At 53.2% G+C, this 126,559-nt stretch overlaps 8 protein-coding genes and 1 long non-coding RNA gene across 12 annotated transcripts; 8 read left to right on the plus strand and 1 right to left on the minus strand.

Annotated features, from left to right (window-relative positions):
• The first annotated feature begins 37,242 nt into the window (after positions 1-37,242).
• HOXB9 (homeobox B9) lies at positions 37,243-40,745 on the plus strand. The gene is made up of 2 exons (XM_042915647.1): positions 37,243-37,759; positions 40,504-40,745. The coding sequence occupies exons 1-2, from the start codon at positions 37,243-37,245 to the stop codon at positions 40,737-40,739; spliced, it is 753 nt and encodes a 250-aa protein (XP_042771581.1). The 3' UTR covers positions 40,740-40,745.
• Positions 40,746-49,095: 8,350 nt separating this feature from the next.
• HOXB8 (homeobox B8) lies at positions 49,096-50,724 on the plus strand. The gene is made up of 2 exons (XM_042915499.1): positions 49,096-49,519; positions 50,417-50,724. Exons 1-2 carry the CDS (start codon positions 49,096-49,098, stop codon positions 50,722-50,724), a joined length of 732 nt encoding a protein of 243 aa, XP_042771433.1.
• Positions 50,725-52,900: 2,176 nt separating this feature from the next.
• HOXB7 (homeobox B7) lies at positions 52,901-56,288 on the plus strand. Its single transcript, XM_042915098.1, has 2 exons — positions 52,901-53,400; positions 55,450-56,288. The coding sequence occupies exons 1-2, from the start codon at positions 53,001-53,003 to the stop codon at positions 55,701-55,703; spliced, it is 654 nt and encodes a 217-aa protein (XP_042771032.1). The 5' UTR covers positions 52,901-53,000; the 3' UTR covers positions 55,704-56,288.
• Positions 56,289-58,728: 2,440 nt separating this feature from the next.
• On the plus strand, positions 58,729-67,769 carry HOXB6 (homeobox B6). Its single transcript, XM_042916652.1, has 3 exons — positions 58,729-59,055; positions 65,318-65,810; positions 66,872-67,769. The coding sequence occupies exons 1-3, from the start codon at positions 58,882-58,884 to the stop codon at positions 67,129-67,131; spliced, it is 927 nt and encodes a 308-aa protein (XP_042772586.1). The 5' UTR covers positions 58,729-58,881; the 3' UTR covers positions 67,132-67,769.
• A 1,961-nt stretch (positions 67,770-69,730) lies between these two features.
• On the plus strand, positions 69,731-72,385 carry HOXB5 (homeobox B5). The gene is made up of 2 exons (XM_042915088.1): positions 69,731-70,345; positions 71,038-72,385. The coding sequence occupies exons 1-2, from the start codon at positions 69,784-69,786 to the stop codon at positions 71,283-71,285; spliced, it is 810 nt and encodes a 269-aa protein (XP_042771022.1). The 5' UTR covers positions 69,731-69,783; the 3' UTR covers positions 71,286-72,385.
• A 12,889-nt stretch (positions 72,386-85,274) lies between these two features.
• HOXB4 (homeobox B4) lies at positions 85,275-87,138 on the plus strand. The gene is made up of 2 exons (XM_042915431.1): positions 85,275-85,926; positions 86,797-87,138. Exons 1-2 carry the CDS (start codon positions 85,479-85,481, stop codon positions 87,093-87,095), a joined length of 747 nt encoding a protein of 248 aa, XP_042771365.1. The 5' UTR covers positions 85,275-85,478; the 3' UTR covers positions 87,096-87,138.
• Positions 87,139-87,179: 41 nt separating this feature from the next.
• On the plus strand, positions 87,180-113,854 carry HOXB3 (homeobox B3). 4 transcript variants are annotated; one of them, XM_042915428.1, is made up of 5 exons: positions 87,180-87,744; positions 89,888-90,065; positions 108,490-108,577; positions 111,554-112,152; positions 113,024-113,854. In XM_042915428.1, exons 4-5 carry the CDS (start codon positions 111,705-111,707, stop codon positions 113,851-113,853), a joined length of 1,278 nt encoding a protein of 425 aa, XP_042771362.1. In that variant the 5' UTR covers positions 87,180-87,744; positions 89,888-90,065; positions 108,490-108,577; positions 111,554-111,704; the 3' UTR covers position 113,854. The 4 variants fall into 4 exon arrangements, 2 of the variants coding, with proteins under 2 accessions (XP_042771362.1, XP_042771363.1); XM_042915429.1 differs by lacking the exon at positions 87,180-87,744 and having other exon boundaries at positions 89,989-90,065; positions 111,819-112,152; XR_006196424.1 differs by lacking the exons at positions 87,180-87,744; positions 89,888-90,065; positions 111,554-112,152; positions 113,024-113,854 and adding an exon at positions 109,389-109,823 and having other exon boundaries at positions 108,384-108,577.
• On the minus strand, positions 113,176-117,486 carry LOC122206351. The gene is made up of 3 exons (XR_006196426.1): positions 117,344-117,486; positions 114,257-114,314; positions 113,176-113,258 (listed from the first exon to the last, which is right to left on the minus strand). It is a non-coding gene; the product is annotated as an uncharacterized LOC122206351 (long non-coding RNA).
• Positions 117,487-119,173: 1,687 nt separating this feature from the next.
• Positions 119,174-121,322, plus strand: HOXB2 (homeobox B2). Its single transcript, XM_042915308.1, has 2 exons — positions 119,174-119,555; positions 120,304-121,322. The coding sequence occupies exons 1-2, from the start codon at positions 119,174-119,176 to the stop codon at positions 120,960-120,962; spliced, it is 1,041 nt and encodes a 346-aa protein (XP_042771242.1). The 3' UTR covers positions 120,963-121,322.
• The last annotated feature ends 5,237 nt before the right edge of the window (positions 121,323-126,559 follow it).

Genomic DNA, 126,559 nt, shown 5'->3' on the forward strand with positions numbered 1-126,559 from the left:
GGAGAGCCTGGGGTTGATGTCAATGACTAGATATTGTGGTACTGAGTCATAAAATGAGTCCACGTTTGGGAGAACAGCAAAACTCAGTGAAACAAATATTTTCCGAATGACCAATGCATAATGTTCCCAACACCACGCATGGATAAAAGATCTATTCAAAGTACACTGGAGACCGATGGATTTTTATTTCTTTTAAATTTTTTTTTAACGCTTATTTATTTTTGAGACAGAGAGAGACAGGGCATGAACGGGGGAGGGGCAGAGAGAGACGGAGACACAATCTGAAACAGGCTCCAGGCTCTGAGCTGTCAGCCCAGAGCCCGACGCGGCGCTCGAACTCACGGACTGCGAGATTGTGACCTGAGTTGAAGTCGGACGCTTAACTGACTGAGCCACCCAGGCGCCCCATGAGACCGATGGGTTTTAATGGATTGTAACGTAAAAGAACGAAAAGTTCATTGGCGCGATTTCAGAGTTCACCTTGCAACTAACCTTTAGGAAACTACCACCTGTCCAGCTTTGGTGTGGTATCTAAGAAAAATATCCACAATGTTCTGGAAAGGCCATGAAACACTCCTCCCTTTTCCAACTACACATCTGTATGAAGTCAGATTTTTTTCCATACATTTCAGCCAAAACAACACATCACAAGAATTTGTACATATAAACAGATTCAGGAGTCTGCCCGTCTCCTGTCAAGTCAGACATTAAAGAGATTTGCAAAAATGCCACTCTCCTCACTATTTTTTTTATTTGGAAACTATATACACGTTATGTTACCATGTATATGTTTTATTAATGCTACTTTAAATGATTTAACAGGGATACCTGGCGGCTCAGTCGGTTGTGTGTCTGACTCTTGATTTTGGCTCAGGTCACGATCCCAGGGTCGTGGAATCGAGCCACGTGTGGGGCTCTGCCCTGAGTGTGGACACACTTGAGATTCTCCTTCTCTCTCCCTCTGCCCATCTCTCCCCAACTTGGACTCATTCTCTCTCTAAAAAAAAAATTTTGGGGTGGGGCGCCTGGGTGGCTCAGTTGGTTAAGCGTCCGATTTTGGCTCAGGTCACGATCTCGCGGTCCGTGAGTTCGAGCCCCTCGTCAGGCTCTGTGCTGACAGCTCAGAGCCTGGAGCCTGTTTCAGATTCTGTGTCTCCCTCTCTCTCTGACCCTCCCCCGTTCATGCTCTGTCTCTCCCTGTCTCAAAAATAAATAAACGTTAAAAAAAAATTAAAAAAAAAATTTTATTAAAAAAATGAATTAACAGTAAATGTTTTTAAAATGTCTCAGTTTTGTAGGGCGCCTGGATGGCTCAGGTGATTAGGAGTCCGACTCTTGATCTCAGGTCATGATCTCATGGTTTCTTGAGTTCAAGCCCCACATCAGGCCCTGTGTTGTCAGCGTGGAGCCTGCTTGGGATTCTCTCTCTCTGCTCCTCCCCACTCATGCTGTCTCTCTCTCTCTCTCTCTCTCTCAAATAAACATTAAACATTTTTTTTTTAATTTCTAACATAGCGAACGTCAATGGATACTTGACATGAACACATAAATAAAAACAAAAACAGGGGTGCCTGGGTGGCTCAGTCGGTTAAGCGTCCGACTTCGGCTCAGGTCACGATCTCGCGGTCCGTGGGTTCGTGCCCCGCGTCGGGCTCTGTGCTGACTGCTCAGAGCCTGGAGCCTGTTTCAGATTCTGTGTCTCCCTCTCTCTCTGACCCTCCCCCGTTCGTGCTCTGTCTCTCTCTGCCTCAAAAATAAATAAACGTTAAAAAAAAAAATTTTAAAAAAACAAAAACAAAACACATAAACAAAAGCTCTTTGGGGCCCTCAGTAATTATTAAGGATATAGAGGGGTTTCGAGACCAAAATGTTTAAGAACCACTGAGCCAGGGATGAGGAGAATACTAATTTCTCTCTTTTTTTCTTTTTCTTTTTTTAAATGTTTATTTATTTTTTTTAACGTTTATTTATTTTTGAGACAGAGAGAGACAGAGCATGAACAGGGGAGGGGCAGAGAGAGAGGGAGACACAGAATCTGAAACAGGCTCCAGGCTCCGAGCTGTCAGTACAGAGCCCAACGCGGGGCTCGAACTCACGGACCATGAGATCATGACCTGAGCTGAAGTCAGAAGCTCAACCAACTGAACCACCCAGGCGCCCCCTGTGGGTTTTTTTTTTTTTTTTTAAATGTTGATGCATTTTTGAGAGAGAGATAGAGCGCAAGTGGGGCAAGGGCAGAGAGAGAGGGAGACACAGAATCTGAAACAGGCTCTAGGCTCTGAGCTGTCAGCACAGAGCCCAACGCGGGGCTCGAACTCACGGACCGCGAGATCATGACCTGAGCCGAAGTCGGCCGCTTAACCGACTGAGCCACCCAGGCGCCCCTTAAATGTTTATTTTTGAGAGAGAGAGAGAGAGAGAGAAAGAGAGAGAGAATGGGAGGGGCAAAGAGACAGGATTCAAAGTGGGCTCCACATTGACAGCAGAGAGCCCAACCCACTAAGTTGTGTAAACAGTTTAGTGGGTTGTGACCAGAACTTTAAAAACAAAAATGCAATAGACCAGGAAAACACCAGAGTGCCTAATAACCCAGTACATATTCTGTTTGGGGATATGTAATAATATACATGAATATATGTATGTGTGTGTATAATATATATATCTATAGATAGATATAGACCTATATCTGTCGATAGATATAGGTCTATATCTAAAGATAGATAGATATATATCTATCGATAGATATAGATATATCTATACACTTACACTTAAGTGTAAGTCAGACACTTAAGAGACCGAGCCACTCAGGCGACCCTCTTTATTTTTCTTATTGACACATAATTCACATACCGTAAAATCCACCATTAAAAAAAAAGTTTCTTTATTTTGAGAGAGAGAGAGTGCACACGAAGAGAGAGCAAGGGTGGGGGACAGAGAGTGCGCGCGTGAGAGAATCCCAAGCAGACTGCAGAGCAGAGCCCTATGCAGGGCTCAAACTCATGAACCATGAGATCATGGATCATTTGTATATCTTCCATGGAGAAATGTCTGTTCCAGGTATTTGCTCAGTTTTATGTTATTTGTCTTTTTGTTGTTGAGTTGTAAGAGCTCTTTACATGTTCTGGATATAAGACCATTATCAGAGTAGGATTTGCAAATGTTTTCTTCTATTCTGTGGTTTGTCTTTCTCCTTTCCTTTCTCTTTCTTTCTTTTCTTCTTCTTCTTCTTCTTCTTCTTCTTCTTCTTCTTCTTCTAATAATTCAGCATTAGGGACGCCTGGGTGGCTCAGTCAGTTGAGTGTTTGGCTCTTGAGTTTTTCAGCTCAGGTCATGATCTCACTGTTCGTGAGATTGGGTTTCGAGTCAGGCTCTGTGCTGACAGCATGGGACCTGCTTGGGATTCTCTGCCTCTCTCTGCCTCCCTTGCTCGTGCTCTCGGTCTCTCTCAAATTAAATAACTAAACACTAAAAAGATGGGGCGCCCGGGTGGCTCAGTCGGTTAAGCGTCTGACCTCGGCTCAGGTCATGATCTCATGGTTTGTGAGCTCGAGCCCCACATCAGGCTCTGTGCTGACAGCTCAGAACCTGGAGCCTGCTTCAGATTCTGTGTCTCCCTCTCTTTCTGCCCCTCCCCTGCTCATATTCTGTCTCTCTCTGTCTCTCAAAAATAAATAAATGTTAAAAAAAAAGTTAAAAAAATAAAAATAAAAACAAAACAATAATAATTCAGCATTACCAGTCCTGAAGATTATTTATTTGTCTATTTATTATTTTTAGAGAGGGAGAGGGAGCATGCAAATGGGGGAGAAAGGCAGAGACAGAGAATCTCAAGCAGGCTCTACGCTCAGCACAGAACCCAATGCGGGGTTCGATCCCATGACCCGGGGATCATGACCTGAGCTGAAACCAAGAGTCGGATGCTCAACCAACTGAGCCACCCCTGGCAGGGGCCCCTGACTTTCAACTTTCTTGATAGTGTCTTGACCCACAGAAGTTTTAATTACGATGGAGTCCAATTTACCTATTTTTTTCTTCCTGTGCTTTTCGTGTCACATCTAAGAAAGTATTGCCTAACCCAAAAAGAGATTTATAGCTATGTTTTCTGCTAAGAGTTATAGTTTTAGCTCTTACATGTATGTCTTTGCCCCTTTTGAGTTAGCTTTTGTAGACGATGGCTGGGAGGGGTTCCAGATGCATTCTTTTGCATGTGGATATGCAGTTGTCCCCACGCTTTCCTCACAGAATGTTCTTGACACCTCGACCATAGATACGTTCTATTCTACTGACCTATATATATGTCTGTCCTTATGCCAGTATCACACTGCCTTGATTACTGCAGATTTTGAAATTGGGAAGTGTGAGTCCTCCAGCTCTGCTCTTTTTCAAGATTGGTTTGGCTAGAAAATATGACAGATCTTTTCTCTGTACACTGGAGAGGACCAGGACCCCTGACTGTCAGGAAGCCATACGGACCAACCCTCCCCAGCCCTCAACCCACTGGGAGGTCCCACGATGCTCACCGGCCATACATACCAGCATTTTCCATTTGTGATTATAATTATTTAGGTCTCATATTCTCCCACTGGATGGGTCCCATCCCATAAATATTTACAAAGTGATTACAGTATGTCAGACACGACGTGCGTTCGGCCCCGGGGGCTCCCGGATGATGAATATACTGTCCCAGTACTCCAGAAGGTCTCAGCCCCAGTGAAAGCCAATTGGTGAATTTGAGGAAACCAGATTTCTGCTCCATACAGCCACTTGCTGTTCCCTCCGGATTCCCACAGAGCCCTTAGTTTGGGACCCAATGCAGCAGCCACTTCTCCAAAGCAAGTCACCAGACTGAAAGGGAAAGTTTCAGGGACAGCAGTTGTTGGCAGGTCCCTGGGCCAGGAAACATGTGGCTTTCTGGGCGTGGAGCTCCCTCTAGTGTCTATCTAGGGTAAGGCGGGTTCAACTTGAAACTTTCCAAAGATGCCCTATTCACTGCCCAAGAGTCTCTTCTCTTAGTTTAGTGCTGTTTATGGATAAGCTGCTCTCAGGTATCTGCTGCAAGACAAAAACGCTGACAGTTTAAAAAATAAAAAATAATAACGTAGTTGCCAACATTTTTTGAAAACTCACTATGGCCCTGTGTTAATTGCTTATCTAATTACCTACAAGGAGGATTCTATTATTATTCTTAATTATTTCCGGTATACAGATGAAGAAACTGAGGCAAGTGAGACAGCAAGCCAGAGGCAGAGCCAGAATTCAGTCCAAGTGGTCAGACTTCATAACCAGGCTCTTCATTTGTTTTTTGGTTTACTGTCAAAGAAAAGCAATAACCATGGCGATCTCAAGATAATTCTAGTCAAATTTCTCCTGGCTACTTGGGAGAACTTTAATTTTTGTTAATCAAGAATATTTTTTTTAATATTTATTTTTGAGACAGAGAGCACAAGCAGGGGAGGGGCAGAGAGACAGGGACACACAGAATCTGAAACAGGCTCCAGGCTCTGAGCTGTCAGCACAGAGCCCGACGCGGGGTTTGAACTCACCGACCGCGAGATCGTGACCTGAGCCGAAGTCGGACGCTTAACCGACTGAGCCACCCAGGCACCCCAATCAAGAAGATTTATATTGAGGAATCAAATATGGATGAGAGCTAGCTTTTCTTGGGTTCATACTGAAAGGGACAGAAAGAAATAATCTACACTAGCATTTTCACACTGTGGGCTGTGACTCATTGATGAGTTGTGTAAACAGTTTAGTGGGTTGTGACCAGAACTTTAAAAACAAAAATGCAATAGACCAGGAAAACACCAGAGTGCCTAATAACCCAGTACATATTCTGTTTGGGGATATGTAATAATATACATGAATATATGTATGTGTGTGTATAATATATATATCTATAGATAGATATAGGTCTATATCTAAAGATATATATATATATATATAGGTAGATATATATAGATATAGATATATAGATATGGATATATAGATAGATAGATATAGATACATATCTATATATATAGATATATATATCTAGGTAGATATATCTAGATAGATATCTAGATATCTATCTAGATATATCTACCTAGATATATATATCTATATATATCTATATATCTAGATATATATCTATATCTATATCTATATCTATCTATATATATATATATATATCTAGATGGATATAGATATATCTATATATCTAGATAGATATATCTATATATCTATCGATAGATATAGGTCTATATCTATCTATCTCTCTCTATATATATTATATCTATATAGATCCATCTATATCTATCAATCTATCTATATAGATAGACCTATGTGTATCTACCTATATATCTATATAGATCTATCTATATCAATCATCTGTATAGATCTATAGATCTATATCTACCTATATATATATTATACACACATACATATATTCATATATACTATAGATATATGAATATATATAGATATCTAGAGATATATATCTGCCCCAGACCATATAAAAACCACTGATCTAGCTCTCGTAAGCTCTCTTACTGCCTGCACAGGACTATAATCAGGCCAGTTTTCCTGGAATGATCCATGCTGCCAAAACTGTTACCTTGGGTGTAAATCAAATTCTTCATACCACAGCCATGACTCTCTTTGTTTTGGAAATGAACGATTTAGATCTCTTCTCTTTTTGGTGACAAGGACCTGTGGCTAAAACAGTAAGCTTATTTTTTACATCTAACTTGCTTATGCAATTAATTTTTTCTCTAAACGTCAGGGGTCGGAGTTAGCCCCCTCTGTGGTGGTACACAGAAAGAGGATAGGCATTAATTAGTCCCAATTTGCATCTGAGTTGCAAGGAAGCTAAGTGATCTGCCCCATTTCACACAGCAAATAGGAGAAAGACCTGGGATTTGAACACAGGACAACCTGCCTCCAGGACAGCGAGTTTTAACCACTGTATTATACAGAAGGAATTCTCTGTCGGCATCCAGGGCTGAGAGTGCTGGGATGCTGATGCACTGGGGAGGTGGGGGTGTGTTGAGTTGTAGGTAGGAGCTGCTACATTAGAGGGATGTTTGAGTTCCAGAGTATTGGAGGTAACACGACAATTAATTGGGTGGTGGGTTCTTGGTGTTTGTGCCCCGATCTGTTACACTGAGGGTATCTGTGGGACACTGGGCAAGATCTCAAAACAGCCCTGAGATGCTTGTTATTCTTTCCCTCACATAACCGATGAAGAGACTGAGGTTCAGGTTGGGCCACAGCACGTAAAGAGCAGGCAATAAAAACTATAACCGTTACTGAAGGCTTATTACATGCCAGGCACTGTCACACCATTTCCGTACGTTATTGCATGTCGTTGTCTTGAAGAATTATCAGCTGAGTTTTAAAGTTAAGGAAACGGGGGAGGTTACCTGCCTGGTTCCGTCGGAAGAGCATGTGACTCTTTTTTCTTTGATGTTTATTTTTGAGAAAGAGAGAGAGAGCACACAGGTGGAAGTCGGGGAGGAGCAGAGAGAGGGGAGTATAGAAGATCCAAAGCGGGTTCCCCACTGACAGCAGGGAGCCGGATGAGGGGCTCGGACTCACGAACTGTGAGATCATAACCTGAGCCCAAGTCAGATGCTCAACCGACTGAGCCACCCACGTGCGCCGAAGGGCAAGTGACTCTTGATCTTGGGGTCGTGGGTTCAAGCCATGTTGGGTGTAGAGATTACTTAAATACATAAATAAAGTTATCTTAAAAATATTTTTCAATATTTAAAAGTATTTTAAAATATTTAATTTGTTTACAATATTTAAAATAATTTTATATATTTTTTTAATGTTTATTTATTTTTCTGAGACACACACAAAGCAAGAGCAGGGAAGGGCAGAGAGAAGAGGGAGACACGGAATCCAGAGCAGGCTCCAGGCTCCGAGCTGTCAGCACAGAGCCCAACATGGGGCTCGAATCCACGGACCGTGAGATCATGGCCTGAGCTGAAGTCGGACGCTTAACCGACTGAGCCACCCAAGTGCCCCTTAAATATCTTTTAAATATCTTGATTAAGGTGCCCAAGGTTACACAGTGAATACAGAGCCATAGTCACACTTTGGTCTGCCTGTCCCCAAAGACCTTGCTCTTAGACTACCCTAAGGCCTAACCAGAGAATGTCTGATCTCTTCCTGGGTCACAGAGAAAAGCGAATTTAAAAACAGAAAAAAAAAATTATAGCCATATAAGAGTCAGGATGGTATAGTGGTTAGCACTCAATAAATGTTGGCGATTATTTGTTCCAATCACCTATTACTGCATAACAAATTGCCCACGAGCTTGGCATGGCCATCAAGTGGCCTCTCTTGCCCTCAGTTCCTGATCAAACACCACAGTGGAAAAAGGCCGTCCCTGTCCCAGACCCCTGGGCTACTGGGAAAGTCCCCTTATCCAGGGTCACCCCCTTGGGGTAAAGAACCCTGGACATGTGGGGCGCCTGGGTGGCTCAGTCGGCTGGGCGTCCGACTTCTGCTCAGGTCACCATCTCACGGTTTGTGGGTTCGAGACCTGCGTCGGGCTCTGTGCTGACAGCTCAGAGCCTGGAACCTGCTTTGGATTCTGTGTCTCCCTCTTTCTCTGCCCCTGCCCTTCTCATGCTCTGTCTCTCTCTGTCTCAAAAATAAATAAAAATTAAAAAAAAAAAAAAAAGAACTCTGGACATGTTCTTGCTTCAGAGATATCCCAGAATACAAACCAAGGTCAGACATGTACTAAAGCCACAATACGAGGCCTCACCAAGACACCTTTTACCCTCTTTAGAGTTGCAGACATTAATGAGAGTGGCTAAGGCATTCATTTCACTTCTAAAAATACATAACACCGGGCTCTTAAGACGTGCACTAGAACTTTCAACTACAAGGCTGTGGGCCTCATAAAGCACCAGGATGGCTTACTTAAATAGGTTCAAATTTAATTAAGTGAGACAACACATTTTAGTTATCAAACATCAGGGGTGAATTGTAATAGAGTCCAGGTGTATGTTAATGGACTTGATTGTCTTTCCATAGGATTATCAGCTCATCATCTGGGCAATAAAATAATTCCCTATAAATTCAAAAGGATTGAAATTATACAAAGTATGTTTCTCTGACCAAAACAGAATTAAACCGAAAATCAATAACAACAGATCTGACAGGTCATCAAACTTTCTGAAAACTAAGCAAAACACTTCCTTCTTTTTAATGCTTATTTTTGAGAGAGAGACAGAACACGAGCAGAGGGGGAGGGGCAGAGAGAGAAGGAGACACAGCATCCGAAGCAGGTTCCAGGCTCCGAGCTGTCAGCACAGAGCCCGACGCGGGGCTCGAACCCACAAAGTGCAAGACCATGACCTGAGCTGAAGTCAGATGCCTAACCAACTGAGCCGCCCAGGCGCCCCTAAACAAAACACTTCTAAATAGCCCGCGGATCATATGAAAAACCACAAAGGATATTAGAAACTATTTTGAGTTGAATGAAATTGAATAATACAGTATATCACAATGTGTGCAAACAGCTAAGGCAGTGTTTCAAAGGAAATTACAGCATTCAATACTTACAGCAGAAAGGAAAGAAGGGTCTAACAACAATGGTCTAAGCTTGCACCTTAAGAAATTAGAAAAAAAATAAAAGAGCAAAATAAACCTAAAGTGAGCAGACAGCAGAAAATAAGAAAGAATAGCAATCAATGAAATAGAAAATGTATAAACAATAGAGAAAAATCAATGAAAACAAACACTTTTTTAAAAGATCAATAAAACTGATCCACCTCTAAGCATATTGTTCAGGGGGAAAAAAACATAAAACTTAGGCAAATCAAATGCTGTAATAAATAAAAAGGCTAATGCATCATGATCAAGTGGGGTTCATCCTGGGAATGCAGGATTCGCTTTGACACATGAAAAACTAGTCAATGTAATTCAATTCGCTACGTCAAAGAACTAAAAGAGACAGGCATGCAAAAATTTTTTTAATGTTTTTAAAAAATTTTTTTTAACGTTTATTTATTTTTGAGACAGAGAGAGACAAAGCGTGAACGGGAGAGGGTCAGAGAGAGAGGGAGACACAGAATCTGAAACAGGCTCTAGGCTCTGAGCAGTCAGCACAGAGCCTGATGCGGGGCTCGAACTCATGGACCGCGAGATCGTGACCTGAGCCGGAGGAGGGGACAGAGTCTCCAAAGTGGGCTATTCGCTAACAACAGCAGGCCCAATGTGGGGCTCAAACTCACAAACTGCAAGATCACGACCTGAGCTCAACCGACTGAGCCACCCAGGTACTCCCAAAAGATAGAGGCATGTTTGTTTAAAAAGTATGCTCCGGGGCGCCAGTGTGGCTCAGTCGGTTGAGCGTCTGACTTCGGCTCAAGTCATGATCTGACAGTCCATGAGTTCGGGTCCCTGCTAGGGTTCTGTGCTGACAGCTCAGAGCCTGGAGCCTGCTCTGGATTCCGTGTCTCCCTCTCTCCTTCCCCCTCCCCCACTCACGCTCCGTCTCTCTCTCTGCCTCTCAAAAATAAAGAAAACTAATTTTAAAAAAATAAAAAAAAAGCATGCTCCACACCCATTGTGGAGCCCAACACGCTTGATTCACGACCCTGAGATCAAGACCTGCGCTGAGATCAAGAGTTGGACGCTTAACCAACTGAGCCACCCAGGCACCCCGGCATACAAACCATTTGATGTAATTCTCCATCCACTCATGACAGAAACTTCCAGAAAACTAGTTATAGAAGGAAACTTCCTCGACTTGATGAAGAGCAACTAAGAACACCTTTCATGTAGCCTTACGTTATACTGACTAGTGAAAGATTGAATGCTTTCCCCATCAGGTCAGGATAAAACAGGAGTGTTTGCTCGCACCATTGACTTTGTACTAGAGGTCCTATCCAGGGAAATAGACTCGAGAAATGAATAAGCGGCATGTAGATTGGAAAGAAATAAAATTGTCTTTATCCACAGACGAGATGATCATCTAGGTTGAAAATCCTAAGGAACACACACACACACACACACACACACACACACAAGCTTCTAGAGCTCATAAGAGATACTAACAAGGTCACAGGATACAAGCGAAATACACATCACCCAGATGACCCAGCAATTCCACGCCTAGGTATTTTCCCAAGAGAATTGAAAACGTCTGCCCGCATGATTTGTGGCGGCTTTATTCACAATGGCCCCAAACTGGAAACGACCTCAATGTCCAACAATTGTTAAATCAATCAGTAAATTGTGGTGTATCCATAAAAAAGAACAAATACACTCTGTGATAAAAGGAAACCAATTACTGAAACACAAAATGTAGTTACATTCCAAAATCATTATGCAAAGTGAGAGAAGCCGGACAAAAATATTACATTCTCCATGATTTCATTTACAGGAAATTCTAGAAAAATCAAGACAATAGTGACTAGAAGATCATAGATCAGTGGTTGCTTGGGGATGGGTGGGGAGCAGATTGACCGCAAAAGGGCACCAGGAAACTTTTCGTGGTGATAGAAATGTTCTATATCATGATTGTTGTAGTTGTGACACAGATATACACACTTGTTAAAAATCATCCACTTTAAAATAGTGGATTTTATTATATATAAATTTTACTTCAATAAAGCTGACAAAAACATTCCAGAAAAAAAGTTCTATGAATCCAAGTTTCCTCAAGCCAGACTAAATAACCTGTTATAAAGATAGCTTTACAGAATGACAGAAAATTATTCTCTAATTAGCCTGATACACTACCTCAGGATCTTTGCACTAGCTGTCCTCTGCCAGGAACACTCCTGCCTTCCATGCTCCTCCTAGATAACTCTTTATCTTGTCTGTCTTTCTTTCTTTCTTTCTTTCTTTCTTTCTTTCTTTCTTTCTTTCTTTCTTTCTTTTTAAGTAAGCTCCAAACCTCGAATGGAGTCCAACTCGGGGCGTGAACTCACAATCCTGAGATCAAGACCTGAGCTGAGATCAAGAGTCAGAGGCTTAACTGGCTAAGCCAACCAGGGCGCCTATCTTATCTTTCAGATCCTAGTTTCAGTATCACATCCTTACAGACAACTTTCTTGAACCACTCTTACAAATTATGTTCTTCCATTATTCTCTATCATAGCACCCAGTTCCTTTTTTCTTCCTCAAATACTTTCTATGAATTTGTAAATAAATCTTGGTTACTATGTTAATGAATTTATTTAACATCTACAGTCTCCCCCATAATGTAAATTTCATGAGGTTAAGAAATGTGTCTATTTTTGTTAAAATAAATAAATAAATAAATAACCCCAAAAGGCCAATTTCAAATTTCAGGATGACTAACAGAAAAAGTGTTAAAGATTAGTATTTACCAAAAAGACTAAGAGCTCTCATGAAGTGACAATGAAAAGAACAATGATCAAAGAACCAAGGTTTTGGGACACCTACCTGGCTCAGTTGGTGAAGCATGCTACTCTTGACTTTGGGGTTGTGAGTTCAAGCCCCAGGTTGGGTGTAGAGATTACTTAAAAATAAAATATTTAAAACATAAATAAATACGGACTTCAAGCTGTATTACAAAGCTGTAATCATCAAGACAGTATGGTTCTGGTACAAAAACTGATGCATAGATCAATGGAACAGAATAGAGAACCCAGAAATGGACCCACAAATGTCTGGCCAACCAATCTTTGACAAAGCAGGAAAGAATATCCGATGGAATAAAGACAGTCTCTTCAGCAAATGGTGTTGGGAAAATTGGACAGAGACATGCAGAAGAATGAACCTGGACCACTGTCTTATACCATACACAAAAATAAACTCAAAATGGATGAAAGATCTAAACATAAGACAGGAAGCCGACAAAATCCTAGAGGAGAAAACAGGCAACAACCTCTTTGACCTCAGCCATAGCAACTTCTTTCTTGACATGTCTGCAGAGGCAAGGGAAACAAAAGCAAAACTGAATGAACTATTGGGACCTCATTAAGAGAAAAAGCTTCTCCACAGTGAAGGAAAAAAGCAGCCAAACTAAAAGGCATCCGATGGAATGGGAGAAGATATTTGCAAATGACATATCAGATAAAGGATTAGTATCCAAAATCTATAAAGCTTATCAAACTCAACACCCTAAAAACAAATAATCCAGTGGAGAAATGGGCAAAAGGCATGAATAGACACTTTTCCAAAGAAGACATCCAGATGGCTAACAGACACATAAAAAAAAAAATGCTCAACATCACTCATCATCGGGAAAATACAAATCAAAACCACAATGAGATATCACCTCACACCAGTCAGAATGGCTAAAATTAACAACCCAGGCAACGACAGATGTTGGAGAGGATGCGGAGAAAGAGGAACGCTTTTGCACTGCTGGTGGGAATGCAAGCTGGTGCAGCCACTCTGGAAAACTGTATGGAGATTCTTCAAAAAATTAAAAATAGAACTACCCTACGACCAGCAATTGCACTACTAGGTATTTATCCAAAGGATACAGGAGAGCTGTTCCAAAGGGGCACATGCACCCCAATGTTTATAAGCAGTGCTATTGGCAATAGTCAAAGTATGCAAAGAGCCCAAATATATGTATACACACACACACACACACACACACACACACACACACACACACTGGAATATTATTCAGCAATCAAGAAGAATGAAATCTTCCTATCTGCAACAATGTGGATGGAACTAGAGCATATTAAGCTAAGCGAAATAAGCCACTCAGAAAAAGACAAATATCATAGGACTTCCCTCATAGGTAGAACTTAAGATACAAAACAGATGAACATAAGGAAAGGGAAGCAAAAATAATATAAAAACAGAGAGACAAACCATAAGAGACTCTTAAATACAGAGACCAAACTGAGGGTTGCTGGAGGGGTGTTGGGTGGAGGGATGGGCTAAATGGGCAAGGGGCATTAAGGAGGGCACTTGTTGGGATGAGCACTGGGTGTTAGAAGCAAGTGATGAATCACTAAATTCTATTCCTGAAATCATTATTACACCATATATTAAGGAACTTGGATTTAAAATTTTTTAAATTTTACATAAATAAATAAAACGAGCTAAGGTTTTAAATAGGCAATTTACGGAAGAGCCAATAATCATAGGAAAAGCTGATCAAGCCTGTTAACAAACTTATGCTTTCACTCCATACATAAAAATAAATCTCAGGTATACTAAAAGCTTACATTTTTTCAAGTAAGAAAAAATAACACTGAAGTGTTGTAATCGACAGAATAATGCCCCCCTCCCCGCCCCTCTTCCACAGATGTCCTCGCCCTAATTCCTGGAACCTGTAAATATGCTACCTTACACAGCAAAAGGACTTTGTATATAGATTAAGGACCTTGAGATGGGGAGATTATCCTGGATTATCTGGGTGGGGCCAATCTAATTGCATGGATCTTTACAACGGGAGAAAGTTCCCTGGCTAAATCAGAGAAATGAGAAAAAAGAAGAAGGAAAAGAAATCTGAAGCATAGGAAGGACTGGTCAGGCCATTGATGGCTTTGAAGATGGAGGAAAGAAAGAGGCGAGGAACGTGGGTGTCCTCTCGAAGCCGGGAACAGCCCTCTATCGGCACACAGCAAGGAAACGGATCTGCCAACAACCTGAATGATCCAGACAGATCCTCCCTTAGAGCCTCCAGAAAAGAATGCAGCCCTTTCAATGCCTTGATGTCACCCCAGTGAAACCTGTGTGTGAGTGACTTCCAACCTACAAATTGTAAGATGACAAATTTGTGATGATTACTTGTGGTAGCAATGAAGAACTAACAAGACATCTATATGAACACCTTAGGGGTGGGGGAGAACTTTCTAAACAAAGCCAGAGACCCCAAGTTTCTATTTTTAAAAAAAGATAAGGCTCTTTGATCTTCTTTTAAAAACATATGGAGGGACGCCTGGGTGGCTCAGTCGATGAAGCATCCGACTTCGGCTCAGGTCATGATCTTGAGGTCTGTGAGTTTAAGCCCCGTGTCGGGCTCTGTGCTGACAGCTCGGAGCCTGGAGCCTGCTTTGGATTCTGTCTCTCTCTCTCTCTCTCAAAAAAAAAAATAAATAAACATTTAAAAAAATGTTAAGTGGAACATGGCGATAAATATCATGATCCAAGTGGACATTATAAAGCAGTGCCCTTTGCGGCATTCATCCTATCATCCATAAAAAGTACGGGAAAGGAAACTAGAAAAATGGAGTCATGGAAGCAAAATGTAATTGTATCGTTATTTCTGTACTTGTAGTTAAGTGGCTGTAGAATGAAATCACCACTTGGATGCGTGTTTGTCTCAGCAGTGTAAGTTCAGCAGAACCCGCGTGCCAGAGGAGGGTACAGGAACAAAACATAAATGACCCAGGCTGCCTCCCCCCCCACCCCCCATATACAGAGGAAACAGACTGAAACCTAGAGAGGGGGGTGGGGCTGAAGTTCCACAGTTAAAGTGGCAGAGCCAGGCCTAGAACTCAGATCTCAGACACATCCCACCCCCATCCTGGACAACCATTTGCAGCAAGGGGCTGGATTATGAGTGGGTCCCCAGCATCATGCTGGCTGAGGAGAAAGGTCTCAGGTCTGAGGCCAGATAACACGTGGAGACCAGCCCGCTGGGTCATCTGTGGCCCATTCGCTGGCGGCTGGCCGTAGGTAAGCTGGGATCTCTATTTGGGCCTTAGAGCGAAATGCAGAGAAGAGCCTGGATACCACTCCAGTAACCAGCAGGGCAAAACCGCAAAGGGATCCTAAGGGCTGGGATGGAAAGTAAAACTTCCAAGGTCTTCCTTTGACCTTGGCCAAGGTCATTCCTTTTGGCCTCGCGAGTCCTTATCATGTAATGAGGGGAGAATCCCATTCAAGGCCCAGCGAACAGAAGAAAGGAAGAGGTAGTAGGCAGCCCTCAGCCTGGTGCTGTCCCCCCAGGAGGGACCGAGCCCCGGACAGGCGGGGCGGCGGGAGGGGAGCGAGGGAAGTCGCCAGGTCTCGCTGCATCCAGCCGGAGACCGGCTGCAACAGGGCGAGGGACTGGGGGAGGGGGGGACGGAGGAGGGTCCCGCGCTCTCCTTGTCCGGGTTCTGGGTCCTGCACGTGGATCAGTCGCCTCCAGCCAAGGGTCTGCGCGCCCCCTCCTCCTCTCAGGCTCCTCTGGCCTCGCCCCTCCCTCTCACGTTCCCAACTCCCAAGGACAACTTGTCGCTCGCTTCAGAAGCCCGGGGCTTCGTTCTGTCCCCCAGACTCTTTCTCCCCCACTTCTTTTGTCTATTTCTGCATTTGACGGCTTCTCTGGGAAGCGTTCCCCGGATCTCCTTCTCTCTTGTCCGTTCTCGCTCGCTCTCTCTCGCTCTCACTCTCTCTCTCTCTTACACACACACACACACACACACACACACACACACACACACACACCACAGTCTCTCCTCTGTCTGCCGGCCATCTCGGCGCCTTTCCTCCGCGCCTCTGGCCTTCCAGAGGGCGCAAGGCCCACTCTTGGAACCGCCGCGCGGTGATCCGACGGCGCCCCAGCAAGGGGGCAGGTGAGACCGGCGGGAGCCCCGCCCGGGCGGACGCGGAGGAAGGTGGCGCCCGCGCCAATCCGCCGCCCGGGTCCTGTCCTCTCCCCTCTCACCCCCTCGTCGGCGCCAGGGGGACTGAGGACGCACGAGTCCCTTCGCGCCTCCAGCGCCGTCGGCGCCGGCGCCCCAGACCCAGACACTGCGGCCAGAGGCCTCACGGGGGCGGGGGGCGGCGACCCACAGCCGATGAGCCCTTGGCCCCGGCGTCATCACCAGCGTCCCTAGGCTCTGGAGCGCCCCAAGCCCCGGGTCCCTGCAGCCTCTGAAGACGCGCGGAGGACAGCGCGGTTCGGAGAGGTAGGTGAGACACTCCCAGCCCTGCCTCTCGCCCATGGGAGCCGCGACCACGCAGATCACAACGGAGGCTTGAAAGACCCCTCTGGGGCCGCGCAGTCCCTCGACCGCGCTTTGAGGACTGATCGGCCGTGGCGGGCGTGGGCTACCCGGGCCGCCTGTTAACCTTGAGCTCCGGACGGATCCAGCCTCCCCAGTAGGGCCTCGGGGTACCCCCGCAACGCCTTCACTACCCCCCCCCCCGCTCCCACTGGACTCTCACTCTCCAAGCGAAGGTGTGTAAGGGGGCAGAGGGTCACCCCCCCCCCCCCCATCCTTTGCCTGCAACCCTGGCTCCCCAGAGCCGGGTCCCGAATGCCCCCCGCAGCCTCAGGCCCTCTCCACCAGGTCTGCCCGCTTGCAACTCCGGATTCCAAGCGGATGCAGCGAGAGACCGGGGCTGGCTGGCTGAACAGCCTCGTGGGTGGGGGTAGCTTGGAAAGGGACAACGGTTATTCGTTCTCCACGGAAATTAGGAATTGGCCTGGAACTCTGGGTCCAGACGGGACCGCCGGGCCCCCAAGGTGCAGAATCAGCTCTCTAGAAGTCCCCTGGAAGCGAAAGAGAGAGAATGCTTGGGGGAGTCTCTTGCTTCTAACCACTTTCCACTGCTGCAAGGGGACCCAGGTTTCCTTGCCCTCTGGATTATACTGAGACTCGAGTGATCTGCCTGGGAAAGCGTGTATCCGAATCTGGAGGGATGCCTGGCGCCGCCATCTTACTGGAAACTCACACTCACAAAAATGATGCGGGTGCATTTTTGTAGAGGGCCCTGTTGTTTATGGTAAGGGGCAGAAGGCAGGGGAAGGATCTCAATTTGTTTGAATCGATTCAGGGGTCAATACCTGCTTTTGAAAAGGCATGTAGAGAGAACTAGGCATAAAGGGGTATGTAGGATTATGGGGTATCTTAGGAATTAGTAACCCTCAGTAATCAGTGGGGGATCCTGTGTCAGGCTGTGCCTTTGCCAGTATTTAAGCACTGTGTAGCGACTGAGGATTGGTGAAAACATGGAAAAGAGACGGAAAATTATGTCCTCCCAATTGTGCCCAATAATAAAGGTAGCAGGCGGGAAATTCACATTTTCACCCGTATACACCCCCTCTTCCTAATTACATCAGTGCATGGTATATTTCACATATTCCACATTTGCTAAATGTGGAAACATACAGCACAGAACCAGGCTTTCCAGTATTAGTAGAAGCACAATGACCCATACTGGAAAGGAGGGGTTCTCTGAGTGAAAGTTCACATTTATCAGTGTATTTCCCAGACCCCTGGAGGAAGAAAGTCTGGTGCTTTTCCTGATCTGATCTCCCCTGCGAATCCCTCTTTGGAGCTGCAGCTCCTCCCTTTCCCTGGGGTCTGGAGCACTTGGCTTCAAGTGCCAAGGAGGCCTCCTCCGTCCCCCAGCCCAGAAAGGATGACACTTCCTTCCACTCCCAACCACATCACCATAGACTCCCCAGGAGGTGAGTTGCTCCCCACCCCCGCCAAGGTTTAGAACCACCACACCCGCAGGCCCAACACACACATACATTTGCACACTGCCCCAGAAGAAATGCAAGGAAAGGCTTTACTAGCCCCAGGCAAGGCACTGTAGGAGACCTCAGAGGCCCTTAAGAAGAGCCCTCCACTCTTCCACACTGTGATTTGGGAGGCCCAGACCATCCCAAGCAGCTGGTTGGCAGTTTTGCCTTCTCAGAAGCCTCAGAAGCCACTGCCCCCATGACTGGAGTATCTGTTAGGCTGGGCACTTCGTCTCCCACCCACCCTGCCTCCAACTTCTCTTCCTGGACGGATTAAAACAAACATCAGGCTTCAGAGGTTCTTGGTTTAGAAAGAGGGGGGTCGCTTATTTTAATCTCCTGGAATCATCTCCCTCATTTTTCTCCTCCCTCATGGCTTGCCCTCTGACTCTTGGGTTTTGTCTTCTCTTTCTCCCCCAACACAGAAAGACAGAAAAATCCATGACTTTTTTTTTTTTTTTTCTAGGCTTGGAGGGTAGGGATGGAGAGAAAAAAAGGGGGAATGTTTGACCCATCTGGGCAGCACTGTGATTGGAGGTGATAAGTCATTATAGTAGGCCCTGCTCTCCAATGCTTAGAGGTTGATTCCACAGTCCCCCACACCCCAAGATCCAATGGTACCATCTTCCTTAAGAGGAACTGAGGATGTGGGACGTCTGCAGTTTTCAAAAACAGGAAGAATTAAAAATGCTGTCATTATTTGGGTGGCCGGATGTGCAGTTTGGGCAGCAGGTCTGGGCTCACAGAGAAGTGAGTCCTCAGGGCCAAGGGGGTTGGGGCATGGCCTGCCACCAACAGAGCCTTGGTGAGGGCAGGCTTGGTCCTGACCTGGCCTGCAGGGGACCCTGGGCTGTTCATAAGGTGGAGGTGAGATCAGGGGACTGGAGATCCAGATCTCTCTCCTGCCTGGCTGCCCCATGAGCCCCAGAGCCCACTCAAAAATCAGGAATAGCTGGAAAGGAAAAAAAAATCCCTGAAAACATCCAGATTCGTAATCTACTTAGACACCCAGACCCATCCTGAAAACAGTGGTGGAAACTTTTCTCCTTGGTTGATTTGCAACTTTCTACTCTTCAGTTTGGCAATGGGTACATGGGATCAGCTTGAGGTTTCAGATTTGGGGCTTCAGGGCTCAGTCTCTAGGGAGCTACACTGCAGGGTTTGTGGTCACTCCCCTCCTGTTCCCGTGTTCCCCTTGCTTCTTCCCTTCCTCAGAAATGGCTAGGGCTTTCTTGTAGAGCCATGAAATCCCCCAATTTCCAAGGATTTCAGACTCTTTGGACATCAGGTTAAGAATTCCTATTTGGATTGATCAGAGGAATTCGTGTCTGGAAAATGTTGAGACCAACTATGGTCATTAATGCAGGTGTTTAGTTTTTTTCCCCTTGAGCTGGTACCTCGGTGCTTCCCAGGTTGACTTTCACCTACAAAAGCAACCAGGCGGCCTTCTTCTCCCCACCACTGTCTGGAAAGCAAAGGGCGAAAGCCACTAGGGCCTAGAAGTTGCCCCAATCTCAACTCTTTCTTCCTCAGGAAGGGCCGCTGGGGCCATTCTCAGCTCACTTTCCCATCCATACTCTACCCACCCTGTCCGCCCCCCTCAGCCCCAGTTATAGAAACAACAGGATTTCCTCCCGGGGATAATTAAGGCCAAAGCGCCCCCATCCCCCTCCCATCGCCCATTGGGGCGGCTCTGAGTTGCCCTCCTTCTCAGCCCTCTGCTTACTCCCCGGGGCAGCTGTTCAAGGCTGAATCTCGGCTGAAGTGGAAGAGAGGACTTAGTCCAAAATAACCTGGATATTAACGGATAATAACGAGAAAAATAACCATGAACTCCTGAGTCTCCACCATCCAACATTTTTTTTTTTTTTTCTTAAACCATGAATCAGGACCCACGTTTCAGCCCAAAACTCGCCAGGACTAGTCAAATTGCCCGAAACTCTTTTGTGGCAAGAGAAGTCAATACCCAGAGTCCTCATCCTTTAAAACAACAAAAAAGGAGAGGGGCCAGATTTCTACTCCTTAAGCCTCTTACCTCTTCCCCAGTCGGTGCGCTCCTTGGCTGGGGACCTCCTGGGCTGGGAGGTGAAGCCGAGGGAAGGAAGCGCCTCGCAGCAACCTTCTGCCTGCGTGGCTCCTCCTGCGGTCTGCGATGTCCCTGCCTTGCGACTCGTGCAAGCTCCTGGGAGAGACCGCGTCACTGCCCACCGCTGTGGAACCAGGTCTCCTGGGGATTGGGATGGTCGCCCCTCCATGAGAGGGGCTCCAGACCGCTGTACCCCATCGATCCCCCAACTCCAGACATGCTTGGAACTGCGCGGAACGTACCCAAGATCTGTACAGGGCTCCCCGGCGCTGGACCGGCGCAGCAGTCCCCTGCCGCACGCACCCCGCGGTGCTCAGTTGGGGATCACCTTTGTCTCCTGGCCGGGCGCGGAACGACGGTCTCAGTGCCAGCCGCCGGCCAGCTCGGCGACTGCCTCCCCGCTGCGGGCAGGAGGGCCGGGAGGTCGCCGGGCAGGGAGGCGGGGGGAGCCTAGCCGCAGAGACTCTGCGCGCCTCCAGCCCCAGCCGCCGACAGCCGAGCCGCAGGCTGGCGCCGCAGGGGTGAATCTGGAAGCCTGGGAGGGCCAAGCTCTGAGCCCCGGCCCTCCTGAGGCGGGAACGTGACAGAGGGATTAGAAAAGGAGGCTTTCAAATCCGCCGAGGCGGCTGGAAACGGCAATAAAGGGGCGAAGGGAGGTCGCAGTTACACAGGTGCCCCCCTCGGACGCCGCAACGCCAAGGGCCTGTGGACTCACAGCCTCGGCTGTCCTATGGGAGACATGAGATGGGGTAGGGGGTTCTGTCCAGCCACCGGAGGCGCAGGGAGCGGCTGTAATCGCTGACCCAGCGCCTCGCCCCAAGCGGGATCTGGGCGCGGGGGGCCCGGCAGAGGCTGGGACGGGCCGTCTTTGCCAAGGGAGCATCTTCTCGCTGTTCTGCTCCGGGGCGGGGGAAAGGGGGCGACTGGGTCCTAGGCTCGGCTACCCGGCGCACGAACAGTTCATTTGCTCCCTCCGGTTGCCGGCGCCAGCACCTCTTGCCCTCTTTTCCCGGCCCTGGATTTCCCCTCCCGGATGCGCCCTTCCTCCCCACAATTAAGCAAAGATCCAGCGAAACCCCACCAGGGCCACCTCTATCCTCCCGAACCTGCTAATTAATCAGAGAGTCTTAAGGAGACCGAGGAGTTCTAAATGGGCAGTTTGGAACGAGGGGGCGCTCAGAAAGTCATTAACCTCCCGGTAAGGACGGGTAAAGGAGACGCGCCTGGCTGCCTCCGCGGCCCCTGTGGGCCCTTCTCAGCACACGGGTTTGGCGGCTCCACCTACCCCCGCTCTCCTGTCTGGCTGTTTCGGTTCGCTCTTTGTCATTCTCTCTGGCTGCCTTCATGGGTCCCTTTCTTTGTGTCTGCTTCCGACTGCCTACCTGTTCCGCTGTCTCTTGCTCCCCTTTCCGCGCCCAACCTGAGACCAAGGGAATTTTGAGGTCATGACAGCGGCCTGGACGTCGGTGTAGGTTCTCGGGTCGCAGGCAAGGCACCTCCGGCCTGCGAAATATCCAGGGAAGTGTCCGAAGCACCTTCCCCAAGAGCGAGGGCATTTCTCAGCCGGGCTGGGGAACGGATCCCAAAACTTTCCGTTCCTTTTTGGTATGGACCAACTCAGGACAAGAGAAGGACCAACTCAACTCAGGCTGGAGAAGATCCAGGCCCCAGTGGAGAAAAGCTCCATATCATTTTGGTTAGAGACACAGAGACCTTGCACACTCGTTCTGTGTGTGGGCAAGGGTGCAAGGAGGTCAGGATGGGTTTGTGGGCCACCGGTCTTGGTCCTGGAGTCCTTAGCACCTGTGAGCAGGTGCCCGTGGTTCCGGGGAAGGCCAGATGACAGTATCCACCCGACCTTGTGACACACTTAAAATTGTCCTCTCTTTTACTTTATCCTGTCAGGTACCCAAATCTATTTCACTGCCTCCCTCTGCATCACATTGGAGGTATTTGTTTGTGAATGGTGGATAAAGGATTCTTAACATTTTGGGGTTCACTCATTGATACTTTAAAATCTGATGAAAGCTATTGGTTCCCTCCTCCCTAAGTGGGGGGGGGGGGAAGTACTTACGTAATACTCACCAAATCCCACAATTTCAGAGGATTTCAGACCCCTTGGACCCCGGGTTAAGGACTCCTATTTGGACTGATCAAAGAAGCTGGTGTCTGGAAAATGCTGAGACCAAATATGGTCAGTTAATATAGGTCTTCACTTTTTTTTGCCTGTAGCTGATAGTTTGGTGTTTACCAGGTTATCCTTTATCTTTAAAAACACCCATCCGGCAGTGTCCCTCTCCCCACCACTACCATAGGGGCTGGGTTCCCAGTGGGAGTCAGTCTTTCTCTGTTTCCCAGAGCAGGGGGGGCTCAAGAAAATGGGAAGAGGTTTGCTGCGAGAAGCTGATCTTGGGCTGGCCCAGGGTGGGACCAGCTGCCAGAAGGAAGTGGGACTTGAGGAATAAAAAAACATATCAGGGAACAAAAAAAAAGTAATGAAACTCCTGGAGAGGGGAAGGCTGTCTGGCGACAACCCTCTAGATAATGCTGTCTGTGAGCCAAACAAATGGAGATCGGGCAGTGTAATGTTCTTTTGTGTCCCTTATTGATCTGCTTATTCAGTTTCTTCGGAGACCCCAGTTCTCCGTGGGCCTGAGGGCTTAGCCAAGGTTAGAGTCCGGAGATAATGAATTCTGTGTTGAAAAGGGAAGGATTTGCTCCCAAATATTTTTGTTATCTTGTTGGTAGGAGTCACACATTATCAGGTAGCTCCTGACAAGCCTGGGGGACCCCCGAGTTTCACCCCAAGTTTTGGCTTCTTTAGACTCTTTGTCGTCCACGGCCCAGTAAAACCTTCCTGGCATTTCTCCCCACTCCTGTGAATTGATCTCCCCGAAAAAAAGTCAGGTTTCATTGGGGTCTGAGAAGTGAACCAACTTCCTTCTTTCAGCACTGTGTTCAGACAGATTAAGGGAACAGGAAATTGTCTGTCTTATTACACCCTACACACACTCACACACTGCCCTACCCTCCTGGCTCATCCTCAATTGCCTACACATTTCAAGTAAATGCGACCTGGGGAAGGAAAGACCTCAACCCATTGCCAGTTGCCTCTCTCTGGGCTGACACAACCATCACCTAGCAGCCCCCACCGTTCTGGGCTGTCACACAGAAGCCAATGGCTGGCTAATAGTATTCAGACCCCTGCCTGAAAATAAAAAGAAAAAAATAAACAATTTTCTGCTTGGGACAACTTAAACTGAAGAATTCAGGCTGGGAACACCTGACCTAAATGCTTTTAATCAGAGCAGAAGAAATATATGCCCATTTGTTTCCTACTTTACTAATTAAAAAAAAAAAAAGCTAATTGGTGTTCTCAGGAACTTCCAACTGAGGGTCAGGAGCCTCTAGCCATCTCTTCACCCCTTCTCAATTCCCTGTGCCCCACCCCTCCCCCCACAAGGCCATCCCCACCGTGGAGTTGGCCTCTTTCCCACAGACAATGGGAGGGGGGGGTGCCCTCAGACCATCTGGCTCCGCCCCTGCACCAGAACTTTGGCCCTGAAAAGGCAATGCAGTCATTGGCCAGAAGTTCCTGCCCAGCAGGGTCTTACCCTCCCTAGATCCCTGGACTAGTTTCTGGGAGCAGAGACCTCTCACTGCCTGCAACTCAGCACTGCTAACTGGTGGAGTGCAGCTCCCGCTGGAGCCCCAGAGCTTAGCCCAGCCCTGGGCACACAGTGGGCACTCAGGAGATATCCGTGGAATGTGAAATGAAGGTTCCCACCAGGCAAAGCTCTGTGATTTGTTTAGGGAGTCTCTGAGGCCAATAACATGGAGAAACTCCAAGGAAATGAGTAGGAAATGCCCAGGAAATGAGCAAGCCGTGGTTTTTCTGAAGTATTGCTCAGATGTTCTGCTTTAATTCCATCTTTCTGGGCCCCCTATTTCTTTCCCACCCATTCTCTGAGGCAGGGATCTTGTTCAACAACTCCAGCAAAGGGAAAAGGCTTATTGAGAAGCTGAATGAGAATATGCCACCACTCCCCAGACCTTTCCCCCACCAGATCCAGATACTTCAGGCTAAAGGGAGTTTGAACCTGAAATGAGCCAGATAATTGCCCCAATTCTCTGTTCCTTATTGAAGAGGTAGTTACAGGCCAAGGGGTTCAAGGGGCCTCGCTTTTATGGACATTGCTTTAAGTCAAAAGAATACATTATACATATACAGGCTGAGAACATACCCTCCAACCTAGACTGGTTCTCTGAGAACAAAGCAGGCTTCCTCCTCCCTCCCCCCTTCCCTCCTCCTCCTCCACCTCTTTTCCCCCTCCCCTTCCTTGTTATTAATAGTTATTATTTACTAAATACTCTCTGTTCACCAAGCATTGTGCTAAATCCTAGACACTTTGTACAGTAATTAATCCGTACAACAACCCTAAGAGTTAAGACATCCAGATTTTGCAGATGCAGAAACTGGGTGACTTTTCCCAGCATAAACCCTGTGTAAGTGTGTGTGTGTGTGTGTGTGTGTGTGTGTGTGTGTGAGAGAGAGAGAGAGAGAGAGAGTGATAATGTTGATGCGATACTGGCAGATCTGAATGTTCAAGTGGTGTAATGGGGATGGAAATAAAGAAAATTGACAATGAGAAGATCTTAAAGTTTTTGAAATATGGAATGTTTTAATAGAAAGCAGACAGTTTCTCCTGCCCTAAAGTGAACAAAAGAAGTGATGCAATTAACTGGCTAATTCCCAGCCCCAAATGCTTTCCCTGGAAATGGGCGGATAATGAGGCCGACAGTATGTTCGCAGTTGAATTCGCCTGATGTTGCACCATTTCTCCCCCTAACTTTTGCGAATCGATTGGGCAAAATCACAGTGAGACGCACAGACGCTTCCCGGACGCTCACATACTCGCGCGCGCGCGCGCGCACGCGGGCGGGCGCGCGCGCACACACACACACGCACGTAAGAATGCTGACACACACAGACCCGAATTTATCCTGCCTCTAGAGTCTTTTATGATTCAGCCTCGGGAATGAAAATAGGGTTTGGAGCAGAATAATGTGCCCGAGGCCAGCTAGGGCGCAGCTGCTCCAGATGTGCTCTAGGTAATTAGGCGTCCACGGGAGCCCCTGCCATGCAGGGAAGGCGCGTCTCGCGGGGCTGCAGACCCGGGCGGGGTCGGGGGGGGGGGCCTAGTCTGCCGCACGGTGGGCGCGTGCCCTTTGCTGCCCCAGCCCCGCAGCCCCCCTCGCCCCTCTGCTTCCCTGCCTTTCCCCCAGGGGATTCTCTGGGACCTCTGTCCTACAAGGAACTTTGGAGAGATGTCTCCAAGTGGGCCCCCGCAGTGTAAAATGGCGTCTCTACCTTGGCAGGAGGGGAAGAGGGACCCCCGTTTCTCCTACCCCGTGCTTCTCGGGTTCGGGGGGGGGGGGTCTAAAGGGACTGTGTCCCGAGCAAGGTTTCCTTTTCCTGGAATCCGACAGGCCATTTGAGCCAAGGAAAGTGACCTGACTGCCTGCCCTAAAGGCCTTTCTCTTTTGGGTTTATGGGGCAGTCCTGTATCCAACACCTTCTCTTGTCATCAGGGCCTCTTTTACAAAGTATTCAAACTTCACAGTGTCCCCGTCCTGTGGGTCGTTTTCACCTGGGTGTTTGAAGGCCTCGGGCACCCCTCGATGACACACATCTGGGGAAGTTGTAAGCTTTGAACTGACCATGTCTTGGAAGGGAGGGGGCCGCGCGCATCTTGTCTCCCAATCTTAGCTGAGACTCTCCTATATTCGCTTCCACTTCCCTTACGTGCTCCCCCAAATCTTAATTCCAACCCCCCCCAAAGGCTGCCTTTCCTGAAATGAGTTTTGCTCACAAGACAGACATTTTTTGCTGGGGTCGTCCTATTTTGGGGTAAGAGCATTTCACTTGGAGTAAAGGACTTGTCCTCCAGGCCTGCCTCACCATTTTATAGCTGCTCTGATCTCGGGCTAATGACTTCATTTCTTCGGGCCTCAGTGTCTTCCTTTGCAAGTTGCGGGGAGGGGTTCAGGATTCCGGCGCTGCCCTTGAGCAGGCTTCTGGGGAGATCAAAGGAGACTGGGCTGTGGAAGGCTCCCTAGAGTCGGGAAGGAGGGTAGGGGGTGGGGAGCGGATGAAGCCACCATTAGCTGCCGATTCCTTTCCCAGCCCTCACTCGTTTCATCGTGTTTCTCTTGCTTGGCAGAGGGCGCCAAAGGCGACGCGCCGGCGGCCGGCTCCAGGCCAAGCCCAGTGCGTCTGCAGGAACCAGCCCCTTCACCAACGCGGGACACAGAGCTGCGTGAGGACTCAACGCCAGGGCGCCGCCTAGAGGTTGGCGGCGGCCTCAGCCTCACCCGCCAGCCACCGCGGAGCCGCTCCCCCAGCCCGGGGCAAAAAAAATTGGGGGCAAAACATCGAGCCTGGGTCTCAGGGATGGTGTTCCGGCATCTCTGCCTGCTCTGAAACCCACCCCGGCAACATACTGAACCCTACCTAGGAAGGGAGACGGAGGAAGAAGGCCCAGGAATATTTATTCTCCTTGCAACTCTAACTAAATGGAAGGGGGGTCTCAATTTCGGTTTCTTTGAGGATCCTGGGTTCTGCATCTGTGTCTACACTGCCTCCTCTCCACATCTCATGTTCAGTCCCCTCCAGTTATGCTAGAACTCTGCTGTATCTTCAAGGAGGGACAAGAGTAGGGAAAAGTGACCCCTAAATCCTGCAGCTTGATCATCTACATTTTCAATTTTCTGAATAACTTGGAGATCGACGTGCTTTGGGGAGAGGATTTGGACACTTGAGGGTGAAAAGAAACCCCACCTCAATGGCCTTTACTCACGGAGTGACCATTATGAGCTCAACCAGTGTATGAGAAGGGTGCCTGTGGGCAGCAGCTCCCCTGTTGGTGGGTATCTGTGTTGGGCATTGAAAGTTGGCTCCTTTGGGGCCAGCAATCTCGGAAGGAAAAGGCTAGTTGGCATCTATGGGAATGTATTTGAGGTGTCAGTCCAGTCCCATGCAGAGAATTTTATGCTTTAAACTGGGATCCATGGCCTGGGTTCTGGGTACCAGTGGGGGGGGGGGAGGGGGCATCTACAAAGCCCTTGAAAAGTATGTGCAAAACTTGTGTGTGCACAGATACATCTGTTCTGCAGCCGTGGCCTCTTCAGATTTTCCAGCGTCTAAGACTAAAATGGTCCCATCCCCTCTCCTCGGCCCAGGGAATCCCGAGACCCAGGTCAGCAATGAGCAGGGAGCCAGCACAGTGACCTGCCCCCACTGCAGGCTTCTGGCGGGGGGAGGCAGGGGGCGGGTAATAACAGTCTTGAATGGTGTGGAAACTGCTGGCCCCTCAGTCCTGCCCTCCGCCCTTCGCTAACAGCTCCCGGAGGCAAATCCTCATAGCAGGGGTGACTGCCAGGAGCTGCCATCACAGTATTTTTATTAAAAATATAGCATGATAAAGAGCAAAATGGGGGAGTTCGGGCATGTAATAAGGAGGGAGCCGCCGGAGGGGCCTCCTCATGCATATCCTGGAATATGAATATGGGCATGGAAACAAGCTACTTCCTGTCCTCCAGCTGTTAATGAGAGCCCCGCCTTCCTCCTCCTTGGTGCAGGGAAGGAGCCAGAGGGCACGGCGGCTCCCATCCCCCACTGGCTGGGGCAGAGTAGGACTGCCTGCCTCAGAGTTGGCCTTTCAAAAAAATTGCGAACTGTAGACCATAGTATTTTCCCTGCCCCTTCCATTTGTTTATAACTTTATTTTGAATTTTCTTTCTTTCTTTCTTTCTTTCTTTCTTTCTTTCTTTCTTTTCTTTCTCTTTCTTCCTTTCTTTCTTTCTTTTCTCTTTCTTTCTTTCCTCCTTTCTTTCCTTCTTTCTTTTTAAAATAATCTCTACACCCAATGTGGGGCTTGAACTCACAATCCTGAGATCGAGAGTCACCTGCTGTACAGACTGAGCCAACCAGATGTTCCCCCTTTTTAAAAAAAATCACTTAAAAAAAAAAAAGAAGTCCCCAGTAATGTTTTGGGGCCTTTCCTTGGAAGTGGGGGGTGGGCGTGGAGCCGGCGGGTCACACAGGGCGCACCTGTGTGTGTCTGTGGGAGGAAGGGGCCGCCAGTGCACCAAGCCCCAGCCTGGGTCTGCAGCTGAGCCTCAGTTCTGCACCCGAGCCCTGACTGCGCCTGAGCTCATCTTAGCCCTCCAGCGCCTCTTAGACCTAGATCCTTTTTATTTTTTGGTGAATAACTGTGAGGGATGATCGAATTCCTTTGCTCTCCCGCCCAGAAGTGCACCTAACCAGGCCCCTCCAGCAGACAAAGTGAACAGGAAATCAACAACTTCGCTCCCAATTATCTGGAGCTCACAGCGAAAAGACACTTTCCTTGGTTTTGGTTTTGATTCACTACGGCCTAATAGCGATTTTCCAAATCCGGATTCCACAAAGTTTGGTCAAAACAAAACAAAAGCAAAAGGTCCTGAGCCGAAAAGAGCGATGGAGAGGGCAGTGGAAGTTCAGGTAGTGGCTGTTGTTGGAGGCTTTGAAGGAACCAGACAGGAGACGGTGGCAGAGGCCTCGGCAGAGGCCAATTTGGACACCACTCAGCGCTGGCCGTCACCTCCACTCTGGCCAAGACCAGCGTCTCGGTTTCTCCTCTGGGAGCGCCTGCCCCGCTCAGCCCCTTCAGGCCTTCTGACCCTCTCTCCCCTTCAAGCAAGTACCTGGCAATAAACGGGTGGGGCAGGGCAAAGGTCTGGCAGCTAGAGGCGCAAAGAGAAAAAAAACAAAAAAACAAAAAAAAAAAAAAAACCCGCTTTCAGCGGAAAGATGCAAAGAACGAGGCCACAGGGCGTGGCCGGCAGAGCCAGGCTTTAGCGAGGAAGGACGGGGCGCCTAACTCCGCTTGGGCGAAGGGCCAGGTCCGCCGAGCCCGGGCCTGTGCGTGCGGCCCGGTGAGTTGCCAGCCGCCGCACGGGCGACTCCTGCGAGAGAAGAGTCCCTGGAGGCGGGGACAGCCGACGCAAAGTCCCGGGGGCCGAGGCTGCTTCTCTCCACGCGGACACAGTCTGCTCGGACGAAAGAAAGGGGCCGAGGCGGCTGCTTCTGCGGCTCGTAAATTTGTTTCCCCTTCCTTTTAACCCGCCCCCCGGCCGTCTTTCTTTTCAGGACAGGAGGGGATGTAAACCATTTGAAGTTCATCAACACGGTGAAGTTTTATTGTATTTCCGGTCCCCAAGATTTATACCCGGGAGGGGGAGCGGGCGGCCGGGCAGACTCCTCCGCTCCCTCGGACTTCCCTGCCGGACACGTGGCCACGCGGACCCTCGCCTCCGGCGCCAGGGCGGGAGGGAGCCGGGCCGGACGGGGGGACAGGCCGCCGGCGCCGCGCCTTCCGACGGCCGCTCCCGCCGCCGCTGCCGCCGCCGCCCAGGTGAGTCCGCCGCCTCGGCTCGCGCGGCCGCCCGCCCGCTGTGGGCTGTGTGCCTGAACACCTGCGACGACGCGGGCGTCTGGAGGGGTAGAGGTGGCCGCAGGGGAGATCGGTGGGGGCGGAGAGCGAAGGGCCCAAGCTGAAGGTCAGGAAGCAAGAAGCAGCCTTGCTCTCTGCGTCCCAAGCTGAGCCTCCAGGTTTCATTTGTGAATTCGGAGCGGATCCTCTTACCTGGGACGGCTCAGCCTCTGCGGAACCAAGTCCCCCCACCCCTACCCCGGACGTTTCCGGCAGGGCGACTTCGCAGCGACTGTCCAGGCCAACCCGCTTTTGCCTGCCTGTCATCCCTAGTCTTCCTGGTATTTTCTCACACTCTGCTTTTCCATCTATGTCTCCAGCAGTCACTTTCTGCCTCTCCACTCTCCGGTCTCTACTCCAGTCTCAAAGCAGGGGGGTGGTGTAGGGGTTGAAGATTTGGCCTCTCGGAACTACCCCGGGTGACCCTGGAATATAGGCACTAGCCCGACGACGGGGAGTGGAGATGCACCTTGATGACAGTTTGAAGTTGAGAAATCTTATCTGTGGAGACCTCCAGCTGCAGAGACGGAGGCTGAGAGGTGGTGACCAGGCAGGTGTAGCCGTGAGGCCTTGTCCAGGTCTGGGGCTGGGCCTAGGGTCCCCATCCTCCTCCACGGGGGGTTCCTGGAAGAGAACAAAAGTTCCCGGAATCTCTGAGCTGGTGGCACCGGCTCCTGAATGGTTGTGCCTGGAGTCCTGCCTCCAGATCTTTGGATGGGTTGTTTACTAGCAACTGGGTTCTGTTGGGAAAGTGGTGGAGGAAAATGAAGTGAGTTGGCCAACCGTTTTTTTTTTTTTTTTGGGGGGGCCCATAAGATGGCTACGGGGGCCTGCCCCCTCAGTGAGCCCTTGGCCTGGAGCTGCTGAGTGAATTAGGTAGTTTCATGTTGTTGGGCCTGGATTTCTGAACACAACGACATTAAACCACCCGACTCACGGCAGCTACTGCTCCTCGCTTAGCTGGAGGAGTGTGCGTGGGGGGGTGGGGGTGGGTGCTGGGCAGGGAGGCAGCATAAGGACCAGTGTATCACTCTTGCCAAATGGTGAAGAGGTTCGAGATCCTTCACCCAGAAACAGCGAAGATGTTCCCCAGAGAAAAGAGGTGGGAAGCCCTAGGGTGTCTTTCCACTTCCGTATTTTTTAAGCGGGTGTTGGGAGGGAAAGCGGGAATGGAGAACAGTCTACTCTCCAGAGGCACCTTGCTGGGCTATTCTGCAGAGCCAAAGAATGCTGGTTGGGGCTTCAGGCTTTCTGCCTTGGGACCTTGGACTCCTGTCTACGTTTAGACTTTTCAAGGAAAGCCTCTCCAACTTGGCAAATGCTTGGTTTCAAGAGATACAAGGGATCCTTGAGATCTTTGCAACCCTTGGTGGGGGGTGGGGTGGGACAGGACTCCACTTCAACAGGAAACGTCAGGTCCTTGAAGAGGGCTCAGTATGTCCCATTCTAAAGGGGAAATGTCAGGATCCCGTGTAGCCTCAGCCTGTATGCCTCCAGGGTCCTTCCTAGGGCCCCCTAGTGGGGCAGAGGTGGGGCAGAAAAAGTCCTACGTTTCCCAATCCCTCAGCTCCTGTTCCACAGAGTGGCCAAGGCTTCCCCATAGACCCTTGTGCTGGGCTACAGGTTTACCTCGGTCGTAAAGGCCACCCCCCAGGGAGAGGGGCCTGATGTGCAGGCTGAATGGGGAGCCCAGGCTGTTGGGCAGTTCACTCCAGACTGGTGGTCTGACAGGAGTTGATGCAGGGGGGGTGGGGCAGGGGCAAAGCCATGATACCCTCTTTGACCCCAACCCATTCTAGGCTGCTGGCTCCCGGCCCAGGAGAGGAATAGCTAGACGTACTGGCGGAAGGAGGGGACGGTCCAAAGCATAAGCTAACTTTTGTTCCCAAACTTTTCCCCCCTGCTTGAGGCAAGGGAATGTGGAAAGGGGCCGGGAAAGAGGCCCGACCGGATGGGGCTCTGGCGCCAAGCTGACATGGAGGGGGGGCAGTCTGTGAACAAGGGGCATCTGCTAGGAGTGGAAGGGCCCTTGGGAGACCCACCTCTGGCCCTGGGAGAAATGCAGCCTTCAATCCACCCCCGTGGTGAGCAAAGGCCAACAACACAACTCCTTGACATTTTCTTGTCCTCCAGCCTGGGTGAAGGTGGTCTAGGGTGTCTTTCTGCCTTACCTTACTTCTCTCTGGGCCTCTCACAAACCTGCCCAGCCACCCGGAGCCTGGAGACTGACTGTCTTCCATCCCGGCGTCTCTTGGCCACCCCCTCCCAGGAACAGTGCTGTAAAAAGAAAAAAAGGGGGATGTTAGAGAGAAAAGAGGAAATCAAGTCTTTGGAAAGCAGAGGGTTTTACAACAGCCTCAGGTTTTATGGAAGCAATTCCGTAATAACCTTCTACCTGCTCAGCTCCTTTCCGCCCCGCCTGCCCCCAACCCCGTTTGGCCTCCTGGATGCCCCCTCCCAAAGAGTCAGCCACCCCCACCGCTTTCCATATCCCCGATGGCTGAGACTTGGGAAGAAGATTCCTGAGGTCTGCTTGGGCCGGTGACCTCTCCGTTCTTCCTTTCACCTCTGACATCCTGGGAGGGAGATTTGGCAGGAGATTTCGTTACTTTGCAATTAAAAGCCCCACTTGGAGGGTGTGGCAGCATTGAGGTTTGAACCCGTGTGTGTGGATTCGATGTGATCCCGGTTTAGAGGTTGTTTTGTATAAAGGCTGAAGGTTCTGGGGACCTTGATTTCTTCCCCCTTGGAGCAAACATCCCCACCCCTCTTTCTTTCCCAGAGTGGGTCTGGACTCTGGTTCTGGGTCAGAAGAAATATCTCTGGGTGGTTGGAGACATAGGCTTGGGGACCTTTGTAATTTCGTTGTAGATAGCAGTGCTTTTGTGTGACCCCCACAGTTACCTGAGGGCTTTCACATTCAGCTCATCTCTGCCCACTGGTCAGATTCACACTTGTGAGGGACACGCTTGTGTGCAGGTAATGGTGCTTACATCCTCGTGTCCATCACTACCATGAAAGAAACATCACACGATGTACATCGTTCCTGCAGTTTGGGGTGAGATACACAGTAAAGGAGGTCATGGTCGGACAAAAAAAAAAAAAAAAAAAAAAAAAGTCACAAAATTTCATGACCTCCCCTGGGCCAGTCTGAGGCATTTCCTTTACCTTCCACAGAAATATTTTGGAAGAAAGTTATCAAAGGATTCAGATGTAAGCCACATGCGTTTGTTTGAGGATACGGTGTATATTTTGCCCGAATATCAAGTCAACAGGAGATTTTCAAGCAAGGCTTCCTGATCAACTGATGTTTTATAGCCAGAATTCAAGTACACAAATACTCAAGTTTTTGCCCTTTCCGTAGGTGTGTGATAGTTATAAAAATGTATGCACAAACTTTTGGGTAACAGATCTTCTTCTATGAACAGAATCGTAAACTCACATCATTCACAGGGGTTATACATGCCTCCACATATGCACCATTGGGTCTTCTGTGTGAACACCCAAGCACATCCGCTATTATAGTTGGGTGTATTTATTTATTACATATTCTATACACAACCTAGAGTACAGCACATTTGCACACTGGGTCCCCATAAATATCGATTTGAAATATACATACAGGATATCCACATCTATTCAAATACAAAATGCCTAAGTTTCAGCTTAGCTTATCTATTAAAACCAAACTTTTCCCCCTTTTCCCATTTATTGTTTTTCTTTTTCTTTTTTCCTCCTCTCTTGCTTTTCCTTCCCTCTGTCTAGATTTTTTTCCTGTCTCTTCTTATTGACAAGGATCTTTCCCAAAGCCGCCCCCCCACCCAAGCACAGGCACTCACCGTCTGGTCTTGGCCAGGGTCGGCCTCTGCTCTCCCCACTTCTGCCTTGCTCTTGGCTGCTCTGGGCCCCAGTGTGGCCAAGGGCTGCAGCTTTTCCCTGCCTGTCCTTCTCCGAGCCACCAGCTACTGGCCCTAGCTGTGCTCAGGCGGCAGCTCCTGTGCTGGGAATGGCCAGAGACTGGGGGGCGGGGGGCAGGCAAGGTTTTCCTTCTTTCTCTTTAGGATTAGGAGTGGCATGGGGAGCAGTTTGCTGTCTCCGGACAAAGTGACCCCCACTCAAGCAACCTCTCTACTAAGCATCTTTAGAAGCTGGGCTCCAGGGACGGCCGGCAGTCCTGTTTGCCTCCTTCCCTCACGGTGGGTACCATTGTTTGGGAGAGGAAATAAGGTTTTGAGGGCGTCCACAGACCCTCAGAGCACCCAAACAGGGGGCTCCCTCCCCACTGACCCTTTAGCCCTCTGCCTGAGCTGGAGTTGAGCTCCAGTTTGGGACAGCAGCATTTGCTAGAAAGGCTGGCTGGGGTGGGACTATCGCTTGGTGCATTTGCTTCCCCACCTGGGAGATGAGCTGGGGTGCAAGACCCAGGGTTGGGGTGCTGGTTCGTTCTCTTCCCTCCAGAGCCCTCTCTCCTGAGAAGACTGAGACCTCAAAACCTGTCATTTTGAAACTGTTCCCACACTCTGGTGTTAGGAGCAAAGGCTAAGCTCTGGTCTCAGAAAAAGAGGCCTGGGTCTCCTCCTTACCTAGCACCTAGGAGCCACAAGGGGAGACGGGCAAGTCAGAAACCTAAACCCTGTCTCCTGGGCCTCCCCACCCTTTAGGGCACAAGTCAGGAGCTCAAATGTGCTGCCTCTAACTTCTTCCCTAAAGGAAGTGTCCCTCTTGACTTCTCTCTTATTGCAAAGAAAGGCAGCAACAAAGTCTGGGCCAGGAATGGGAACCAGAGGGCTGCAGTCAGAGCCCAGCGCTTGCACGGGCCTGGGTCCTCAGAGCAGCCCAGCACTGTGACTTTTCTATAAATAAAAAAGGCCCTGCCCACACTCCACATGGCCTTTTGGGCCCTAATTTATATACTACAGAAAGTCATATACTCGGCCCTCCATGCTTCATAACACCATTATTTATGGCAGGAGAGGCGCTTTTTTTTTTTGAAGAATATATTTATTACAGGTAAAGCCAACAGCAGACTCCATACGTCTGGCAAATCAAGAACAGGTGCTTTGCCTTAACTGTGATTCATTCGCTCTGTGCCCAGCTTTCTCGCTGTTGAGTCCGGGGAGCTCCCTTGACTTTCCCAAGCGTCCAACCGCTACTTAGAAGAATTTGCATCGGATTTTTGTTTCCCCACTTGGGTCCCATGGAAAAAGCAGATCTTCACGCTGTTTGGTTCCGGATCTGCTGGGCTGTCGCCCTCGGAGAGCTGGGGTGGGGAAGGAGGGGGCCGGCTGGGCGCTGGCATTGATCTTTAAAAAATCATTTTGAAATCGCCATAATGTGAAGAAATATGGCGCTTCGCCCTCGTATTTCACACGTAATGACACGAGATGGCTTCATTTGGAAAGAAAAGCGGGCGGGAGCGTGTCTGTGTGTGTGCGGAGGTGATCTGCAGCTTTCTGCAGGCAGAGGGGTACATGGCCAAAAAGATAAAACCTCAAATCAGAATGGCCCCGCTTTCGGTAAAAGGACAGGGCTGGGGACAGCCGATCGTTTAAGGGCCCAGGGCCCGGCAATGCTGAGAAAACCCACCCCAGCCTGCTCCCAGCCCCAACCGCAGGAGAGCCCGGTCTGTCCAGGGGTTGCGTCTCCCTGTGCCTCTACACCACAAGAAGCCACTGTACCCAGGGCAGAAGCTGGAGGAGCTGCGGCCGGGAGATGAGCCAGGAAGCCAGCCGGTGGCCCCAGGGGAGAATCAGCGCAGGGCCGCGTAGCAGAGACCAATAAAACCGACTCTCTGAAAGCTCCAGCCAGAGAGTTCACAGGAGGGGAGGCGGCGGGTGGCCGGGAGACTGACCTGCAGGCCCTCGGTCTACACTGGTGCCCAATACCGGTATTTGGAAATCTATCAGGAAGGCGATGCCGGGTGAGAAGAGCCATCCGGAAGAGTCGAAAACTGGGCCCCTTCTTCACTGGCTGTAAGGGGAGATAACTGCGGGACCCCTTCCCACACCTCTGCTCTGCTGACACCTTAGGGAATTTCCCTTAACCCTTTCTCACATTCGGCTCCCGCAACGGGGCAATTTTAAGGGCCCCCGGCAGTTATCAGGGGGAGGAAAAGAGTAATGGCTATGCCCCCACCCCCCCACCCCCTACCTCCCTCTGATCGGGGCCAGAGAGAGGCCCTAGGAATTTAAAGGACCTTTGGCTAGTTGTATTAAACTCTTTCTGAGGCTCAACTTTTCAGGGCCTGGTGAATACCTCTAACCTCATGTAGGTTCTGATTTTAGGATAGCTAAATTTTAGGACCAGGTCATTGGACACTCACCCCGCTCTCCTCTGTCAGCTACCGAGGGGTCAGGAGAAGCTCCCAGGCCTGTAAACCTCCCAACATAGTCACAGAGAGCCCTCCAAAGCAGATAATGCCCTATAAAACCCCCCAACTTCTCTCCCATCCCCTTTACTTCATCTCCAGTGGATTGCTGCCGCACTGTTGTTTAATAAACATCTTGTGTCAAGGGAACAGAGGAGAGGAAACGAGGCCTGCGGGGTGGAGTGGCGTTGGGGGGTCCTGTCCCCACCCCCTCTTTAATTATGCTGTGGGCCTCTCGGTCTGCTCCCCGGGCTGGGGTTCTCTCCCTCCCTCTGCCCAGCTCTCCCTCTCTTCCTCCCGGACCCGCCTGGGGAGAGGGCTCCACAGCCTGAATCCCTCCCGAGGCAGCCCGCTGCTTTCCCTCCGCCTCTCCTCCGCCCCCGCCGCCCCATGTCGAGAACAACCCCCCTTCCTGCAAAAGGAGGGGAGGGGGGGGGAGGGAGGGCGGCCGGCAGCTCGGGCTGAGGTTACGTGGCCGCCGGAGCCCTGACGTGATAGCACATTGCATCAGCATAAAACAATCCATCCTCGATATGGAATGCGGTGCGGACGGATGACAGCGAGAGCGCAGCCCCCTCGCCCGATTGATTTATGTTGGAGCTGACGCTTTATCAGGCAGTCGGAAAAACTTTGACCAATCATTTTGCAAGGAGCGCTGAGCCGGGCTGCTCCACTGTACTTTGTTGGCTGAGAAGTTGAGCAGGGGGTGGGGGTGGGAGGGTGGGGGGCTGGGGGGGTCGCGTCCGAAAGCCCTCACACCGGTCTGGGTGCCACCTCTCCCTGCTTGGGCGCCGCCGCGCGAGCGCTTCCCTTCCCCCTGCGAGCGCCCGGATAATGTCTGAGAATGTCCATTTCTGGGACGCTTAGCAGCTATTATGTCGACTCGATCATAAGTCACGAGAGTGAGGACGCTCCTCCAGCCAAGTTTCCTTCCGGCCAGTACGCGAGCCCCCGGCAGCCGGGCCACGCGGAGCACCTGGAGTTCCCCTCGTGCAGCTTCCAGCCCAAAGCGCCGGTGTTCGGCGCCTCCTGGGCGCCGCTGAGCCCGCACGCGTCCGGAAGCCTGCCGTCCGTCTACCACCCCTACCTGCAGCCCCAGGGCGTCCCGCCGGCCGAGAGCAGGTACCTCCGCACCTGGCTGGAGCCGGCGCCGCGCGGCGAAGCTGCTCCGGGGCAGGGCCAGGCGGCGGTGAAGGCGGAGCCGCTGCTGGGCGCGCCTGGGGAGCTGCTCAAACAGGGCACGCCCGAGTACAGTTTGGAAACTTCGGCGGGCAGGGAGGCCGTCCTGTCTAATCAAAGACCCGGCTACGGGGACAATAAAATTTGCGAAGGAAGCGAGGACAAAGAGAGGCCGGATCAAAGTAAGTTATAAAAAGTGAGGAAATACCAGGCCGAAGGCCAGGCGAGGTGGGGGGAGGGGAGGGGAGAGGCAATAAACTGCGGACAATGTGGAGGGGAGACCGCGGCGGTGGCCGGAGAGAGCGAGCGGGGGAGGAGGGAAGAGGGAGGAAGGAAGGAAGGAAGGAAGGAAGCAGGCAAAGCTAGCCGGGTGCCCCCCGGAGGGGAGACTGAGGCCGCTGGCGGAGCGCCGCCCCCACCGCTGCCACGTCCTGGAGGGGACTGGGGCGCAGGCACCACCTCGCCGCCCTCTCGGCCTCCCTTCCCCCACTCCCCCGGGGCTCGGGCTCAAAGCCCGGGAGGAGGCTGTCGGCGGCCGGCCGGGAAAGGGGCCGGCGGGGCCGGGGCCCGGGCGGCAGCCGGCGAGGCCGAGAGCCCGCGCCGGCGAGGGCGGGAGCGCACGGGGCTGCCCGGGGCCGCGCGGCTGGCAGAGCTCCCCGCGCCACGCGCAGACCGTAAAAGCCGGCCAAGGGGAAGTGGGAGGGGGCTCATTAGGATTTTATTTGCGATGCAACAGCTTGGCGGAGGATTGTTCCTAGCAGGTCTCGCGCAGTAGCCGCTCAGGGTCCGCAGCCGGCACCGGGAGGGGCGGGGAAGCCCTGGACCCGGTGACTGAGCCCCCTCCCCGGATGCGCCGGCCCCTCCCCGGGAGCCTTCCCTCCGGCCGCCCCCTCCCCTCCTTGGCATCCTCGCCCGGCTTGCAGCTTCCTTTTCTGCAGCCCCCGCTGCGCTCCGCGGGGCTCCCTATAGCCCCAGCCGGAGCCGTCCGCCTCTCGGGGAGTCCGGGGATCGCTTCTGAACTTCGGGGGCCGACCGCCAGAGTGGAGAAGGAGAGATCCCGAAGGGACCCTGGGGAGAGGAAGGGTGGGGGGAAGAGAGGCTTGCGGCAAGGCGGAAAACTTTACCCTCCGATGGTAGTTACTCCTCATCTTTCCCACTGCTCCAGAAGCACCCCCGCCAGGATCCCAGGTCTGGCTAATTTCCAGGAGGTGCTGCTGGCTGGATGTGGGGTAGGGGGAGTCTCATCGTTTTCGTTTTTTAAGGTTGAGAAGAAGCAAATTGGTTGGGGGTTCTTAGCTCCGAACAATAAGCCCCAGGCTGACCGGAACAAGTCCTCACCCCTCACTCTTTTGGGGGAGCGAGGGTCAGATTTTTTTGGTCTCTGCTTGCCCTGCCAGATTTCCTGTCAACGTGGTGGCCCGCGGGCCCTTTGGGGCGCCCTTGTCTGCTGGAGGGTAGAGAGCTGCCCCCACTCCCCTGAGGTCCCTGCCAGGTCCTACCACCTCCAGCCTGCCAGGGTTAATGACAAGAACTAGCATTTGGGTAACACGGGCTCTTCCCCAAACCTCCCGACTCACACCCAAACAGACCCCCCACACCAAGCCCCCCAAACTCTGCCTGGAAAGCCCATTACTGCAAGGCGGCGGTTGGGCTGGGATCAATTATTAACAGTTTTTTTTCCCTCTTTCATATTTAATGTGGCTGTAGGTCCCATCCCAGGCAATCACATTAAAGACATAGCACTGCAAATTGGTAAGACACGGTACTTAGTGTAGGATGAGCCAGATTATTTTTTTTTAAAATATATTCAGTGCTTTTCGTTTAGGGAGGAGAATCTAGCAAAGGGTGACTGTTATTTTTAATTGGCTCTGCTTTGTTTGGCAACTTTTCTGAGTTCCAGGGTAGGGAGAGAGACAGTGAAAGGAAGACAAGCCCGTGTATATTTTTGTTTCCTCTCTCCCCCCACCCCCCGCCTCCCCTTCTTCCATTCAATTACCCCTTTCTCTGCTCGTCCTCACTACACGGAGCCAGTTGGAGTTAGGTGTGCTGTGAAGGGCCTTCTGTCACCCCCACATCATCCACGGCCCCCCACCCTGGGACCGGAGCAGTCTCGCTTCCCAATCTCCCTGAACTTGCTTTAACCAAACTGCGAGCTGAGCAGGAGCGGAAAAGGAGAGACTATTGCAACCATAAGTTATCTGCGAGCCCCTGGCGCTCCCTTGTCCACAGGCTGGAGTTGATAAATGGTTGCAATTGGGTTGCATGTGAATTGGAGTATGCTGGATGTTTGCGTCTCTAAGTGCAGACCCATGTTTGCGGGGTGTGTGTGTGGCGGGGGCGGGGGGGGGGGCGACAAGGTATCTACAGACACACAGGCCTGCTGCCATGTGGCCAAGAGATGCAAACTTGTGATGAAGGCAGGGTGTCCCTGACTGGACTTGGAGGGGCCAGGAGGTCTCTCTGGCGTGGCTGAACAGAAGCCGGCTCCCCCTGGGCCCAACCCTCCTCTTACCTCCCGGACCCAGGGCCAGGACCCTCCAGGTCAGCTACCTCTGGTTAGTCCGGTGGTGCCGGTGGGGAGGGGGGAGGGGCTTTAGCCATGCTGGGCTTTGACCTGAGTCCCAACCAGTGGCGACCCAAGTGGAGAAAGAGACTGAGCGAGAACCTGAGACAGGCAGAGCTTTGGAAGCGCTGACAAGCCTGTTTGGCCCCACTCTGTCCCAGTAACTGTCACCTGGCGGGCGATGTCGACAGCAACTCCTGGCCCATCTCTGGGACCCCTTCTGGGAACTGGAAGGCCCAGTGCCCCCCTCCGCAACGCAAGATGGGGGAGTGGAGACCAGGGGGACATCCTCTTGGAAGGAGAGCACGGGGGGCCTTTCAGCCCCCCTTCCTTTCTTTGATTCTATCGCTGCTTCTCTTTCAGCCAACCCCTCCGCCAACTGGCTGCACGCTCGCTCTTCCCGGAAAAAGCGCTGTCCCTACACCAAATACCAGACGCTGGAGCTAGAGAAGGAGTTTCTGTTCAATATGTACCTCACCAGGGACCGTAGGCACGAAGTGGCCAGACTCCTCAATCTGAGTGAGAGACAAGTCAAAATCTGGTTTCAGAACCGGCGGATGAAAATGAAGAAAATGAATAAGGAACAGGGCAAAGAGTGAAGATCCCCCGCCCCCGCCCAGCCCTCCCTGCCCCTTCCCCATCTCACGCTTATTTATAAGTGATGGCTGCAGGGCCAGCGCTGTCTGGGATGTATTCAAGTGAATGGGGAAGGGGGTCTTTCTCTTCAAAGTCCTTCTCTGCATCTCAAGCATCTTTCCTTTGCCCTTACCTGTCCTTCTCTTCTCCCTGAGCCTCAGAAGGAAGTTTTGTTGATTTAGAAGGTAGACATGTAGTTGGTTTCTAACAAAGTGATGGGCCGCAAGGAAAGAGAGCCCCTAGTCGAGCCCCTAGCAATCCCTTTAATTTTTCTGGAAGCCCCAGCCCCTCACTTCCAGCCTACCTGTCTCCACGCAGCACCCCCCCCCCCCGCCCTGTCCCTATCCTGAGTCACCCAGGGACACTCCAGCTGCATACAGCCCAACAGAAGCCCACACACTTAAAGCCTGGAGCCCACAGTGATAATGGGGAAAGCTCACAGCCAACACTCAAATGAAGTGACACCCCAAATGCAGACCATCGCACCCCAAATCTGGCAGAACAGCCCTCAGACCACCAGCAAGCCCAGATTCTACCCCTGACACAAATCCACATCCAGAAGATGTCTAGAGACGCACTCCTGAATGAGGCGTTGTAGCCCAAAGGGCTCGGCATCACGTCACTGTCTCTATGGAATCCCCAACTATACCCCATTTGGACCCAAGGGCAAATGGGGTAAACTCAGCCCCCAAGCTGCAAAGCTAGAAGGGGCGAGGAAAGACAGCAGTGGTCTTATGGAGGCATCTTAGGATTTATGAAGGTGTTTCACACGCACACGTTTTGTTGCAGGAAATGTTTAATTCCGCATGTTGTTTTCCTCTCCTTCCAACAAAAGGAGGTCAAATCGTGGGTCGTAAGCCTTGACAATGTCGTCTGTCTGTTCATCTGTGCCCCGCTTGACACAGACTAGCTTCTCTTGCTCTGCACAGGCCCTGCCTTCTTGCACATCCTCCCCAGCTCTGAAATCAACTCTGTTCGGCCAAATCCACCTTGCACCAGCGAATCAAGCCGCCCCTTGTAGAAAAGCCCCTCCACCCTCCATCCCCTGCTAGCTCAACCCTACTATAGGCAGGAAAGCCAGGTCAGGAGAGTCCTATGGAGAATTTATTGTGAATCGATTCCCCGAGAGCGCCCTTCCGGGGATAACTTGTGGACAGGGGGGAGCAGAGGCTCCGGCGGGCGCGCGGAGCCTGGCGCATGCCTCCCCATCCTGCCCACGTCTCGACCCATGCAGAGGAGCCTCGAGGCTCGCGGCTGCCCGCCCCAGTGCAGAACGAGACCTGCCCCAGCGCCGGGCTTTGCCTCCCGCGACTCGGGCCTGGACGGTGGCCTGCGCGGCTGCCTGCCGGGCGCGCGCTTCTGGGGAACGCGGTCCCGCGTGCAAAGGAAAGAGGCGAAATCGCACCTAAGCGGCAGGCCGGAAGCTAACTCTGTGCTTCCCTGCTTCCCCTCCGCCCCCCCTGCTCCCCGGAACTGTCCAGTCCCCCTTCAATTCCATGAACTGTTCTTGCTCCTGCTTCTCCCGACCCTGCAAGGGGACACTCCAGTAGAACTTCTTTGCTTTGTCGGTGGCTGTCGTGAAATTGTGCTGTGTTTCGTGATTTCTTTGGGGGTGATTGTCTCGCCTGTTTTCAGTTGTCGCTTATATGGGAGGGGGGCGTGGGTGGGAGTGGGAGGGTGAGGGACCTAGAGCTCTGATTGTTTGTTTTGGAAGAAAAAAAAAAACAAGAAAAAGAACAAAAAATATATATCACTCTAGAAAATAAATCTCTTCTTGTGTCTTATTCTGTGTTGGCTCTCCTCACCTGGCCAGAGGTAGAGGTCCTTGTTCCAAGAGGGTAGCTTGGAAAACAGACTCCTTAGCCCAAGAGGTGCCTCCTTTAGACCTTGCAGGGCAGGGCTTCCTGGTGGGGCTGAGAACTGGTCTGGACCCCAGGTCCCAAGACCTCTGCTTAAAGGGAGCAAGAGCCTTCCCACAGGAGAGCCGGGAGACCAGAGGGGGACGGAAGGAAAAGATTAGTGATTTGGAGAGGGGTCTGGGTCTGCAGGGAGCAATGAGATCTCCTCCCCCCCCCCAAGTTGCACAGGAGGCCTCCCCACCAACTACAGAGCCCCGCCACTCCTGGAAATAGTTCCTCTCTCAGCTGGCTGAGAGCATCGCCTTGCTTTGGCCACTTCAAAATACCATGCGAGTGAGGAAGGCACCAGCTTCCTGCAGCCATTCCCTGCAGTGGGGCGACTGGGTGTAGACTGGGTGTAGACGAAGGCCAGACTGTCCTCTCTTGCGATCAGGAGTGAGCCCCTTAGGGTTCTGGCCCCCACCAGGAGTGTGAGGCTCCAATTCGAGCCACAGGGCTGCAGCCTTGGTATCACGCGGGTGGAGTTTGGTAGAGGTGGCCGGATGCAACAGAAATGTCTCAGGAGAAAACCAAACCTCCCTCCCCAGTCGGACCCCAGAACTAAATTCGGTCTCCAGAGGCACCTCTCCGTCCCTAACAGACTGCGGGGTCCCCGCCAGGACCTCTTCTGAAGGCCGCTGTCCCGCGCAGCCCTGCCTCTCTCCAGCCAGGCGTTGGGATTCGGCTTCTGCCCGCCGGGCGGTGGGGAAGCGGCCGCTCGCCCCCGGAGCCTCCCGCCGGGCCCACCCCAGCGGCGCGGCAGCCCGCGGAGACCCTGCGGGTTGGGGGTGGCGGTGGGGACAAAGCGTGGCCCGAGGGAGAGGCGCCTGGAAGTGAAGAGGCCAGGCCAACCCCTCTCCAGCGAACGAAAGCACGAACTAGTCGGACAGAGAGCAAAAGGCAGGGGAAAAGCGAAGCTCCCGGGTCTGGCAGGGCCCCGGACCCGCATCCTCCAAGGAGGGTTCCATTCGGGTTATGAAATGAATCTGGCTTTAGAGCTTGTGTAGACTAGGCTCCCTCCGCATCCTGGGCTCCCCGGCGCCGCGAGCGGGCGAGCATCCGCCGGGAGGGAAGGCGAAGGCGCGGCCGGAGCGGGACGCGGAGCTGCGGGGTTGGGGGGCGAGGCCTCCCGGGGAAGCCGCCGCCGGCGTCAGGGTCCCGAGCCCGGGGGTGGCTTCTTTAAAGACAAACAAAGGCGAAGATGCGGAGGCCGGGAAGCCGGAGATGGGGAAATCTGTTGTCATAAAAGAGAGCGAGAGATTCGGAGCGGGAGACCGCGAGAGTGCGAGACAGAGAGCGGCCGGGAGAGGAATTCAATGCCGTGTGCGCAGCAATAAAAGAATATGACCGCTATAAAAGTTTATAGCGTATAAATTTCTGAAGGTTAAGAAACTAAACAGCAGCAAAGCAAACAGTGAGGGGAAACTTTCCGGAGCGCAGGGAGCCGCAGCTGGGCCTGGGCTCCGGGGGCTGGCGGCCGAATGGGTGGGCCTGGCTCCGGAGCCCCCACCCTCACCCTCCCGGAGGCTTGGGGTTTAGGGGGGAGGCCCGGGGGAGGGGGGCAAAGAGGGGGAGAAGAGGGACAGGGGAGGGAAGAACACTTTGTTGTCACAATTCAGACTCTTGTCTTTGTTCCCTATACCCCCTCCAGGATCGGGCGTCATAAATGAGAAGCCCCCTGCGCACACGCGCGCGCGCGCGCGCGCGCACACACACACACACACACACACACACACACACACACACACAAAGTCCGGCGGGGCCAGACGTCTGGGCGCGGACAGCCTCTTGATCCTTTTACAGCCCCATCCCACCCTCCCGGGCCTCCTCTCCCCCCCACAAAAAGCCCAATTGTTTCTTCCTCAGAATTTGAAACAATCGTGTTGGGTTTGAAAAGTACTCGGCTCCCCCTTTTACGGGCCATAAACGACGCACCGATTGGCGGTCTCCGCTAGAAATTAGGGGCTTGAGGTGGAGGGAGGGGGTCGGGGGTAAGTATGAGAAGAAAAAAGCTTATGGTTTCATTTTTTTTTCCTCCCTACCCCCTCTCCTTGTTTTGTTTTTTTTTTTTTTTAGCTTATCTGCACAATTTCATGAGCCGTTTCCTGATTTCCGATGCCTTGTCTCTCGCCTGCTCTCGTTTCCCTCCCCCTTTTCTGCTAATAATGAAAGTTTCTCCCGCAGGTCGCCTCGGCGGCTGCAGGCTGCTGCATCTCGGGAGAAACTGGCCGAGCCGGTGGCGGCGGCGCCTTTTCTCAGGACGGCCGCTAGATGGCACCCTTGCTCCACGCGAAAATCCCCGGTGCGGCGGCGGCTGCGGACTCTGGCGGCGGCACCGCGCACCTTGGTCGGCCCTCAATCTATGAACTGAGCGCTACCAAAAGTCATGAATAATTTGCGCGTAATAAAAATATAGGGTTCATTATGGCCGTTTCCCCCATTTTATAGATTTCAGATATAGTGTGTTTCTCCCCCCCCCTCCCCCGCCCTTCCCCTCAAATGGTCAATTTTCTGAATTTCCCCCAGGAGGAGGTCTCAGCGCTTCTCACCCAGTTTCTGTGGTCGGTAGGGGAACCAATGCCTGAAAACGGGCAGTAGCAGTAGTAACGATAATAATAATAATAATAATAATAATAATAATAATAGGGAAATGGGCAAAATAAAAGGGGAGAACTGGTTGGGAAAAATGAGATTTTCCGGGAGGGGAGCTAGAGGAATGTCTAGCCGGATGCGGGTGAGCAGGTCAGGTGAAAGGGGCGAGCGGGTAGAAGAGGGTCGGATGAAGAGGAAGCTGCCCCCAGACGGGATCAGCAGGAGAGGGAACCGGGTGAGCCAGCCCAGGGTTTGGGGGTTGCCATGTGGGGGAGAAATGGATCCTTGGCGTTGGTGGGGATTCGTCGGTGCCCAAAGCCGGCGGGGCGGCTCAGCACGGACGGACGGAGGCTTCAGAGCCTTTGTGCGCATCCGGGGCTGGGCGCGCGCCGGGGGATCCAGGCGCGGGGCAGGGGCTCCCCAGAACGGCGAGGCGCGGGAGGTCTCGTATATTTTCTCGGCTGCTCTGCGCGCCCCAAGTTGGGCAGCCCAAAAAGTGTGCGTTTTCCGGCTGGATGTGGGGGCGGGCACGGCGGCGTGAAGCAGGAGCTCGGTTCTCCGCGGTCGGTCCGTGGCTTCCAGGTGAGAGCTCCGGATCCGTGCGGCCGTGCTCCTGGCAAACCTCGGGGACAAGGGTCCTTCCGAAATTTAGCAGCTGGAGGCTTGGACTGGGGGTAATTTTCCTTCTGAGATCCACGAGCTGTCTGTCCATAACCCTTCTGATTCCAAATCTCCCATTTTCTCCTGGTTCAGCCTGATGCGTGTCCCCCAATCCGGACAAACCTGCCTGAGAAATAGACACCCCCCCCCCTCCTTAAAATTAGCCTGGCCGCGGTCTCTCTTCTCTTCCCCCAAGACCGGGTGCAGAGAGACCAGCAGAGTTTCTCAACTTGAGTTTCTCTAATAAATCTGCGCTCCGTTGGGTGTTTATAAATTATCTCCTCGCTCTTTCTTGTTTTTTCTTATAATAGAAACATTTTCCTTCCATCAGGAATTTCTGGCACCGTGTAGGGATGATTTAGAACAAGTCATTGAATTTCTACCTCACCGGTGAGTCCTCAAATCATGACCATAAAATCCCCCGCACTTGATAAAAATGTTCTCTTCGGCAACAACTTAACTCTGCCTTCTGCTGCCTCACCGCCCCCTCAGCCTTGCACTGAAAATCCAAGACCCTGGTTCTCTCCCCTCCTTTTCTCCTTTCTCTCTCTCCCTTTCAGCCCCTCTCCCATTCTCCTGATTCACTTTTAAAGGACCAAGGGGCCCTACTGGTAGTTTCCCCTTGGCAAAAGCTGATGGTTTCATTTTTGCAAAGGTTAGGGTAAATGGGATCCCCCAAAAGCACCCTTCCCAAAGCAAAGCACTCTGGTGAATAAACAATGGCTCGACTGTGTTTGTAAAGCCTCTAACCTTTGTTGTTAGAATTTTTCTTTCTGTCTGTCTCTCCCTCCCTTCTTCCTTTCCTTTCCTTGGCCAGTGAGCTGATTCAGGAGGCCGTTGGTTGGGACCCTGGGACTGGGGCCTTCTAAAACCAGGCCACCATCCCCAGCAGGCCAGTAGGCTGGGAAAGGCTAAGGCAGGAGAGAGTGGCACCCACTCAGCTCGGCCCTGTATGCTGTGCCTCTGGAGCCCCAGGTCCTCAGGTCTGTGGAGAGAGTTGGGTTTAACTACTACAGGCTCCCCCAGGGGAAAGGAGAGAAAATGGGGAGCTCTGTGGCCTTGCTGCATCCAAATCCCCTCTATCCCAAGGTCGGTTTAGGCAGTGACCATGGCTCAAAGGATGCTGAAAGCCGCAAGGTGCTCCTGCCCCACACGTACAGTCTTAAAGCCCCTACCTAGAGCAGAGGAGAGGACAGCACAGGAACGGGACATCAAGACCAAGCACGTGGGCCTTGGTGGGCGCCCAGCAGTGGCCGCCGAGGCCCTTCCCTCCCTTTGATGTGCTGATGGGCGTGGTGATGCCCGCTCACCCTAGGGTGCTGCAGAAGGTGCCTGGGAAGGCTAGGAGCCAACTGAGCTTCGTTAGTTAAGGTCCCAAGGCCTGGGTGCAGGAGTGGGACAGCCCAACCTGGTGTCATCCTGCTAGTAACACCAGGCCCCTCTCCCATCACACAAAGATGGTCCCCCAGGGCACTGACTCGAGTCATTGCCCCCCTCCCCATCCCAGCACTGCTCTCCAGGTCAAGAGGGTTGTGCAGAACTGCAGAACTGGCCTTTGCAGGGCGAACTTTGCTTTCTGCTTCACCAGTGCCCATTAACCAGAAAGTTTCTTTCCCCCCTCCTGGTCCCTTCTCATGTCTTCCGGGACCCCTGCTCTAAAGAAAATCCTTGCTTGTTTGTTTAATGAGGGAAAGTTGGTGAGTGGCCTGGATGGGGCAGAGAGGAGGTGGTGTGGAGGGGGGGGGCTCCAGAAAGGGGATGGGGGCAGGTGCTGGCCACAGCTGAAGGAGGCGAAAATCTCGGAAAAGTCACCGTTTGCGCCGAAAAAAAAACCCATAATCGTTCTCATTTCGGCTTCGTCACCCCCACCGCGCTGCAGTCGGGCGGTGGGGCGATCGAAGCTGCAGTTTTATAGCTGTAGAGGAAAGAACTCGTAAAATGCTAACAGCTTTTATGCGCTGCGGCATAAACAACAACAGACTCCGGCTTTATTGCGTTTTATAGTTTGTTAAAGAGTTTACAGCCGTTTTTTGGGGGCCGGTTACCCAGCCAATTCCCTCCACACGATAGTTAAACCTTTATCAATAATAAGGAAATTGATCATTAAAGCCTTAAATATGACTACCTCGTTTGTTTGAAAATATGTTTAGGAGAGGAAGCTGTATGATTTGATAACTTGTATTAAAATACCAATTACATTTATAGGACCTTTTAAAACTCGGCGCAATTAAACCGTGTTCTTTTACATTTTTCCGAAGCGACCCTGACATTTAAAAAGACTCCAACTGCCTCGTTAAAATCGCGAAATTAACAGCGTGCCTCCGCCTGGCGCGCTGTGTATGTGTGTGTGCGCGTTTTTTTCCGTGACTCCCCCACATCAGTCTTTGGGGGTGGTCTGCGAAGGTATTTGATTTGTTGTGAGGCGAGAGATATCTCATTAATGTAGGTAGTTAAACAGATTTAATCCGTATTCATTCTCTCTCTCACCCCCTCTCCCTCTCCCCCTCTCTCCCCCTCTCCCCCTCGCTCTCCCTGGGTGTTTTTTTTTTTTCCCCCTCCTTTTTTTTTTTTTTTTTCCGCGCCCTCCTCACTCCCTGGCGCTCTCTCGCTCTAGCTCTCTCTCGCGCTCGCTCTCTCTCGCTCGCACCCTCGCTCTGCGTTCTGTCCGGGAGGAGTACGGAGAAGCCAATAGGATGCGGGGTCTCTAATGGATGCAAATGATCATGAAAAGACAGTGCAAAATATGAAACAACTCATTTGCAGGGAAGTAAATCACCGAAAACTGTTTATGAACTGGCATCCCTTCTTCGAAATGTAAAGCGAGGACCTCTTTAAGTGGCGGTATATTTTTGTTTGGGGGGTGGGGGGTGGGGGGAGGGCGAGCGAGCCGCGGCTGCCATGCAAGCTTAGACTTTTGGAGGCTTCGCTGTCCTTTTCTATTCCTGGAAATCACAAAAAGTGTGGCGGCTTCGAGATCTTCTTCGCCTTTTCTTTCTTTTCTTTTTTCCCCCTCCTCCCTTTCCCTCTCCTTTCCTGGCGAGGGTGACTAGGAGCCGGCGAATCCGCGTTTTTTTTCTCTCTCTCTCCCTCCCTTTCCCCCTCCCCACCCCCTCCCCAACAGCCCCCAACTACAGCCGCCGCCGCCGCCGCCGCCTCAAAATTCAATAAAATGAGCTCTTATTTCGTCAACTCACTGTTCTCCAAATACAAAACCGGGGAGTCCCTGCGCCCCAATTATTATGACTGCGGCTTCGCCCAGGACCTGGGCGGCCGACCCACCGTGGTGTACGGTCCCAGCAGCGGGGGCAGCTTCCAGCACCCGTCGCAAATCCAGGAGTTCTACCACGGGCCGTCGTCGCTGTCCACCGCTCCCTACCAGCAGAACCCGTGCGCCGTGGCGTGCCACGGGGACCCGGGCAACTTCTACGGCTACGACCCGCTGCAGCGACAGAGCCTGTTCGGTGCGCAGGATCCAGACCTGGTGCAGTACGCCGACTGCAAGCTCGCCGCCGCCAGCGGCCTGGGCGAGGAGGCCGAGGGTTCAGAGCAGAGCCCGTCGCCCACACAGCTCTTCCCCTGGATGCGCCCGCAAGGTGAGCTCGCGGCGGGGACGGCCGGGGCGGAAGGGAGACCGGAGGGCCCGACGCCGGGCAGGGGGCCGGGAAGGCCGGGAGCATTTCCTGAAGCTCCTGGAAGACGTGCCTGCTGCGTTCCGATCGCCTCCCGTTTCTTTCCTCCTCCCTTCCTCCCTTCCTTCTTTCCTTCCTTCTTTCCTTCCTCCTTTCCTTCCTCCCTCCTTTGCTCCCTCCCTCTCTCCCTCCCTCCCTTCCTTCCTTCCTCCCTCCCTTGCTTCCTTCCTTTCTTTTTTGTTTCCCTTGAAAGGGGGTCGCTAAGCGACATTTCCTGAATCCATAAACCCCTCACCCTGCCTTACTTTTCTTCTTCTCATCCTTTTTTTCCCCTTTTAGTGTTTTATGGGGGTAGTGGAGAGAGGGTGGTGGGAGTGGGGGCGCTCAACTTTTGCACTTCTCAATTGCTTTATAGTTTAATTACCCTGAAGAAACTTTTCTTCTGGGGCAGAGGCTCTGGGGGCTTTTCAAGGTGGGTCCATTCGTCCCCATCCTGGCTTTTTAAATTCTTATATCCTCCTCCCCACCCCCACCCCCCCTTCACATCCTTCCTTCTAAAGTTTATGGCACTTTTAATAGATTTGAACCACCCCTACCCAACTCTGGTGCTCGTTACCAGGGGAGGGGGCTCCCCCTTTCTGGCTCCCTTAGATTCAGTGGTGTCTGACCCCCCTCACACACACCCCCCTCGCTCCTCTGACCGCGGCCTCCCAGCGCCCCCGCCCCTGCGCGGGGTAGAAGGTCCCTTGCCCTTATTATACTGGTCTCCTAGGCTGGTTCACGAATCTTCCAACCTTCTCCATCTCTGCCCCCTCCCCCATCCTCCCCTCCCCCCTGTCTCGCCCTTTCCCCCATTCCCAGCAGCCGCCGGACGCAGGCGAGGCCGACAGACCTACAGCCGCTACCAGACCCTGGAGCTGGAGAAGGAGTTCCTATTTAATCCCTATCTGACTCGCAAGCGGCGGATCGAGGTATCGCATGCGCTGGGACTGACAGAGAGACAGGTCAAAATCTGGTTCCAGAACCGGAGGATGAAGTGGAAAAAAGAGAACAACAAAGACAAGTTCCCCAGCAGCAAATGCGAGCAGGAGGAGCTGGAGAAACAGAAGCTGGAGCGGGCCCCGGAGGCGGCGGACGAGGGCGACGCGCAGAAGGGCGACAAGAAGTAGGCTCCAGCTGGGACTGCCAGGGCCGCGGCTGCCCTCCGTCCGCGGGTCCCCCGACCACGCCGCCGTCGCCCGCCCCCGCTCGAGAGAGCTCTGGCCCCGCGAGCGGGGCCGGGAGCCTGGCCTCCCGCCGCAGCGTCCCCCGCCGCGCCAGTCCCCGCTAGTGGTAGTATCTCGTAATAGCTTCTGTGTGTGAGCTACCGTGGATCTCCTTCCCTTCTCTTGGGGGCCGGGGAGGGAAAAGAAAAGGATTTTAGGCAAGGACTCCCTCGCCCTGCGAGGGTGAGCGGCTGCGGCCTGGCTGAGCCCCCCACGCCCCCGCCCCGTGTAAAAAGCCTCCTTGTGCAATGGTCTTTTTTCCTTTGAACGTGCTTCTTTGTAATGACCGAGGTACCGATTTCTGCTAAGTTCTCCCAACAACATGAAACTGCCTATTCACGCCGTAATTCTTTCTGTCTCCCTCCCCTTCTCTCTTCTCTCTCTCTCTCTCTCTCTCTCTCTCTCTCGTCCTCATTTCCCCCTCCCAACCCCTCTCTCCCCGCTGCCCTCCCTAGCTCGCTGGCTTTCTCTCTTGCTTCTCTCTTTTCCTCCCAACACCCCCGCCCCCTTTGGTTTGGCAATTTCGTCTTAAGTGTTTCTCAAAAGAGGTTACTTTAGTTAGCATGCGCGCTGTGGGCAATTGTTAAAAGTGTTCTTAGGTTTACTGTGAAGAGAATGTATCCTGTATCCGTGAATTGCTTTATTGGGGGGTGGGAGGGCTAATTATATATTTTGTTGTTCCTCTATACTTTGTTCTGTTGTCTGCGCCTGAAAAGGGCGGAAGAGTTACAATAAAGTTTACAAGCGAGAACCCGAGACTGGCCCGGCCCGCGCTCCTCATTTGCCCCCGGCGCCTTGCAGAGCTGGGGGGGAGCCGGTCACCGGGCTCCTGCGCCCTCCAGGCCGGGCAGCCCAGAGGAGGGGGCGGGGGCTGGAGGCAGGTGGTACGAGTCCCTTGGCCCAGGGGCGCAGGGGGTGAGGGAGGCGGCTGCGCCTGATTGGAGGAGAGAGGAACGGGGGAGGGGAGCCCAGAGAAACCCCCTCCCTTCGTGTTCTGAGGCTGTCTGCCCGAGACCCAGGCGCCCAGGCCAAGCTGGAGAGATGCGCCCGGTTGGTGGCTCTATCCCTCGCCACCTCCCCTTTTGTTTCTGTGGGCCCTCTCCTGTCTCCTGTGTGTGCATGGAGGGGGGGGGGGTGGCTGGTAAAAGTGGAGCGCAGGGCCGTTGAACAAGCTTATATATTTATTCCCCCCCCCACACACTGGGTTTTGGGGGGGGAGGAGGAGGAGAGGGGAGATGCTCTTCCCCACCTCTCCCTCTCCAAGAGTTGGCCACCTTCGCCCAGCTCCGAGGTCGTGGCTCGCCGCCTTCCTTCCTTCGCTGCCTCTGCTTCTCCGGCAGCCACGCTCGACTGAGGCATCCGCCTCCCGGAACCAGGAGAGCAGCATACCCAGGCCGCCCTCCTCCCTTCCTTTCTCTTCCCACCCACCCCACCCCCTTCCTTTTTTATTTTCAAACCTTTTTTTTTTTTTTTTTTAAGCCAACAGAAACCGCAGTATCCAACGCCTGTGGGCTGGATTCCGAGCCTGTAGGAGCACCCACGAAGCCTCACTCCATCCCTGCCCGTATGTCCGGGGGCACCCAGAGAGAGCCAGGAAGCCAGGCTCACCTCCGCTCCTCACCTCGGGAAAACAGGACCAAGTTTCCCCAAAGGCCCAGCCAGGCTGAATTGGCCCAGATTAATAAAGACCTGCCCTGCCCCCACCCACCCACCCACCCACCCAGTTGCGGGCAGTCCCTGCATTTGTTTCTCGCTGGGTAACCGGCTGGGGAGGTGGGTGTATGGGGGGGTGACAACACGGATCGCTCGGAGGTTATTTATTTTCCCTTCTACTCAATCCCTTCCTCCCCAAATCTCGCCTGCAAGCTGCCTCCAGCCCAAGGGGGTCGGCAGCGGCCCTTGAGCCCCCAGCCCCAATCCACAGAGCTTGGCTTTCCCATTCATTATTGATCATATTTTATAAATCCAACGCCACACAATTTTTTCCACATTACCGGGAGCCGTGGGGAGGCCGCCCGGCCATTGGCGGAGGGCACGTCACGTGGGCGGGGTCACGTGGTCCGGAGAGGAAAAAGGGGGTCCTTTTTGGTGTAAATCTGGACTCTAATTCTGTAATATATCAAGGAATCTCGTAAAACCGACACTAAAACGTCCCTGCCTACAAATCATCCGGCCAAATTATGAGTTCATTGTATTATGCGAATGCTTTATTTTCTAAATATCCAGCCGCAAGTTCGGTTTTCGCTACCGGAGCCTTCCCTGAACAAACTTCTTGCGCGTTTGCTTCCAACCCCCAGCGCCCGGGCTATGGAGCGGGTTCGGGCGCTTCCTTCGCCGCCTCGATGCAGGGCTTGTACCCCGGCGGGGGGGGCATGGCGGGCCAGAGTGCAGCCGGCGTCTACGCGGCCGGCTACGGGCTCGAGCCGAGTTCCTTCAACATGCACTGCGCGCCCTTTGAGCAGAACCTCTCCGGGGTGTGTCCCGGCGACTCCGCCAAGGCGGCGGGCGCCAAGGAGCAGAGGGACTCGGACTTGGCGGCCGAGAGTAACTTCCGGATCTACCCCTGGATGCGAAGCTCAGGTAACGCCGCGCACCGAGCCATCCCGAGCCGCAGTGGCCTGGGCACATTCCCCGGAAGGCGCCCCCTTCCTGGCCGAGTGCCCCTTTCCGCGTCCAGAATGCTCCGGTAGGAGGTCGGCCGTGGGGGACGCGGCAGCCCCTCGGCCGCAGCCCGGCGCGCCGCCCCCACCCCCATTTTTTGATCGGTGCTCTCAGGCTCGTTCTGCTCCCTTGGCGGATCTCTCTCCGCCGACGCCGTGGCGCTCCGAGCCCCCGCCCGCCCCCCACCTTTCCTCCCGGCCTTTTAGCTTTAAATATTTATCAGCCGCGCCGGCACGGGCTGGAGACGAGGCCGTTTGTCTTGTGGAGGAAGGCTGGGGTTTGCAGAGAATAGCCATTAGGGTCTCCCCCCTCCCTTCTCCCTTCCCCCGCCGGGGATCTCAGCTCTGGGTGTGTCCCCCAGCCCCAGCTTGGAGGTCTGGGGGAGGGGGCCGCAGCGCTCAGCAATTCTCCCCTCCCCCTTCCTTCCCAGCCAACCCCGCTCCCCCATTATTCCCTTCTGGACAATTAGAGGTGGGCTCTAGAGGCTTGGCGGGAGGAGGGGGTATGAGAAGAGATGAAGATCCAGCCAGGGACACAGAGCCAGAGAGGCAGGTGGAGACAGGGGGGCTGAGATCAAGAGAGACGAGGCTCCTGACCCCCCAGTGAACTTGGGAAGGGGGAAGCAGAGCTAGAGAAAGGGTGAGCAGCCTCATAGGAGTACAGCTGGCTTCCTCAGGTGCCCCCTCCTAGGGTTCCTAAGTGCCTCTGGAGAAGTGGCCAGCAAGTTTGCAGGTATCATTCCAGAAGGGTGAATGTCCTCTTAGGAGAGGGTCTCTATGGAGCCAAATCAGAAGTTAGAGAGTGCAGGCCACTGAAGAGGCTACTGCAGGAGCCCCAAGAGAGTAGAGTCTCCTGACTAGCCCGAACCAGACATCTTTCTTAATGCTTTCCTGGTCTCAGGGCCCAACCCCAAGGTTCAGAAGACCCAAGACTTGTGGTCAGAGGCTCCTAATCCAGCCAGAAGCAGCCCAGCTCCTACACCATCAGTATTGGCGGTCACTGTCCCCATTACCTGCTCCATAATTCAACTGCCTTTCCAGTTGATTTATCAAAGCCCAAATTTTTCTGCTCGTAAACATTTCACGTTGGCTTTTATCTGACTTGAAATTAGGGCCCCTAGTCCCTCCTCCCACGTCTACTTCCCAGGAGGGCTGGCATCGGCACCGCCCCCAGTGCAGCCTCCCCCAAGGCTCCTCAGGGTTTTGGCCTAACCTGGAAAGCTCTCCCTCTGGCCTTCAGCCCCCACCACCCTGATACTCCACGTTCCGCCCCAAACCAGGCTGCTGTCTGCCCTGTGCCTTCCTTCCTGGAGGCCCAAATATTGATTTGGAGAACTGGGTCGTCTGGGCAGGTGGGCAGGCAGGACAGCCTGGCCCTGTCTGAACCTCAGCCACTCACTGGAAAATGGTCATCAGAGGGCAACTGCTCTCAGGCCAACTCTGAGCTCCAAGGAAATCTGCAAATTCTCACCTCCGCCTCATACCACAACAGGCTGTGTGTGTGTGTGTGTGTGTGTGTGTGTGTGTGTATGAGAGAGGGGGGGGGGGAGACTAGGTCTATAAGGCTCCTTTGTTTCCTTTTCTTTTTGGGAAAAGCACTCAGGTCAGGCCTAGAGCCCCACTCCAGGGTCACTTCTATGGTTTCCATTGCCCCATTGCCCTAAAGACATCAGAGTCAGTATCCAAAAAGGAAAGCTTGGGGCCCTTGGTCCCAGGGGCGATGGGAGGATTAACCTTCCTTCATCCCACAAGAGCCAGCAGGCTAAATCTTTCATCCAGAAGCCTGAGGCTGGAGGACTTTCTGGGTGGAAAGTGGGGATGTTTGCCTCAGGAGGCCTGTAGAAAAGCCTGCACACACTGGGGGTATGGAAAGTAAGAATCTGGCTTAGTGGAGAAATGGGCTCTCCCAACCACTTCTCGTGGCTTCTCCTACATGCACTGACTATTCTCCTTTAAATATTATGTGCAGGGACTGACCGAAAGCGAGGGCGCCAGACCTACACCCGCTACCAGACCCTGGAACTGGAGAAGGAGTTTCACTACAATCGCTACCTGACCCGCCGGAGGCGCATCGAGATCGCGCACGCGCTCTGCCTCACCGAAAGACAGATCAAGATCTGGTTCCAGAACCGGCGCATGAAATGGAAAAAGGAGAACAAGACGGCGGGTCCTGGGGCCACAGGCCAGGACAAGGCCGAGGTGGAGGAGGACGAGGAAGAGTGAGAGCCGGAGAAAGGGCAGAGGAAGAGAGCTGAGACAGGGAGAGAGGTGAAGCCCAGCTCTGAGAACTGATCCAGGAAACTCAAATTAAATCGGGAGGGGGAAAACTATTTAAATAGTGGAAAGCAGTTGAAAAGTTTTTAAGGAGAGAAGGTGAAATTTTGGTTTCTTAACACTGAAAAAAAAATACTACCTATAGAAACGTCCGTCGGGTTTGTTTTGTACGATATGAGGACATCATCTACCTGTTCTGTAGCTTTCTGGGATTTGCCGCCCCTTTTCTATGTCGCTATTGTAAGGTCTTTGTAAAATCTTGCTGTTTTGTAAACCCCTTTCTTTGACGCTGTCTTTGTGGTCTGTGGGTCTGGACTTACAGTGTGTGGTTTCCGTCCTCCTGAGCCCCCCTGACTTCCCAGTAGCGGCACTGAAGGGGCCTTAGGGAGCCCCATGGACCCACCGACTAGCTCAAGTGTCCCCTCTGTGCACCTGGCCTGCCCGATGCTCCTTGTTCCCATGAGCCCCCGTGATCCTCTTTACGTTGTATGTGTACCTGAAGGATGGAGAAATAAAACACAATTTAAAAATGAACAGATGCCTTATTTTCTGTGTTTCCCTAGAACCAGGGGTGGGGGACAGAGAGGGTCAGGGTTATGCATCCCAGAGCCTCTTGGCTTCAACTTCTGCTGCTAGTCGTTTCTTTCTGTGCTTGGGGTCGGCTCTCTTTCCTCCTCCTTGCTCTGGGGGCTACTAGCCAGCGAACCCTGAGATCACACACACGTCCCCTTTACACACTCTGACATACACAAATGCACGGATGACACACATTCACAGGCTCACATCACACATACAGAAATATATACATCGCCACACACAGTCGCCAATAAACACCCCTACTCGTACGTTCCTAAATAAACATACAGGCATCCACACACCCCAACTCGACCCGGGGAACGCACGCATTCACGTTCACACACACTCACGAGTAAACACACATTCACACTCACTCACAGAAACATTTATGCATGCCAACGTACATTCACACGCTGGCTTATAAACACAGATTCACATTCGCCCCCCAAGGAAGCACATCCACGAGCCCGCACGCCCAGTCGCGCACGTTCGCAAAACAAAACGCCCACAGTTACGCGAACTCTTCCTCGTCCAGGCCTTCAGACCAGGCTGGGGCCCAAACGCAGAGCTGAAATCCAAAGTGTTAGGCCCCATAGGAAGGAAGAGTGGAAGGAAAGGGAAGGTGACCCCCCCAGATCCCCTCCCGCTTCCTGGGCGGCGTTGAGCAGAAGCCGGGCCGGCGACCAGAGACGCACGGCCGGCCCAAGGCGGCCTCCAAAGCCGGGGCGCTCCGGGCTTCCCGCTCACTAGGCACACATTTTCCGCAAGACCTGTTCGGTTCTTTTATTTCCACCTCTTTTGCTTTCATGCATTTTAATTTCTCTCATTCTAAATTAACACAGCGATCCGAACAATACTTTAAAATGGTGGAGAATGAGCCCTGAGAACGAGAACCTGAGCGGGGCAAGTTTACCCGGCTAGTGTGGCCGCAGCCGGGCCGCTCCGAGCCGGTCGCGCCTCCCGCCGCAGCTCCGCCGGCTTCCTCCGCGCCTTGCTACCCGCGGTCCGCGCGGCCGGCAACCTGGAATCTTCTCCGGAGTAGAGAGAAAGAGAAAAAAGAGAAAAAAACATGTGTGGGGGGATGTTATTTCGTTTCCTGCATCTGGGCGCTGGTAGCTCAATTCAACATACAGGAGTATTTCAGGGGACCTGGGAAACACGGGGTGGATTTTGTTGGTTGTTGGTGGTGTTTGTTTGTTTGTTTGTTTTCCTCCAAAACACCCCTTGATTGAGGAACGTAAACCTGGAAGACGGCGCCTAGGCATCTAGACCTGTGGAGCTGAGGTTTAGAATTTATTCGATTATAAGCCTTGGATCCTTTAAATGTAAAGAACAGGTATGGGGACAGAGGGGGGGGGGGAAGCAGTTTGGAAAGGAAGTGCATTTTAGGAGGACCTGTTTAATTTGAATTTGTAAGTAAAAGTCCCCTGAACCTGCAGTTTCCCCCATTAATGACCGCAGAACCCCCTGAGAGCACACAGAGCTGTCATTGGGAACCTGGGTGTGCGGGCATTTGGGCGCGAGAGGCAGGGATCCGGCTTCAGCCTCTTCTAATTTCTGGGGTGCAGAGGCGAGAATCTGGCTGCTAGACTGTCTGCCTTGGCCTCTATCAGGACTACCTTTCTTCCCCGGGGCAAAAACTAGGCCCTGGGGGATCTAGGGCCCCCACACCCGCAATGCCACAAGCCTCACAGGTGGGGGTCTTGCCATCTAGAGGGCTGGGAATGAGGGGGGCATTCAGAAGGGGAGAGGGGGCACTGAAGCTTTCATTTTGCCCTGATGCAAGTAGCAATTCTGGATCCCTGCCGCTGCTCCCGACTCACCCCAAAACTATCTTAGAATGGCCCCTGTGTGGAGGATTTGGGGTGAATTTTTACTAGAAGAGGGGGCAGAGCTCCTGTGAGAATAGGGAGGTTCTGGAAAGAATCCCCTTCCCAGATGGACCCTTGTGGCTCCTCTGCCTGATTCCCTGCACCCCAAATCTCACCCCTTCTCATATTGGGGTTTCCCCAAATAGCGAGAAGGAGAAGAAAAGAAGATGGCGACTGAGAAAAGGGTTGCTGGTGGAGCAGCCATGAAGAAATGCAATAAATTCCTTGTTGTTTTATGAAAATTTACAACTTTGTGATAGAAGTTTATGAGTGGTTGAATCCAGCGATTGGCCGGCGCCGGTCATGTGGCCGGGCGATCGTGAACATGAACTTTTTATCATTTCCCTGGTGGTTATAATGCAGCATTCTTTTGGACACCACACCTAGGTCGGAGCACTGTCGTCCTTCAGGGCTCCAGCCTCTTGATATTTTTATACTTCAGTATCACTCGATAAAGAAAAAGAGAGAGAGGAAGAGAGAGGGAGAGGAAAGAAGAGAGAGAGAGAGAGAGGGAAGGAGGGGTGGGAATTACACAAAAGAGAGAACCAAAAATAATTTTAATTTCTAAGTTGATTTGCTTGCTGATCTGGGATTTTAGTCATCATGGAGGGTAAATGGACAATCTGCCCAGGACTGCAGCCTGATACCATTTTTCAAAGCCAGAACTTACTCCATTTTCTATGCAAATGTCAGAAAAGCGAAACACCCTCTCTCCCAAGTCAGAGAAGGGGAAGCGACGGCTCTCAGGTTGGGACAATATTATCTGGAAGATGAAGAAGAAACAGAACGCTTTTCCCCCCTCCTTCCTCCTCACCCCTATCAATCGGAGGAAAGAAATCCCAAGGTCTACAAAGGTAAGGGAGATTCTACAATTCTCTTCTTATTCTTTTGCATCGATTTTGTAGGGGGTGGGGCTTGGGTTTGTCTCCGTCTCCCCCCCTCTCTCCAAGACGGGGGCTGAACCCCACCTCTGGGCACTTCAGAGAGAGGCTTCCCAGGAAATTCGGTGGCCGGAGAGAGAGGGGTGGCTGCTTCCTGGAGGGGGAGCCAAGGCAGGGAAGACGGGAGGAGGAACCGAAAAGGGACCACGGAGGCGAGCTCTAAGTCGCCTTTTTAAGCTGGGAAGAGAGGCTCAAGCGAGGGGGCTGCAAAGGAGAGGATGGGGGCGTCTGGGCTCCAGGGCGCCCTAGAAGCCTGTCGCTATGGCCTCTGTGGGTGCGCGCCCCCTCCCCCTCCCACCATCCCCCCCCTTGTTCCGGCCTCCCCCAGTTGCCCCCCGCGCAGTTCTCTTGCCCGTCATGGGTATCGGCGGTTTCCCGGCGGCATTGGCACAAGGGGAGGTGGTGCCGAGGGACGTTCTGGTCTCTGGAGGGCCTGGAATGTCCGCAGAGGCCCGCGAGGGCGAGGAGGCGGCGGCTAGAGGGACACAGAAAGAACAATTCACAGAGAAATGCTCATTATCTCCCTTACGGAGACATTTTTGAAATTCAAGGGCTGTGGGTGGAGGCACCAACATCGAGGGAGACCCCCTCCCCCCAGGAAGCCAGCCTGAGAATGCCCAGGTCTGTCGCCACTCCCGCAGGAGGGAGCGTCGCTCTGCAGGGAGACAGTTTTGTGGTTTTTAACGCGGTAGGTCACAGCGTGTTGGTGTCTGTGCAATATTGATTCTATTCCTTGTGTTTTATGGGTGTGTGGATTTCGGTGGAGGAAACTGCCATGTGTGTGTCTCAGGTGGGAGCACCTCAAACTTTCCCCGGATCCAACCGTGGTGATTATGAAGAAGCTGTGGAGTGTGTTGTTGTGTTTGAGGCTTGTACACAAAAACAAAAACAAAACAGGGAGGGACAGAGAGAGAAGAAGAAGAAGCAGCAGAAGAAAATCAAAAAGAAAACCCAGTTAGGGAACCTGATGGTGTCCGGACTGGAGAGCTGCCTGGCGCTGAGCTCAGACAGCTAGTCCTGTCCCTCCGGCGCCTGATTTCATTCTCCAGCCAGGCCTCCTGGGGGTGGGGAGGAGGGAGGAGAAGGATTGTTGGGAGGGAGACCGAAATTCCTAAAGTAGCTGGTGGGGTGGAAGAACGGGAAAGCTGGTGAGAACCTAAAAACAGAGTGAGTGAGAGGGCTTCTGGGGAAGCTGCCAGCGGAGAGATAAGCGGTTTGGGGCGTGGAGGGCAGGAGAGACTATGATTTAGTTTGGTTTGCACGAATAGGTGATTGCTTTCCTCTTTTTAAAGACCAAATGCAGAGCGTTCGGCCTGGGGCCTCTGGTGGCCCAGGGATCGCGGGGGATGGGGGTCGGTAGGGGGATATTGGCATTCTGGATCCTGAGCTGGGAAGAGAGGGATGCAGGCCACTTGTGGCGCGGGAAGGGGGTCCCTGGAGGCACAGGTAGATGCCTAGAAGCAGGCCCGGACTGGGTACCTGCAGGGACCCTCGGCTGCACAGCGAGAGAAGTTCTCGGCCAGCACCCACGGTACTCAGGGCCTATTCTCAAAGGGAAAATTCCCCAAACCCATCCAGACTGAAGGTCTTTTTCTCCTGTAGTCTTGGTGTGGTTATAAATCATCCCTTAGACAGTTTGCTCTGACCCAAATTATGCGGTTTGCTGCCATCTACCGTCCGTTCGGAGACATGCGGCTTCGGCGCCGCAAGCCGGGCGACACTGCCTGAACCGTGCGCGACGCCCGGAGCCCCTGCTGCTCAGGTTCGGCGGGTTGCGGGGACTTCGGGCCCAGATTGTCGCTTTCCGCTGGATCTTGGTACCCGCCATTCCGCGTGTGGATTAGAGAACTAGTGTCCCTTCCTCCTGGCCCGCCCCATTCCAGCTCCAAACCCAGCGGCTGGCTGGGAAAGCGGCTTTTTCTAGGACATATTTAAAAAGGACTAATACTGCATCCCGCGGGCAGGGGGCCCTGAACCAAAGGGTTGGGGGATCAGAGTCGAGAGTCCTCACCCTCCTACCCCTCCAAGGCTACAGAGGGGATCATCCGGGCCGCTCGGGAGATGCGAGGCCAAGGCTGTTCAAGGTTTATTTGGTTTTCTTTTCGGCCAAAGGAGGGGGCCAGCAGGGGAGGCGCCGGTCCCGCAGTTCCACTCGGCTGTCTAAAGACAGACCGGGTCTGTGTTCTCCGGGTTGGCTGGTGAGTCCGTGGTGAAGGAATTGAGCCGAATTTTCTGGAAACTGTTGGTGTCTGCAAGTGAGTGTGGGTCCCCTCCCCCATTCTCGGCCGTTTCAAGCAAAATCGACACAAATATGCTTTGGGTAAAAATTGGGAGTGGGAGCAGGGATCAATCATTAAGGAACCAGACCATTGTGATTTCCGTTCCTGCAGGACCCCTCACACACGCTTAACCCGACTGCTCTCCCAGAAGGGGGTGGCGAGGGCAGGGGTACGGGGCCTCCGCTGCCGAGTTTGAATATTGGCCCCTGTCTCACGGGTTACTGATTAGCTCGGGCTTTCAAGCCGCAGGAGGAAGCTCTGGCCGCTCCTTTCAAGGTGCTGTGGCCCCAGTTCCTGGGCGGGGGCTCCAGGAAATTGCCTGCGGTGCCAGGCAGGCCGAGGTGTTACTAGGGTCTGGGCCAGAACTGCCGAGGTGGAGGGGGGCCGGCGGTGCTGGGGGGCAAACCCAGCGGCTGTGGCGCCTCCAGAGTCTGGACCACAGGAGAGCTGCCCTTTCAGCATTTGGGCAGAAAGAGTGACTTTCCGAGGCCAGAAGGCCCGGCCCAGTGCGGAGGCCCCGAGGGAGCCTGCCCGGAAAGTCTCGGGCCCCTCTTTCTTGTGGGCAATCCGAAGGACAGGTAGGGAGGGAAGGTGGCTGGTACAGGGGGTTGAAACACTTTGGGGCTCCTGGGGTGCCCGTGGACCTGGGTGCCGGGAACAGGGAGAGTGAGCTGAGCGTCACCGCCCATCCCACCCCCCAAGATCAGAGACGGTGCCGTTCATTTGCATAATGGAAATGAGGTCTTTGTACCGGCGCTTTGGGCGGGCTAATTTTAAGGCAATATCCCTAGTAAACAGCTCCCCTAGGTAGGGAACTCCCTCTGGGAACATTTATGTTTCCCAAATTCAGAGAGAACCACAGAGTCTAGGGGAAGAATTGAGTCGAGTTATTTTCATTCGCTCCATCCCAGCCAGAATTGGGAGTGGGCTGGGGGAAGGTGTCCACAACCCAATGAGCCGGAGGTGGGGGGAGCTTTGTAGCTGTGAGGAAATGGGAAACTTGGACAGTGTCTCAATCCTCCTCTCCTCCGTACACATACAGGCAAAAACCCCTCCCTGAGGTTACCGGTGCAGGAGAATTTTACTCAGTTGCTAAGCACAACTCGGACATTTCCCTGGGAAATGAAAATGCGTGCGCATCCAGAGGAGCTCGGATCTACAGCATAGAATATTACAATTATAAATTCTGCCTGTGGGGTTTCTGTACAATCCTTCTGTTGCGTACTCAAGACTTGGTACACATTTATATCCATCTCTCTATATACATACTTCCTCAATGAGGCTGGGAGAGACACCCCAGACTGGCAGACGGCTGTGCCTGCTGGGTATTTACATATTCCCCCTTGGAGACAGACAGACGGCAGTGGACCGAACCACAGACAGATTCGTAGAGATCTGGCTCCAGAGACCAGGCGGCCTCTGGCCGGGCCCTGTCTGCTCTTTCTCCCAAACAAACGGATCAGACGAATAAACGCTCATAAATACCTCTGGGCTTAGATAAGAGCGATGAGGCGCTATTTCTTTTCATGCCGGACTCCAGGCGCCCAGGCCCTGCTTCGGGCTCCATCTCGTGACAGGCAACCTGCAGAGGTGAGGTTAATTTGGGGCTGTGGCTCTAAGGATAAGGAGATGATTTTCATGCTTCTGTATCAGGGAAGTCTCCCTGTCTTACAGCATCCTACTTAGTCCCGACTCCACAGCAAAGCCCACATTGTCCATTTCTAGGAAGGGGACACTGTGACCAGGGAGGAGGCAGGACAGATATGGCCCAAGGCCTAGCCTCAGTGGCAAGGAGGAGGGAGGTGCATACAGGCACCCTCCTGACCCTGCTCCCCCAGCCCAAATGTTCCCTGTTTCTCTCTAGGAGTTGGCCCAATCACAGCTAGATTGGGGGCACTTAGGATTCTTCATTATTAGAAGACTTGAGTTTATTTTCTTAAATTTTGATAATCCCCTTCCCCCCCCCCCAAGTTGGGCTAGGAAGTGATTGGTGGGACATCCAGGGATCACTATGTGGCCATGAAGGTATAGCCTAGAAGTGTTCCCGAGTTCCGGGATCCTTGTAGGCCACTGTGCAACCAACCAATTTCCCGCTTTTGGTCACCAAGCGCAGCCCTTTCCCTAGTATCCCAACCACTTTCCCTAGTATCTTGTGCCATCTTTTGTGGGCAAACCTGGCCCACAAAAAGGAACCCAAAGCATGAGACAGCAGACAGTCAGCTGGCCCCTTCATCATCAGATTTTGTCACCCATCCTGACTCATTCCTGAACTCAGGTCTGAACATTATCGACCTTTAGTGCCTGGCTTCCATGTGCATAGTTAGAATGTTGAAAACATATTGTGATTCAGTCTTCTAGCCTGGCTTCAAGGCTCATTTTCCTTAGATGAGAGAGAGAGAGAGAGAGAGAGAGAGAGAGAGAGAGAGAGAGAGAGAAACAGAGATGAGCACTCTTTCTCACACTCAAGCCTGTGCAGCAGCAAAGCTGGTGATACAAATATGAGATGTGGGAGGGACTGGAGAGACACTGAGAGTCTGACAGAAGGGTGGTGAGCCTCTGGAGAGGGGATTCGGGCTGATAGTTGTAAGCTGCCTGCTGAGTCCCCAGGAGGAACTGAACACCTCTCCCTCCTTATAAAACTAAGCCCAAACCGAGTCTTGGGAAAAAAAAATCATTTTAAAGAGACCTGCCAGCTTTTGGAGAGACCTGGAAAAGGAGCAAGGTCCCCTCTCTTCCCGGCTGTCTCTGATTGCCTCAAATATTAGGCAGTTTTGAGGACCCAGAATTGGAGGGGGAACAATTTCTTCCCTGTACCCAGACGTACTGAGATATCTTTGATTCTTAAGAATCTGTAGCCCGGGATATTCTAATGATTTGGGGGGTAGGGGGTGGGGGTGGAGTGAGGGTTGCAGGCAGGGTAGGGATCAGGGGAACCTAGGCTGGGGGATGTCCCTTCCTCTTCCTCTCCCTATCCCACAAGTGAAGAGAAGGCTATTCCCTTTCCCCAGTGCCCCTTCCCATTCCAAGAGCAAGCAGCAGATGCTGGAACCAGGCAGGACGTCTTGGGCAGCAGCCTTCCAAGAAGCTCCTAGCCTCGCTTAGCTTAACCTAGCCACAGAGCCGGAGGGAGAACCTTGGGCTCAGACCCTCCTATTTCCCAGACTTCTGGGTCCTCTGGGCTCTGGCCTGCCCTTCAGACCATAAGAATTGTGAAGAAGCGAGAATAATAAACCCAGGCTTGGAGGAGACAGAGTAGACCTGAGAAGCAGGAAAAACAGTTTTCACCTGGGAAGGAGAGTGCTTCGTCTTCTTCGCCTCTCTTTCTGAAAGCGATGCTAAACAGTGAAGTCTTCTCCTTTTCTACCTACACAAGACCCTAGAAACAAACCTTTTCCTTTAGTTCTCTCCTCACCACGCGGAGATTCATTCGGGGGACATTTACCCACCCTTCCCTTGAGGGAACGGGGCTCAAGCAACGCAGGGGTTAACTTTTCTGAAAACACAATTAACTTTTTCCTATCCTGCGTGGGGAGGGGAGGGATATATTTATTTAATCACTGGGGGATGGGGTGGTCTCAATCCAAATGCTCCCTCCTCCCTCCAAGGCACAGACGCCTCTTTCGCAGATCCTACGTAGGTGGAACAGGACGCGTTGTGTTGTCGGAGAGAGAGAGAGAGAGAGAGGAGAAGGAGAAGAAGGAGGGAAAAAAAAAAAGGTTGATAGGTTTGTGCGCGGGTCCCTCGCGCGGGCTGCGCTCCTCCTGGGTGCTATTTGACAATTCCTGCCTCTGCCATTGGTCAGTGTTGGATCAGATGGTTGTATTTCCTTCTGGCCCTCACTGGCACCTCGCCATCCCCCCTCAGCTAAAACCCAATCTCAGATATACTACTAATAGGCGCGGCGCTCGGACTATAAAACACAACAAATCATAAACCCGGCGGAGCAGCAGCGGCCGAGCGCGCCTCCCCTCCCAATGAGTTCCTATTTCGTGAACTCCACCTTCCCCGTCACTCTGGCCAGCGGGCAGGAGTCCTTCCTGGGCCAGCTACCGCTCTACTCGTCGGGCTATGCGGACCCGCTGAGGCACTACCCCGCGCCCTACGGGCCCGGGCCCGGCCAGGACAAGGGCTTTGCCGCTTCCTCCTATTACCCGCCCGCTGGCGGCGGCTACGGCCGAGCGGCGCCCTGCGACTACGGGCCGGCGCCGGCCTTCTACCGCGAGAAGGAGTCGGCCTGCGCGCTCTCGGGCGCCGAAGAGCCGCCCCGGTTCCACCCTGAGCCGCGGAAGTCAGACTGTGCGCAGGACAAGAGCGTGTTCGGCGAGGCGGAGGAGCAGAAGTGCTCCACCCCGGTCTACCCGTGGATGCAGCGGATGAATTCGTGCAACAGTGAGTGAGCCCTCCCGCGGCCGCCCCGACCCCCGCGGGCCCCCACCCCCGGGGACAGAAGTAGCGCCCCCACCTCCTTCCCGCCCCCCCCCCCCCCGGGGTGCTGGGTGGGCATCTCAGTTAGGAGCTAAGGGAGGACTGGGCGCCTGCCCCGGGTCTCCCGCTCTGTCCTCTGGCCCTCAGGAGTTACAAAGTTTGCAAAGTCCCAGCTGCACTGGGAGCCAGGGGGAGCGAGTGGGCTCTCCCGGAGCGCCACGCCAGAGCCGGATTCCGGGGCAGGGGAGGGGGCAGGGGCCGCAGCCACTGGCGTGGCTTTCCCTCGTGCCCCCAGCCCTGGTCGGGTCCCCCACCCGAAGACGGTTCCATTAAAAACGGAGTGCGTCATAGGAAGGGGGGCGGCGTGACGCTGGCGAGGGAGAGTTGAGTCTGTCCCGGACTGTGTTTCCCTGGGGGTCCGGGGCTGGGGAAGGAGGAGGCACCAGGAAAGGGGTGGTAGTCAGGGGAGGGAGGGCGCATAAGGGGAAGAAAGGGAGAGGGAGCAGGCGCAGGCAGGCGGAGGGGGAGAGAGGGAGAAGCAGGCGCCTGGGTCTCAGGTTGGATTATTTGTTGGCCTGAAGTCCCAAATTGATGTCCATTAGCGGGACACGAAAGTGAGGAGCCGTTAATGCCGACTATGGATCGATCCACGTCATTACGGATTAAGGGCTGGAATCTATCACAGGGTGGTGGGGGAGCCAGATAGATGGAAAGAAAAGATGAGGCTAGGAAGAGACACACCTGGCCAGTGCTTCCCCAGCCCCTCCCCCTCGGCTCAGGTGGGATTTTAAGCCCTCCTCCCATCCCCCACCTGGAGTCTAGACCAGAGGCACAGGCCTGGGAGACCCGGAGGGAATCTGGAGGGGGCGCTGGAGGAGTGAAAGAGGGGGGCGGGGGGAGCAGGGAACTCTCGGAGAGCGGAGGGCATCCCGGGACAGGCTAGAGTCCATGTCTGAGGGTCGAGTGGGGGAGGGGGTTCTGGCCCCGCTGACCCCAGGCCTCAGCATCTTCTCTCTGCGTAACAGGTTCCTCCTTTGGGCCCAGCGGCCGACGCGGCCGCCAGACCTACACGCGCTACCAGACGCTGGAGCTGGAGAAAGAGTTTCACTACAATCGCTACCTGACGCGGCGGCGGCGCATCGAGATCGCGCACGCCCTGTGCCTGACCGAGCGGCAGATCAAGATCTGGTTCCAGAACCGGCGCATGAAGTGGAAAAAGGAGAGCAAACTGCTCAGCGCGTCTCAGCTCAGTGCCGAGGAGGAGGAAGAAAAACCAGCGGAGTGAAGGCGTTGGAAAGGGAGGGGGAACGCGAAGGGAGCGGCCTGTGGGGAGCCGAGGGCCTCGGAGAGCCCCCGAGAAGGCTCTGCGGGCGGGGGACCCGGGGGACCTGCTCTCTAGCGCACGACACGTGCGGGGGGGCCCAGCGCTCTTTGGACGCCCCCGCCCGCAGAGCTCTCATTGGGTGCTGGGAGGCCCTGCCGCCTGAGCCCACCCAGCACCCTGAGCGCCCCCTCCATCCCTGCGGGACCCGCTTCAGCCCCATCAGGCTCCCCTGTGAGAACTGAGGACCGGACTCACTTGATGTTTCCTGGAAGCAGAGCAAAATGCTCTTGTCCGTGTCGCGTCTCATTTCGTCCATGTCCCCGGTGCACGGTTCAATGGTAGATTCGCAGTCCCCTCAGCGGGGGCCTCGAAGACTCCCTCACCCCAGACCTCTCTCCCACCCCCTCCTTAAAGCCACTGGAAGGAGCACATACTACCTAGAAGTAAGAAGAGGAGCCTCAGAAGAAAACAAAGTTCTATTTTATTAATTTTCTATGTGTTGTGTTTGTAGTCTTGTCTTAGCTCTGGACGTGAAATACTTCGGTAATAATATTAATATTATTAATAATGATGATGATAATAATAATAAAGACGTTAAAACTCGCCGCTCGGTCACCTCTGCTCCTCCCCTGCCACTCCCCCACCCCCAAGGCCACCCCATCGTCCCAGTGCCGGAAACTCCGCAGCAAAGGCTGGAGCCCTGGTCGGCCCCAGCGGGCCCGACACGACTCGGAAGTTACAGTTGAGATAAAGGCTGGAGCGGTACCGCCCAGGCTCCCGCGCCGCGCCTCGCCTCGCCAGTGCTGAGGCTCCGAACAGCCTCTCCTGGTGCACACTTGGGGGACGGAGAAGGGCCGTTTCCCTCTTATTCTCTAGCTTTTCCTCGTTTGTCCGTGACACGAGGGACGACCGAGGCCCCGAGCCCGGAGCCCCTGCAGAGACAGCCAGGAGGGTCTGGCGCCTCAGCAGCGCCTTGCTGTCCTCACGATCGCAAAGCCGGTAGCCTTTGGCCTGTCCACATGGCCTGATCTCCTCCGGCCTTGGCCCTCGGCTCCCGGCCGTGCCTCTGGAGACTAAAATCGGGGCCACCGGGTATCTCTCCGCGCGCAGCTCAAGGCTCCAGGCGCCCCTTCCTGCCTCAAGCAGGAGCTCATCGACAAGTAGGGGAATTTGAAGGCGCCGGCGGGCGCGGGGTGGAGGGCACGACTTTCCCCTGCTCCTTGGACACTTGAGGGCAGGAGGCCAGGTGATGGGCATTTTGGTCTCATGCCCTCAACCAAAAAAACGACCCATTCTCTCCCCACCCCCACCCTCACCCAGGCAGCAATCTGCGGACACTGTTTTCCTTTCTTCCTCCTCCCTCTCTCTCGCTTTTTTATTTTTAAAGAAAATAGCCATCCAGCAGAAGGAGCCCAGCTGCGGCGGTCTTTGGCCGCCCAGCGTGCTCAGCAAGGCGCCGCTGGTCCTCGGAACCCCTTTCCAGGGAAGATGTGGGCCTCGGAGCACACTCTGAAACTACCCAGATGCCAGCAAGGGGCCTTCAGTGGGGCCTCCCAATGCAATAGCGGGCATCTGGTGGAAGGGTCTTGCCTTCATCCCAAACTCTCAGAACCCCAAACCCCAGGCACCTACTCTGCTGCTGTTTTCCCCTAAACTAGGCCGCTTAGCCCCAGCCCTGTTCCTCCTCTGGGGTCCCTGTCCTGCTTTGCCATTTTCCGGGCCTGGGCTAAGGATGAAGAGGAAATCAGGAGGAGGATTCCAAACTTCTAAAGGGCACAGAAGTGAAAGCTTCTCCGTGGAACCCTCGGCCCAGCCCTGCCAGCTCCGCCTGGACGCTATGCATGGGCCACAGCAGTCCAGGCAGGAAGCAGGCCGGGCTGAACTCAGGGGGAAACGCATTGCAATAATTGTTTTTCACACATCTTCCAACCCTCCCCCCACCATTTCCTTCCCCAACTCGGAGACTTGCAAAGCCCACATAAGGGAAAAGCGACTCAGTTTTTGATCATCTCATCCAGAGTGAAAATAATAATAATAATGATGACAAGGAGAAGGACACCAGTAGTCTAACACCACTTCCAAGAAAGTGGGTAAAGGCTCAACTGGGTCCCTCCTCTAAAAGACTCAACTCTGCGGGTGAGCCTGGCCCAGGTTTCTTTTCTCGCCCGGCGTTTGCAGGGAGCCAGCAGGGAGGCAGCGGTCGCCGCCATGGCAGTCTGCGGCCCGCGCTCCCGCCGATCGCCGGGAGGTGGCGCGCTCTGCTCAGAGGCCGCCGCCAACCTTCTCCCGGTTTCTCCCCCTTCTCCTTTTTTCCCCCTCTCTCGGAGGCTCGCATTGAATCGGCCCTAACGATTCTCGGATCGTCATTATTTGTAACCATAGAGCATGAATTACCTCTTGAGGTCATCAGCGAGAATTTACGACTGGTCAACAAAAGCACGTGATTCTCTAACGCCCCCCCATCCCCCTTCCAACCCCCCCCCCCATATTTGGCCGCATACATAGCAAAACGAAGTACAGTGCATCGCTATAATTCATTAATACATCATAAATCGTGAAGCACAGGGTTATAACGACCACGATCCACAAATCAAGCCCTCCAAAATCACCCAAATGAGCTCGTACTTTGTAAACTCCTTCTCGGGGCGTTATCCAAATGGCCCGGACTATCAGTTGCTAAATTATGGCAGTGGCAGCTCTCTGAGCGGCTCTTACAGGGATCCCGCTGCCATGCACACCGGCTCTTACGGCTACAATTACAATGGGATGGACCTCAGCGTCAACCGCTCCTCGGCCTCCTCCAGCCACTTTGGGGCGGTGGGCGAGAGCTCTCGCGCCTTCCCCGCGCCCGCCCAGGAGCCCCGCTTCAGGCAGGCGGCGTCGAGCTGCTCCCTGTCCTCGCCCGAGTCCCTGCCCTGCACCAACGGCGACAGCCACAGCGCCAAGCCCTCTGCTTCGTCCCCCTCCGACCAGGCGACCCCGGCCAGCTCCAGCGCCAATTTCACCGAAATAGACGAGGCCAGCGCATCCTCGGAGCCTGAGGAAGCGGCGAGCCAGCTAAGCAGCCCGAGCCTAGCTCGGGCACAGCCAGAGCCCATGGCCACCTCCACAGCCGCGCCCGAGGGGCAGACTCCGCAGATATTCCCCTGGATGAGGAAGCTTCACATCAGCCATGGTAATTGTCGCTTTCGCTCCCTTTTTTGTCTTCCCCCGGCTTTCCTTCTCTGCGTTTGGGGAGGTTGGGGGGGGTGGGGGGAGGCGAGGAGAGCTTGGCTTTTCCTCAAATATAGATTTATTTTTTTTTCCGGGGGGGGGGGAGAAGTCTCTAAGAGGGTCCTCACAGCTCGGGGGATAGAGCCAAAGAAGGTCTAGGTCTTTAGCTGGGGAGGAGTATTTTTAATCATTTGTCTCCAGATTCGGCTAAGGTTTTATTCGCCCAGCTGTACTAGCTATAGGATGAAGGATGGGGTTTATGTAACGTGGGGAAGGGTCGTGCTTACCCCCGAAATTTTGAGGCTGCTGCTAGCAAAGGAGGGGCGAGCAGTAAAACGAGCTTTCCAGGGCAAAAGTGCAGCCGCTCTCCTCCCTCCCGGGGCGAGCGGCCGCCTGAGCCCAGCGAAGGGTGAGGCACAGGGAGGGAGCAAGAGACAAAGCCGGGCGCATTCACTGCCGGTAGAAGTGGGGGCTGCAGGAGAAGGGGGTGCAGAAGCGAGCTCGGATGCGGGCGTCTGGAGTGGGGAGGATTGGAGCTGCGGCGAGCTGGGTGCCAGGGACGCCTGGGTCCTGCTCCACGCCCCTCTCCCATCCAGTGCCCCCCTCCCTTAACCGGAATAACATTGCCTCGCGGCTCTACTCTGTCTGCTCCAGATATGACCGGGCCGGACGGGAAAAGGGCCCGGACCGCGTACACCCGCTACCAGACCCTAGAGCTGGAGAAGGAGTTCCACTTCAACCGCTACCTGACGCGGCGGCGGCGCATCGAGATCGCCCACGCGCTCTGCCTGTCCGAGCGCCAGATCAAGATCTGGTTCCAGAACCGGCGCATGAAGTGGAAGAAAGACAACAAACTGAAAAGTATGAGCCTGGCTACAGCCGGCAGCGCCTTCCAGCCCTGAGCCCGCCGGGAGGAGCCCTGGGTGGCCCAAGAGCCCTTGCCGCCCCCAGCCCTGGCCCCTCCAAGCCTCCCTGCGCTGCCACTGCCCGCTGGGGACCGGTTCCCACGAGCCTGCCTCGCCCCGGCCTTGTGTTACGATTTTTCGTTCGGTCTTAGGTCTTCCTGTGGCTCCCTCTCTCCTGGACTGGTTAATCTTGTTATTATTGTTAATAATAATTATTATTATTATTTTCCCTCCATGCTCCCCACGCCCCTCCACTCACCCCAAATCCGCCAGTATTTCTGAATGTTCGTGTCTGTGGTTGCACTCCTTCCCCCAGGAAAGAAAGAAACTCGCATGTTTAATGTGAACTTTCCCCTCCCCATCTGTGTTCTTCTAACTTATTTATAAAAGGATGATCGCTGTATTTTGAGTTTCAGCTTGAAACTTCTCTAAGGGGCAGCAGTTGAGGTGGGGTAGTGCCGCAGCGCCCTGGCCCAGCTGAGCTGGCCTCCGCGATGGAGTCCATGACTGTCTCTTTCCACCCTCCTCCTCCTCCCTCCCCACTCCCCAGGCCCAAGTCTCCCAGTGGCTTGGTCCTGGGGTGGGAAGGGGGCAGGGAGGGCCAAAGAGGGTGATATGGAGAAGAGGGAAGGTAAACCTTGAGAGTAAGGTTCCTGCCGCCTGGGTAGGCCCCACAAGGCCTGGCCTGGGAGTGTAGGGAAACAAAAATAATCCTCAGTGTAAAATGTCTTGTGTATTTCTCTGTGAGTCCATGGGTCTGGAGTAGAGGGCCCAAACCTTGTAAATATGGGGATAGTCTGGGTCAGACCCATCCCCTCCCCACCCCCCCACCCCCAGTTCGCTTCTAAGACCATTTGTAGTGAGTGAGTGGATGCTGTGCTACGTGTGAAATCTGTCTTTGCCTTTGCCGGGCCTGTCTCAGTGATTCGCTTTTGGTATTTGTTTGTAGCTTTCCTTGAAGTCAAATAAATGTTTCCCCTACTCCACTGCCCTCCCACTTGTCTTTTCTCTGGGGGCCTGCCTCTCCCATCACCGGGCACACCCTAGACCATTCTTGACAGATCTGGGGTGTAGGGAAGGGAAAGCAGGGTGCTTGCCAGCAGCCTCTCTTAGCCACCTACATCCCTGGCTTGGTCAGCGGTACTTGGGCCAAGGGATAGGCTTTCCCCCGTCTGGGGGACTGGGAGGCCCAGAAATCCCACACGGGGCTGGGGTAAGGGAAAGGCCGAGCTGGACTCTACCCTGGCCTTCCACCAGCCAGCCAGAAAAGCCTCTAGAAACCTCTTCAGGGAAAGCAGTTTAGGCCTAAGTCCTGTTAGGAGGCTCCTGGCCTTTTGGGAGTGGTACAGGCCTGCTCAGATCCCCTGGCCCCTGGCCCAAATCCCAATTCAGCTCTGCCACCCACTAAGACCAAAAAAAAAAAAAAAAAAAAAAATCAGCTCAATTTCAAAGGTTTTCTCTCAACCTCAGTCTTCTCTATACTTATCAAGGGCTCCTTCTCTCCAGGGGCCCAGCTGACCTTCCTTCTTGATTAGGAGTTGGGGTCCCTCCTGAAAAACCCCTGTTCCCCTGCCAGCCCGAGTGGCCCAGGGTTAGGGCCCAGTCTTCCTCCATCCAAGTCCGCCTCCACCCTGAGTACAAGAGTCAAGTCTGGACACTTACCCGGTCAATCCCTTCCAGCTTGGCCCAACTTCTTACAGGACTTGGGGGGGGAGGGGGAACTGGTGAGGAGGCAGCCAAGGGTCGTAGAGGCTCTACTGGGCCCTCCTTCCCCCTCACCCCTTGACTTTGTCCCCCTTTGTCCATAGCAAACTATCCCAAAAGTCGCTATGACATTTAGATGTCAAATGGATAGGGGTTTTATCTCGAAGTTAGATCGTAAAAATCGCCGAGAAGTCAGACAGATACCCCTCACTGGCTCGAGAAAGTCACGTGAGGTCCATAAAGTTAGTTTTATGGTTTTGGGGAGTTGACACCGCGCGGTATATTTCACATTCTCCAGAATGTTAAGTGACACTTTAACTGCTCGCTGTGGTGGGGAAGGGGGCAGAGGTAGGTGAGTGCTCTCCCAGCCCAGAAGGCGGTGGCGGCAGCCCAGGCCCCCGGCGCTCCCGCGGTAAGTGGCTTCCAGCTTTCGCTTTCTCCCCTCGCAATTTTGGGGCTTGGAACTGGGGAAGGAAATCTTGCCTCCGGCCGCAGGGCTGTGAGATGATAAAGTGGGGGAAATGTAGTCTGCGTTTTTGCACCGAGTCCTGACAGGCTGGGTGTCTGAAGTGGGGGCACTTGGTTCCATAAGGCCTCAGCGGTTGGGGTGCCTGGTTTGTATTCGCAGGAGTGTCTGACTCTTTGTGGGGAAAGGGGCTCGTGGGGGTTCCTTCGGTGCCCTTGGAAATTTAGGGGGCAAGAGGGAAGGGTGTGTATTACTGAAGCAAGGGCCCCTTGTGGGGGGGGGCCACTTCACTGCTGGATATCTTCAGACAGACATCTCCCCACCCCCAGGAAAGAAACTTTATGACATTCATTTGTCAGGGGTGTGTGGGGGCGCGCGCGGCTGGGCACTTTTATCTGGATACATCTGGGCTGAGAAAAAGCACCCGGAAGGCTAGCGCAGCTGCTGGGGGCTGCCTTGCACTGGGGCTCTCTTTGGCTTTCAGATTTTTGAACCGTATGAAAGGGGGTCCCTGCCCTTTCTCCAAGGCCTGTTGGAGGGGGTTACTCAGGATGGGGAGCGCGGCACTTCTGCACCCAGCTTCAGCCTGTTAATTCCAAGCCGACCCTTCTGCTTGGCTCTAAGTAGGGTCAGAGGGGCACAATCCCCTCAAATTCCAAACCTAATTCCTGGCCAGGAGTGGGGGGGGGGGAAGGGGAGCGCTTCTTCCCTTGCCTGGAGGAGTTAGATGTTGAAGCAGATCCCTGGCAGTCCCTCCATAAATAAAACTTGCTCCAGAACACAGACCCCAACTGTGGGGCGGGGGGGGGGGGGGGGAAGAAGGGACGCAGGAGCTGGGAGAGAAAAATCAGAGGTTCTCTCTTTCCTCTCCTCTCTCGCCCTCTTCTTTTCTCTCCACCAGACCCTTAAAAGCCCCTTTGTTTTGTGGTACCACAAACCAGAGGGATTTCATCATTTGACCCCCAGGGGGCCTGTTATTTTCTAAGGGTAAGTCACCCTCTTCTAAAAACCAGAGGCCTCCTCTCCACCAAACTGACCACCGTCCCCCCCCCCTTTTAAGATCCATGGGGTCTGCCACCCTGTTACTCCTGTTTTTGCCGGCCTGCCAGCTTATCAACTCCTGTGGATAGTTCCTCAAATTGGACATGTGGCGCCTTAAGGGGCTTCTGATCTTTGGGACAAGGAGAGGGCCACAAGATTCCCTTCATTTCCCATTAAAGGATGCCTGCCCTCTGCCTCTCTCCTCTCTTCCCTGCAGCCACTCTCTGTTCCCTGAGCTCTCTGGTCCCTGCCCAGGCCTGACTTAGGAGAGCCTTCACAGGTTTGAGAGCAAAGAGGACAGAGAGCTTGGTGTCCTCACCCTGATTTGAAGATGAATCTCCCCAAGAATGATGAGGCATTGGTACCCCTTGGAAAGGAGACTCTGGTCAGTTCCCAAAGGATCCTCAGCACCCTTTAAGATACCAATATATTTTGGAGGCATAGCTTCCCTACGCTCCCACTCTGGACAAGGCAAATGAGTTGAGTAAGGTGCAGAGGAAGACTGCAGCAGGGGCAGAATCTGACCTGGGGCCTCCTGGGAAACCCCATTGCCATGTGCCCTGGCCTCCCTCTCTCAGAAACGCAGCCTCCTTCTCTCAGAAACCCCAGACCACCAGGCCTGCCTTGAAGATTTTTTTTTTTTTTGCCCCCTTCCATGTCAGCTCTGCAAACTCTGATAAAGAAATGTGTGGGGCTGGTGTCCCAGGGACATCTGCTGGGCGTATCTAGACAGATTTTCCGGAATGGCAAAAAGAAGCCCGAGGCGGGGGTGCCCACTTCCTCCCCGGAGGCCAAAACCCTTGAAGGGTCTGGTCTCCTCCTCTAAGCGGCTCCTGAAGACCCTCCGGCTGGGTTTTCCTCTTCTCTACTTTAGGTTGTCTGGGCAATGGTCTCCCTTAAAACCCAACAAGGACATGTTGGGGGAGGGGGTGAGAGGTGGGAAGGGGTTTCTGGTGCAAGGAGCTTCTTCTCCTTTGCTATAGCCCCCCCTCTCACCGCCCCCCCCCCCCCGCCCTGCCCTTCCCTCCAAGATGTTCTTTGGGAAAGCTGTTCCCCAGTCTGGAGGACTCTTCTCTCCCTTCTCACCCACTTGCTTCCCCTCTCCGGCTGAGCCCAGGCCTCAACCTTGTGAGCTACAGGCTGGTACCCTCTGGCCAGACCCTTACGCCCATCCTTGCAACTGCCCAGCACCCTCAACCCCGGGCAGGGCGGAGGAGGCAGCCAGGGATTGAGGCCGCAGTTGCCTTTTTTCCCCCAAGGCCAGCCTGACCAGCACTCTGCAGACAATTTGATTTTGATTTTTTTTGTTTTGTTTTATTTGGTTATTTTGTTTTGTTTTGGTTTGTTTCTCTGCGCCACGGGGCGGGAGGAAGTATAAAGAAGTGTAAACAGGAAAGCCAGCCGGCCCTGGAGTTCTTAGCGCCCATATTTCATCGGCGGCTTCCTCTCCATAACTGCAGCACGGACACTTAACCCTTCCCTGGCTGTGAGAATGTATTCCCTGGGGGTGGTGGGGACAGGGTGTGGGGGCAAGATCCAAGGAGAAGCTCCTTTCCCCGGCCCGGTTCCTTTATCCCTGGGGTCTGAATGCTGGGGCAGAAGCCAAGGATTTGGAGCAAGAGAGAAAACAGACCGCTCTCCCAAACTCAACCCCTTCCAGGGCAGTGAGGAGAAGGCTCTCCCTGCATGGGCTTTTCAGCTTGGGGACCAACTGGATCGACCAAGGAGGACAGAGCTAGGGAGAACCCCTCCCATGCTTTAGGGTCACTCTCTCCATTTTTGGAGTTTCTAGAAGTAATCAGATTTCGAGGCTGGGATCTGCCCACAGCAGGATTTATCGATTGCTGCAGCGCTGTTACACATCCATATTAATTAACCCAGACACCGGCCTGGAAACTGAGCTGCTTGGGGAGGAGGAGGAGGGGAGAAATAGGGGCCCCTTAAGGAAAATGGACATTTCTCCCTAAGTGCCCCCAGGGCCCAGATTGGAGAGTCCTTCTCCACCAGAATCTTGTGGCCTTTCCCAAGCTTGATGTCCCCGCACTTCTCAGCAGGGGCAAGCGTGCCTTCCTCCCCACAGTCAGAATCCACACACAAATATTCTCAGGGGTGGAATTAAACACCCCTCAGGCCTGACTCTTCCTTGTCAGAGGTAGGCTGCCCCAGCCCTCCAAGGGATGGATCCTTTGGTGGATATTCGCAGCACGACCTTTCTAGAGGGCTTCACGCCTCCTCCCCACCTTCCTTCCAACTTCCTCCAGGTAGAAGCTTTTTTATGGTTTGGGCGCTTGTTTGGTTTTTAGTGTTTGGTGGTGGTGGTGGTGGTGGTGGTGGTGATGGCCTTCCCCTTCGTCTTCCCCCTCCCTCCAAAAAGTGATTAAAATCTGTTAAAGGATTTAATTAAGACAGTTAAATGAAAAGGAAGGAGGCGCAAATGAGTTGGGGGAAAAAACCCACACCAAAGCTATTCTCAACGATTAAATCGCCATTTTAACAATATAATGGAGTTTGCATCCTGAAAGGGGAAATCAACGCTCATATCTCATCAATAATTCATAGAGTCCGGGATCACGCAGAGGTCAGCAGACGGGGCCGAAGCGCCGGCCTGCTTGGGGCTCCGAGCCGCTGGAGCCGCTGCCGCATACATTACGCGCCGCGGGCCGCGCTGCCGCCACCTCCGCGGCGGCTTGGGCCGGGGACGCGCCTGCCGACAGGTTTAGGCTGATTTTCGGATTTTTCGTTCTTCCTTTTGGTGAATTTACTGAGACCCAGATTTCGGGCTCCCAGAGGATGTGGGGAATTTAGGAGACGGGAGAGGACTGGACTTGGGAGCGATTGGGGACCGGTCGCACCTGGCATGTCACCACCTTTCCAAGTTTTAATCTCTTCTCCACCTTTTTTTCTCCGTTTCCCTGTTTCAGGCTTCTTCTGTCCTGTCTCTTCTCTCCCCACATTTCCACTTGAAGAGGAAGATGCACTCGCTGCAGCTTCTTCTAGCTTCTCTTCCCCGGGGGGAAGAGGCTCCCAGGCTGCCCGGCCGGGTTCTGGCCTTGCAGTCCGCGTGGTTACGGGCTGAGCCCACGTAGCCGTGGCCCTGGTTTCGGCCTCTGAGCCTTGACGCTGTCTTTGATTGTAGCGATCCCTGACCTCGGAGCCCTGTGGGGTAGGGATGAATGTGCCCAGGGAGGAAAGGGATCTCGCAGGCCCCAATCCGGCTGGCCTGGTCAAGATGACCCCGGGCCAGGTGGGAAGGGAAGGATTCAGCTCGGAAGGCAGCATCTGGAGGAAAAGTGGAGGGAAAGTGCCAGCCTGTGAGGACATCTCCCCTTGGGGCTTGAAGGCGGGATGCAGGATAATTTCTCTATTTTGGAAATTCTGCAGGCTTGTTCCATTCTCTGTGTTTGTGCCTCTCCAATTTGCTCTCTTCTGTTTTCTGACTCCCAACGGGCCCCTAGGGAGGGAGGAAGGAAACCTGTCCCTGTGAGAGGTGGGGTCCTGAGAGGGGATATTTGGGCACAAGGGAAACCGAAAGAGCGCCAGGTCGCCCATATGGCCGCTGCGCTGGCCGAGAAGCAGAGGCTGTAACGTCCCCGAGCTGCCAGTAGAGTCCGCCTTAGACCAAGTTCACAGCCAGGCTGGGGCCTCTGAGGCGCCAGCGAGCGGCCGTGCAAGGTGGCCCCGGGCCCGCTGGGTCTCGCACGGCCTGGACACTGAGCTCTCTTTCCAGCCCTTTGGGGACTGTGGCTCCCTCCGCTCTCAAGGAACCCTTGCTCTAAGCTCTCTCCACTCTTCACCCCAGAAACTCCCTCCTCCAGGTCACCCGACGCGTCTTACCGCACCCTGTGTGTCCCCACGCCCAGCACCCGCGGCCCCACTCGGGGACAAGAATGGAGAGGATGGGTCATCCAAAGCCTTTCCAGGCACTCCACAGGAGAGACCGGTGGAAATGCGGGGAGTGGGGTCGATGCAGGAAGTGGGGTGGCGTTTTTGTTTTTGTTTTTTTCCGAAGGAGCTATTTAATAATCAAGACTCCTCTTCCCCAGAGCTAAGGCCCTTAGTGGAGGTTGGGGACGGTGGTGAGCGGGGGAGGGGCACGAAAAGCGTTTTTGCGCTTGGATTTCTGCAGCCGGCGCAGCAGAGTAAGACCCTGGGCCCGTGAGGCCGGTGTTATTGCCAGAGGGGTCGCAAAGTTGGAGGGTCAAAAGTTTACAGCGTGCGTGAGCGGGCGGCGGCGTCTAGCGGCGGGGGCGGGCTGGGCAAGGGGAGGAGGCTGTGTGAGTGGAGAGAGAAGCGAGGGGGCAAGGGGTGCTGGAGGTATGGGAGACGTGTGCTTGGGGAGTAGGGGAGCAGAAGTGGGGTGGAGAGACTGACACCTGGGAAGGGAGACACTGGAGTAGAGGAGAAACCCTTCTCCAAACCCCGGAGCTGGTGGGGTGGGGGAGCCGCACAAAAGAGCGCTGGGGGCATGGAATCCTCTGCGCAGTTTTCTCTCCCAAAGATAACCTTTGAGTCACCATATAAAATTTAATTAAAACCTACCCAGCCGCACACATTAAAAAAAAAAAAATCCAATTACCCACACGTCCTTGCAGGACATTTGATGGGGCCAAAGAAGGCTTCCAAGGTGAAGGCCTGATTCTCACCAACATCAGCCCCACCCTGCTTCCCCTAAAGGGGCCAAACAGCTGACTCCCCCAACTCCCCCTTTGCCCCCAGGCAGGCCTGTTTTTCAGGGTTTCCTAGCCCCCAGGCTGGGTCCAGGCAGCCATGGACTCCTACGGGCTAGGACTGGAGGGTTTCTGAACTCCCATTCCTCTTTCCAAATTGCTTGGGTTTAAGAAGGTGGATATTGAAAGAAGGCTGGCTTGTTAATCCTCGCACTCTCCCAAAACCTCCACTTGTGTGTTCATCCAGAATCCCTCTCTTCCTATTTGGAGGAGGGAGGGGAAATGAGAAGGAAAAATACTGAATGGCCTCACAGAGATCTTTTTAATTGGAGTTGAAACAAGCGACCTGAAATGAACCTCCAATCCATGCATTAGGCTGTGCTCATAAGTAACATGTTTACAGGGACTCTGTAATTATAACACCAGGGCATATGCCTATTTTTGGTCTTTAAATGACTGTTTGTTGTGTTATGAAATGTCTTCATCTTCTGTTCTAAGCATTGGGTATAGGAGGTGTGCTGTGGGTGTTTGTCCCGAGAGTTTTCATAAAGATGCCTTTTGAAATAGGGCCGGAAGAGACAACAACTTAACGGCAGATTTTACATCAATTTGCCCCAGTTTTTGCCTGACCAGTTGGGTGTGGGTCCCCATTTCTACTCAGCCTTGGGACACGTTTCTCTGAGGAGTCAGGCCAGGAAGGAATTCCTGAAGTCCAGAAGGGGTAGAGGTCAAAGCCTGAACAGGAACTCCTGTTCCTCCTCTGTGTCTTCTTCCTCCTTTTCAGGACAGAATGCTAGCAAATTTATGGTTCTGTGGACGAGCCTGGAGTAGCCAAAGGGCCTGGACTGGAGAGGCCTCTCGGGAAGGGGAAAAGAGAGTCCTCAGCCATCCTGGCCAAACCAGGTGCTTGGGGATGTTCTCTCCCATCTCCCTGGGCTAGGGGGGTATATCTCCCTGCAGACACTCGCCCTAGACTTAAACTGGGTGGAAGGGGAGTCACCTGACCTACCTCTGCTGGTCCGTTGGAGGCTGGAGAAAGGGGAAAATGTGTTGTTGACAATCCACCAATTCTAATCCTTGAGAGACAAATCAAAGAAAGTCTCTGAGTATTTTTAATGCCTCCTTGCTTTATTCCAGTACCTCCTTGTGGTAGTGATGGGGGTATGTAAAAGAGTTACTGTATAGATGAGAAGTGGTTTTAAACAAAAAACGGGGGGGGGGCGGGGAGCGGAGTATTGTTTTGTTTTTAAAGGGAAACTAAGGCCTCTGAAAGCCAAGTCCCAAGCTTTGACCAGCACAGTCCAGCTCCTCTCTCAGGGTTCTCTGTCTTTCCCAAATGTGCTGGCCTATGGACCAATTCTCACCCCCACGAGGTGGAGGACTCATTCCTGGGGCCCTGGAGCCTCCAAAGTTTGGGCAGAAAGGAGGATATCTCTGGCACTGGGGGATGGAATAAAGCAGATAGAGTATGCAAGGGGGTGGGCATACAGGCCCTACCGATGCAGCCATTTAATAATGAAGGCAGAAGGGAAGGGGGCTCCGGCTCAGGCCTGCTCTCAGGGACCCAGATCCCGAAGGCCGCTTCTCCAGGTGCCATCCTCCCTCATAGGCCCCAAAAGGAGCCCCTGTGGAATCATCCTACCCTCTCCCACTTTTCCCTGGGAACCAGAACTGGCAAAAATACAGGAGTGATGGAATATCAAGGTGAAGGTGGGGCAGGCTGAGCCCTATCCCAATGGGACTTTTTTGGGGGTGGGGGTTGGGTGAAGGGAAGAGAAGGTTCTGGCAAAAAAAAAAAAAAAAGTAGAGCTGGGGAGGATGAGCTGAATCAAATTCCTGCTCCGTCATTTTTCTCCCAAGTAATGACCTGCGCAAAATTCAATATGACCGAGCGAACTGCGCCAGCGTATTATAGTAACTGCCTGCTCGTGGGGGAGGCCCGGAGAGGGGTGAACCGTAGGTCACAGCGTCTAAAAATTATTAAAATGTTCGAGAGCCTCGTGACGCGCCTAGCTGTTTAACAAAGACTGACAAAGTATGAGATTAATACGAAAACTTGCGCCTCAAAAACAAAAACACATCAAAAAAAAAAAAAAAAAAAAGTCTTGTTCCGGCCTCCAAGGAGGCCCGGAGCTGCTGTGCCCGCAGCCGCGGTTCGGTTTTCCGGACACACAATAGTGGACAAGAGCGAGCTCCTCTGTGGCCGAGCGGGCCCGAGGGCGGGTCTGCGGCCGGGAGGGCCGGTGAGTACTCTTGCCCGCTCCCTCTCTGGGCCTTCCACTCCTCGGTGCGGCCTCCGGTGCGCGGGCCGGCTGGGGGCTCGCCTCCTCGACCCTTCGGTTTCTCTCCCTCGCTCCGTGCCCTCTCCCGGGCGACAAAAGGTAGACGGATTCCGTGCGGGCTGGGCACGCCCGGGACAGCGAAGGGGGCTGAGCAGTGAGAGGTCACTCTAGCAACCTGTGGCTGCCCGGGGGGGAAGGCGGCCGGCGAGCCAGCGAGCGAGCGGGGAGTACAGGGGAGGTGGCTCGGGATGCGCGCGCAAAGCTTTTTGCTTTTTCTTATTTTTATTATGACTACTCCTGTTAGCATTCTTTTGAGGGTGGAAGGGAGAGGCAGCCCCCGGTTTTGGTGAAATCCGTCTAGGGAGTGGCTGATAAACCTTGTCCTCCACCCATCGCGGCTGCACTCGGCTGGTGGGGGGGGGGGGGGTGCGGCGCCTCGGTGGGATGGGCAGGTGGCGGCTCCCAGCGCGCAGAAGAGAAAATCTCTGCGCTCTGTCCCTAAGATCAGCCATACCCAGCCCCGCAGTGTCTCTGTCTCCCATACCTCTCTCTTGGGGTGCTCCGAGCACCTGGGCTGCATCCTTTGTGAAGTGCAGAGCAACAGAGAGGCCCGGTGGCCAGCCTAGCGGCCCTCCCCAAATTCGGAAAAGCCGACTGAGTTGGACGGGTTTCAGAGAGCGAGCGAGTTGAGAAGGACAGGAGGTATGGGGTGGGGGAGGGGCCTGGCCAGTTGGAATGGGTCGTGGAACCCCTGACTAACTGGCCTTTGATAAGACTTGGAAAGATCCCTGCTTGAGGCCGCGGGGCTGGTGGGGGTCCTACCCAGGCATTTTGTCTGTGGGCCCAGGGCCAGACTCTAGTAGTCTCTCTAGGTGCCCATGTGGGGGGGGTCTATTGGACCCTCTCTTGGCAAAGAACATTAAAATATAAGTGTGGTGTGGGGTGTGTGTGTGTGTGTGTGTGTGTGTGCGTGTGTGTGTGTGTGTGTGATTTTTCAAATATATGCAAGTCAGCTTGGCTGGGCTGGGAGAGTGTTGTTGTTAGAAATCAGGCCCGGAGGCCAAAATTGGCAATCTGGATTTAGGACAGAAAATCAGAGGGTCTCTGGACATAGTTTCTGGCAAGTGGGAGCACTCCTCCTACCCACCTGCAAGGGTCCCAGAATTGTGGATGGGCAGAGACTTCTGGAATGTGATGGTTAGAGGGTTGTTTTTGTGTGTGTGTGTGTTATTGCTGTATTTGTTAATGAAATTGATATGATTCTGACTTGCTCACCAGGGATGCAAGTATTTCTCAGGGAGATGGGTAGGGAGTCTGGGCAAGGCGGAAGCTTTCTCTGCGCCAATTCCCCTAACCCTGTGCTGGCCCTCAGCATTCAGTCTAGGACCCAGTTCCCTCCAGCCCAGTCCCCAGTCTCCCAGTTTAGTATATTCAGCAGTTACTGGGACCCTCAGGAAGTTCATTCAGAAACGCCAGGTTCCCCCAGGTTTCCCAGATCCCCATTTTGGTCGCACTGCCAGCGACCCTAGCAGGTGGCAGAATGAGCAAATTTAGACAGAGAGAGTCTGCCTGGGGCTAGGGAGGTGGGAGAAGCGGGGTTCCTCGCACACTTCAGGGATTATCCCCCTTTTCTGGCCCCAGGAGGTATGGGAGTTTGGGAGGGGCCAGAATATCATCTGGCTGCATCTTTTATGGTTCCTCATTGCCCTTCATTCGGAAATGAAACGCCTTTGATCTTTTTCTCAGGTTGTAAATGGAATTGCCCGTCATTAAATATCCGGGGCCCCATCTGTTTGGTCTCCCAGCATTTTTCTTTACAGCTGTTTCTCTCTCTTTTTACCATTGAATTTTTCCAAAAGGACTTTTATGACACCTCCTTCACACCCAGCCGCCTCTCCCTCCTCCCTTTGCTGAGAGGCGCCTTGGAAAATATCTAGATATTCGTTTGATGGCAAACTAAAGGCTTCGAGGGGCATGGAGGAACCGATTGGGGTTTTGTTTTTCTTAAAAAAAAAAATAAAAGTCCTGGGGGGAGGGGAGGGGCGCGAGGGCACCCAGAAGGGCCTGATTCTGACTATGCTGCAGCCTCAGGATGACCCTTCCTCCTTTTGTGCTTAGCTAATGTTTACATCTCATAATTCATGCGCCGCCCAGGGTTGCGCGGCGGCCGCGAGGTTCGCGTCCCTTTGCGGAACCGGCGGTTTCAATTTCTCTCTGATAGAAGAGAAAGAGAGTTGAAAACCTTGTAATCCCCAAAATGGACCCGCAGTGCCTTTTCCTGCTCCCAGAGCTCAAAAGTAGAACAAAACGAAATAAAATCAAAGCACTGAAATCACACCCCAAACGAGAAGAAGGCGCGCAAAGTGGGAGAACTGGAAAATTTCTGGGCCAAGAAGATCTGTCTGTCTTCTGTATATACCCTGTAGATCCGAATTTGTGTAAGGAATTTTGTGGTCACAAATTCGTATCTAGGGGAATATGTAGTTGACATAAACACTCCGCTCATTTTTTTCCCGAAGAAAAAAAAAATTTTTTTTTCCCAAATGAGGACCATCCGGTGACTGACCACACGAAGACTCCTTCCTTTTTCTTTCTTCTTTCTTTTCCTCCCTTACTGGTTAGAGACAGAGGAATCATCTACCTGAATTCTCCCACGCCTGCCCCTGGAAGGCTTGGTCCCTTTTCGCTTCTCTTAATAGGTTAATATTGCTGGTGGTGTTTTAATTTTATTCTCTCCCTCAAGCCCACTAATTCTCTACTCTGGGATCGGGGAGGCTTTATTGAAAATCCGGGGGGGGGGGGCGGGGAACGACTATCGTCGTCAGTGGGCAAAGGCACAGAAAATCGCTTTTCAAACGGATGTTGAGGTCTCCTTTTCGTTTGGGATCAGAACAAGAGGGCCTGGAAATATGCAGTTACGAAGGGGTGTTATTCTGTGTGTGGGTCACCCCCAGGGCTCCCACCCCCAGCATCATAAGGATGTGAGATTTCTCTGCACTGCAGAGGCGGCTGCATTAGCGGCAATTAGAAAGTCTGCACACCGTGATTAGCATTGCTCCGGTGGTTTTGGAATTAGCAAATTGCTATTCAGTGTGCTCTCAAAAGTTGCAAGATTTTTACTCCAGCGCTCGTGTTCAGTGTGAGAAACCAAGTCATTTCTCCCCGCTTGGGCCGCGTTGGGCACGGGGAGGAGTGGATAGGAGAAGGGAACGGAAGGACTGACTGACACAACCAAACTAATAGCGCAGCTAAATGCGATTTGGAAGGCGAGGTCTCCCCGAATTAGTGCATGAATTTCCTATCGATCCGCCCGCGGTTCCATTCATCTCTGACAAGTCCCTCCGTGCACCCGCCTGCTTGCTCCCGACGCCTCCTCTCTCACTCCCTACCCCTCCCCAGGCGACTGCAGAGAAAAGCCCCATGCTCAGTGCCTCTCGCCCCCAATGTGGGTTCCCTTCTCCAGGCAGAGCCCCCAGGCTGTCTCTCACTTAACTCCCCACACAGACTCCTGGGCTCCTCGCCGTCTTGAGGAGGGGATGGGGGCCTATGGAAGGCAGAGAATGCGGGGTGGAGGCGAGGCAGGACAGGAGGGGCTGCACCGGGAGCCCCAACTTCCGAGGGGATCCAGGATTGTTCTCTGCCCAGCGCCCCAACAGGCCCTCCAGCGGCAACCTGCCCTGTTCCTCTCCCTCTCTCTCTCCTTCTCTGTCTCTCTCTCTCTCTCTGATCCCGGAGAGAGCCTGGCGAGGAGGCGGTCGCCCCGCAGGAGCCCTATGTAAATCCTGGTGTTGGGTGGGTGGGGAGGGGGAAAGAGAAGAAGGGGAAATAAACCTCTTTGGCTGGAGTAGGGTCCGGGTGAGCAGATTTCCTTATCCGGGAATCGCAGGCGGGGCGGCCATTGGCTCCGGGGATCACGTGGGCCCCTAACTTTGTTCACTTGACAGTAAGTAGGAGGGCTTTCGGAAACAGGAAAACGAGTCAGGGGTCGGAATAAATTTTAGTATATTTTGTGGGCAATTCCCAGAAATTAATGGCTATGAGTTCTTTTTTGATCAACTCAAACTATGTCGACCCCAAGTTCCCTCCGTGCGAGGAATATTCACAGAGCGATTACCTACCCAGCGAGCACTCGCCGGGGTACTACGCCGGCGGCCAGAGGCGAGAGAGCGGCTTCCAGCCGGAGGCGGGCTTCGGGCGGCGCGCGGCGTGCACCGTGCAGCGCTACGCGGCCTGCCGGGACCCCGGGCCCCCGCCGCCTCCGCCGCCGCCCCCGCCGCCGCCCGGGCTGTCCCCTCGGGCTCCTGCGCCGCCGCCTTCCGGGGCCCTCCTCCCGGAGCCCGGCCAGCGCTGCGAGGCGGTCAGCAGCAGCCCCCCGCCGCCTCCCTGCGCCCAGAACCCCCTGCACCCCAGCCCGTCCCACTCCGCGTGCAAAGAGCCCGTCGTCTACCCCTGGATGCGCAAAGTTCACGTGAGCACGGGTGAGTGCGTGGGCACCCCTTCCCCCTCCCACCCCCGGTGCTTTACACCAAAGGGACCTCGGAGGCATGGGGGGGGGGGGAGCTGGGGGAAGCCAATTGTCCCCGCTATAAACTCGCCATTGCCGGAGATTTACGGTCGCCTGTTTTCAGAGCCACATAATTACATCCCCCATAAATTTTTATGGCCTGGTGGGCCCCGCGCCTTTGAAGTCGGTTCCCCATCCTCTTTGCCATTCTCACCAGCGACTTTTTCGCCAGGGAGATGCAGTCTCAGTGAAGTTGGAAGTTGGGGAGGGGTGGGAGAGGTGGGGGAGGAGAAGGAGGAGGGGGTAATCTGTATTTGAGCGGAGAGTTGAGTCAACTCCCAGTATTTATTTTTTCCTTTCTTTCCTCTAGTCTGGCTCCTTGGCTCGAGAAGTGGGCAAAAGTTTTTACTGGGGACAGGCGCTGCTTGGAATCTGAGCACAGAGGGTGGGAACTAACAGAAGAAAGGTTTAGGGAAGCCCCCCTCCCTCTTTCACCCCTCATTCTCCCATCCCGGGGCCCCAGGCCAAGGGGGCAGAGAGGAGCGGTTAAAACCTTGTGGAGATTCCTCTCTGCCCCCACCCCCCTCTCCAGACACCCAAACAACAACGTGGAGACAACATAACCCTCCAGAACTTTGAGGTCTCTTTCTCTTCCTGGGGGCCGCTTTCTTCCCTTTTCGTCCCCACCGCCCCCCCCCCCAACTCCAAGGAAGGAGAGGTGGCGGGAGAGGGAGGGAGGGAGGGAGGGAGGGAGACGCTGTGTTAGCTGGAAGAAAGGCTCTCTCCCTCCTCCCTTTCGGGGCAATAAAACTTTCTCTTTCTCCTTCTCTCTGTGTGTGTCCAGTAAACCCCAATTACGCCGGCGGGGAGCCCAAGCGCTCTCGGACAGCCTACACTCGCCAGCAGGTCTTGGAACTGGAGAAGGAATTTCACTACAACCGCTACCTGACGCGGCGCCGGAGGGTGGAGATCGCCCACGCGCTCTGTCTCTCCGAGCGCCAGATCAAGATATGGTTCCAGAACCGGCGCATGAAGTGGAAAAAAGACCACAAGTTGCCCAACACCAAGATCCGCTCGGGTGGCACCGCAGGCGCAGCTGGAGGGCCCCCTGGCCGGCCCAACGGAGGCCCCCCGGCGCTCTAGTGCCCCCCGCGCGGGAGCCGCGAACCTCGGGGCGGGGGTGGGTTGTGAGCGCTGGGCGGGGGGGGGGGGGGGGGGGGAGCGGCAGGGGGAGATGCGGGAGGGGACCCTGGGGCCTGGGGCCGCAAAAGCCTACCTGCCCTCCCCCTACTTTATCTATTACACGAATAAACGCAGAGGAGGGGGAGGGGAAGCTTTATTTATAGAAATGACAATAGGGAGCCAGGCGAGGCCCCCCAGAAGCAAGGTTCAAGTCTCTTGCTTTCTTCCTTAAAAAAAAAAAAAAAAAAAAAAAAAAAAAAAAAAAAAAAAGAAGAAGAAAAAGAAGAAGAAGGAAGAAAGAAAAAGACAGAAAGAGAAATAGGAGGCTGCACTCCTCGTTTTCAGCTTTGGCGAAGATGGATCCACGTTTCATCTTTAATCACGCCAGGCCCAGGCCCATCTGTCTTGTTTACTCTGCCGCGGAGAGGACGGGCCTCGGTGGCGACCATTACCTCGACACCCGGCTAACAAATGAGGCCCGGCTCCGACGCCGCCGCCTCTGCTGCCGCTGCTGCTGGAAGACAGCCTGGATTTTCTTTCTTTGTCCCCCATTCCTGACACCCAGCGAAAGCACCCTGTGACTGCCAGATAGCGCAGTGTTTTGGCCACGGTAACACGGCGCACGCACACACACACACACACACACACACACACACACACCCTCCTCCCCCTCGGTGCCCCTCCATGGGCACACTGACTGCTCACCCCCTTCCACCAAGGGGTGGGGTGGGGGGCAGCAGCAGGAAGGGGACACATGGAGGTGGGGGTGGCCTTGGCACCGCAGGACCAGCCAGGGAAATTGAGTCCAACAGAAAAGAGACCCGGAGACCCGAGAGGGCCTTCTTCTGGAAGGTCAAGCCATTCCTGGCAGAATCAGGGGCCAGCTGAGTTCTGGAAGCTGGGCACAACCCTCTGGCCAATTGAGTTGTGCAGCGAGGCCTTCTCTCCTCGGCTGCAAATGAATGTGAGACTAGCACAGAAAATGTGGTGGGGCCTCCCGGTCTGGGAGACATATTGCAGAGACCTCTCCCATAGTTTATCATTGTTTTGCATTAATTATTATTATTATTAATTATTATTATTATTATTATTATTATTATTTTATGTCATGCGCGTCCTGTCTCCTGTTCTCTCTCTGACATTCCAAACCAGGTCCCTTCCTAGTTCTGGGGCTGCCTGAGTCTAGAACCCTTCGTTGGCGTGAAAATTTTGTGTCCTGTACAGAGTGACAGTAGAAATAAATGTTTGGTTTCTTGTGACCAGCACGGCGTGTTTTTGTTGAAACCTTGATGTAAAGATACAGACGAATGCCACCCAGCGTATATTTTAAGCATCTCAGTCCATTCGGCCTCACATTGTATGTGGTTGAGGATTTTTTTTTCGAAGGGTCCAAGGAGAATTTCTATCTCAGAGGACTCCAAATTGTGGTAGCTGGTTTGTTTTCCTTTTGGGGTGGGTGTGTTTTGTTTGGGGCTTTTAATTTTTTCCCTGCAGTCCAAAAATGGATTGAAAGTATTGGGAGGGCCGACTCCAATCCCTAATGGGGGGAAAATGTTTCATTGTAGGACACGAGAGGCTTAAGTATGGCAAAGCCTTTCATATCGTGATTTATTTGTCATAAGCAAATAAAATGCGGTTAAGCTGTCTCTTTCTAGACAGACGGCTCTTTGCTTATTAAGGTTCGGAGGGAGGATTTCTGCGAGGCCGGCTTCTTTCCTCCCGCCTAAGAAGGTATCGTTTTCCTCTGAGGTGTTTAAAGCTTTAATGAGTCTAATTTTTTGCACAGATGTTTCTGGGTGTTTGCAGGTTTTCAGAGTATTTTTATATTACAAAGGAGCTAGCCGGTGCCATAGCTCAAACTCTGACAAGCAAATAGATAATCAAGAAGACAAATGGCCTCTTTTGTGAAGCCCTGCTCCTGTATTAATTTTCATTTTCTTTCTCATAGAAAGTATCGAAAGTACGACTGGGGACCAAATAGCTTTCTGTCTCTGGGGTCCCAGTCACCCCTAGAATGGAGTGGGGGAAGGGGGTGGGGGTGCCGATGACCCTCACAAGCTCTGTCGGGCTTGGGCCGTTTTGGGGCAGCACCCAAGAGATGTGCTTAAGTTCCGAGGGCTCCAGCCTCGGGGTCTCTGGTCTTGTGGTGGCCCAGGATACAGCTACCCGCCTCCAGAAAACTTGGGGCTCGAGAGAGCATATGCAATTAAAAGTCATTTTTCAGTCCCATCTCCCTCCAAAAAATAAACATAGCTGATTCCACCAGCACGTTTTTTACTGTTATTTCTTTTGTATTCCTCCGGTTTGCAGCGCCCAGGAGTTTGAGGCGGGGTAGGGCCCGGGACACACAGGGCTGATGTCCACAGCACGGGAAAGGGCGCTGGAACTGCCCGTTGAAATGCTCCTGGAGGTCTCATTTAAAAAAAAAAAAAAAATTGACAGGACCTGGAGGCGAGCTTTGTTTTGGTCGAATCGCGGTGTGATGTTTAACTGCCAAAGGGATACCGCCCTTAGTGGAGGGGGAAAATAGTCCTTAAAAAGCATATGCCCCCCAGGAATGTCTCTATAGAACCAAATCAAAGCTGCTCCTTGGAAGGTATGAATAGAATAAAAAAAAGATTTCTATGGAGCTTAAAGTTCACAGCCATTCTGTGTAGACAAGAGCTAAGAAAAATGTGAGAATTATACAGAAAACCATTAATCACTTCTTTTCTTTAAATACGTATCCTCTCTCCTTTGTTATTATTCAACAGCAAATCTCCGCAGACCGGCTGTTGGGGGAAAAAAGTGTTAGCTGGCTCTCCCGGATCTGCAAGGGGGAAAAAATTTGGAACCATAAAGTTGAAAACTTTTTTCTCTCAGTTTGGAAGAAGCCCTTCGTCATGAATGGGATCCGCAGAATTCAGGCCAGAGGAGGCGAGAGGCGCAAAGGTAACAAAGCCCCTGCCTGGGCTGCCTTTTTTTTTTTTTTTTTTTTTTTTAATCATTTTATGAGCTCTTTTTACAAAGGAAAGAAGAAAGTCTCTCGCCTCCTTCTTTTCCTTTTTCAACTTTCTTTGCGGTTTTTTTTTTTTTTTTTATGGTGGATGCTTGGTCAGATTTGCTGCCTTTTATGATGACTGATGCTCGGGTCAGAGGGAGAGAGAGGGGCCTCACACCTGGAGAGTGTTTGAACTGCTTGGGACTGAGGTGTCAGGACCCCTGAAAAACCCCAGAGAGGGTGGTTTGTGAGGCAGCTCTCAGAAGTGCTTTTTCGGGTTTCGGAAAATGCAGGCGGGCCTGGGGGGGCTGCCCAGCGTGTGTGCATGTGTGCGTGTGTGGCGATGTGCACATGTGGCCCGTGTGTTCTGTGACTTCGCTTGTCTACACTGGTGGCTTGCGTCCCATATGTCTGTTTACCGGTGAGATGTTGTCACTGCCGCCTCCTGGAAAAAATGGAATGCAGTTCTTGGATGGAGTGCCCCAGGCTTGGAGCAGGGTATAGGTAGATGTCGATTTGTTGTTGTTTTTCCTTTCCTTCTTTTTGTGTCGAGCTTGGGATTCTAGACAAATATTTGCAACTCTGGAGCAGGAAACTGTTCCGTTTACAGGCGACGTTCGTTCGTTGATGCCGGAATCTTCCTTTTCAACTCTGCCCCCCTCTTCTTCCTGGAGGCTCAGTGTTCAATTTGGTTTCCTTTTGCTCTCTTGTTTTGGGGTCTCTGTTCCCCCTTCTGGGGCCCTGCTTCTGAGGGTGAGGTAGCCAGTGGGCTGTGCCCGAATGTGCTGGCTCTTTTACCCTGGGGCTCACTAAGGGTTTGGAGGCAGGAGGCTGGCAGGAGAGAGAGTTCATGGAGAGGCCACGTTTTCTAGGCGATTAGCTCAGTATTAGAACCACAAAATGACCTCGGAAGCCCCTTGACCTCTCTGAGACTGGACAGTGGGCTGGCTCCTGCCTCCTGCCCAGGAGGAAAAGTCCTACCTCTGCAGGGAGGGGTACTTTGAGCTGTTGTCGTGGCCCCACCTTCGTCATCTCCCTCTAGCCCCCAACCCCTTCTTTGCTAACTGGGAATTTCTGGATTGTTTTTCTATTACTGTCCCCTGGGGAGAAAAGGAGTGAAAATTTTAGCCCTGGGGTGCAGTTGGGGGAAGGGAGTAGGGTGCTGATCTGGATCTCTGTGTAGGACTCCTTCCCTAGGCCGGGTTCTAACCACCGCCCCCCCCCCCATGTCCAGTTCATCTGTTTCCTGTTTCGCTTGGAGGGAGCGGAGGGAAGAGAGACAAAGGGAGACGATATGACAGGTCCACAGGGCTTCAGAGGGCTTAGGGGACAAGCCCCTGGGTTCTAAAGAGAGGGAAGGCCCCCCCACTAACAGTCCCTTGGAGGTTACTGTCTCTCAAGGTCTGATATCCAAATTCACAGCTTCTTAACCCATTTTTCTGAAGTTCCTTTGTTTAGAAGACTATTCCTGCAACCACTTGTGCCCCCTTCCCCTAATCCCCAGTCTCACCCCAGCTTCTCACACAGCCCATGGATACCTTCCCACCAAGGGAGCAGGAGAGTTGGGAGAAGGGTCAGTACAGGCTGTTCTGACCATTTCCAAGGACAGTTCTGCCACATCAACCAGAGTTTTAGCAACTTTGAATTTTAAGAGATGCGTGGAGAATTTGCTAACATGGAGCCTTTCCAATTCTGTTTTCTACTTGATGTGTCTGAAAATCCATACCAGCAACCAATTTTTTTTTTTTTTAAAGAGGAGATAGAGACAAAGAGACACAGAGAGAGAGGGTGAGAGAGAGACACGGACAGACTGAGACTCCAGCTGGGAAGAGAGGAAATGTTCCTTCACTTAAAACCAGGAGACACAGAACCTTACTGGGATGTGTGTGGGATGTTGGTTTGTATTTTGTAAATCGTCTCAATCGTCTCCTGTCACTTGGGGACTCAGTCTCAGGCAAGAACTAACTGGCGTTGGTTGGTATCATCTCCTTTGTCCCTGAGTGGCATGATAAATGCAGGGGCTGGAGGCCTGGGGCAGGAGAGGAAGTGGGTAGAAAGGTGAGCTGGGCTGCTCCTGGATTGGAAATGTTTGAGGTTCATGGGAGATGTGCACCCATTACTCATAAGGGCAGATAACCAATTGTGGGCCTTCTTATAGTCCCAGGTGGCAAAGATCTAGTCACCTGGGACTTTATGAAGCTGCTCTCTGCAGAGTGAGGGGTCCATCAAAGGGAAGGAGAGGGGAAACAATGGAAGGGAAAGTTGGGGTTCATTCAAGGGTTTCAGCCCCATAGGCCAGAGCTTCCAGATTTCCCTTTTCCCTCACTTCCAGACCCCAGTCTTTTCAGGGGCTGGGCAGTCTCCCCAGCTAGACAGACTCACCTTCACCTTCTACAATTCTGGTGGCCACCCCATCCTCATCTTTGGCCTCTCGTCCCTCCAGGCCCCTGGGCCCTCTGGATTCACCCTCCTCCTTGCACTTACTGGGGCAGAGGGGCTCCTCAGTCCTGCCAGAGCCCGGGGAGGCCACCCCAGCGCCCGTGGTGGGTCTCCCTGGGAAGAGTGGCCGGCTGGGGAGGGGAGTCTGCTTGGAAAACGGAGTTGGGAAGTTTCCCAGCGTGAGCTGAGCGCTGACGGATTTGTGATCAGCCATAAAACCGGCGCGTTCAGATTCGTAAATCAATCTTGCCTCTCTCGCAGAATGAACGTTCGCTTTATCGGCAGCAAGAAAGCGCTCAGCGCGCGCTCAGGCGCTTGTTTATTTGAACACGGACATTCCCAGGATCCGAAAAGAGTGTGGGCATTTTAACAGAACCTGCCCAGCGTGTCTTCGTGTCATTTTGCGGTTTCTTTTCCTTGTCCTTAAGGACAATTTCTCAGGTTTCAGAGCTTGCTGTCTTCCCCTTCTCCTGCATATTGCTTCCAATTTCTCTCTCGCTCGTTCGCTCTTTCTCTCTCTCTCTCCTTTTTTTCTTTCAGACTTTAGTGGACTGTTTTCCTATAGGGGACCGTTTTTAACGCATTTGTGGCCAGGACCTTGCAAGGAGTTGCCCTGGCTAGAACCAGGCGCAGGGCCCAGATCGGGAGCCGGCTGAATTCAATCCCAGTCTGTGTTTTGTATCGGGACAATCAAAGCCGACCACCCCCCTACAGAGTCTGGGCCCCGCCGGCGCCCCACCCGTGCGTCGTCGGGAGCGGGATTCCGAGGAGGCGGCCAGGGCCAAGCTGCCGCCACAGCTGGAATTTACGGGGGCCGCCGAGTGCGAGTGCCGGGTGGCTGTTTCTTTGCGGGTGGTTAAGGCATCTGGGTCCTCAGCCTCTTCCCCCTTGAGTTGTTTTTGGGTCAGACCTCTCCAAACAAACCAGTGGTGGCCCGCGGCCCCTGCTCCCCTACCCTAAGCCGCATTGATTCTCTCTCGTGTCTGCTCCAGCCGGCGCGGCGAAGGCCAGGCTGCCCCAGTTGCTGCCGAAGATAAGACTGGGAATGTGCGGACAGGGGCTCCTGCAGGAATGTCTTTTCTGCTCCCCTTTGCGCCCCCACCCCACGCGATGGCCCAGGACTCCGATTCTGGTTGCTACTGGTCTGCTCATTCTGGGGCCAAGCTGTAAGTGAAGGTTTGGGGGATTTGGGTTTTTGTTTTTGTTTTTGTTTTGTTTACATCGGAGATGAAGGACTGTGTGTCCGCTTCCCCCTCCAGGCCTAGGGAATGGATTTCCCCTATCATCCCTGTGTTTAACCCTTTAATATGCGACCCCCCTCCTCTTTGCCCATTGATCGGTCTCCATTGTCTGCTGATTGGGAGCTCAGGGTACTGACACCTGGGGAATAGGGACCCTGGGGCTGCCAGACTGACTTCAAAGCCTCGTCTTTCTTCCCTTTCCTTCCCCTCTAGTTCAAATCTTAAGCCGTCTTCCCTGGTGTGTCAGGGGCGGAGGGGGTCACCGAGATGGTGTGTGACATAGGTAGACAGAGCCTGAGTGCCCACTTCTTTTGTGTAGAAACCCTAGTCTGAGTCTTTGTGTCTAGAACATATTCTCAGTTGGTCAGTAGAATTTGATTCCTCGTGGTGGTAGTAACAGAAGGGCGGGGGGGAAGTCCCCCTTGCGGGTATTCTCAGCTCTGGGAGCTCCAGAGTCATCTCTTCATCCTGTCCCCTCTCTGCCCCTTCAAAATGTACCACCAAAGATCAGAAAGAGCATTAAAGCCAGAAGCCCCATTCTTCATGCCTATGTACCGCGGACTTGTGGGGAGTGCTTCTTTTGAAGCTGGTCCCTGTAGAAATTTTGTTGCTTTTTTAGGAGAGGGGGAGTGGGTCCCACTAAAATAAATATCCTAGGAGTGAGGGAGAGAATGGAGTTGGGGGGAATCCTAATCTTAAAGGACGCAGAGAGAAGAGCTGGAAGCTGAGAAATCCAGAGGCTTGGAGCAGGGCTCTGCGCCCACCCCACCCCCACCCCCCAGACGCCCCTGCAGACTATTTCTGCACCTCCACGAACTAAGCAGAAGCAGGAGGAGAAGGGAGAGAGGAGAGGTGGGCTGTAGGTAAGTGTGTGTCTGGGCGGGGGGGGGGGTGTGGGGGGAGGTTAGGGAGCCGTAGGTAGAGTAGGTATAGATGTGAATGTGGGAGACAAGAACTTGCTACTCTTCCATTGGTGGGTTGGGGGGAACCTATTTTGCAGGAAAATTTCTCCTCCTGAAGGGGAAGGTCATAGTGGTCCTTTGAGTCTGAAATCGAAAGACCCCCTTCCCCCTCCTGGTCACGTGATTCATTAAATAATTAATGCCGAGGTTGCAGAATAGATATGTATTCGTCAGGAAAATCGCAGGCTCGGTCTCCCTGTTTCTGACGTGCAATTCAACTGTCCTTTGAAAAACAAGCCTGTACCCCGAGAAAAAAAAAAGAGAGAGGGGGAGAGAGAGGGAGAGAGAGAGAAAAAGAGAGGGAGGCAGCAATAAAACAGCCCCGCAGCCGGAGCCACACCGCGGGCTGGGGTATTGTAAGTAGAAGGGATTTCTCACTACCTACCGCGTCTTATATGTCCATGTAAATTTATTGTTTGTTATTAATGTTATTGTCGTAAAATGTGACAAATAGCCATCTTCATTTCCTGCCATTTCTCTTCACACGGTGCTCTGTGTGTTTATACCCATTGAGGCATTGCATAGAGAATTTAGGAATATTCCTCTTCTCTCTCTCTGTCTCTCTCTCTCTCTCTCTCTCTCTCTCTCCCTCTCTCTCTCCTCCAACCTTTTTCTTGATTTATAGCAATGTGGATGTCAGCTTCTCGGCCGGCATGCCAGCCATTGTGTGTGTGTGTGTGTGTGTGTGTGTGAGCGCGTGTGCGCGCGCGCGTCTGTGTGTGTTTGTGAGCGAGTTGTGTTGTTTATGGCCATGTCTTCGATAAATCATTTCTCACGGAAAATGATGTGGAAGCTGGGCCATTTCTGCGGCCGGGAGAGACTGGCTCTCGGAGCTACTCCTCCCTCTCTGCTCTGCTCCCAGGAGTTGGTTATTTCAGACGATTTACAGTAATATATCAGCAGTTAATATGAAAGCTCTATAGCTGGAGGTCTTAAATTACAGCATCTGTGATTATCAATTAAGGCAAGATTTGTATAAATTTGGTAAACCAGAAATGCCTCATTGGCATATAAACCCAGTCAAAGACCACGACCTAATATAAAAATTATATTTGCAAGCCTGATAGAGCCAGCATTCCTGAAGCAGCAGACAGAGCCTCATTTTTCAGTGGTTCCCCTCCAGGAGTTTGGCTGCTCTGTCTGCAGCCCAGGGTAAAGGACCCAACTCTGAAGGCAGAAGGAGCCTGGGGGCAAGAGAAGTGCAGGTGGAGGAAGAAATTACTGGAGTTGAAGGCAAAGGTTTTTGTAATCGATGGGGAGCAAATTGAAGCCCTCTGCAATTGGAAGGGGCTAGAAGGCTTCGGTTATGGTACTGAAGCATCATCTATAGGGTTGATGTGTGTGGCACGGTGTGGAGGGTGAAGAAGGAGCTACCCACATTGGGGGAGATGGGGTGGGGGTCAGAGGGTGAAGGGCAGGGAGAGAAGCTGAAAGCCTTGGCTGCTTACCCTCCTGGCTAACAAAACTAGGAAATGAATTCACACCCCAGTAGCCTTCCTTCGACCTCCAGAAACAAAGAAAGTTTCCTCAGCAGTGAGGGACTATGTGTGTTTGGGGCTAACGCAAAGAGAAGTTCTCCAAGTTTTTCTAGAAAAGGAATGTTCCGGGAATCAGGTGGTCCCAGAAAGTTGGTGAGTGTTCCAGAACACGGTGTGTGTTCCCCTCCCTAAGCCCCCATCCAAAGAGGGAGCAAATGGGGTGCATATTGGGAGGAGGAGAGCTGGTAACTTTCCCCTCGGGTTTTATGTGGGGGGGGGAGTGGTCAGTCCCTTCCCGTTAGGGAAGAGCCCGATGGGTCCAGAGCAAAACCAGAAATAGCTTCTGGGGATGTTCTACACTGCGCCCCAAAGTTGTGATGGGTGAGGAGCAGAGGGCCAGAACCTTTGCCAAGTCCGATCGGGGCTGCTGGCTTTTCCTTTTCTGGCTGGAGCCTGGCCAAGTGACTTTATAGCCACGATTATCTGTGATATTTAACTCTGCCTGCTAGTGTAAACCTTCGAGCAAAAAAATTAGAGTGACGCCGCGCCCAGGTGTTAATTATTCATGGCATCAACCTCGTGGAGTGTCGGCTTAGGCCCCAGTCTTGGGGCATCCAGGAACTCGCTCCCATGCTCTGCTTCAAGTGGCACGGAGCCCCATCCTTGTTAATAGACAGATTTGTGGGTGCGTGGTGGGAGTCTGGGTTGAAAAGGGTTTAGGGTAAAAGAGATCAAGACCCTAGGCTGGGATGGGTGGGGGTGTTATCTGGTCTGGATAAAAGGAGCTGGGGAGAATCTGGATTCAGGGGTAGCTGTTGACAGGACTGGAGATTGTGGGGGAGGAGGGAAGGGCTGGGGGGAGGCAGACTTGAGGGACAGAGGCTCTGACCCTTCAGGCCCTCTCTCTTTCAGTGTTGGAGAATCCCACACATACATGCTCGCTCTCGATGTGGAGAGGGTGAGTTCACCCCCCAGATCAGTGTTCCAGAATTTAGGCCAAAGTCTCGGAATCCCTGAGAAGGGAGAAGGATTACCTCTTCCTTGGAGAGGAGGAGGGACATGAGGAAGAAGGAAGAGGGTAGAATTGTGTTTTGTTAGCTTCTGAATTCAGCCTGTTTTGGAGGATGGGGAATAAAAGGGGAAGGCTGAAGGATTTGCTCCTTGGGACAGGTCACAGCTTGGGCGGTGGGGGGTGGTAGGTGAGCTGGGAGCCAGTCCTACAGGCTTCTACCCTGGGTTACCAACCATCCTTCCTTCTCTGTCCCTCTTCCCTCTGCTGCTTTTGCCTTTGACGTGGATGTCTGATCCCCCTCTTATCTTCTCCATTCTCTCAGCGCCCCCCTTCAGGTCTTTGTCTCTTCTGGCCCTGGGGATACCCCCCACCCCGCCCCTTCCCATTCCCCAACTCACACTCAAGAGTCTTCCCCCAGGAGACAAAAGCGGGGAGATCATCCCTCTCCACCATTATGTTATCTTTTAGTTGCTGGCTCCTTGTTGAATCTCTCCATGTGAGGCCTGATGCCCAGGCATATAGGCCTACCCCCAAATCCGTAAGTTTGCGATGACTTTGTTGTTGTTGTTTAAATACACACACACACACACACCCTTGGTTTATTTAGCCACAAAGCATCCTGCCTCTTATCAGTTCTGTGTGTGTGCGTGCACGTGCATGCGCGCGCGCGCACACACACACACACACCACCCCATTTGCTTTTGTGCTGTTCAGGGGATGGAGTAGAACGTATTTGGTGGCAGGGGCTTTCGGAAAGCTGCTGGCTGTTTCCATCTTCTTTCCCAACTCTGCTGGTGTCCACTTTCTCTAGTAATTATAGTGTGTACCCCCCTGCCTGTAAGAAGCTGGGCTTGCCAATGTTTTAGCCATCAGAGGAACTGAATAAAAAGATGAGAAGAGAGAGGATGAAAGGAAAAGAGAGGGCCCCAGAGAGAGAAGAAGCAGTAAGATCCCTTTCTGAGGGGGGGAAGTTGAGGCAGAGCCCAAGGAGGGGAGGACAGGGAGAGACAAAGGCCAGTCAGAGGGGCAGAGAGGCTGTCCTGGGATAAGGAGCTCCACAACTTGCATGGGTACACACACACACACACACACACACACACACACACACACACACAGAGTTAAGTGACAAGGAGGGAACTGGGAAGGGAGCCACTCACTTTGCCCCCTTCTCTGTCAAAGAGAATGTCTCTGTGATGGAAGGATGTGTTACCCCTACAGATGAAAGGGCCCTCAGGCCAAGGGCCACGTTGGCCCCAAGGAGAGGGGCAGCCTAGGAAGCGAGCCCAGAAGTGAATTTCTGGAGCTACGAAGTCTTTCCCGGGACTCAGTTCAAACTCCCTGAAGATAGAGAGGCAGAGTATGAGAAGACAAAGAGGCCGTGAGAAAGGGAGAGACGGGAGAGATGGTTATTAGAAAGGGTGCGGAGAGACAGAGACATGGAGAAAGAGCCCAACCCTTTGGGGAGGGCAGCCACAGGGAGAGGGGAGGGCTGCAGGGGTCTGGAAGCTCCTCCAGACTCGGTGCTTTCTTTACAGGCAGCTGCCCAAAGCTGGGGCCGTCCCAGAAGCAACTGCCTCTCGAGTAGGCCCTTGGGGGTGCTAAATCAGGTCTGAGGCAGCTGGGGCAGGAACTGAAGTGTCAGGGAATGGCCGAGACTACCTTAGCACTTTTCCACGGCTCCTGCCAGTAACTTAATGGCTGGAATCTCCCAAAACAGAATTCCACCGCCGGGGGGGTGGGGGGTGGCGGGCGGTGGATTTGGGTCAGGCTCTCACACCTGGGCCCTGGAACCCTTCCTCGGCCTCTCTTCCCCCTGGCGGGTTTGGTCCCTCCTTTCCCCCTGTAGGGACGCGGAGAAGAAGTTGATCTGCCAGCCGCCCAAGAACTCTCCCTTTCACCTCCAATCCACATCTCCTCCCTGGAACCCCCAGCCTGAACCGACGGACGCTGCCCTCACTGATCTCCTCCCTCCCCCATCTTTCAGGAAAGAAAAGGAAAAAGGGGAAGCAAGCTCCTACCAGCCTAAGCAGCTTTAGAAAACTCCAGGGAACCTGGAAAATGCAAAGCCTCTCGCGCCTCTCTCTCGCACCAGTCCCTTCACCCCCTCGCCACCGCTCTCTCTCCCCACTGCGCACCCCCACCCCCATCCTCCCGTCCCGTCCTGCCCAGAACTCCCTGCCTTCCCCTCCCTTCTCCGCTGGGCCGGACATATGGAACCCATTTCGCTGGTGACATTGAAGAGCCGCCCGTGCGCCCGCCTTCCGCCATGGCGCCCCCGGCGCTCCCCGCGCCTCGCCGTGCCCCCTGTCACTCGCGGCTCCTCTCGCCTGGCAGCTCGGCCGGCTCTCGCGGCCCCGACCGGGCTCGGTGCCAGGCGCGCGCGGCCGCCCGCGGCCCCCACGCGGGCCCTCGCCGAGGGGACGCTCCGGGCTCCTCCGGCCCCGGGGGGCCCCCCTCCCCGGCAGCGCCCCGAGAGCGCAGCCTCCGCGCGCGCCTCGCCGCCCCGCCGCCCCGAAGGCCGAACAAAGCCGGGGGCGGGGGCGGGGAGGGGGCGAGCGCTTCCGGGCCTCTCCCCGCGCCGCCGGCCGCTCCGGGGGCCGCCGGGGTCTGCACCAGCGCGATGCGGCCGGCTGCGGCCGGGGCGCCCCAGCCGGGGCCGAGGGACCCGGGCCTGGCAGTCGGCTCCCGCGCGTCCGCTGCTCCCGGCCGCCCGCGGCCTGCGCCCTAGCGGGAGTCCGCCCAGGTAAGTGGGGGTGCGCAGCCCCGCGGCCCAGCGCGGGGAGTGTGGGGCGGGGGGAGGTCCGGCTAAGGGTGTGCGTGTGGGGCGGCCGAGACCCCAGCTCCTAGGTCTCTCTCCTGGGTCGGGAAAGAGGCTGGATCCGAATCGTGGCAGACAAAGATGTGAGCACCTTAAAGAGGCGGGTGGGTGGGTGCTGAGGGCGTAGAGGGACCCGGGTGTGCAGGGCAATGTGGAGGAATGTGGGGCTGTTCGCCGCCCCGCCGCGGGTGTGTGGACGGGAGCCGGATTAGGGGATGTGGGGGGGGGGGGTGCTCTCCGGCTTAGGAAGGGAGTGTTGCAGGCTGGGGAGGGTTTTCCAGGGGAGCCGGAAGCTGAGGGTTGTGGAGGAAATGTGGCGGCATCTCCTAGAGTTGGGGGGACAGCTGGGCCCTGCTCCCACAGTCCAGCTGCCATCCTGGTGAGCCTTTTAGCACCTGGCGGGTTATTTGAAGCCGAAACTACAAGGGGTTGCGGTGAGGCCGGGTGTTAAACTGAGAAGGTAGGAGAGGGGGTGATTTATGGCTTCAGAGAAGCTATGTTTACTCCGGGACTGCTCTGGAAACCAAAAACCAAACAGAGCAGAGGCGGGAGGAGCCCCTCTCCTTGTAGTGGGAGACGATGCCAGGCTCACTGGCTGGGATTTATTTTCCCAGATGTGGGGAGATGGTGGGAACCGTCCCTTTGCAGGCGCAGGATGCGGTGGGTCTGTGTGATGCAGAAGGAGAGTGTGCAAGCGTGCACACGTGGAGGTGTGTTTGTGTATTGTGTGAGAGCGTCCGCACACTGGGGCACACGTGCGCTCGGGCTGGGGTCTGTGGGGGTACAGCATCGCCTTGGGAGTGGGCACACAGGGAGCTGGGAGGGAGGCTCCGTGTTCTCTGGTCCTGGTACTCTGTGATGTGATAGCTCTTTCCGCGCTTTGCTGCCCCGTCCTCTCACCGTGCTCCCCCCACCCCTGCCCCCTGCCCCGTGCTTTCTTTCCTCCCACAGCCACATGCAGCACAGTCCACTTGGCCTGGTCCCTGGCCCCTCTGTGCCATCTGCCCACGCTGCCTGATCTTCCCTTTGAACCTTTAACTTTGCTATGGGAGACTAAGGAATTAGTGAACATGGCTGCGTGGAGAGGGGGGAGGGGAGCGGGAGAGAAGAAAAAGGCCTGGGGTGGTAGCCGAGATCGGTGCTTGGACACTGGGCCTTGGCAGGCTTGAGTTCACCATTACTTCTCCAATTCTCCCGAAGCCTCTGCTTGGGAAGGGACAAGTGAGCACAAAATGGAACAGAGGAAGGGAGCCATGCAGGATGCTGGGGGGTGGGGAGAGAAATATTTTGACCCCAGATAGTTATGTCCTCAGGCCAACTGGTGGCTCTTGCATTTCTTTCTAGAAGCCTGGCTTTGCCTGGAAATTGTTTTGCATTAAATTTTCTCAGCCGCAGAATTATCTTTCCTCGCCTCCAGCTAAACTTGCATTTTTCCACCAGACACTTGGGCCCCGCACCAATGAAATCTGAGAGGAAGCGGCTGGGCCCTAAGTGGCCGTAATTTAATTGATTTTATCATAAATCATCAACTTGATGAAGAACCCGAGGTTTCAGTGAAGTAAATTGATATTAATGGGAGTTTCTTGAAATGCAAACTCCGCTGCATTGTTGGGGCATCTCGAGCTGGGGAGGTGGATTTCATGTGTCCCAAGAGCAGAGAGCCTGGACCTGGAACCCGTGTTAGGGGGTTAGGGGCATTAGGGGGTCGGGAAAGCAAGCTGGGAGGGGTGCTGCCAGAGGGCCTGTTTCTGTGAGGGAGCGAGGCAAAGAATGGAACTTTCTTGGGGAGGGAGCAGAATCTGACTCTGAACCCTGCTGGTCATCTTGGGAATGCTGGTCTCCAACTGGTGGGGGCAGGGGGGGGCATTTGGGGAGGCTGGTAGTTGTGTGGGCAGAGTTGGGGGTCGGGTGAGAAAGCCAGGCTGGTACAATGGGTGCATTGACTCCTGGTTAAAAATTGCCAGGTCAAAGCCTTCCCCTTCTAATTATACAAATTAATTATTTACTGCTCAGGTTGCTGTCCAAAAATAGCACTTTTGATTTGGTGATGAAGGTAGACAACCACCCCCCCTCCACGCACAACACACACACACAGAAAAGCGGTTAAAACGGTGCATGAGCCTCTGTGGGGGCAAGGACAACCAGGAGTGGGGTGGGGGCTGGGCAGTGGGGGTGTCCCATTTAAATCCCAAGAAGAAATATTCTGCTTTTGCCAGAGATGGTGCCCATTATTGTCTGAACTCAGTTTACTACTGCGCAATAATGGTCATTCGCTTTCATGTTAGCGCACAGAGAACCACAAGCTGTCAGTCCAAAAAAGGACCTTAGAGATCATTTAAACCCAATCCCTCCCCTCCACACATGTTCTCTAACTTTATAGAGGGGACACTGAGGCCCCAGGAGTTCACTCCTTCAGAGCACATAGCCAATCTAGAATGCCTAGAAGCCTAGCCTCCCAACTGCTACGCCTATGCCAAATTTTTAGACAAACCACTTCCTGGCTCTGAGCCTCAGTGTCCCTGTCTGTAACAGTAGCAGGGGTAGGACAGGACAGTGTCTGAGTTCTCCCTAGGTGTAACCTTGGGTAACTCTCTAGTGCTTGGGGTCCTGAGAGCATCTGGGTATAGAAGTTACTGCACACGCTTATTTGCAATATACAGGGAGTTTGTATTCACCCAGAGCAGTGGATAGTTACTCTGACTGGCTCTAGGAAATCTATTAGAATCTGGACCATTCTTCCTCTTGAAGGTGTCTTTATTCTCAGCAGAGAAGCCCAGGCTGAGAGCAATAGAAACAGAAGGCAGTGGAGAGGGGCTGGCTAGCTGGGTTGGACTGGGATTGGCATTTGGGGGTGAGGGGCTAAGGAAGAGGAGGGTTCCCCTCACAGAGCAAGGCATTTTCCTTGACAGGCACCGGGCTGAGGCTGGAGCTGTTCAAATTTCAGCTTTTGAAATTCTTCCTACTCCAGCCCAAAGACTGAAGTATGGTTTCAGAATTTAGATTCTGTAATGGTAGGCCACTGTCTGTCCCCCAGCCTCACTCTGACCCCAGGGCCTTTGAGCCCTCTCTTTTTGGGAGACACACACAGGGTGCCACAGCACTGTATCAGGTCTTCTCCCCGGGGCAGCCAAGACAGGAGGCTTATGAGGTGGATGAGCCCCTGCCCTATTCTTTTTTTTTTTTTTAATTTTTAAAATGTTTTTATTTATTTTTGAGACAGAGAGAGACAGAGCATGAGCAGGGGAGGGGCAGAGAGAGAGGGAGACACAGAATCTGAAGCAGGCTCCAGGCCCTGAGCTGTCAGCACAGAGCCTGACACGTGGGGCTCGAACTCACGGACTGGACTGTGAGATCATGACCTGAGCTGAAGTCAGACGCTCAGTCGGATGCTCAACTGACTGAGCCACCCAGGCGCTCCACCCCCTGCCTTATTCTTGCTCTTGTCTTCATCTCTTTTCCCAACTGAAAGTAGATAATATTCAAAAGAGGAGAGGGCTTCTCAGAAGTTGCATAGTTGTGAGAGGGAGATTTCTTATAGGGTCAGGGATATGGGAGGCCAGCAGGGGACCAGAGGTTTCCAGACTGCCTTGGGAAGTGTGGCCAGGTACATGAGTTCTGATGGAGGAGTGAGAAGAGATGGGCAGAACTCTTTGGGGTTCTGGAAATCAGAAGCTCTGTTTTGAGAGGTGGGGGGCGGGGACTCAAAGGGCTGGCAGGTCCAGACTCTGGCCCTATCCTATTCTGACTCGGGGGGTTTATATTTGGAGGCAATTGGGAAGGCCTTCCGCTGATTGGTCATTAATCCGGTGAGTTATTGTCTGCTAAACAGAGGTCACAGGGAGAGAGACATCCAATCTGTCAGGAGAGACCTGCGCAGTCGCTGGCAGCAGGCTGGGCCCCTGTCCTCTCTTGCCTGCCTCTCCCTCCCTTCCCCAGCAGCCCACCTCCTCCCCAAGCTGTCCAAGATTCGCCCTTCTCCCTCTTGCCTTCTCCGGGCTGCCCACCTTTGTCTCGACACCCGCCAGCGTGGGGGGTTGCCAGGCCGGGACTGAGCTTCCAGATGCGGCGGGGGACCCCGGATTCAGAACGGGTTCTTGAGCCCCCAGGGCGCCCGCCTGCCCCGGACTCCAGCCTCGGCCCCGCGGCACCTCCATCGGCTCCGTATGGTCAGCGCATTCAGGCGGCCTCCGTGGTCACCGGGACACTTTGCGAACCCACGTGGCTGCCCCCCCCTTTTTTTTCCTGCTTCCCCCTCGCGCCCCTACACTTTCGGGGCAGAGAGAACAGAGCTTGCCTTTTTCTTCTCCGACCGTACTCCGTCTTCTTTCGATCCAAGGCTTCCGCTGAGCCGGGTCTACACTGGCCTCCGCGGAGGCACCGAATCTTCTCCTGCCCCGTTTCCCCTTTGTTTCCTCCCGCAAGGGCATCTTAGAGAGGTGGGGGTTGGGAATCCACAAACCAAGAGCCATCTTCATTAGCAATTTAATTTTACAACCGCCAGCTTTGAAATCTTTATTAATATTCAAGAAGAGATGGACATTCGGGTGTGTGTGTGTGTGTGTGTGTGTGTGTGTGTGTGAACTTCACACGAGTCCGCAGCGGCCACAAAGTTGGGACAGTGAAGCTGGAAGAGTGTGGGACCCGGAGCCCAGACAGGACCAGAAAGAAACAGATCTCGAATCGCTTGGCTCCCCCGCTCCCAGGTCCCCCGCTTCTCAGTGAGCCGGGGGTTGGTTGAGCTGGGGGCCAGATCCTTGGTCACCCCAAAGCTGAAACCAGAAATCGATTTTAAAGGAGCCAGCCATTTTGTCCTTATTGAGAGGAGAATTTTCGTTTGCTCTTTAATGGGTTTTATTGGGAGGGGGGAGAGAAAGAGACATGATCCCTCTAAGGTCTGGGAGGGTGGGCGCCAGGAATGGCTTAAAGAGGTTTAAAGTGCTCCTTGTCCCCTGATATTGAGTAGGGATTAGGAATGGAGGAGGGGAGTGCTGTAGGGAGTGGAAGAGGAAACTATGCCCATGAAGGGGGCTCTTCTTTCTAATATTTACCTTTATTATTAATTTCTGCCTTTGTTAGATTATCATAAAATCTGTCCTCATCTTTTCTCGAGTTTTCCTTTTCAATTTCTCTCTCACACACGCACAAGGTAAGTTGCCCAAGTTTCCCTTCTTGGGTCCAGGAAGAAACTGGTCACTCCTCTCTCTGGTCTGCCCCTAAATCACCACTGTGTTGTCAGGAGTGAGAAACTCCTCTCCCCTGTCTTTTTCTAGACTCTGGTCTTCCCTCACACCCCTCTGATGTCTCCTACTCCGAGTCCCCTGGCCCAGCTCCTCACTGCCCTGCCTTTGCCCACCCAGTGGAATGGGTGCCGGCCAGGCTGCCTCTTTACCATCAGCCTCCCATCTCCCAGCCCCGATCAGATCAGGGGCAACCGGCCCGCCAGAAATCTCCAAGAAAGGAAGGAAAAAGGCAAGAAAGAAACCAAACTGGGATCTAATTGCCTCCCAAGCATTTCAAATGGACTTTGTTCTCCAGGTTTAATAAGAAGCCCCCACTCCATCTCTTACCGCATTTGGGGGGTGCGTGTCTTCTGAAAGTTTTCTCCAGGTTAGCTTTCTCCAGCCCCAGTCCTCTTTCTCGCCCCCATCCCACCGTGCCCCAGCTCCTTGTGCCACCAGAAGGGACCACAATGAGTTGAGGAGGCTCTGGGAGGGGAGGGGTCCGCTACTGTCTGGGGAAAGCATCGCAGCCCCAGTCTCACAGGCCCGCCTTGGGCTGGGTGCCCTCTAGGCTCTCTTTTATTCCTTGAGGCAAAGCTGTGCAGCCCCATAGCCACCAGGCTCTCCTCTTCTTTCAATTTTGCAATGACCTTCTCTAGCCAGTGGTAGCAACAGCTAGGAGAGCTGGAGGGTCTGAGGTCCATTTTCGACTTTTAATTTGGGGGAGTCAGAGAAAAGACCCAAAGGTGCTGGTTCCCTTAAGCCTCTGGAAGCCTTCCTGGGCTGAGTCCCCAACCCACCAGGCCCAAAGCTACATAGGTACCAACACTGTAGGCCCCTAACCAGGGTCTAGAAATCTCAGGACAGGCTCTGTGCAGCCACGTACACAGGCAGCCCTAATGGCTCTCTTTGAGGGGCCTGGCTTGAGCCGCAGCATCGGCTCTGGCTTGAGCATTTTCTTTTCTTGGTACTACTGATAAACAGAAAAATGGCCCCCACCCTTCATCCTCATGCACACCCTCCCCCCTTCCTTCAGCCACCAGCTCTCTAGGCAGGTGGTAGTAGGGTCCTTGGGGCATCACAGTGGGAGGTTCTGCATGTGGCTCCTGTTGCTGGAGGGCAGGGAGGCCATGGGTCCCATCCACCCCCGTTCAGCAAGGCCCCCCAAAACTGGCTGCTCCAGCCCATGAAAACTGACTTAGCAGGCCCGGAAGAGGTAGGAGCTGGAGGAGGCCCTGGGAGAATAGGACCCTTTCTCAGCCCAAAACAGAGCTTGTAAGTGGGGAGCAATAGGGTGTGAGGGGAGCTTTGCCAGACACAGCCACCCTCTCCCGGAGGGGGACAATAGCTGGAACCATCTCTCACCTTTGTTCTCCCAGTCCCATCTCCTCTGGTGCGTCCAGATGGGAGAAGGCAAAAGCCAAGCATTCTAACCAGGAGGTCACAAGGTAGTGGCTGGCTCTGTCTACTCCAAGTTAAGAGAACAAGTTTTCCAAGCTGCCTTTGTAGAAACGAGAGACTCTCTGCGTTCTATTTCATCCCCTAAGTCCCGACTCAGCAGTTAGGCAGAGTTGCAAACACTCCTGCTTTGGGAAATGTCCTGGTCTTCTTTTTTGTCTCTTTCCTCCAGCGGGAATGGCTCTCCCCACCCCCGCCCCAAATCTGCAGACACCTACATTCTTGGCTCTTGTCTCCCTCCTACAGGCCTCCTTGCCTTTTCCTGCCCTTCTCAAACACACCCTAAGAAAAGTTTAGCTTTTGTAGTCTTCCTCATTTGTGCCAAGAGTCATAAATCTTGCAGAGCTAAGAGAAACAAACAGGTTTGTTCGGAACAATACTAATAACCACCCTTCTCTTCTGCCAGCGCATTTAAGATGAAGCCATTTTGGTAGTTCTTCTCACCTTCTCAGAAGTACAAATGTCCTTATCACCTCTTAGCCCCTTCTGCCTATCCCGAGGTGAGAATCTTAACAGAAACTTCTCTGTTAAGTTCTTACAGCCTCTCTATTGCCAGCCGTGTCTGGAGCTCGAGCTAAACAGAGTCCCCCTTTTGTCACCCTCTCCTCAACCCCCCTCCTGCTGCAAGATGGTCTGGATTTTTAAAATAATCACTCACCGCTTGTTGTCTGTTCTCAAAAAAGGGGGGGTGTTTTTTAAAAAACGTCTGGCTGTCCCCCCTACCGGTTGGAAACTGGGCCTGGAGACTTGCAGGGAGAGAAGAGGAGTAGGGAGGGTGTGGGGGAAGAGAAGAGACAGACTGGGAGACTCAGAGTGGGGGGGGGGTGGGGAAAGCCAGGGTGAGAGGGCGGGAGACCCAGCCACCAGTCCCAGAGGAGTGAAACTACTTTAAAAAAAAAAAAAAAAAAAAAGCCTTGGTGTTGCCATTGCCAATGAATGCAGAGAGGCACCCGGCACCCCCACCCCCAGACACCTTGGGTGCCTTTGACTAGGCCTCCCCACCTACTTCTCAGTTAGCATAATGGCTTATTAGTGGGGTGCGGGGCGGGAGGGGGGGGAGCTGTGAACTCCACCAGCTTTCCCTTGCCTGTGCTCTCCTCTTCTTCCCCCGCCAAAATCTCAATTTAAAAATTTACCTGTTCTTTAAACAAACAAACAAACAAACAAACAAACAAACAAGCATCTCTGCCTTCTTTCCTTTCTCACTTTTTTTTCCGGGGGGGGGGGCGTTAAAAAATTTCCCCCGCCCCCATCACCACCACCACCTTCCCTCCTTATCTGGCATCTAAGCTTACTAAAGGGGGAGTGGTGGGGGGTGTGTGTGAGCTTGTGTGTGTGTGTGAGTGTGTGTGTGAGTGTGTGTGTGTGTGTGTGTGTGTGTGTGTGGTTTTTTTTTTTTTTTTTTTTTTTTTCCCTGTGCAAAAGCAGAGGCCATTGTTACGGAGAGTAGGGCGTACCAGTCTTGTAGGGCAACCACACTGTGGCGGCTTGGCCAAGCCGGAGCCCGGAGCTGGATTCTCAGCGAGCTGAGCCGCTCCAGCACCTTTCGGTCTTCTTCTATTTTTTTCCCCCGCTCCCCCACCCCCCCTCCCTCCTGCGCACCCCCGCTCCTAAGCCGAGTGAATTGAAGCGGACGCCGCGCGGCTCCACCGGCCGCTCTGCCCCTCGGGCTCCCCAGCCGGGGTGGCTACTGGGGGGGGGGGGCGACGCAGCTTTAAACAGTGGTCTTTTTTTCCTTTGCCTTCAAGGAGGGGAGATTTCTCGCCTGCCGCTCGCGCTGGGGCTCGATGTGAATATATATTATGTCTGCCTGTTCTCCCCTCGTCGGTGGCTAAGGTAAGCTGGACTGAAATAGGCTATCAGTTTGTGAATGGCGGAGAGTATGTCTCAATGATTTATGGCCCATATGACTCCAATCTCGGTTCAAGAAGAGTTCACAAGCTTTAAGCTTCCTTCCACGCAGCGACTCTCCTCTCCTCTCCTCTCTCTCTCTCTCTCCCTCTCTCTCTCTCCCTCCCCCTCCCTCCCTCCCTCCCTCCCTCTCTCTCTCTCTCTCTCTCTCCCTCTCTCCCTCTCCCTTCTTGCTTCTCTCCTTTTCTCCTCTTTTTTCTTTCAGCAGCCAGAGCCAGAGCTGAATTTCCCCCCGGCTGCTAAGAAGAGCCTAAGCTTTCTCTCCTTTCCTTTCTTGTTCTTTTATTTTTCTTCCTTCCACTAATTTTTTTTTTTTTTAAGTCCTGGAAGGTGGCCTATCCCCTCTCTCCGGGCTTCCCCAGCTATTGTTACTGTCCTCGGCTCTTTTCAGGGGTGTGCCTGGACAGGTGGGGTTCTTGGGGTGGCTCACCGCCCTCCTCCAACGAGACCCTGGGGGGAAGCCGGGAGCCACCGTCTCCCTCCCTCCCTCTCTCCCGAGAAGCCATATGGAGCCTGGATTTTTCCAACATGGAGGCAAGGGAAATAGACATGTTTGGCTTGGTAGAGCTGCTCCCCACCCCCTCTTCTCCTGGATCCCCAGATCTCAGATCCCCTCAGCACCTTCACCTCTTCTCACTGTCCCACCAGCCAGGCCTCTGCGCCCTCCGGTCGATCCGGGCCTGGCAAAGTCCCAGAGCGGAGTTGCTAAGGCGCCTTTTAATTCGGTTACCTCCAGCGCCCAAACTTGCTGCCCTCCGCCCGGTGTGCTTGGAACCTGCCGCCGCTAGCCGTTGAGGCGTCCTGAACGCTTTCTCTTCGCCTCCTTGGGCCAGCATAGCTAGTCACCAGCCACCGCGGCAGCAGTGGCCGAGACAGCCCGGAGGCGGCAGCCAGGGGCTAGCTCCGTCCACAAACCTCCCGGCCCTTTCTCGCCGCCAGCGGAGTCTCCATTCTTTCCTGTTACGTCTCTGGCTTCTCCGCTTCCCACACTCGCCTGGCCTCTGTCCTGCGATGGTTTGCAGGTTTATTGCAGGGGGAACGACAGGAATTTCGGCCCCAGGCGTCTAGTCAGATTATTGCTTTATCATCATCATCACCATCATCATCATCATCATCATCATCATTACTGCTGTAACAATCATTTAGACTAAATAAAGCCAGGGCCCAGCCAGCCAACCCCTTCCAACGTTTTTATTTCATTCTCTTCTCTATTAATAACAAACTCAACTGATGCCTGTTAATTAATTCCCCCTTCATCCAGGGCTGCTCTGAAGCTAATTTTGGTTAAATCATCAGAGGCTAATGGTAATAATAATAAAGGGATTGGGTCAGCCTGGTCAATTGAACTCCAGTTCTCCTCCCTGGAAGGACCTGCTGTTTGCAGACCCATGTGTATTTCCCAGAAACAAATTCTTCCCAGAAACCAATCGGAACTCAGGGCTCCCCGGCTCCCTTTTGAATGTGTATCTGTGCCATTAAGAAGGGGATTTATGTGTGGGAGGGACTTCTTCACCTGCACTCCTTTTATTTTATTTGCCTATTTTTAGTTTTCTTTGGGGTTGAACAGCTGGGCTGAATGAGATTTAAGTAGTCTAAACTCACATGTCAGAAGAGAGGGTCACTCTGGAGGTTTTATGAAATGTGATGATGAGAAATTGGGGAAGACAGGGAGGAAAAAAAATGCAGTCAGAACTTTTAGAAGAAATATACAAAATCCTATGACAGCACAAACCTTTATTTTTTTTTCTGCACAGTTTTAGGCGTCTGCATTAAAATAATGATTTTTTTTTTTTGCCTCAGAAAACTTCAGTAAACAAGGTACCCTGTTTCCAACCCAGAGAATAATATTGTTCTAATTGCTCTGTGGACTTTTTTTCCTTTGGGAGAAGATGTCCTCAGTTAGGAAGTACTTTTGCGTCTCTTGGTAGTAAAGTACAGCAGTTATCCAGTTTTTCTCTCTTCTTTTCTTCTTTTGGGGAAATCAAAGGACACAGACTGTCAAGGAAAGGGTGGGAAAAAATTAGGTCTGATGAAAAAAATGGAGCGGGGAGAGACCTGGGCCAAATGGTCACTGCACCAATCCGTCTGGCCAGGGAAATAGAAACAATCCTGCTCCATTTGGGGGCCCCATGGGGGCCGCTAGCTGCTAGCTGCTGGGTCCCAGACTTGGCTGAGCAAAGACTCAGACTGGAGGTGGTGGTTCCTCCAGGGCCAGGGAGGAGGCACGGTTCTGCTGGCTCTGGAGGTTAAACATGTTCAGGAAGTTTCTAGGTCAGGCTGTTGTTGTCTTCTTCGTGAGGCGGGTAGGGAAAGAGAGGATCCCTCGCAGGAGAAGGTTCCCTGCTCAACTTGCTTCCCCTTCCTGTCTCTTTTGGAGATCCTTGGGGTTTTTTTCTCCAGGCTAGACTCTGCTTGGGTGACAGACCTAGATGGACCTGGAGGGAGGCAAAGACAGCAGGCAGGAGGCCTCTCAGCTCACAGGAGGGTGTTGATGATGTTTTTATTTTGGAGTCTCCTAGTCCCCCCCCCCCTCCTTGAGCCACCCTATCCCAGAGTTAGTAGGGGGAGATAGGGAGAGGGAGGAGGAGAGGTCAGGGACTAGCTTGCAAGCAGGAAAGAAGCAATGGCCTTCCAGTAGTAAGATTGTATACCTAGGCAGTCCCCGAAGGAGTAGAATCCTTATTTTTGAAGTGGAAAAAAAATTTTTTTTTTTTTTAATTAAAGCACTGAAATAAGAAAACTCCATTTCAAGTCAGGAAAGTGGCCTCAGCATCTGCTTTGAAGATGTTGGGGTTGGGGAGAAGAAAAAACCCTATTGATGTCAGTTCCCTTTTCAGCTCCTAAGATGGATTCGAGCCCCAGTCCTCTTCTCCCCCTTGTGTCTCTTCTCTCACCCCACAGGTCAGCAGCTCCCAACGGACTCGGGAGGAGGGGGGCAGAAAGGGGAGGGGGGGGTCCGGCGCCTCACGTGACCCCCGCGGGTGCCAATGTCCGGTCGTGAGGGTATCAGGCTCTTGCAAGTTGCCACCCACTGCCCGGGCCTCGCCCAGCGATGCAGAAAGCCACCTACTACGACAACGCCGCGGCAGCACTCTTCGGAGGCTACTCCTCGTACCCTGGCAGCAATGGCTTCGGCTACGAAGGTCCCCCCCAACCCCCCTTTCAGGCCGCCACGCACCTGGAGGGCGACTACCAGCGCTCGGCGTGCTCCTTGCAGTCCCTGGGCAACGCCGCCCCGCATGCCAAGAGCAAGGAGCTCAACGGCAGCTGCATGAGGCCCGGCCTGGCCCCCGAGCCCCTGCCCGCCCCGCCCGGCTCACCCCCGCCCAGCGCCGCACCTACCAGTACCACTAGCAACAGCAATAATGGGGGCGGGCCCAGCAAAACCGGCACCCCCAAGTGCGTTCCTGGCTCCAACTCCACCCTCACCAAACAGATATTCCCCTGGATGAAAGAGTCAAGGCAAACGTCCAAGCTGAAAAACAGCTCCCCCGGCACAGGTACCAGCTCTCTGCCTTCCTCGTCGTCAGCTTTTGTCCAGGCCAGGAATGTCACTGTTATTCTAGCACCCAGCCCCTAGGCGCCCAGGCGGCGGCCGGGGAACAATATCAGGTGGCGGCCCTGCAGCGGCGCTTTTCCCGTAGCCCCCACCACCTGATGACCCCTGACCCCGCCAACACCCTCTCCCTCCAGCCACCCTTCACCTGAGCTGCCGAGAGCTCCAGAAGGCCAGGCGCTCGGACTCAGTCCTTTGCAAGGCCGCAGAGCCACGAGACGCTGCCAGTAGACGCAGAGTCGTCAACGATTGATTATTATTAAGTATGATTACTGTGGGTATTAATCACAATCGCTCGGGCCGCCCGGGGTCCCGGCCTCCAGGCAAGGCAGCCTCTTCGAGCCACACTTCCGCGCCCTGCCCCCGAATGTTCAGATTCCCCCAGGGGTTCTCCTCGGCCGCCCACCTAGTCCACAGGACCCCGGCAGGAAGTTTGTGTGTGTGTGTGTGGGGGGGGGGGGGATGTCTTCCCAGAACCTGGAGTTGGTGATGGGGGAAGAAAGCGCGCGCGAGAAAACCCAGCTCTAAATAAATGGCCATGCGGCTCTGTCTGCGTGACATGATCAAATTTTCATAAGCTGGGGCAGCAAGAGGAGAACAGGTCTCTTAATAAATGCCACTATTATAGAGTGTCCGCTAATGCGACGGGCGTTGGGGGGGTGGTGAGGAGGAGGCGGGGACGAGAAGGGGAGGGCGGCGGGGGCTCCGAGTCCAGGCCTGGATTTATTAAGAAACCATGCATTCAATTTCGGCGTGTTCAGTAATTATCTTTTATTTCATTTTGTCCCCTTCCCACCCCTCCCCCTCGGATCCAGCGGAGGGCTGCGGCGGCGGCGGAGGCGGCGGCAGTGGTGGCGGCGGGGGCGGCGGCGGCGGGGGAGGGGACAAGAGCCCCCCGGGGTCGGCGGCGTCCAAGCGCGCGCGGACGGCGTACACGAGCGCGCAGCTGGTGGAGCTGGAGAAGGAGTTCCACTTCAACCGCTACCTGTGCCGGCCGCGCCGCGTGGAGATGGCCAACCTGCTGAACCTCAGCGAGCGGCAGATCAAGATCTGGTTCCAGAACCGGCGCATGAAGTACAAGAAGGACCAGAAGGCCAAGGGCCTGGCCTCGTCGTCCGGGGGCCCCTCCCCTGCCGGCAGCCCCCCGCAACCCATGCAGTCCACGGCCGGCTTCATGAACGCCTTACACTCCATGACCCCCAGCTACGAGAGCCCGTCCCCGCCCGCCTTCGGCAAAGCCCACCAGAATGCCTACGCGCTGCCCTCCAACTACCAGCCCCCTCTCAAAGGCTGCGGCGCCCCGCAGAAGTACCCCCCGACTCCGGCGGCCGATTACGAGCCCCACGTCCTCCAAGCCAACGGGGGCGCCTATGGGACGCCCACCATGCAGGGCAGCCCCGTGTACGTGGGCGGGGGCGGCTACGCGGATCCGCTGCCGCCCCCTGCCGGCCCCTCCCTCTACGGCCTCAACCACCTTTCCCACCACCCCTCGGGGAACCTGGACTACAATGGGGCGCCCCCTATGGCCCCCAACCAGCACCACGGACCCTGCGATCCCCACCCTACCTACACAGACCTCTCCTCTCACCATGCGCCTCCTCCTCAGGGTAGAATCCAAGAAGCGCCCAAATTAACACACCTGTGATCGGAGAGGGGCCGGGGGGCAGGGGCGGCGGAGGGGTGAGGTCTTGGGGTGGGTGAGAGCTACGAGGGGCGCGCAGGCTGTGCGCTCTGAGGGGGCAGCCTGGAGGTCTGAAATAGGGAGGCAAGGAGGCGAGAGCCACACTTGCTGCTGGGAAGACCCGGGGCTGGAGCCCCTTCCCCTCCCCCTGGCCTGAGAAGTTGCTTTGTAAGGTCCTCCAGTCCTTGTTCGGTCCGCCTGCCAACCCACTGGAGAGAAATCCACAGCCGACTGTGGAGATGATCCCCTCAACCCTAGGCCTCCAGCAATACCCAGTTAGGAGATAGGGAAACAAGGCAGAGAAGCACATTTTAAAAAGCAGACAAGATGGCTAGGCCATCACCAACCAACCAACCAACTAACTTACCTTCCATCTCTGTGAGTAATTCCTCCAAATCTTGATTTTTTTTTTCCTTGCAGTTCTCCTTTAAAAAACAAACAAAAAAAGAGAGCCCATTTCAAAACCAAGGGCCCAAAGCACGCTCCCCTCCCACTTTCCTGAAGCCTCAAGTTTCCTCCCACCCATGTGAGGTTTCTGGGGGCGCTCCCTCCATTTTTAAGCCCCATAGTTTCTGCTTTAGGACATTAATGTCTACACCCCGCCCCCATCTATTACAGTTTTCAGAGGGCTCAGGGATGGCGAGAGATCCTGAAAGTCAGAGCTGTCTATATTATAAATATATATATTTTTTCTTTTATGGAACGCTGGGAGGTCAGAGCAGGCAAGGTGTCAGGACTGAAGCTTTGCCCATTCTGCTGTCTCCCACCTCAGCTCCAGGACCATCCCCCTCTCTCCACAGAAAGCAATCGGGCGACACGAGGTTCTACACTTTTCTTTTCTTCTGTTGCTCTCTTGACTTAACGTGAAAACAGGGTATATTTTAACAAACTGTCTGTCCCAGGCAGGGGCTGCAGCTGGGCCTGTGCGCCTCGCTCAGCCCCCTGTCAGGACACTTTTGTTGCACTTAGAGTTTACATTTTAATGGATATAAAAACAACTGTGAGAGATGCTTGGGTCTGCAGGAGTCCGGCATCGCTCAAAAAGTGTGTGTTCTAGTGAACATTTTCATATATATTTATTGGTTATAGCCTGTTAAAATATTTTCTTTTTTTTGTATTATTTATCCCCCCCTTACATTATGTATTTATATGAGGGAAAAAAATGACAAATTGTACTTTTTTAGTATTTACTTGTTATAAAGGACGTTGTGTTTCCTGTCATGTAAAACCAGCTATTTTAGTTATTATTGTACTCTAGAAAAGAGCTGTAGATTTATGTTAAACGCGTACTTATGAGCAATTGTAATTAGTTCTAAAAGGCATGAACTCAGCTCCTATTGTCATTGTATAGTCCCGAATTCGTAGAGTTAGAGTTAATTCCCTCTCGAAACTTTCTTTGTTCTTCCGTAGTTACTTTTTTCCTCACTTAAAAGGGTTGTCTGTCAAACAATTCTTGAATAAACTTTCTGTTATCAATTTTATCTTGTCCTGGTGGTCCAATTTACATAGCAGGGGGAGGCTGCTGGCTGCCAAACTTCCCCCAAGGAAAGAAGGACGTCGAAGACCCTATCTTGGCCTCTCAGTTTTTCTCATTGACCTTTTGTCCTCTCGTGCCTTTGGCCACAACTTCCTGGCCACACCTTCAACAACAACAACAACAACAACAACAACAACAACAACATCTGGCCGTTTACTGCTTCTTCCAAGGAACCTAAACTTCACAGTTCTCTTCCGGAGCTACAAAGAAGTCGTCACGTGACCCGAAGCCCAACCACCATTGGGTCTAAAATGAAAACAAAGGAAAATGATTAAAAAAAAAAAATCTGAGGCCTAGACTTCTCAGGTCAAACCTTAAAACTAAACTGAAATTAAATCACTAAATAAAACTCGGGGCGGAGGGAGAGGAGGCGCTTTAGATTTTCCCTGCCAAGGAAAGGGGAGAGGGAGGAGGGAGGGCGAGGCGGTGGGATCCAAGCGTAAATAAAATGGTCCCCAGGCAAATGTGCAGCTCCGTTTCCACGATCCTTGGGAAAACTTCATTTCTTAGTCGTGGTTCCATAAAAGTTTTATCACATCGGAGCGAGGATAGAGAGGGTCTGTCAAAGATGAAATGTCACCGCCGCGTCGCTGGAGCCGATAAGAGCGAAGAGACAGGGCGGCTGAAATATGGAGCTAATTCGTTGAAAGAGAAGCGATGGCTGCTTGCTGAAGAGATGCATAATTCTAATTGTAAGCGATGCGCCCGCATTGCTTAATTAGGAGCATATATTTGGTGGTAGTGGGGTGGGGGGGGGGCAGTGTCAGTGAGAATCGTTCCAGGCCCTCAGCCTTAAAGCGAGGGCTGATTTTCATTTTTATGTTGCATCCTGGCAGTCCAAGGTTAGTAATTACAGTCTTTATGCAACAATAAATAACAATAAAAAAGCAACCTGAATTCTACCGCCCCCCCCCCAAGTAGGGTTTTAACTGGACTCGGCTCATCCAAGCAGCAAGCAATTTAGCATCGGGTCAGGCTATAATTTAAAGGCATAAGAGCGTGCAAAGTTTGATTGGGATCAAATAACGCTCAAGGGTTTTTCTTTCTTTCTGTCTTTCTCTCTTCCTCTTCCCTGAATAACATTTTCTGAATGATGTAACTAGACGGAGCGCCATGTTTGGCTCTGGGGGTGGAGTGGATTGATTATTTATCTAGCACGAGAGAGGCAGGCCAAGAGAAGGAATTGAGCTTGAGTTTGAAAAACAGAGCTTTGGCCTGAAGCTGGAATTGCAAACGAAAAAGAAGGGCCCACTTGGCTTTGGTGTCCTCCGCCCTTCTTTCTGCGGGCTTCCAGGCTCTAGCTAAGCAGCCAAAGTCGTGGGGGAAAATATCTGCGCTGTAAGATTCACAGCGTAACAGGAGGCGGGGAAGCGGTGTCTCTGGGAAGGAGGGCTCTCTTGGCCCCTTTTAACACCCAACTTTTCTGCTGTTCTCTAATCTGGCCATAAAATCTGTCAGCAGGGTTAAAGAGAGCCGTATTTCCTGCAGGGACAGTCTCGGCCTGAGTTGATGCGGAGAGAAGCGCTCTACCCTGCAGCCAGCTGGAGAGGCTGCGGAAAAACTTCCAGGGCTTCTCAAGGGGGTGAATGGAGGGAGCACCCTCTTTCAGGCCTCCCTGCACAACTTCCAGACAACTACTCTTCGGATTCTTCTGTGCCCACCTCCCCTCCCCCGCCCCATCCGCACCCCCCCCCCCAAATGGCGAAAAGTGCCTTCTTTGGAGTGGAGTTGGACACAACGGTCTCTGGCCAGTTTGCCCAGTTCAGAGCAGCTCCTTCTGTTCTGCACCCTCCGCAGCGGTCCACCTCCCGTCCCTGCAGCCCCCACCTACAAATCCCCTTTCTCTCTCCTGGCTCTCCTCTGGCCTTCTCGGTCCTTTTTAAATACTCACCGCCACCCACGCGGATGAATACTCACCGCCACCCACGCGGCTGTTACATTGACAGAAAGTTTCTAGTTCCAGCTCCCGGCTGAGTTGCCATTTCTCTGCTAACCAGCCTTCTCCTCCTTGCTGGGCAGCCGAGAGGAGGAGGGGGAGGGGAGGCCAGAGCCGTGGGAGTTCTCCACACAAACTTTCCACCCAACTCAGCGTCCTTCCCTCTGTCCCCATTGCCCATCTGTTTCCCTGCTCTCCCAGAATCACCTTTCTCTTTTGCTATCACCCCCACCCCCAGGCCTTTTAAAGGGATGTGGAATTTCGGCTGTTCCCTCGGCTTTCCCAAAGAGCCAAATTCTTTGATGCCATCGGAGGGAGCTGTCAGGGGGCTAAGATTGATCGCCTCATCTCCTCTCGGTCCCTCTGACCCACTTATTTAAAAATCTTCCCCCAGATCGACTTTTCATTTTCTGCTTTGAGATCTAGTTTCCCACCAATTGCTCCGGGGTGGGGGGGGGGCGAGTCTTGTGTCCCCTCTCTCCAGTACATTACAATACTCTCTAAAGTTCAGACTGTCTTGATCCCCTCAAAATAAAATTAAAAAAAAAAATCCTCCCCTGCCCCCTAAATGGAATATAATCTCAGTAGTCATTGTTGCCACCCTCTCCGTGCTCAGAGAATTCTTTCTTGCCAGGGATGATGATGATGATTAAAACTAGCACACTGGCAAAAATAGGAAGGGGGATTCTCTTTGTCCTGGGCAGGGATTCCTCCCCCCAAACATTGGCCTGAGGTTTGAGAGTGCTCTAAGTTAAATCTCCTACTACCTTGGTTCTTGTTCATGTCCCTGGATATAGATACACATACAGGCTTGAGGCTTGAGGGAGAGCATAGGCACCTTACACCCTGGCTGTTGTGGGGTCCTGAAAAGGAGTGAGATGGCTCCAGGTGAGGAAGGCAGGTGGACAAGTGCTGCAAACACTGGGCAGAGAAGGGAACTGAGACCACACAGCTTTGGCTGCCAGAGGCCCCAAAGAGCCCCTCACCATCTATCTCACTCCTCTGTGTCAGCCTGGGAGTGTCTGTCGATTTTCTAAGATTTATCTGTTGCTTTTGGGGGGGTGGGATGGGGATGGAGGTGCTGATGATTGTAAATCTCTCCTCTTCCTTATTGCACCTTAACACTGACCTTTCCCAAAGGGTGGAAGTCTCTTTCTACTATCTTTTTCTTTCACTTTGAGATCCTTACTCAGCTTTCTTTCTTTTTTTTTTTTTTAGTGGGGGGAGAGTGGGGAAGATCATATGGCTGGCATTATAAAGAAAGCACTAATGTATTCTATCAAAAATATTTGGAAGAGAGGAAGACTTCTCCCTTAGATTCCCTTGTTTCCCACCTTTTGGAGCCTCCCATCTTCTGAAGGGGGTGAGAGAAAGGTTCCTCTAGCTTTTCTGGAGAAAGGGAAGCACTGGGGAGAGGGAGTGTAGGACTGGGGGCTCACGGTGTCCAGGTCGTGGTTCTCTAGAGTTTTTGAATCAATTAAAGCAAATAATGCTCTCTGTTTTCCACCAGGCCCAGACAAGCGATTGGCCGAGGCCAGTCCCGTGACCATGAATTCCCTGCAATTTCGCCGGAGTCCTGGGTTTAATAGAGAGAGTCCCCATACGCTTGTATTTATCAGCAATATACAATTATAAAGGCCCAAAATAAAAATAAAAAAAAAAAACAAAAACAGAGAGAGAGAAAGAGCGAAATCTCCCCCTCCCAAAATCGCTCCATCACATAAACCTGGGGGGGGCAGGAGGGGGGGTCCCTTCCGATCCTCCCTCCTGACGCCCCCCCCAGCAGGCCCCCTCCCCCACCATTGAAAGCCATGAATTTTGAATTTGAGAGGGAGATTGGGTTTATAAACAGCCAGCCATCGCTCGCCGAGTGTCTGACTTCCTTCCCCGCTGTCTTGGAGACATTTCAAACTTCATCAATCAAGGAGTCGACATTAATTCCTCCTCCTCCTCCTTTCGAGCAAACCTTCCCCAGCCTCCAGCCCGGCGCCTCCACCCTTCAGAGACCCAGGAGCCAAAAGCGAGGCGAAGATGGGCCCGCTCTGCCGCCGCCGCCGCCGCTCCCCGCCGCCCCCTTGGTCCCCGAGTTCCCCTGGATGAAAGAGAAGAAATCCGCCAAGAAACCCAGCCAATCCGCCTTGTCTCCTCCAGCCGCCTCCTCCGTTTCGGCCTCCGGGGTCGGATCGCCAGCAGGTCGGTTAGCGGGGTAGGGGTGGGGTGAGGGGCAGCCTAGAAGAGAGGGGGAGAAAGAGCGATGGGGGAGGTAAAAAGGGTGTCGAGCCTGTTGGGGATCCTTGCCCCGTCTAGTCCAGGGATGAACAAGAAAAATATACCGCTGGGGTTCAGGCCTGGTTTTTTCTTTTTCTTTCTTTCTTAACACTATAGCAGATTTTGGAGGCTGGTTGGGGAAGAGCCTTTTCTCTGTTGGAAAAAGGATTTGATTTAGCTTTTCACCTTTATCTGTACGGAGGAATCAAAGTGGTGTTGGGGATTGAACCTGGGCGCAGGAAAAGATTCAGTCCCATTTCTCCCTGCTCTCAAAGAGGGGAATTTGGAAGCTAGGGCGGACAGGAGGTGAGGAATAATCTTTCTTACTGAACCCCCCTCTCTCTGGGTTAAGCTCGAAAATGCCGAATTGAGGGCTCCACGCCAATGATTCGGGATGGAGCCTCTGAGGTTCTGGGGGCAAAAGGCAGCCGCTCCCTACCCCCTGCGTGGCCCGTGGGCGGCTCTCTGAATGCTGTGCCCTGACCCCGGCAGGGTCTGCGGGCGAGAGGGGGACGGGAAAAGCCGTGAGAGCGGGCCGCTTCGGTAGGCGGGAAGGGGGGGGGGTTGTGCTGCTGATACTGTTTTTGGCGGCTGGGGTGGTCTTCACCTAAGCTGAATGAGGTTGAGCAGGGGACACCGCCCGCTTTTGACACCCAGCCCTCTTTCCCTGCAGATGGTCCGGGACTGCCGGAGGCCGCCGGCAGCGGGGCGCGCAGGCTGCGCACTGCTTACACCAACACGCAACTGCTGGAGTTGGAGAAGGAATTCCACTTTAACAAGTACTTGTGCCGGCCGCGCCGCGTGGAGATCGCGGCCTTGCTGGACCTCACCGAGAGGCAAGTCAAGGTGTGGTTCCAGAACCGGCGCATGAAGCACAAGCGGCAGACGCAGCACCGCGAGCCGCCCGACGGGGAGCCGGCCTGCCCAGGCGCCCTGGAGGACGCCGGCGAGCCAGCCGACGAGCCCGCGGCCAGCCCTGGCCGCCCCTCCGCCTCCCGGCCGGCGCGGGAAGCCTGCTGTCACCCGCCCGAGGTCGCGCCGGCCCTCCCGGGCGCCCAGGGCCCCCAGCCTTTGACCGCTCACGTGGGGGGTAGTTTGCGCGCGGCCGCCAGGCTGGAGCCCGAGCCGTTGCCCGAAGACGCCTTCCCCGAGCGGCAGGATTCGCCTTTCCTGCCCGATCTCGACTTCTTCGCGGCCGACTCCTGTCTCCAGCTGTCCGGAGGCCTGTCCCCCAGCCTGCAGGGCTCGCTCGACAGCCCGGTTCCCTTTTCCGAGGAAGAGCTGGATTTCTTCACCAGCACCCTCTGTGCCATCGACCTGCAGTTCCCCTAACCTGTTTCCTCCCCCCGGCCGCTTCGACCCCCGTCCCCTCGTCCCGTCTGCTGGAAAACCCGAGGACCCCCCCTCCCCCAAGTCGCTTAGACTTCTTTCTGTGTTTTGCTAAAATTCAGGTATTACTGAATTCGTGTTTAATCCATTTCCTTTCGTTCCTCTCTAAAATATTGGGCACTCGGGCGTCTTTTTAAAACACACAGACAAATTCCGTTCGGTAGACTCCTTCCAACGAAATCTCAGGAATAATTAAACTCTTGGGGGGGGGGCTTTCTTAAAAAGGAACTAGAGGATCTTGTTTTCCTCTCTCTCTTTTTAAGTTTTAGACCCGTAGATTATTTATTGAAATTCTTTAATAATAGGAAATGGGGAAAGTATTTATTGTACATTATTTTCATAGATTAAATAAATGTCTTTATAATACGAAAACGAGTGTTTGTGTTGGAACCCCAGCCCCTTGCCCCGCACCTCCCTAGGCCTGCCCTCATTCCCTCGGGACCCGCGCGAGGCTGCCCGACCCCGCGTCGGCTAAGTCCGGGTGGTACAAAAGCGACCCTACTTGGCCACCGCTTCTCGACCTCGCAGCTCGAGAGGAGTCGGGAGCTTGCTGGAATTCTGTCACCTGCACACCCTCCAACAGATGGCCTTGGGTCCCGCGTCGGTGTTCCCGGGGCTCTGCTTAGAGATCTAGGTGGGCGGGTGGAGGGAGAGGAGGCCTCGGGGACGCGACCGGGGGGGTCGTAGCAGGGGGCGCAGAGGTTTAGCCGGAGCGGGAGGGCTCCTAGGGTTTCCCAAGCTTCTGGCTTCAGTGCCCCCAAGCCGGGTGGAAAGGCTTTTTCGGGAACACAAGAAGCCTGGGGACGCGAGGCCGGGGGTCGTGGGCCGAGTGGCGTGGGGGTTGGGGGGTGTTCTCGGGAAGCAGGTTTCCAAGCGGGCCAGAAAGGAGGCTCGCGGAAAAATGGAGCGAGGCCCGGACCCCAGTGCTCCTCGGTGCCCGCAGCCACTCTAGGGCTTCGGGGTCGGGAGGGCGTCCGAGGAGCGGCGGGGCCGCCAGCCCAGGGAGGCCCGCGCCGCCTCTGCAGGCGCTAGGCCTCCGGGGGCGGGAAGGAGGAGCGAGGAGAGCTGGAGGGCGACAGGACAGCCGTGAAGATGCTCAAAATGGCGCTGGGGCCGGGCTGCAGGGAGGGCGCGGGGAGAGTCGGTGGCCGCCATGACAGCCGCTTCGGGGCTCTGTCCCCGCGCCCGCCTTCTCCTTTCCGGACCTTCCAGGCCCCCGTGAGGAAAGGGAGCCAGGAACCTCCTTTTCGTTTTTGTGTTATTAAAAAAAAAAAAAAAAAAAAAAGAGGCCAGCGGAGGCAGAGGACGCGCGGGGGACGCGGAGTGCGCGCGGGGTGGGCGGCGCAGGGGTGAGCCGCGCAGGGGCGAGCGGCGGGTCTGCAGGCCCGGGTCGGCCTCGCGGGGTCTGACTGTGCACCCTTGGCTCTGGGATCTAAAGCCCGGCCGCCGCTTCCTCCAGATGCAGGCCTACCTGTCTTACCGACAGCTTCATTTGCCATCTCAGCTCTGTCTCCTATCCCCCACCGCACCCGGCCCGGCTGCTTGCAAACCCGGAGAGCAGGGAAGCCAGGATCGATCTCCCCCATCTGCCTCCTGGTTCGTTCGGGGAACGCGGAGATTTAAAGGGCCCTGGAAAGCCATCCATCCTTCTTAGGTTTACTTAATATTTCTCTGGCTCAGAAACAGACACCGCAGGGCTACCTCCCCAGCAGATGCTGCCATTCTCGAAAAGCAGTTTATTTCCTGGGCCTCCCAGACTTTCCCCTGGACCAGCAGGACGGGGACTTGGAGTACTAGGCAAGGGGAGGCAACAACTGTCAGGAAAAGCCAGGAGCCAACACAGGTCGTGACACATAGGACTAGACAGGCTCTCGCATATTTTTTTAACTGGCCCCTCAGTGTGGGAAGTGCACACATCTTATTCAGCTGGAATTTAATCCCTTAAACTGTCTTAATATAGAATTCATCTCCTGCATTAAATAATCTTATGTCATGTTAAGTTGCACTTATTTCTTTCATAAATAAATTAATATAGAACAATTAGATGTGTTATTATAATAATATAATGTATCTTATTAGTTTATTTTCCCTCATAAAATATATAGGTATGAAATAAATTCAATATATTAAAGTAATAATACACAGCTTATTGGCTCGTGTATTTATTTTCCCCATAAATAAGTGAATATACAATATATTAAAACCACACTATACATCTCATTGGGCTGTGTGTTTATTTCTCCATAAAATATGCCCATGGGCAGTGCTTAACATCTTAAAAATCACAGCACATAGACATCTCTACACCAACAAAACGAAACAGACATTTCAGCTGGGGCTTTGATTTCTATGGACAGCCAAACTAGATAATTTGGTCTAATTAAAAATGCTCTTTCAGCTATAACAGGTTGTTACAAGGATCAAGAATACCAAAAGGATCTTGCTAATTGTCCACCTTCCAGCTTTCTTTGGTGGTCAAAAGGAGAGCACCCTTCATCAATGCCAAAAATACAGGATCTGCTCTGCTGGAGAGAATTCACATCCTGGGATCATGGCTTGGTCTGTCACACTCTGGGGCCTCTGAGGCTTCCGTTCTCTTAGAGCCTTGCTGCCCCCATGGACCCACCGCATCAGCAGTACCTGTGAGCTACTTAGAAATGCAGAATCTTAGGCTCCACTTCAAGTCTGCTGCAGCAAAGTCTCAATTTAGCAGATCCCCAAGTAATTTACATGCACATTAAAATTTGAGAAGCACTATTAGATCATAGTGCCACCTTGCTTCCTGCCTTCCTGCCGTGCTTCAGAATTTTTGATCCTCTCTACCCAGCTGATCCCTCCCGGTCCTCCCCCAACTCAAAGCAGTGGACCAAAGGGTAGGGAATCTCAGCTCCTTCCTGAGGCTGCACCAGTCCTAATTCCTCCCTGCCAAAGTGAGTGGAGGGCCAGGGGAGTCCAGCCAAAGGCTGGATCTACCTGTTTAGATCTAGGTACTTTGTGTATCCTGAGAGCGGGAAGCAATGAATCCAGGGAATCAGGAGCACTTCCGGCATTTCCCCTGGTTGATTATTAGAGAGAAGTTGGAACTCTTTTCACAGGCAGCCCGGGACACTTTCTGTCTCTACTTTTCCATATTCACAAAATTCACCATCCCTGATGACACTCCAGCAGAACAAAGAGACAATGCATTTCCAGAAGGAAATGACTCCTGTTTTCAATCTCCCCACCCAATTTCAAAATCAAAGGAATGTCTGGCAATTTGGGATTCTTAAAGGATTGGTACTCAGGACCCTTGTGTCCCAGATCGGCTCCTTTTCCTTATTTCATCTCTGCGGCCATCCTATTTAGCCTGAGATTTCCCAGCTGGCTTTGGTCAAGGAAGGAGAAGGGGTAAGGATTCCCAGATAAAGCAGTAGACCCTCTCCCCGGCCCCCCCCCCCTTCTGCCCCATCACCAGTGATGGTAAGCTAGAAGGTAATACCAGGCGGCCACACTCACTTATCCCATTCTGATTGGGGCAGGGCTCCTCTTGGGGCAGGACCATTGTGAGTGGTCTCGAGCACAGACTAGTTCTAAATTGGCTGTGGTTGGAGTGGGAAGGTTTCAGTCAGTGCAGTCCCCAAAACTGCGGATCAGTCTGCCCTGCTCTTGGTGAGTCATTTCTTAAGACGAATGACTCAATATTATGGTGAAAGCAAACGACCATTAGACTGAGGAATTATTTGCAATCATGATAACCCTGAGTCATTAACAAAAAATTTTAACTTATGACTGGCCAAGTCCCTTCCACTTTCCAGACCTCAGTTTCTCCATCTGTCCAATAAGTGGAAGAGCTAACTGCGTTCTAATATCCTCTGCATCAATATCCGACCAAAGTAATACTTGTTAGTCTTCGCGAACAACGTATTAAGTACTTATGATGGCTGGTGTCACGTGCTTTCAAACGGAGGTGGTGACTTTTGATGTTTGACAATAACCCGCCTCCCAAGTATCTGGTAGGACCCTTTTAACAAATTTTAAATTTGCGACTTAATACCAACCATCATGCCCCAATCATTATTATTATTATTTAAATGTTTATTTATTTTGAGAGAGAGAGAGAGAGAGAGAGAGAGAGAATGTGTGTGTGTGTGTGTGTGTGTGTGTGTGTGTGTGTGCGCGCCTCCGCACAAGGAGGGGAGGGGTACAGAGGGAAAGAGAGAATCCCAAGCAAGATCCGCGCTCAGCACTGAGCCCAACGTGGGGCTTCATCCCAGCCCTGTGAGATCACGACCGAGCCGATATCAAGAGTCCCCCACCCAGTCACCCACTGAGCCACCCAGGCACCCCCCCCGCCAGTCATTACTTAAACTAGTAGAGAAAGAAACCTTTTCAGCAAGCATGAATTGGGTATAGTGTTATGTGTCAAGTTTTCAATAAATATGGGTATTCCAAAATGTCCTAACCAAGATTTCCTCTGACTTTCGTCCCTTGTCACCTTCCCCAACATTTGGTTATGTTTCCTCTTGTTTCAAAAACAGTAGGACATTTTATACAAAAAGAGCCACCACACTTCTTCTTTGACACGGTGTACTAGATCTTAAAAGTCCCTTTTAGACAGGTTTTGTCTCAGTGCTGGGACATCAGAGCACAGGTACAAGTTCTGGGTCTCCTTAAATAGCCCTGCTGAATTCACCTGCCCACCTTTCCCCTAAGTTTCTGACAAGCATTCCGTGGCCGTGCTGTACATCTTCCTGAAGATGTATTTTTTCTAGTCAAATACATGTCCTCAGTTTGCAGAAAGTAGCCTCTAGCCCCCATGGGATCCCCTCCACCTCCTGTGGTTGGTGTGGCCCAAATCCTCCCTTGACCTCTCAGGCTTAGTTCTGCTCTCCTGTCCCCACCCCCACCCCCCTCTTCACACTCAGCTGGGAAGCAAATATTTAGTGCCTGAAGGACATCTAAAAAACCGCTTCCTCCTGAGAACAGAGTCAAAAGTAAAAAAGCCCTCCTCAAACCTTCTCTAATTCCCAAACACTACAGAAAAATCACAGTCTGGACAGTCATCCAGGTACAAATTCATCTTGGTCATTGTTCTATAAAGTTTCCAAAGTGGGTATTTTGGCCACAACTAATGCACTTGGAGAAACCCAATTAAGGAGAAAATTATTTCAATTCTTCGTGTCTCTCTAATCTTTCCTTTTAGGAAGATTCCAACTCTCTGATTTACCTTTCATTCCAGATGAAATCTATCTAGAATACGGAAGTTAGGTTCAACCCCTACTCCACCCAGAAAGGCAGTTTCTAAGCTACATTCCTCAAGGAAGGAGAGATAACATCCTCCTTAGAAAACTTTGTCCAAATATTTGGAAGATCAGGAAATTCTTGCTAAGATCGAACTTCACCTTCCTGCTACAATTTTAATCCTTTGGGTTCTTTGTAGATTATATAATATTAGGCTTTAGTTTCCAAAGAACTCTGCAGTTTAAAAGAGAATCCTGTGCCTAAACAGAGCCAAACTTCTCAATTCTTGATGAAATTTGCATATGATAAAATACATATGT

This window comes from Panthera leo, chromosome E1, assembly GCF_018350215.1.
Source record: "Panthera leo isolate Ple1 chromosome E1, P.leo_Ple1_pat1.1, whole genome shotgun sequence".
Taxonomy (NCBI): Eukaryota; Metazoa; Chordata; class Mammalia; order Carnivora; family Felidae; genus Panthera; species Panthera leo.

Coding starts and splice junctions, on each gene's coding strand:
- HOXB9 (XM_042915647.1), top strand. CDS start 37,243: ATGTCCATTTCTGGGACGCTTAGCAGCTATTATGTCGACTCGATCATA. Junction 37,760..40,503: donor CAAAGAGAGGCCGGATCAAA/GTAAGTTATAAA, acceptor CTTCTCTTTCAG/CCAACCCCTCCGCCAACTGG.
- HOXB8 (XM_042915499.1), top strand. CDS start 49,096: ATGAGCTCTTATTTCGTCAACTCACTGTTCTCCAAATACAAAACCGGG. Junction 49,520..50,416: donor CCCCTGGATGCGCCCGCAAG/GTGAGCTCGCGG, acceptor CCCCATTCCCAG/CAGCCGCCGGACGCAGGCGA.
- HOXB7 (XM_042915098.1), top strand. CDS start 53,001: ATGAGTTCATTGTATTATGCGAATGCTTTATTTTCTAAATATCCAGCC. Junction 53,401..55,449: donor CCCCTGGATGCGAAGCTCAG/GTAACGCCGCGC, acceptor TATTATGTGCAG/GGACTGACCGAAAGCGAGGG.
- HOXB6 (XM_042916652.1), top strand. CDS start 58,882: ATGCAAATGTCAGAAAAGCGAAACACCCTCTCTCCCAAGTCAGAGAAG. Junction 59,056..65,317: donor AAATCCCAAGGTCTACAAAG/GTAAGGGAGATT, acceptor TACTACTAATAG/GCGCGGCGCTCGGACTATAA. Junction 65,811..66,871: donor GCGGATGAATTCGTGCAACA/GTGAGTGAGCCC, acceptor TCTGCGTAACAG/GTTCCTCCTTTGGGCCCAGC.
- HOXB5 (XM_042915088.1), top strand. CDS start 69,784: ATGAGCTCGTACTTTGTAAACTCCTTCTCGGGGCGTTATCCAAATGGC. Junction 70,346..71,037: donor GAAGCTTCACATCAGCCATG/GTAATTGTCGCT, acceptor TGTCTGCTCCAG/ATATGACCGGGCCGGACGGG.
- HOXB4 (XM_042915431.1), top strand. CDS start 85,479: ATGGCTATGAGTTCTTTTTTGATCAACTCAAACTATGTCGACCCCAAG. Junction 85,927..86,796: donor CAAAGTTCACGTGAGCACGG/GTGAGTGCGTGG, acceptor GTGTGTGTCCAG/TAAACCCCAATTACGCCGGC.
- HOXB3 (XM_042915428.1), top strand. CDS start 111,705: ATGCAGAAAGCCACCTACTACGACAACGCCGCGGCAGCACTCTTCGGA. Junction 112,153..113,023: donor AAACAGCTCCCCCGGCACAG/GTACCAGCTCTC, acceptor CCTCGGATCCAG/CGGAGGGCTGCGGCGGCGGC.
- HOXB2 (XM_042915308.1), top strand. CDS start 119,174: ATGAATTTTGAATTTGAGAGGGAGATTGGGTTTATAAACAGCCAGCCA. Junction 119,556..120,303: donor CGGGGTCGGATCGCCAGCAG/GTCGGTTAGCGG, acceptor CTTTCCCTGCAG/ATGGTCCGGGACTGCCGGAG.